This window comes from Hibiscus syriacus, unplaced genomic scaffold (assembly GCF_006381635.1).
Source record: "Hibiscus syriacus cultivar Baekdansim isolate YM2019G1 unplaced genomic scaffold, ASM638163v2 tig00110903_pilon, whole genome shotgun sequence".
In the NCBI taxonomy this organism is placed as follows: domain Eukaryota; kingdom Viridiplantae; phylum Streptophyta; class Magnoliopsida; order Malvales; family Malvaceae; genus Hibiscus; species Hibiscus syriacus.
In genome coordinates, this window is record NW_024062906.1 from 275,119 (window position 1) to 419,297 (window position 144,179).

Consider the following 144,179-nt stretch of genomic DNA (forward strand, 5'->3'; position numbering starts at 1 on the left):
ATTTATTCATCATGGCTTCTAAAAATTTTTATAGCACCCACTCGAAAGATTGGGACGTCTCGTCAGCGATTATGGTAGTGGCAAACAAAATTGTGTTATGCTGATGATTGACACCGAAAATAGGCATAATTGTTCGACCATACAAATTATCTTTGTACGTTGTGTCGAACGTAATTACATCACCGAAGCATGTGTAATTTGATATCGATGTAGAATCCAACCAAATAAGATTATGCAATGAGTCTGATTCATCTACCGAGTATGTCATAAAAAACCCAGGATCATCATGTTTCTTATAATCAAAGTAAGCAATAAGCGCATTCAAATCCCCATCGATGATTTCCTTTGCTTTATCTCTTTGAAGTGCATTGTAGAGGTCTTTATGTGTAAATCAAACATTATGATAGCCCTCTGCCTGCTGCGTTAAATAGTTCATTACTTGTGACGTGCCAACACCGACCTCTTTCAATGCTGTTTCCTCATCGATATCAGCCTTACTTACAGCTCTATTAGAACGCATAAATGGTGTCATAGCAGGTGTGCACAATGCATGATTATGTTTCTGATAAGACTTACTTATAACCCAGTGATCGTTTGTATTTGTTGCTGTAACTACGACTCTATCCTTGCATCCTGTTCTTGTGACTGGCGTATGAGCACGTTGACGATCAACAATATTGCCTTTTGATACTAATAACCCTTATTTGGAACAACAAAATTCTTGTGTCTTCAGATTCCCTTCCACGTCAAGCCATGTTGTTCCCTTACGTGCACTAAACCCATGTTTCCGTGCGAATCCCTTGTAAAAGTACCAAGCTTGATCACGTGAAGAGAAGAGCTGACCAACCACTCTGTCAGATTCATAAACATTATGTACTTCATGGCATTCCTCGGTTGGCTTAACATTGTCTGCATCAGTATGATCCATGGAAAAAATTTTGTTGTGTAAGTTCAGTGGTCCCGGAGTTGATGGAGATATAAGTAAAGGTTCATTCAACATGTTTCAGTCGTGCTTTCAATAGGATGTGGTATTGGTAGTGGTAGTTGAAGGGTGGGTACAACATTAAATTCGCATGACATATTTAGGTGTGTACAATAACTACTTAAATATGTGTCGATACATTTTCTAAAAGTATCGACCCAAAAAACATCGAAACCAATAATTATAATGTAATAGGTAAATTAACAATGTAACCGGTATAAATATATCGGTTAATTAGAAAACATGTCAACATAATGTACCGACACTTGTGTAATTTGTGTTGATACTTATTGTCCAGATGAATGCCCAAACGAGGTGCACGCATAAAGTGTCGATACAATTATTAAAAGTATCGATCCCAATAAAATCGAAACCGATAATTAGAATGTAATATGTAGATTTAAAATGTAACCGGTATAAATATACCAGTTTTATGAGAAAATAGGTCATCATAAAGTATCGACACTTATTAAATTTGTGTCAATACATTTTGTCCATAATGAATGCCAAACGGGTGCACGCATAAAGTGTCGATACATTTATTAAAAGTATAGATTCCAAAAACATCGAAATCGATAATTACAATGGGATATGTAAATTTATAATTTAACCAATAGAAATATATCGGTTTTATGAAAAAATAGGTCTAAATAATGTATCGACATTCTTTAAGTTTGTGTTGATACTTGTTTCCAGAATAAATGCCTAACGAGGTGCACGCATAAAGTGTCGATACATTTAAAATTGTATCGATCCAAAAAGCATAGAAACCAATAATTATAATGTAATAGGTAAATTTGCAATGTTACCGGTATAAATATATCGGTTTACTTATAAAATAGGTCAATATAAGCGCTACCTATTACATTATATAAACGCTACCTAATATGTTATTGTACTTGATAATATTTCCGGTTAAATGCTTATTTTATTATATAAGCGCTACCTATTACATTATATAAACGCTACCTAATATGTTATTGTACTTAATAATATTTTCGGTTAAATGATAACATAATCAGTCTAAATTTTAACAGGTCACGCTGTTTTTATCCGTTTTCTAGGCGTCGCAAAGCAAAAGTTCCCCCAATCCACTAATTATCAAAACTATTGTGTAAAAAGTCAATAAATTAATATTTTTTATAATTTTTAAAAAATAATTTTATTTATTAAATTTACTTCAAAACTATGATCATTATTTTACCTATCATAAATAATTTTTTATAATAATTATATTAAGAGATAAATATTTTTTTTGGATAATTCCATTTCATTACCCAAGAAAGCAGGAGACCTGCTACAAATTACAACATACATAAAGCGATTAATTACAAGGACAACCAGCAGAACTAAGCAATTAACGCAACATAAACAACAAGAAATTAAAAAACTCAGCTAAGGAATGCCCCAGCTTGCACATAGAGTGACATTCCTTTAATCGATTCTATTAATAGGCTTGCCAGCTAACCGGACGCGAACTGTCTCCTTGATATCCTACAAAACTATTTCCACCGACCTTTTTGCCCCCAAATAATCTGTTGTTCATTTCTTTCCAGGGGCAGTAAATATGACCGGTCCAAGCGAGCTTGAGAATTTTCACAATGAGTGACTTCCCCTTAAGACAATAGATCGTCCAAGCGTTCACCATCCCAATTACTGACCACACGAAACACCCAACAAAAAGTAAGGATAGATCCCCACAAACTCTTTACAAAGCTACATTCGAAAAATAAGTGCTCTCTAGATTCTGCCTCCCAACTTCACAACAAACAATTAACATCATCAATACTTAGACCTATTTTTTGAAGTCTAACCCGAGTAGGAAGCCTATTTAAAATGGCCATCCAAACAATAATGCTCTGTTTGGGAATACACCCCGGAAACCAGACTAGGTGCTGCCAAGGGACCTTTGCCTCTTTTATACGCATGTTATCCCAGATTCGTCTCGCACTAAGGTCAGAAGCCGGATCATCAAGAAGATGGAAAATAGAAGGTCTAGCTTTCAAGAGGCATTTGAAGCTCCAACTAACATTATTGGGAATATTCAATTGCTAGAAGTCACCATCTCTAATCACATAGGCTTGCAACCAAGCCACCCAAAGAGAACCCTTATTAGCTAACAACTTCCTGACTAAAAGCACGATACATGCCTTGTTCCAACCGCCAATATCTTGCACACCCAAGCCCCCTTCGGACTTCAATAAGCAAACTTTCCTCCAACTAACACGAGCGCCTCTCGCAAGCAAGTCAGACCCCTTCCAAAAGAACCTGGAACATAGCTGTTCGACAGTTCTAATAATCTCTTTTGGAAGAATTTGCTGCCTACACCAGAAATTAGCCATGCTGAATAAAACAACACGGATCAATTGTAATCTTCTAGCAAAGCTGAGGTGTTTGTTGGCCCAAAGATTCAATTTAGCTTTGATTTTATCAATGAGACTTCGATAGTCCTTCACAGTTAACTTTATTGACACTAGTGAAACACCCAAGTATCTCACCGGGAGACTACCCAAGTTAAAGCCAGTGATATTCCTGATGGCAGCATACTGTTGGGCAGAAGTTCCAGCAGGAAATAGTTTGCACTTATTAGCATTAAGCCTCAGGCCCGACGTAGTGTAAAAACGTCCAAGACAGCTTGCACCCCAATAATAGAATCCATTGACCCTTTGCAAAAGATGAGTAAATCGTCCGTGAAGCAAAGGTGGGTTAGCCCAATTTTTTTGCACTTAGGGTGGTAGTTAAAGACACCCTTTGTAGCGGCCAAATTCAGAAGTTTGGATAAAACATTCATTTCCAGCACAAAGATGTATGGTGAAAGGGGGTCCCCCTGCCTAACACGCCGAGCACCCTTAAAGTATCCAACTAGGCTGCCATTAAGAACAATAGAGTATCTACGATTCGTAATAAAATTCCAAATTCAACCAATAAATTTCTCAGGTAAGCCCATAGCATGCAAGATAATCCCCACAAACTCCCACTCTAAAGAATCAAAAGCCTTCTACAAATCGGTCTTAAGAGCACATCTAGGCGAGATATTATTTCTAGAATAACCTCTAACAAGCTCTTGAGCTAGTAGAGTATTATCTATAATGCTTCTCCCCTTCACGAAAGCAGATTGATTCATTGTGATCATGCTAGGGAAAACTACAGATAATCGATTCACCAAAATTCTAGTAGCAGTTTTATATATAACCGAACAGTAAGAGATGGACCTGTAATCTTTGACCACATTCGGATTGGGGACTTTAGGGACCAAGACCACATCAGTAGCATTGAAAGACGGGAGCATAAAGGAGTTTTCAAAGAAGTACTTGATAGCTGCCAAGAAATCATTCCCAGCTATAGGCCAAACAACCTTGAAGAAGTAAGAATTAAAGCCATCTGGACCAGGGGACTTGTTGTTCCCTTGTCCCCATATGGCATCTTTAATCTCAGCATCGGACACATCTTTGATTAAATCATCAGCTGCACCCCTCGACAAGGAATAATCTAGGAGGTCCTTAATGACGTTGATATTGCAACATTGGACATCAGGATCAACAACCCCTAGTTGTTTCTTAAAGAATCGAATTATCTCATTTGAAATACCTTCAAATGAATCCAGTTTGACCCCATCCTGGTCATACAGAGCAGGAATGTTATTGCACATTTTCCTACTAGCCACCATAGAGTGAAAGAAGTGGGTGCCCTAGTCGCCGTCCCTAATCCAATCAACTTTAGTCTTTTGCTTATAGAATAGTAGCTCCTCCTGCTCAAGGGACTGAAGCTCCCTTTCTGCCTCCAATTCATCTTTAATAAAACTTCCAGCAGGAGTAGCGCATAAGTTTGAAAGTTGGATATTTTTGAGCTCATCTCTCTTCTTTTGAACCTGCCCAGAAATATCACGAAAGTGGGACATGTTGAGTTCCTTAAGACAACGTTTTAATCTTTTCAACTTCAAGAATAACGCATGAGCAGGATTGCTAGTAACCGGGAACTGCCATGAATTTTTAACAATAGACATAAAGTCAGGGTACATTGCCTAGAAGTTAAAAAACTTGAAAGGCTTTGGCTTATCCTTGGGAGAATCCTTGTAAAGCCAGACTAAAGCTGGGCAGTGATCCGAATCACCAGGGGCGTGAAATTCCACCACTGAAGAAGGAAAAGCCATGATCCATCTAGGATTAATAAGCACACGGTCTAATTTACGAGCCAAGTAAATATCCCGTTTCTTGTTTGACCAGGTGAATAAAGGACCAGTAAACTGGTGGTCAAAGACTCCCAACTCCTAAACACATCTCTGGAAATCAGAAATATCAGAAGCAGTGGCAGAATTTACTGTATTCGAGATTTTCTTCATGTTTAAAATGACATTAAAGTCACCGCCGATTAACCAAGCATCACTTCCCACAACACTAGCCGTAGTACTAAGCTGACTCCTGAGCTGTCTACGAGCAAAACCGTCGTTTGAGCCATACACCTCATATAAAAAGAAACACTTATCACCAAAAGTACTCTTGATGGTGATACTTTGGTGAAAGATAAAACTAATGAAGCAACTCAAGTGATTTTGCCAAAGCACCCAAATTCGGCCGTTTTCAGCATGACTATAATTCCAGCAGAATTCCCAATCAACAAACTTTTTTGACAGAATACCCCTAGAATTACTCTCTTTAAATCTAGTTTCAAGAAGACATAAAATGTTAATTTGGCACTTAACAACCCATTTCAACATTGTACTTTGCTTCAGGGGACTGTTAAAACCCCTAATATTCCAAAAGCAAACTAACATGACAAAGTAGCAGAGGAAGAAGCACCACCTCTATCCTCAATATGTTTAACCTTGTCAGTATGTTCTTTCTTCTTCGACTTCAACTCTTGGATAATTGCTGACACACCCAAAGTAGTACCCTTATGCTTCTTACTAGAGTTACCAGAAGGCACATTCACCAAACTTTCAGAATCGATGGAATTAAGAATATCAAATTTATTCTTAGAACCACCCCCCGCAGACTTGCCATCCTTAGCTGGCCTGCCTCTGCCCCTCTTCACAGGAGGATTACGAACCTGCTCAGCTTCAGACATCTTAGAACCCAGACCAAATAATACATCACTCCCAACAATAGTCATATCCGAACTCCTGGAGTGAACTTCATTAGCCACCGATACAGTAACCGAATTTGTGCTAATTACATTAGACAAATTGTTGTCAGTAATAATAGTCAGGTTATCAACACTATCAGTAGGTCCAGCTGACTTTGAGACAATACCAGAGTTCCCAGAACTAATAAAATGAGCAACCAAGCTGTTACCAGCAACAATAGCCTGGTTATCAACACTATCAGTAGGCCCAGCTGGCTTCAAAATAATACCAGTGGTCCCAGAACTAACCACACTAGTCACTGTGTGGGCAACCGAGTCTGCTAGCAATAACATACTGGCTTTCCACTTTCTGATTAGTAGAAACATTATGTTTCATATCGGAACCAGTCACAACAGTAGACTTCTCAACACTTAAAGCCTTTGAAACCTCTCCAGTATTATCAGAACCAACCATCTTAGCTGATGGCACAGGTGCTTTGGCTCTCCAAACCTGATCTACTTTCTTACCTTGAGGACAAAACTTTGCAGTATGCCCAAATCGACTACAGTCCACACAGGAACTAGGTAGCCAAGGCATAAAAACCCTGATTCTAGCCAATGACTCATCGCACAGAACCACATCAATAAAATCAGGGATCTGAGTTCTAGCAGAAACCTCTACACAGACACGAGCATACTCAAGGCGCTCACGACTAGCAGTTATCGAATCCATATGAAGAGGTCTGCCAATCGCACTCGCGATATAACTGAGCTCTTTCTTCGAAAATAATTCCAAAGGCACATTATATAGTTGAATTCAAACAGGCATATAGATCAAATCAAAATGTAGTTCTTTCAAATTGGGTTCCTATTTCCTAAGGAAAACCGGCTTATATTGAACATGTCACGGACCATTATCTAAAACCCAGTCCCTAGCAGAAGAATTAACAAATGAAAAAATGAATAAGTTCGAACCAACTAGGCTTACCTTCACCGACGAATCCTTGCCCCACATCAGACTAACAGTTTTCTTAAGAGAAGAAAAATTAGGAGCCTGCCCAACGAATTGACCAACTAAGGAGGACCTCCATTCCAAAATACCTTCCTCAAACACAACACGAGGCGGCTTAACCACGCAAGAACCCTCAACCACCGAAGAGGAAAGAAATCTAACTCTTGATCAATCTCAGCCGCGAAGAGCTTTCTCTAATCAACGCCACCCTCACCAGCCATAAACGAACAAAACCCCCAAGAAAAGGTTCAGAGAAATAAGAAAATAAGCAAGAATCACAGAAAAAAGCTTCGCCTTCAATCGCTGTCAACCCGACTAACATGCACCGAGAGAAGACTTAACGTGCACCATTTTCTACATTAAGAGATAAATATTATCAAGTATTATTTAAAATAAAATTAATATTAATTTGAAAATAATTTAGCTGAATAAAATTATAAAAAATTATAAAATGAATTCTATTTATATTAAATTATCACTTAACTAATATTACGATTTTAAACCGATTAAATTATCATTAAAAATGATTTTAGTATTATTTAACAAGTTTTTTATCCCCTCATGTAACAGTCGGTTACTTTTAAATTTTATTTTTAATAGTTTAAAATAGTTATATGATAGAATATATTTATAATTTTTTTAATTTTTTTATAGTTTAAATTTTATTTATATCAAATCTTATAGATGTAATTACTTTAATTCAAAATTTTAAAAGAGAATAGCATTTTTTTATTGATCGAGATCACTCAATAGTTATGTTTCTTTTATTTATTTTGAAAAATTGAGAATTATTTTTATACGAAAAATATTAAAACATAATATATATTATAATATTTAAATTATTCATATCTACTGATATTTTATATTAGAAATAGATTCATTTAAATATGCATATATCACAATTAATTATACATAAATACACTTTAAATTATAATATTTCAAATAGGGTTAGAATCTAGTTACACTATATATTTTTTTAATTTTACGCATTTGAGATAGTTGAATAAGAATATTTTCTCATTTTCTGTCGTTAATATCAATAATCTATTTGGATATGTATTTTTAATTTCTCCAAATCAAAGAAGAAACCCTAGTAAATTTTTACGCACACAGAAGCATTGTCTTTGAACCGGAATTTACAACCAAATCCACGGGGAAGAGAAATGAGCGTCGCTTAGCTGCTATGAGCAACGCCGGCCGCCGCGTTAAGCTCGATCTCTTCGTGGAACCCCCTGGTAATCATTTTGTCTCTATTTATATATATATATATACCTTTGAAATTGTTGAGTGATTTACTTTAGTACCCTGGGGTCTAGAAATAGCAATATATATATTTCTTCGTTTGTTTTTGGTAGTTGATAAAGATTATGCTCTTAATATTTTCCATAAGCAACCGGATATCAGTTGAAGAAGTTATTTAGAGCTATTAAAAAGTGAATGAGAATATAAATTGATTATGTTTTAACTTTTGGTTTCATTTATTGTAACTTTTAGAAGATTTGGGTGGCTCCTCAGTACAAGGATATATTGACGGGGAACCGAAACATATTGCTGGGTTGCTCAATTCACAATCTTCTCCAGGTGGGTTCCGTCAGTTCTCTTCTAAAGGACTGTGTAGAGAGAGCACGAGTGGTCTACAATATTTTGGTGGAAATTGGAATTTATGCGAGACATATGTTGTTTGCCCCAGAATTTTTGTTTTCAGATTGTAGGTGTAAGCTGTGGTCTTGGGAACATTCATACGGAACTGATTGGGCCTGATCAATGTGATATTTTGAATAAGTCCAATTCTGTTATGCTCTATTTCGCTGCATCCAAGAATTTTGCAGATTTCTTCTGGAAAATTGTTATCTCGGTTCGTATGTCTCTTGGCTTTATTTCAATTAAACCTGCACTGACATATTTTCTCTGATTTGTAACAGGTTGCCAACATGAACTGCTCATGGAATGCTCCTAATGCATCTATAAAATTTATCATATGGATTTTTTTCAGCCTTGTTATTTACTTTTTCTTGTTTATGGAAGTTGTTACCTTGCTGAACTATCCTAAATGAATGTTTTCTCAGCCTATTTTTAGGGTTTAGATATAGCGAAACAAATAAGTATAGATTTTTGTTTAAAGATTTAACATATTAATGTCTGTCTCCAGCTCAGCAACCACCAAATCCTTTGCTATTGCTTGGCCAATATAGTGATGATGAGTTGGATGAGGAGTTGGATAAAAGACAAGGGCATGGCACTTTGAATGATTCTTTATCTGACCATGATGACAAGGTAATTTTGGATTCCCTCGAGTGCATTTTGTTCATGTAATATAAGATTACGGGTGTGATAGAAATATGGGGAATCTTACATTACCTTAGTTAATTTGACCGGAGTGGTTCAGTGAATGTAAGTTTACTTAGCAGTATATTTTATTAAATTTTCATTGTTAATTTTTTTAATAAAATTAGTTTTTTTAATATTTTCGCATATTTAAATTTATAAAATATAAAATATATTTTTTAAAAAAAGTGTAAGATAATTTATTAAAATTATAAAAAATGCAAAAAATGTAAAACTAAATTCAATACCAGAACCAAAGCCTATCATCAGTCATCACTTCAAAATCATTTTAACTCCAAAAAATAACTATAGTTTGATTATTCATTTTCATTATTCTAGCTCCCAACATAAACTAGTTAAATCAACCTATGTATTTAAGGTTTTTTCATATATATAAAATTTGATTTGTTAATATTAAAATTGTCTCTTGTTTCTAATATGTTTTATGTAGTGTCAAATTGATTAAAATAATAAAAATAAAGGGTAAATTGGACCAAAATCTAAGATTACGCTTGGAGTGTAATCTTAGATTATGGATGTAATACGCTGTTATTAGATTACACCCTATGTTACACCATGTCAGTAATCTTATATTATGGCTTGCCTGTAATGTTTGCAAACCAAACACCGTAATCTTATACTAGGATCTAAGATTACACTTATAATCTTAGATAACGTGAGCAACATGCCTCCTCATTATTGTTTCTGAAATTATCCTTTGTAGTAGGCCTAAGTGGGAAACTTTGGGTTGGATATCAGGTTATCTTGGTTGTGTTTGCTGCAGTTCGAGCTTTATTCTTTCTATTTTGTAAATCTATCATTTTTAACTGGAATTTTCTCATTTAACAAAAATAATGTGGGAGCATTGTGGGTTAGATTAGTAACTAGCTAATTTGAAAAGGCATATGGTTTTCATTCACATTCTCATTGCTTACTTTTGTTAGGTTAAGGGTCCTGTAAGTGAGACCTGGAAAAATACAGAAGCCGATGCAGGTGAAAGTCTGGTCAATCAGCTGAGCATAGAGAAAGATTCTACTCCAAACTCTATCCAGAATTTGGTTGGCATTGATAACAAAGGAGATATTTATGTCACAAATGAATCAGTCATGAATGGTTCTACTGAACAAGATTCTGTTGCTGGAGCTTCTGAAGTACAGGCCACTCGAGATGTGGGTTCAGGCTGGAGGATTGTAATGCATGAAGAGAGTAATCAGTATTACTACTGGAACACCGAAACTGGTGAAACTTCATGGGAGGTGCCTACTGTTTTGAATCAGATTAACCAATCTACATCTCAAGTGGATGCACATGATTTGAGTTCAACTGTAAGTGCGCAATCGGTTGGTGACAATGTAATTCTTCAGAGCAAGGTGTATGACAATGAGGCTGAGTTAGACGAGCATGATGGAGGATGCAAAAATGAAGCTATGAAGGATAAAATCTCTGATGTCATTGAAAGTGATTTTCAAAGTAGATTAGGGGCTGTCGATACTTGTTTGGTTGGTGGGAGTTTAGATCACTCTGGAAACTCTACACATGATGTGCTTGCTAATGATAATAAAACAGTGATTGATCTCTCTATTCATCTTTTAAGGCAAGGGGAGTGTTTACTAGAGAGACTGAAGTCACTAAAAGTGTAAAGAATATCTAATTGCCTTCATGCATCTGTTATTAGGTTATTTGCTATTACTTGTAGTCAATATATTTTGCTGTGTCTTTTGTTTAAGGTAGAAGACCATAATTTCTTTAGTTTTGATTGTTATTTGTGATTCTAATATGAAAATATTTTCATCTCTGAAGACTATCTGCAAGGTCAGGGCTGGATGTCTAAATGCATTTTAGAAGTTGAGAGAAAAGCTCGAGATAAAGGTTCATACAAAGAAGTTGAAGCAGATGGTGACGATATCAATACAATTGCTTATGCACCTGACACTTCTCATGTTTCTACTAGTGCTGCTGCATTAATAGTAGGCGGTAGTGATGTAAATAATCAAGTTTCCTCCAGCAATGCTACCCACGTGGTAGGTGTTCCTAGTTTTGGTTCACCTACTGAACGTTGTGAACATGAAATTGAAGAAGTGAACTGGTAGATGAAGATACTCTTTCTGGATAAAATTCTAAGATTGATATCCATGCCAGAGAGGAAGATGATATGGATGTGGATATGGAAGTTGAAGATGTAATACCACCTATCACAGTGGCACTCGGAGATGTGCCCCTCAACACTATAGGGAAACTAAATAATTCCACTGATTACTCGGCTGTTCCCCCACCTCCAAATGAGACGATACCTCTCACTTATGCAGAACAATACAACCTAACCTATTCTGATCCCAGTTATCAGTATTATGGACACACAGTTAATCAAATTCCTGTTGGTGGTTTCTATGGACTTGCTAATGGAACTCAAATTACTGTACCCCAAGCACCACTTTACTACCAAGCAGTTCCAAACACATACTCTGAAAGCGCATCAGTTTCCATTAATTCTGTTGAACCTGTAATATTTTATGATCTTCAAGGTAGGTGCGCATCTTCCGTGCCTGTAGCCGGTGGTACTGAATCATTTCTGTTGCATAGTGAAGTTGGTACTATCAGTAAAAATACCATTGCTTCAAATCAAGTTGGATCTAGTGGTGATATTGCTTTAGCAGGACATGATCCGAGGACCGGTGATCCTACTGTTAATGAGAAGACTGAGGTTGCATCAATGGGGAGCTCTTCTACTTTTGCTATCATTAGTAGTCTTTACTATTTTAGATTTTTATTTTAATTGTTCCAGTTATGATTTTTATTCAAGTTATGTAACCTTTATTTAAAGGCTGATTAGCATCAATGGAGTTCAGTAAGAATTTTAAAAAACCTAAAAGATCATAGTGCCCCATTTAACGAGTCATAAGGTTTCAATCTCCTTTTGATGAGTCGAGAGGTTTTGATCTCCTTTCGACAAGCTTAAGCTGAGTTCCAAGTGAACTCGATTTGTAATCGGGACCGTAACACACACTTCCAAGCGGCTTCAAATTTGTGGGATCAAAACGGTAGTTATCAACTAATGGCTGATGCTGTGTTCTCATTTTGCTAATCCAACTTCTGGGTTCATCCTTTATACTGTTTTCTCCAGGCATATTGGGATGAAGCTTCAAAACAGGTCTATTACGGAAACGTGAACACGTCGGAGACAACTTGGATTAGACCAGCAAAATAAGTTTGGAGACCAATTGTATCAGTATTTTTGAGTTGGATCTAAATATTTATTATAATTTAACGTTTCGTTTTCCCACATCATTTAATTTATACCCAAATAATTATTTTGATTCTTATTCTTTTATTTTAGAGTATTTTGACCTCCTAACATTCTATTTTAGGGTAAAAAAGTCTATTTTAAAGTGTTGATTGTTTGTTAACTAATAGTTTTTATCTATGGAAGAGTTTTGTTTTAAAATAAAGCATGGAATGTGAAAATGTTAAAAAAATTAGAAACTGAAATTATCATTTTAATTAACATTGGTGTTAATCTTGGTATTATGCCGAAAAGAACTAAAAGTCATCCTTTACAATGCAGACTTTCTGGTGTTGATACACAATGCTCTCAAGCAAGATATGAAAAAAGAACAATTCTTTTACCATATATTTGGGTTCAAATTTCAATATTTGCAATATGTTCATACATTCTATATCAGTGATTTCTTGCTATTTCAACTCCCTTTTGAGAAAAAAAGATGTACAATTGCACAATGATTTGCCATCTATTGTTTTTCAAGAGAGGATAACCGATGTCCTCGTTCCAATCTAAATAATAATTATCACAAAAATAAATAACTAAAATGAATAAAATAAAGTAGTGATGCAAGTTAAAGAAGCAGAGATGATGAACCCTTTCGTCTACTCTTCTTTCTTTGCTTCTTCCAGAACAAATTCAGCATAGAGATCCTTCAAAGCAATCACAACAGTGGTGATCAATGGCCCCATGATTGCTCCCTGTGCATTCAAATCCTATGACCAACACTGAAAACAAAAACAATCTGGAACCATAGTCTGTCATAACGTCTCCCCGAGGGATCTATTAGACTTAAAAAATTTAATTCAGGGGAGTCGATGAAATATATTTTGAAAACACAATTTGATTTTGGAGTCGCCACCAACCTTTAAGTTAGGTAGGTTGGAAATCTTAAACGACAAAAAATGATCTTTGTTTTACTAAAGATTCATTTTTAAGAGTTCTAGAGTTGATTACGTGTGGGGAAGGGTGAGCACCCACACAACGCCTAAATTTTGATACCAAACGATTATATGTTGTTTAAATATTAGAAATTACAAACTCGAAAATATATTTAAATTACGACCATTTTATTCATTTGACTTTATTCAAAAAAGTGTAAATTTTCCGATAATGAATGCCCTTTTGTGTGAACAATCTTCTGGAATGCACTTCTTTTATGTTAGGAGACTTTCCCATAGATTCCCCTCACAAAAGAAATTAGTTTGCAATTTTCAAAAAATAAAATAAAACAAAATAAAAAATAAAAATAGGTAAAAATAATAAAAATAAATAAATAAATGTAAAGCGAAGAAAACTATTGAATAAAAACATTTGTGAGAAAAATCCTCGAAAAGATACCTTCCCTTGTAGTTGGGAGATATCTTCGTAGATTTCTCTCACAATGAAAATTTTCATTTACATATTTTATAAAACAAAATGAAATATATATAAAAAAAGGTGGAAGCAATAATACCAATGTGCACCTAAATACAAGACCAAAATATAAACATGAAAAAAATGAGAGCCAATAACAAAAATATCAAATTTCACTTATAGTAGCAACAAGGACTAAAACAGAATGAAATATAAATTGCAGATCCTATTATGTAACAATTACAGGAATTAAAACTTAATGTGGTCAAAACAACAAGGACTAAACTGGAAATAAAAGCAAAGTCAACACAAAGATAAAATCAGTGGCCAAATGCATACAGAACCAAAGTACAGGGATTCCAAACATAAATAGAACATGCATATCCTTTACACAGTAACTAGTGACTAAAATGAACCAACAAGAAAATATATTGCATGTGTATAAAGAAACTAAAGTATGATGGCCTAGGCACAAATATAAACACAAAAATATTTGAAATCAAATAAGGACTAAATTACAACAAAAATAAAATAGGAACTAAAAATGGAATGATGAAATTTCATTACAGTGACCATATTATAAACATTAAAAAAGCTTGAGGGATCTAAAATGTAATTGTCCCCCAAAAGTGAGAAACATGGAGGAAGATTACGAAACTACGAGGACCTATACTACTATTAACCCTGAATACGAAAACACGTATGCCCTGACCCTATCGAACGATGTCGTTTTACATCAGAGATATAACCCACTTAAAGGGTTATTTGGAAACCCTAAATTCATTTCCCCTTCCCCTCCCAACCGCTCTTCTCATGCTCTCCATTTCTCTCTCCCTTTGTTTCCCCGCCGAGGAAAATGAACCCAAAATCTCGGCCACCATAGATCGGTGGCCACGGGTTAAAAAGCTCGACGAGCCTCTCAAACACACCCCTATAACCAAACCCTATAAACCCAATCCTCTCATGCACATAGATCTCAAAATAATACCCCAAACCCAAAAGGTAAAAAAATTACCTTTGACGTTGGTCGTATCCCTCCGACGAAGCCAAGGTGGACAGATCTCCACCAAAGGTAAGTTTTTCCCGAATATATTTGGGTTTTACTAGGTTCAAATATGTTTGAGTTTTTTTTTCCTGAAAGGTTTCTCCCCCATTTTTGTATTTTCTTTGTCTTTTTTTCCTCATTCCCTTGTCTGTATTTGGTTGCCTGTTTTTAATGGATGGTTTATAATGACGAGTTCTCTCATGGTAGGGCTTTGATTTCTTATTTGGTAATGAAATCCTGATTTTTCGGGATTTATTTTGTTTTTTAATGAATTTTGTGATTTGTTTAATGTGGATGACATTTGGGTTGATTTGGGGTACTATTTTGGTTGATTTGCTCGGTTTGGCTTACTGTAGATGACGGTGGAGAGATTGAAATGGTGGCTGGATCATCAGGAACGGGTCGAAACAGCGATGGCGGTGCGACTTTTCACCTACCGGGGCGACGACGGTTGGATGCTGAAGAGATGAAACCGTAAATGACTTGGGGTTACATCATGGTTTAGGTTTTGTTGTTGGGTCGGATTGAGTTGCTGTAATATGGGTGGGCTTCGAGTTTGTTGTGTATTGGGTTTCATACTGGTGGGCTGTTGGGCCTGCAAATTTTGTAATTAAATTTGGTTAATAAATAATAATAATAATAATAATAATAATATTTTTGTAGACCCGGACAAAAACGAGTGTCTACAGCTGCCCCTTTTTGCAAATTCTTGTGTTAACAAGAATAGGTCAAAGACGAAAAAGATAACCAGATTTTTTGTCCGATTATCTTTTTTTTGTTTAAAATTTGATGTGTTGTTGGGGACGACACTGCTCATACTCGATGAAGAGTTCTGGTCGTCTAAGGGTGATACAACTCCTACATGATGAGGAGGTCTGGTCGGTAGATGACACAGTTCCTACGTGATAAGGACGGCAATCCATCTTTAAGAAGGGTGATAACACGATTCCTACGCGATGAGAACGACTGGTTATCTACGGGTGACACGGCTCTTACATGATGAGAAGCTCTGGTCGGTAGATGACACGGTTCCTATGCGATAAGGACGACAAACCATATTTAGGAATGATAACACAATTTCTACCTGTTGAGGATGACTGGTTATATGAGGTTGACACAGCTCCTACGTGATGAGGAGGTCTAGTCGGTGGATGGTACAGTTCCTACGATGAGGATGACAGACCATATTTAGGGATTTTTTTCAAGGGAAACAGACTCAAAGATGATGTTTCAAGAGAAACTGTCTCAAGAGAGACAAAATTCAGTTTAAGGGAAATGATCTCACAGATGGGTGTTTCAAGAAAAACTGTCTCAAGGGAGACAAAACTTGTTGTAAGGGAAACAATCTCAAAGTTTGGTGTTTCACGAGAAACTATCTCGAGGGAGACAAAACTTGTTTCAAGGGAAACAATCTCAAAGGGTTTTTTCATTTTGTTTCAAGTGAAACAAATTTCAAATTTTGCGTTTTGAGGAAAAATATCTAAAGTGAGACAAATCTGTTTTGAAAGAAATAGTCTCAAGTGAGATCAATTTTGTTTCAAGTAAGACAAACTTTGAAATTTGTATTCCTAAGGAAACTGTCTCAAGCGAGACAATTTTTTTTAGAGAAATTGTCTCAAGTGAGACAAAAGTTGTTTCAAAATTTTCAAAATTTGTGGAAAAATGTCTCAAGCGAGACGAAATTTGTTTTGAGATAGACAGTTGTTGTGTGTTGTGAGTACTATAAAATTATACGCAAATAATGTGCAAGTATACACAATCTCTCAAGTAAAAAAGTGACGAGTGAGTATCGTATCCACAGGGATTGGTTGAAATTACAAAAGTCTAACCAAAGCTAAGAACTTCTCTATCTAAGTATAGTTAGTGTTGATATGTACATTGTCACGGCAATGGGAAGTGTATGTTGGTGGATATGGATTAATGATATGATGGTGTAGAAAATGGAAATGCAATGGCAAGAGCAGATGTTTAATATTGAAAATGATGAAATATCAAGGCAATGAAAAATGGTAATAACACCAAATAAATGATAAGTCGATAATCCTTACACGACAAGCTTCCACTGGAATGAATGGTAGGGATTGATTTAAGGATGCTAAACTTATCTCTCAGACATATTTAATCTATCTAAACTTTACTTACTCCACAGGGTTTGCTGAAAGTGCTCCCGCTATCTCTAGTCAAAGGAACCTAACAAAATAGAGTGCCACGACACCTCCTCTCAGTCTCAGCTATGGAAGCCTACACTATTGATAAAAACTACCCTTTTTAGTCGTTGAAATCCTATCTTAGTCTCTCTCAAGTACTAAGGGATTAAGATATAGTATTACTAGGCTGGTTTAAAGCTTATAAACATACTATAGCCCATTGCTTATGAGGATCTTGTCTTGTGTTTCTCTCGAATACTACAAGTATTTTTAGCTAGGTTTCTCTCAAACACCTAACCTTCATCTAAGAAATGGAAACTCTCATGCCTCTTACAAGCTTAGACGATGAAGCATATAAGCAAAGCAAGCAAATACCAAAGATAAACATAAATATACCATTAAAATAAAGTTAAACATCCATCAAACAACCCTACCAAATAGGGTTAGTTCATGGTGGGGTTCGAATCATCAATAGAACAAGCCATGAAATAGAAAAATAGCAGCAAAGGGAAGGGAGAAGAAGCCTTTGGCGCGCACCACTAGAGCTATCCTCTACCACCATGAATAGCCTTAGCTCACTAGCTCCTCTCGGACGCCTAGCTTGCCACTCCTTGGAGCTTATAAATGGAGGAACACCACTCAAGGAAGAAGAAAGGGAAATAGTGAAAAAGATAAGAAAATATTACTAAAAATCTTCATCCTCTCTCTCTTCTCTACCTTATTAGGTGTAATATATAATAAAAATATCTAGGGGTAATGATGATGTTGTTAGGTACAAAATACCCCTCACACCCCTAGAGTCACACCTTGTTCATGATCCTTATCCTTCAGGTGACAGTGGTCCTCCAGCAGGTGGTTACAACCATCATTCACGTGCAGTGCCAGCTGTCCTTGTACAAAAATATCTTTTTATCTTTTTTTGCACCAGAAATGCCAAGACATTTCAATCTGCTTCAGCAACGTGTGATGCCACGACATTCCTTCCTAGTGTGACCTTTTTCTTGTTATTTCCTACACACCACAACCAATCTACACATTTCTCTCATACAACACCCTTAAGAGATAAAATAGAAATACCACCACAAATGCAACTATATGAAACTACATGATCCTAAACTGACTAAAATGAGCTTTTAAACAAACAATAACTTAAGTGAAAAAGGTCTTAAAAGTAGCCTTTTTAGGAAGTTATCACACCCTTAAACTTAAGCTATTGCTTGTCCTTAAGCAATGGATAGCAATTACATAAGAAAAATGTCATGGAAATTTTCAACAATAGGACAAAAATTGAATTTTAACCCTAAAAAAAGTTGGCTTCAACATGCTAGACATATAAAAAATTCAAGTACTTTTCCCTAGGTCAAGATCCTTTGTGGTAGTATGTGTGTGTGATTGTATCCAACCTAACTCAGCAAATTTAGACGATTTCTAATCAAGTCCCCTAGTTTTTTCCAAGGCATTTACTCATTCATTAAGCAAATTTTTACTCCCTTTTTACTGAACTTTGTTTTATTACTGCTACGAAGGGAGTCAGTTCATCACACCTACTCTCCCACACTCTAGGTGAAAGAGAGCATAACTTCCACCCCTGAGCTAGTTAAGTTGAGTCATCCCGTGACTACTTTCATTCACTCATATGCACGTGGCTTCCATTTAGTAAAGAGAGTTCCAGGCAATGCCACAACAAAGAGGAGTGTCCCTCTACAGCTATGCCTAAGCATTTATTCATAGTCAGATATAAGGGAGTTATTTTTTTTTATCTTTCAAGCACAATACTAAATTTCAATGCCAAAACTAACTAAACTTCCTTCATAAATTTTTTCTAAATTTCCTAAGTATAGAGAACATACAAATCGTGTAAAAAAATTCACAAAGCATCAAGCCCTATAATCAGTTTTATCATTCTCAATAGTCATTTATATTCAATTTCTAGCCTAACAAGTTCATCATCATCGGGTATCCTCAAAACATTCTATCTATATGTCCTACTATTTACTGATGCCATGGCATAATGTTACACTAATGCTATCATGAATATGCTCTACCGAGAATACTACCTCCCCCAAACTTAAGGGAAACATTGTCCTCAATGCTTAAAGAGAACTAAACTAAATAAAAACTATATGTCATGCAATGAAATGCAAAATAAATGCAAATGTATGCAAGTGGAGGTACCTTATGTTTTGCGTGGTGGTGTTGCCTTGGAGGTGCTAGCAGCTCCTCGTCTGGTGCGCTTACGCAGTGGTGCCGGGATGGACTCTGAAGAGCTAGAGTAGTAATGAGCTATATTGATGCGTCCAGCTGAAGTTTTGGAACGTCGACCACTACGTGGTGTAGGAGATGGATCGGGCACAGGAACATGACTGGGTGTTTTTTCAGTAGAAGTAGTAGGTGATTCAGGGGTCTCGGAACGTTGCAGATCAGGAGTCAGTTCTTCAACTGGAGGATTGGCTTCATCTTGCTCTGGCTCAAGAGATGCCTCGGCATTGAATGTTGGCATAATTTTATTCGGAAAGATTGAAAAATTATGTTGAACGTGGGGAAGGATTTCTTGGAACATCGTTTCCACCACAACATCTCTCTGCTTAACATAACCAAAGAAATTATGAATATCACCTTGTAAAACATGTAAGTGAGTCAGAGTTTGCATCACAGCTTCTTCGAGAGCAAGCATCCTTGCCTCGACATTCAATTGTTTATCACCTGCAGACTTCTCATGAGCATGGGCCTTAGTTTTTTGGTTTTCAAGTCCCAATAACAATGGTAATCTAGCCCTAGTAATGGCCGAAACTCCAGATAAAATCTCATCAAAAGCATTTTCACTTACCTTTTTCTTTCGACACAAAGCAGTGATCAAATTGGGAAACACTAAAGCACTTACCTTTTTACCTAAACACTCATGCACTTGATGAACAATGATTCAACCCACATCAATAGGACATGCTACCATGATTGAATGTAAAAGTATTAAACGAGAAAGGGATACTGTCGTATTGTGAGATGTAGGCATGAGTTTATGCTTCAGAAAATGGTTCCACAACATGGCACGCGGTTGTAGATGCTCATGGTTGACCGAATAGCGGCTGGTTTGGCGACCATTCCACGCGGTGTTTGCGAAACATAAATCCTCCAAAATCTCATCATATGTGGTGCTATCAGCATCATTTTCGAACTTGGCATGTTGGTCCTCAACACCCTACAAATGAAAATATCTATTAATCGCATATGGTGTAAATCGAATTTGCTTACCTCGCACAAAAATAGAGTGTTGGTTTGGCTTGGAGATGTTGTCATAAAACTCTTTAACCAGTGAAGCATTCACTGAACTCGGATGTCTTGCAAAATATTTCCATTTGTGCGGCCAAAACCGCCATCACCTTCATCGGTAAAAATGAAACCCAACTAAAAGAAAAGTTTCTATTCTTGAAATTTTGAAACCGTACTTTGGCTTCATCATTTTCGAAATGTTGAAAAACAAGAACTTCGGCTTTGGTTGGGATTGTTCACACCATTTCTTTCAATATTTGTGAAGCAAGAAAAATGAAAAAGGAAGAATCTTTGAGAGCTTTGAAAGCTTGAAGAATTTCGGCTATGGGGAACATGAAAAAAGAAAATGAAGGAATGAGAGATAAAAAGAAAAAGTTAAAAATGAAATGAGTGATAGGACGGTTGAAAGAAATGAGTGGGTGGGGGTAAATGTGTATATGGGAAAATAAAAAAAGTAAACTGTAAAAGTAATGGTAATGGGACAAAATAGTGGAGAGAGAAAAGTTAAAATCAAAAATAAAATAAAAGAAAAAGGAATAAATCAAGAAAAAGCTTTTTCCCAATTGATTTCTTTGTCATTTCGTCCTTTGGTAACCGCTCCTTGCACGACTACAGTATTGTGGACCCCTACAAAACAAATAAAAAATTATTTATAAAATAAGAATAAAAATTAAAAATTAAAATAAAAGAAAGATAAAATTTATTATTTATGCACAGTCACGAAATTCAATGCCGTGGCAGATACAACATTGCCTTGTATATCCGAGCATTGTCATATGCTTGTGCTCTAAACTCTTCCATTTCATTAAGTTCCAGTAATCTACTCCCCAGCTAGTTGATCATCAAAATCCAACCGCTTAATGGCCCAATACACCTTATGTTCAAGTTCAACCGGGAGATGACAAGCTTTCCCATACACCAGCTTGAATGGTGACATTCCAAAGAAGTTTTGAACGTTGCTCTATACGCCCAAAGTGCTTCATCTAACTTTGGCGACCAATCCTTCCGCTTTGGGTTCACAACTTTCTTTAAAATCTGCTTGATCTCTCGATTGAATATCTCGGCTTGGCCATTTGTCTGCGAATGATATGCCGTAGCAATCTTATGTCGAACACCATATCTCCTTAATACCTTGGCAATTAACTTGTTATCAAAATAGCATTCTTCATCACTAATGATAGCACGAGGTACTCCAAACCGAGTGAAAATATACTTGTACAAAAACTTGAGTACGATTTTAGAGTCATTCCTTGATGATGCTATTGCTTCCACCCACTTGATACGTAATCCACAACAAGCAAGATATATAGATCTCCTCCAGAATATGGGAATGGTCCCATGAAATCGATGCCCCACACATCAAACAGCTCTATTTCCAAAATATTTTGCAGTGGCATTTCATGACGTCTGGATATGTTTCCAATCCGTTGGCATCGATCACAAGATTTGTAAAATGCTTGAGCATCTCTAAACAGAGTTGGCCAATAAAAGCCTAATTGCAGGACCTTAGCAGCAGTCCTTGCTCCACTAAAATTGCCTCCACTTGGGGCTAAATGACAATGGTATAGAATGTCATGTTCTTCTTCTTCAGGTACACATCGTCTAATAAGCTTATCAGCACAATGCTTAAACAAGTATGGCTCATCCCAAAAATAGTGCCTTACATCGTGCTTGAACTTCTTTTTACCATGGCTTTCTAAATAAAAAGACAATATTCCACTAACAAGAAAATTAACAAGGTCAACGTACCTCGGGATTTCCGTGGCATATAAAATTTTCTCATCAGGAAATTTCTCTTGAATATCTACGATGTCATGGCATTCAGAATTGTTATCTAACCTAGATAAGTGATCAGTAACTTGATTTTCAGTTCCCTTTCTAACTACACCTCTAAGTCGAATTCTTGCAAACGTAAGATCCACCTAACAAGTCTAGGCTTTGCATCTTTTTTGTTTACTAAGTATTTTATAGCCGAATGATCACAGTGAACAATAAATTTAATGCCTATTAGGTATGGTCTAAATTTATCAAAAGCAAATACCACGGCAAGTAATTCTTTCTCAGTGGTAGTGTAGTTCAATTGTACTTCATTCAAAGTGTGGCTAGAGTAATATATAACATGAAAAAGTTTACCTCAACGTTATCCCAAAATAACTTCTACGGTATAATCGATTGCATCACACATCAGCTCAAATGGTGATGTCCAATTGGGAGGAACTACAATAGGTGCCGAGATCAATCGTTGTTTCAGCTCAGTAAATATGTCGAGGTATAACACGTCAAACATAAAGGGTTAGTTTTGTTGAAGTAATGTGCATAAGGACTTAGAAATCTTGGAGAAGTCTTTAATAAATCTTCTATAGAATCCATCATGTCCAAGAAAACTTATTATACCCTTAACAGAAATTGGTGGTGGTAACTTTTCAATTACATCAATATTCATCTTATCTACCCCGATACCCTTGAGAGAAATTTTGTGGCCTAACACAATGCCTTCAGTCACTATGAAGTGACATTTTTCCCAATTTAAGACCAAATCAGCCTCCTCGCATCTTTTGAGAACTTTTATCAAATTGCTAAGGCATCGTTCAAAATCGTCTCCTTAAACAGAGAAGTCGTCCATGAATATCTCTAAAAAATCCTCAACCATGTATGAAAATATAGCTTCCATACAATGCTTACATGTTATCGGGGCATTACAGAGTCCAAAAGGCATCCTCCTAAAGGCAAAAGTGTCATAGGTACAAGTAAATGTAGTCTTTTCCTGGTCCTCTAGTGCGATGGCAATTTGATTGTACCCCGAGTACCCATCCAAAAAGCAATAGAATGCTTTTTCGGCCAATCGATCCAACATTTGGTCGATGAAAGGTAGAGGAAAATGGTCATTCTTTGTAGCTTTGTTGAGTTTTTTATAGTCCATGCATATCCTCCATCCGGTAACAGTGCGAGTGGGTAATAGCTCATTATCCTCATTAGTAACCACCGTCGTGCCTCCTTTTTTTGGAACACATTGTACAGGGCTCACCTATGAGCTATTTGAGATAGGGTAAATCACTTCAGCATCAAGCCATTTCAGAATTTCTTTCATTACCACTTTCTTCATAACATGGTTGAGTCTTCTTTGTGGTTCTATTGATTTGACATGGCAATCTTCGAGCAGAATCTTATGTATGCAGATTGTAGGACTAATTCCTTTCAATTCAGCCATAGTCCAACCAATTGCTTTCTTATGCTGCATCAAAACACTTAACAAACTTTGCTTTTGGTTATTAAGGTTAGCGAATATAATCACTGGTAAAGTTCTATCGCTACCCAAGTACACATATTTAAGATGCCCTGGCAAAGTCTTAAGGTCTAGAGTAGGTGCATGCAATAATGAAGGCTTAGGAGGAATGAATTCATCAAAATTCAGAGGTTCAAAAGTCATACCTGATCTAACTTGTACTAAGCTAGATTTCTCTTCCAAAATTGCGAAGTTGTCGTACTCCACTAAGCTTTCATCATCCACCTAATATTCCTTTTCTGCTAGCTGAATAAAATTGCTCTGGAAAAGCTCTTTTTCAATTACTGAGTTTAATTCATAAATGCCTTGGCATTCTTTAGTGTCATTGACATACTCGAGAGTTCGAAACACATTGATAGCCACACACTGATCAACCACTCTCATAGTGAGTTCACATTTTTTACAGTCTATCAAAATACGTCCAGTGGCTAGAAAAGGTTTTCCCAGAATAATGGGTGCCTTGGCAGTCCAGAATTAAGAAGTCGACTGGAAACACAAACTTATCCACCCTACTATGACATCTTCGACTCTCCCTTCAGGTTTAACATCGGATCTGTCGGCCATTTGTAAAATAACTGAGGTGGGTCTTGTATCTCCTATGCCAACCTTCAAGAATATAGATTTTGGAATTAAGTTGATACTTGAACTAATATCACATAGTGCCTTTCCAACGAAATTAGCTCAAATAGAACAAGGAATAACGAAACAGCCCGGATCATTTTGCTTTGGCGGTAAATTGCTCAATGAAGAACAAAATTTTGTTGCCGTGGCAACAGTCTCAAAGTCTCTACTTTCCTCTTCTTGGTACATATTTCTTTTAGAAATTTGGCATATGTCGACATCTGTTCAATAGCTTCCAAGAGAGGTACGTTAATATAGAGCTGATCAAGAATGTCTACGAACTTCTTAAACTGAACTTCATCATTATGCTTTTTCAATATTTGCGGAAAGGTTGGATGGCGCCTAGCTTCCTTAACTACAGGAATAGGATTTGCTTTTGCCTTGGCATCAGAATCTGGTGCCTTAGTAGAATGATTAGTAGAACCCTCCTCCTTTTCCTTCTCATAAATGATATGATCATGTAATTCAGCTTCACCATTATTAGTAGTGGGAGCAGAGTCATCATGTTGTGCCTCACTAGCCTTGACTTGTTGATTGATTTGTGTTCCACTCCTAAGAGTTAACATGTTACAATGCTCTTTTCCATGCATCTTAGTGAATTCAGTATCACATGGCAAACGTCCTTGCTTACTATCTTGAAATGCCATAATAATCTGACCAACTTGACCTTCCAAAGCTCTCAAAGACGAGCTATGGCTTTGAAGTAAGGAGCCTTGACTATGAAGTAAAGCTCATTGATTCTTAATTGAAGTTGAATGGTCTTACAGCATTGTCTTCATAGTAGATATGAACTCTTGAATTATAGCTTCCAATAAACTCATGCTCGCTGAAGATGAAGCTCATTTGTTGGTATTATGCCATGGCATAGCATTTTCCTTCAACCCCTACTCTCCCACACTCTAGGTGAAAGAGAGCATAACTTCCACCCCTGAGCTAGTTAAGTAGAGTCATCCCATGACTACTTTCATTCACTCATATGCACGTGGCTGCCATTTAGTAAAGAGAGTTCCAGGCAATGCCACAGCAAAGAGGAGTGTCCCTTTATAGCTATGCCTAAGCATTTATTCATAGTCAGATATAAGGGAGTTATTTTTTTTATCTTTCAAGCACAATACTAAATTTCAATGCCAAAACTAACTAAACTTCCTTCAAAATTTTTTCTAAATTTCCTAAGTATAGAGAACATACAAATCGTGTAAAAAAACTCACAAAGCATCAAGCCCTATAGTCAGTTTTATCATTCTCAATAGTCATTTATATTTAATTTCTAGCCTAACAAGTTCATCATCATCGGGCATCCTCAAAACATTCTATCTAACTGTCCTACTATTTACTGATGCCATGGCATAATGTTACACTAATACTATCATGTATATGCTCTACCGAGAATACTACCTCCCCCAAACTTAAGGGAAGCATTGTTCTCAATTCTTAAAGAGAACTAAACTAAATAAAAACTATATTTCATGCAATGAAATGCAAAATAAATGCAAATGTATGCAAGTGGAGGTACCTTATGTTTTGCATGGTGGTGTTGCCTTGGAGGTACTAGCAGCTCCTCGTCTGGTGTGCTTACGCAGTGGTGTCGGGCTGGACTCTGAAGAGCTAGAGTAGTAATGAGCTATATTGACGCGTCCAGCTGAAGTTTTGGTACGTCGGCCACTACATGGTGTAGGAGATGGATCAGGCACAGGAACATGACTGGGTGTTTTTTCAGTAGAAGCAGTAGGTGATTCAGGGGTCTCGGAACGTTGCAGATCAGGATCCAGTTCTTCAACTGGAGGATTGGCTTCATCTTGCTCTGGCTCAGGAGATGCCTCGGCATTGAATGTTGGCATAATTTTATTCGGAAAGATTGAAAAATTATGTTGAACGTGGGGAAGGATTTTTTGGAACATCGTTTCCACCACAACATCTCTCTGCTTAACATAACCAAAGAAATTATGAATATCACCTTGTAAAACATGTAAGTGAGTCAGAGTTTGCATCACAGCTTCTTCGAGAGCAAGCATCCTTGCCTCGGCATTCAATTGTTCATTACCTGCAGACTTTTCATGAGCAGGGGCCTTAGTTTTTTGGTTTTCAAGTCCCAATAACAATGGTAATCTAGCCCTAGTAATGGTCGAAACTCCAGATAAAATCTCATCAAAAGCATTTTCACTTACCTTTTTCTTTCGACACAAAGCAGTGATCAAATTGGGAAACGCTAAAGCACTTGCCTTTTTACCTAAACACTCATGCACTTGATGAACAATGATTCGACCCACATCAATAGGACATGCTACCATGATCGAATGTAAAAGTATTAAACGAGAAAGAGATACTGTCGTATTGTGAGATGAGGCATGAGTTTATGCTTCAGAAAATGGTTCCACAACTAGGCACGTAGTTGTAGATGCTCACGGTTGACCGAATAGCGGCTGGTTTGGCGACCATTCCATGCGGTGTTTGCGAAACATAAATCCTCCAAAATCTCATCATATGTGGCGCTATCAGTATCATTTTCGAACTTGGCATGTTGGTCCTCAACACCTGCAAATGAAAATATCTATTAATCGCATATGGTGTAAACCGGATGTGCTTACCTCACACAAAAATAGAGTGTTGGTTTTGCTTAGAGATGTTATCATAAAACTCTTTAACCAGTGAAGCATTCACTGAACTCGGATGCCTTGTAAACTATTTCCATTTGTGCAGCCAAAACCGCCATCACCTTCATCGGTAAAAATGAATCCCAACTCAAAGAAAAGTTTCATATTCTTGAAATTTTGAAACCGTACTTTGGCTTCATCATTTTTGAAATGTTGAAAAACAGGAACTTTGGCTTTGGTTGGTCTTGTTTGCACCATTTTCTTTCAATATTTGTGAAGAAAGAAAAATGAAAAAGGAAGAAGCTTTGAGATCTTTGAAAGCTTGAAGAATTTCGACTATGGGGAACATGAAAAAAGAAAATGAAGAAATGAGAGATAAAAAGAAAAACTTAAAAATGAAATGAGTGATAGGACGGTTGAAAGAAATGAGTGGGTGGGGGTAAATGTGTATATGGGAAAAGAAAAAAAGTAAACTGTAAAAGTAATGGTAATGGGACAAAACAGTGGAGAGAGAAAAGTTAAAATCAAAAATAAAATAAAAGAAAAAGGAATAAATCAAGAAAAATCTTTTCCCCAATTGATTTCTTTGTCCTTTCGTCCCTTGGTAACCGCTCTTTGCACGGCTACAGTACTATGGACCCCTACAAAACAAATAAAAAATTATTTATAAAATAAGAATAAAAATTAAAAATTAAAATAAAGGAAAGATAAAATTTATTATTTATGCACAGTCACAAAATTCAATGTTGTGGCATCAAAATTTGGTTCTCAGCTGGGCACTCTTCAGCATTGTGCAGATACAACATTACCTTGTTGTGCGGTGATGAAGCTCCATTATAGGCTTTCAGACGCTGGCTATTGACTTTGAAGATCGTCTCATCCTCTATATTCTTGATGTCAACTGCTCAATTGGGGTAGACATAGTCGACTGGAAACACAAACTTATCCACCCCTACTATGACATCTTCGACTCTCCCTTCAGGTTTAACATCGGATCTGTCGACCATTTGTAAAATAACTGAGGTGGGTCTTGCATCTCCTATGCCAACCTTCAAGAATATAGATTTCGGAATTAAGTTGACACTTGAACTAATATCACATAGTGCCTTTCCAACGAAATTAGCTCAAATAGAACAAGGAATAACGAAACTGCCCGGATCATTTTGCTTTGGCGGCAAATTGCTCAATGAAGAACAAAATTATGTTGTCGTGGCAACAGTCTCATAAGTCTCTACTTTCCTCTTCTTGGTACAGATTTCTTTTAGAAATTTGGCATACGTCGACATCTGTTCAATAGCTTCCAAGAGAGGTACGTTAATATAGAGCTGATCAAGAATGTCTACGAACTTCTTAAACTGAACTTCATCATTATCCTTTTTCAATCTTTGCGGAAAGGTTGGTTGGTGCCTAGCTTCCTTAACTGCAGGAATAGGATTTGCTTTTGCCTTGGCATTAGAATCTGGTGCCTTAGTAGAATCATTAGTAGAACCCTCCTCCTTTTCCTTCTCATAAATGATATCATCATGTAATTCAGCTTCACCATTATTAGTAGTGGGAATAGAGTCATCATATTGTGCCTCACTAGCCTTGACTTGTTGATTGATTTGTGTTCCACTCCAAAGAGTTAAATGTTACAATGCTCTTTTCCATGCATCTTAGTAACTTCAGTATCACATGGCAAATGTCCTTATTTACGCTCTTGCAATGCCATAATAATCTGACCAACTTGACCTTCCAAAGCTCTCAAAGACGAGCTATGGATTTGAAGTAAGGAGCCTTGACTATGAAGTAAAGCTCATTGATTCTTAATTGAAGTAGAATGGTCTTGCAGCACTGTCTTCATAGTAGATATGAACTCTTGAATTGTAGCTTCCAATAAACTCATGCTCGCTGAAGATGAAGCTCATTTGTTGGTATTATGCCATGACATAACATTTTGGTAACCTTGAGGCTCATTGTGATTCTGCTGCCAGTTGGACTGATTAACATTATGGGCTCATTGATTTCCCTATGAGAAATTGGGATACTAACGCCATCCAGCATTATAAGTGTTAGAGTAAGGATTGCTATTTCCTCGATTGAAATTACCTACAAAGTTGATGGTCTCATGGTTGGTCAGGCATTAACTCTCGTGATGATTGCCTTGGCATAACAGATATGCCAAGCTAGTTGTTTTCACTTCCTTCACATCAGTGGAACGTTGTAAAATTTTCAGCATATTAGTGATAGTTGAGAGTTGAGCGAACACCGAATCCTTGGTTCTAACTCAAATGCTCCAGGTGTTTTCCTCCCACTCCGAAGCCTTGAGGAAGGAAATTGAAAGTCATTATTAGCAATTCTGTCCAAGATAGAAAATGCCTCAGTAGGTGATTTATCCAGCAATGTCCCATTTGCCGAGGCATCCAACATCAACCTCTTTGGCGGCAAACTGTTGAAAACATTTTGACGTTTCGATATAACAAATAAAGTGCTAATTAATTTTAAGATTTTATATTCGATTTATATATTATATTCGATTCAATTATTCGAATATAAAAAATATTACTCATGGTTTTCAAATATCAAATTTACTCCTTACTTAAATGAAAAATTGTGTTTCACTCTTAAAATATTTTTGAAATAAGTTTTACAAAGTATTTCGAACCATAATCGAGTCAAAATTAAGTTTTTAATAGGGAGGTAGCGATACCACTTTAACGAGTATAGATACCCCTCAAACATCGAATGCAAAAGAGGTACTGATACCCTACAGGGTATCGATACCCCTTTATATAAAGGTACTGATACCTAGCCAAAAGGTACCAATACCCCTCAGTTGATTTTGACTTTGAGAAATAATATAATGCAAAATGGGTATCAATACCATGATAGGTATCGATACCTGTTTACATAGTAGTATCGATACCCCTTTGAGAGGTAGCGATACCATCAGTTTTGCAACAATAGAAATATTTAAATTTTATACAGGTAGTATCAATACCCCTATGAAGGAGTACTGATACCCATACGCTCCTAACAGATTTTTAAAGTGAAAAACATACCACAACGACTCTATTAACTTCATGATCATCCCCAATATTCAGAATTCATTCAATGGGTATTTAAACAAGTCTTGAAGTCATTGATGAAGAATAAGAAACACGTTTTGAGAAAAAATTCAAAGAGAGAAAGCATTAAACTAATTGTTTGAGGAATTCAAGCCAAAATCCTTTCAATATTCATTTGCTTTCAAGAACACACTTTGTACGCAATTGTATTCATCTTTGAGTGTTCTTTCTTTGTTCTAGAATTGTGCAAACATTCTACCTTGTGAGGTTTTTCTGTAAGTTTGCAAAGTTTGTATTTTTCTCTTTGAGAAGAGAGTGTCTCAAGAATTTGGGATATAATTCTTGAGGGAGTTGTAAGGTTACTCTTTGTCCTCAAAAGAAAGACACATTAGTTAATTTTTGGAAAATCCTTAGTGTGGATAGCTAAGGTAGTGGACGTAAACTTTAGTTGAGAAAGTCGAACCACTCTAAATCGATGTGCAAATCTTTTCAATTTTCTGTCAAAACTTCCACCAAAATTTTAATTGTCAATTCACCCCCTCTTGGCTATTTCATCAGATCGATTAACTCAACAATTGGTATCAGAGCTACACTCATTTGAAGGTTTTAGCATATTTTGAGAAGATTCAGGAAGAGTTTAATTGATATTCAAGTCATTAATGGCCTCTACATCAAACTTCGACTTCGTTCTTGATTCTCAGCCCGTTAACAAGCCTCCTTTCTTTAATGGAGCTAACTATGCCTATTGGAAGAATAAGATGAAGTTCTTCATTCAAGATAGTAACATGGGAGAATGGAAAATCATGATGAGAAGATACTTCAAACCATCCAAAGAAACAAAATGTGGAGTGAAGAAGAGACGAGATTATTCCAGCTTAACTCAAAAGCAGTCCATATTTTATTTTGTGCACTTGGATCAGATGAATACGGGAGAATTTCATCTTATTCAACCGCCAAAGAGATATGGGACAAACTCCAAGTCACACATGAAGGAACTGACGAGGTAAAAGAATCCAAAATTAGTCTTCTTACTCATAGCTATGAAAATTTCAGGATGAAACCAAATGAAGACGTCAAAGCTATGACGAATAGATTCTCCATTATTGTCAATGGTCTTAAGGCATTCGGAGAAATAATCCCAAATGAGACACTTGTGAGGAAGATAATTTATTCTCTTCCAAAAGCTTGGCAATCGAAGAAGACTGCGATTATCGAAGCTAAAGACCTAAAGTATTTAACTCTTGATGAACTCATTAGTTCTCTCCTAACTCATGAAATAATGATTCAAGATTAGGTAGATCATGAGAAGAAAGACGACGCAAAGAATGAGATAGAGAAAAAAAGAACGTTGGTGTTACTCTCAAATCCACCAAAGATGAGAGTGACTCTGATAATGACGATGATGAAGAAATGACATTATTTGCTAAACGATTCAGAAAATTAATGAAGCCAAATAGAGGAAGAAAATTCAAAGGAAATGAAGGCTTCAAAATTGAATCAAAAGGGAATGACCCAATCGTATGCTATGAATGAAAAAAGCCTGGGTATATGAAATATGATTGCCCATAATTAATGAAGAAGAGTCTTTCAAAAAAGAAGCACAAGGCACAAACAGCTACTTGGAGCGATGATGAAACATCCGATGAAGAGGAACAAGAAGTAGTTAACTTGTGCTTGATGGCTACTGAGGAGGATTCTCATGTAACCTCTAACTCATTTGATTTAGAATATTATTCTTTTGATGAGTTATTAGAGGAATATAATGGGTTGACTTCGGATTATGAGAAATTATTTACAAAATATAAGAAATATTTTTCAAAATTAAAAAATGAAAAAGATCTCATATCCAAAACCAATACCAAACTCGAAAGTAAGGTTGAAGAGTTGCAAATTAAAATAAAAGATTTTGAAAAACAAAATTCTGATTTGCAAAACTTACTTTCTAGAGTTAATGATGATCATCAAAAGAAAATTGATGATCTTAAAACTTCTTTCGATAGAGTTGGATTAAAACGTTTTGAAATAGGAGAAAATTCAAAATCCAAATATTAGAAAGAATTTTAAATCTTACAATCATAGAGGTCCCAAAAAAACCTCTAATGGTAAAATCATTAAGAGTATATGGGTTCCTAAAGGACTTAATACTACTAAAGATAATGATATCCTAAATAAATGGATACCCAAGGGGACTAGGATTTTAGGGACTAATGAATATGGACCCAAAAGAATTTGGGTATATAAAATCAAAAATTAATCTATGTTTGTAGGAAAACGAGCATTACTTGAAGGCACGAAATTCAAGCTCAAATTCATAGTACCTTGATAGTGGATGCTCAAGACACATGACCAGAGACAAGAGCCGGTTTACTGAGCTTAATGATAAAAATTGAGGAGTGGTAACCTTTGGTGACAACTCAAAAGGTTACATTGAAGTTATAGGTACTATAGATAATACCTCTTCCATAAAATCGAAAATGTACTTTATGTGAATGGGTTAAAGCATAATCTATTAAGTATTAGGAAATTATGTGATAAAGGATACAATGTCTTGGTTGAATCAAATGATTGTAAAGTTATTGACATTGCATCTAATAGGATTATGCTTATTGGTCATAGAATAGGAAACATATACATGGTGCATTTAGATTCTATTAATATGACTACTTTATGCCTAGTTGCCAAGGATGAGCATGATAGTTGGTTATAGCATAGGAGACTAGGACATACAAGCATGAGTGTTTTACAAAGACTAATTCAAGGTGATTTAGTTAGAGGGCTGCCAAAGCTAAAATTTGATAAAGATAAAATCTGTGATACATGTGTAAAAGGAAAACATAAGAAAGTTTCCTTTAAATCTATTAATGATGTATCAACTAGTAGAGTATTACAATTGATCCATATAGATCTTTTTGGGCCAATTAGAACTACTAGGTTGGGAGGAAAACAATATGGTTTTGTATTGGTAGATGACTATTCTAGATATACTTGGGTTCTATTCTTAAGTACTAAAGATGAAGCTTTAGAGAATTTTATCGCTCTTTCAAAAGTAATCCAAAATGAAAAATGTTACTCCATTTCAAGTGTTAGGAGTGATCATGGAACTGAATTCGAAAATATTAGATTTATTAATTTTTGTAATTCTAATAGGATTAGCCATAATTTTTCAACACCTAGAACCCCTCAACAAAATCTAGTTGTTGAGAGGAAATGGCTAGAACCATGCTTTGTGAAAACAATTTGCCAAAATATTTTTGGGCGAAAGCCATAAATACCGCTTGTTATGTAATTAATCTAGTAATGATTAGGACTATTTTAAAGAAAACTCCACATGAAATTTCAAAAATAAAAAGCCTATCATTAGTTATTTTCATCCTTTTGGATGCAAATGTTTTGTTTTAAACAACGGTAATGACAATCTTGGTAAATTTGATGCTAAAAGTGATGAAGGAATTTTTCTGGGTTATTCTTAAATTCTAAAGCTTATCGGGTTTTTAATAAAAGAACTTTAGTGGTAGAAGAGTTTATCCATGTTGTTTTCGATGATAATCCCCTTTAGAGGAAGGATTCTTGTGTTGATTATGACGTAGGTATTATAAATGTAAATAACGTGGGAGAACCATCATCAAATGAAGAAGTGAAGGATGAGGAGACTCAAGATGCCTTCAAGAATCTAACCATTGAAGAAAGGGAAGTCACATTCCCAAGAGAGTACAACTATGTCAAGGATGGTGAGATTTTATGCGATCCATCCAAAGGGGTAACTACTCGATTTCTCTTAGGGACATTTGTAATTACGTAGCATTTATCTCATGCATAGAGACTAAAAATGTTAAAGAAGTATTAACCGATGAAAATTGGATTATAGCTATGCAAGAAGAGTTAAATCAATGTGAGAGAAGTAAAGTATGGACATTAGTTGAAAGGCCTAGTAATAAATCTATTGTATGTACTAAAAGAGTGTTTAGGAATAAGCTTGATGAAAGTGGTAACATAGTGAGGAACAAGGCTAGACTTGTTGCTCAAGGCTATACTCAAGACGAGGGAATAGATTATGATGAAACATATGCTCCCGTAGCTAGGATGGAAGTTATTAGAATGTTGTTAGCATTTGCTTGTTTCAATGAATTTAAATTATATCAAATGGATGTTAAAAGTGAATTTTTAAATAGTTTTATAAAACAAGAAGTGTATGTGGAACAACTTCTGGTTTTGAAGATTCAAAATTTCCAAATCATGTTTTTAAATTGACAAAAGCACTATATAGTTTAAAACAAGATCCTAGAGCTTGGTACGAAATATTGTCAAAATTTTTAATTGAAAAAGGTTTTTCAAAAGGGAAGGTTAACACTACATTGCTTTTAAAACGAAAAGGTAAAGATTTATTAGTAGTTCAAATTTATGTTGATGATATAATATTTGGTTATACTAATGATGCTCTTTGCCAATAATTTCTAAGCTAATGCAAGGTGAATTTGAGATGAGCATGATGGAGGAGCTTTCATTTTTCTTGGGTCTCCAGATCAAGCAAAGGAAAGATGACATCTTCATCAATCAAGCAAAGTACGTCAAGGATATGCTCAAGAAGTTTGGAATTGGAAAATGTCAAACCCCAAACCACTCCAATGAGCTCATCTACAAAGCTTGACAATGATGAAGAAGGTAAATATGTAGATGTTAAACTTTATAGGTCTATGATTGACTCTTTGCTTTATCTAACCGTAAGTAGACCAGACATTATGTTTAGTGTTTGCTTATGTGCAAGATTTCAATCATGTCCTAAGGAATCACATCTACAAGCCATTAAGAGAATCTTTAGATACCTTAAGGACACTCCTAGTTTAGGACTTTGGTATCCTATAGACTCTAGCTTTAGCTAGCATGCCTTCTCGGATGCGGATTATGGAGGATGAAAAATAGATAGAAAGAGCACCTCTGGTACTTTTCAATTCCTAGGAAATATGCAAATTTCTTTGTTTTCAAAGAAACAAAAGAGTGTTGCATTTTCTACCACTGAAGCAGAATACATTTCAGCCGGTAGTTGTTGCGCACAAGTTTTATGGATGAAACAACAACTTTTAGACTATGGAATTGAAGTTGATACCATACCTATCAAGTGTGAAAATACTAGTGCTATTTGTCTTAATAAAATCCCATCCAACACTCTAGAACTAAGCACATTGAAATTAGACATCATTTCATTAAGATCATGTCACAAAAGAGATGTAGTTCTAGAATTTGTGGATACTTTGCATCAATTAGCGGATATTTTTACAAAACCTTTAGAAAAAAAGAGATTTTGGACACTTAGGAGAGAATTAGGTCTTACAAACCTACCTTGATTTAGTGTTTAAAATAATCTTAGCACTTTTAATAATTAAGGAAATGCATGTAAAAATAACATTTTTGAATGCCTTCTATGCTAATAGTTAGGGAGAGTTTATGATCTTTAGTGAAAATTAATAATATGTTCAAATAAAATTTATGGATAGATTTAATTGATTGAACATAGTTAATTTTCATGATATGAGTTGTCAATACCACTAGAGATGATTAATTTTGCATGCTAAGTGTTTAAAAAAATAGATTTTTGATAATTGTCTGCACTAGGTATCGATACTGGTCACCCAGGTACCGATACATCTCTTACTAGGTATCGATACAATTCTTAACGGTATCGATACACCTTGAATGCGTATTGATACCCCTTGAGGGGTACCGATACCGCCTATCGGGTTTAGGCTTTCAAATCCCTAAAATTTCATATTTTTGCCCAAACTCTCATACTCAAAAACACTCCAGTCGTTCCCTCCCCAAAGAACCCAAACCTCCACATTGCTCAAATCCTTCGATTTTAAGTCGAAAATCATTCATTCTTCAACTCCTAATCATGCCAAGATCATTAAAATCGTGCAAACAACATCACATTCCACTCAATCCGAATTTTCAAGGTAAATTTTTCTAAAACACTAATTTATTAATTTATGAACATATAACTAGTTTTAGTTAGTTCTAGTTTAAATTAGTGATCGGGCATTTAGTAGATTATGGTTTTACACTAGATTCTACAAGAAATTTTATCAAAAACATAATTTTTCAAAAAAAAATTCTTAAATTTTCGAGAAAAAAACAAAAAAATATTTTTGTTTTAAATGGATGTTTTTGATCTAATTATATTATTTTCATGGAAACTATACTTATTATGATTTTTCAAACTTCGTTTTCAAAATAGTTTTCAATATTGCCTATTAGACACAATTTTAGTGAACTTTGAATATTGAGGACTCATATTGAGTTTTGGGATTAATAGTGTTGCTTACAAAAGTTGTCAAATTGAAGGTATTCATTCCTATTCCGATTTAAACCATATCTAAATCCCGTAGGTCATATTCTAGTCGATCAAACCCACCTCCTATTCCACCTCCAAATCCCAATCCAAATAAACCCGAAATGACTATTCTTAACTCTTGCTTTAATGAACCTAACCGTAGAGGTCTCTACTCTAGGTTTGTTAACAATTTCAAGTCTTATAACATTAGGGAAGAGCGTATCTCGTCTCTCCAAGATATGATAGACATGAAATTCAAATACCTCCATAGCCTCAAGTCGTGGAAATTTGATAATCCTTTTAAGGTACAACCAGTTGTATATCATCAACTAGTTAATATCTTCTATTCAAATGCCGTATGTGTACAAAATGAGTCTCAAACCGCAATCGAAAGTATTCACTCCTATCTCTTGGGGCAATACATTAATATAGAATCGGATTATATAGCTAGTGCATTTGGACAATATAATCGAGGGTTAGATAATGAGCGAGATTTAGTACCTTTCCCCTATAAAGTCAAGTCTAGTGCGAGTGTTTTATAACACCATGAACGTTTCCTTCATCTCATTATCTCTTGGTGGTTCAGACCATCCAGAGGAAAATACTCCACTCTTAGAGCCCTTGACTTATGGTGGATACATTGTATCCAACAAAATAAGAAAATAAATCTCCCTCAAATTATCTTTGGGGAACTTGTAGAAACCGTAAACAACATTCATTCTAAACGTATTGAAACATTAGTTTACAGCTGTCTACTTAGTAATATATTCATCAAACAAGATCTTAAGGTAGAATTAGATGTAGCCATCCCTCTAACCATCAAAATCAACTTCACATCTTTACGAAAATTGGGATGGACTGGTGACAAAAACCAATGGGTTCGCGCCATAAAGAAAACACCCGGTACTAGCTCTTCATGAGCTGTTTCATACCTAACTCCATCTCAAGATTTATAAGATCTCCTACGGGATGTCGATGAACCCGTAATCAGTCCGAGGACGAGCCAACCAGGCAAGAGAGTTCGATGCCTTCATACTTTTGATCGTTCATGGAGATATTTGACTTAAGGTTTGTATCCTTAGAGTCTCAACTCACAGCTCAACACTTAGAGCAAAAAAGGGAAACTCAAGCTCGCTTTGACGAACTCAATGCTAGGGTTGATACGCTTACACGAGATGTGGCTTCTATGCGAGCACATTTTTCTCCTCTTGTTCCACCAATAGATGATTGACCTTGTCTTGCTAATTTTCTTAGTTTAAATGTTGAACCTAATATTGTCTACAACATTTTGATGAATTTATGTATTTGAAAATTTGGATTTTTTGGATATTTGGTTGTTTGGATTGTTTATGTTTTGGATGTTTAATTTTGAACTTAAATTAAATTTTATGTTATGCATCATTTACATTTTAGATCATATATGACCAATTTCCAATTACATATTGTTTATTAATATTGATTATATGGACTAATGGCTAATATTTCTCTTGGCTTTGATCTTAGCAGCTATATACATATATATACATCAATTTGGAAAACTTGTTTTAAAATAAATCATATGGTCTTTTTGATTTAACAAAAAGGGGGAGAATATAGTAAGGGGAAGAGTAATAAACTTTTGAAAATGATTTTTCAAAAAGAAAATCTTAAAATTTCTAAAATGTTTTGTTATATCAAAAAGGGGGAGATTGTTGAAAACATTTTGATGTTTCCTTATAACAAATAAAGTGTTAATAAATTTTAACAGTTTATATTTGATTTAAATATTATATTCGATTCAATTATTCGAATATCACAAATATTACTCCAAGTTTTCAAATATCAAATTTACTCCTTACTTAAATGAAAAATTGTGTTTCACTCTTAAAATAATTTTGAAATAATTTTTACAAAGTATTTCGAACCATAATCGAGTCAAAATTAAGTTTTTAATAGGGAGGTATCGATACCTCTTTAACGAGTATCGATAATGCAAAAGAGGTATTGATACCCTATAGGGTATCTATACCCCTTTATATAAAGGTATTGATGCCTAGCCAAAAGTTACCAATACCCCTCAGTTGATTTTGTCTCTGAGAAATAACAGAATGCAAAATGGGTACCGACACCATGATAGGTATCGATACCTATTTACATAGTAGTATCGATACCCTTTTGAGAGGTACCGATACCATCAGTTTTGTAACGGTCGAATTATTTGAATTTTATACTGGTAGTATCAATACCCCTATGAAGGAGTACTGATACCCATACGCTCCCAACAGATTTTTGAAGTGGAAAACATACCATAGTGACTCTATTAACTTCATGATCATCCCGAACGTTCAGAATTCATTCAAGGGGTATTTAAACAAGTCTTGAAGTAATTGATAACGAATAATAAACAAATTTTGAGAAAGAATTCAAATAGAGAAAGCTTTAAACTTATTGTTTGAGCAATTCAAGTCAAAATCCTTTCAATATTCATTTTTCTTTCAAGAACACACTTTGTGCTCAATTGTATTCATCTTTGAGTGTTCTTTCTTTGTTCTAGAATTGTGCAAACATTCTACCTTGTGAGGTTTTTCTGTAAGTTTGCAAAGTTTGTATTTTTCTCTTTGGGAAGAGAGTGTCTCAAGAATTTGGGGTATAATTCTTGAGGGAGTTGTAAGGTTACTCTTTGTCCTCAAAAGAAAGACAAATTAGTGAATTTGTGGAAAATCCTTAGTGTGGATAGCTAAGGTAGTGCATGTAGACTTTGGTTGAGAAAGTCGAGCCACGCTAAATCATTGTGCAAATCTTTTCAATTTTCTATCAAAGCTTCTACCAAAATTTTAATTGCAAATTCACCCCCTCTTGGCTATTTCATCCGATCGATTAACTCAACACAAACTCTTGTAACGATCCCAACACTCATACATGGATTCGTCGTCGCCTTGGCAAAAAGATGCTATGTCATTCCTTAGCTGAGTATTCATGTTCAGTGGGTTGTACTGTAATAAGAAACTCTTGCAAATATCGGCCTATGATTCAATCGAACCGGATGAAACACCACTTAACCAAGCCCTTGCTCGGTCACACAATGAATATGGGAACAACTTTAATTTCAGAACATCCGCATGCACTTCTTCTTGGCGGAAAGAATCACAGAATTCCAGAAAATTTCAAATATGTTACTTGGCATCTTCAGTTGGCATACCCCAGAGCTGCCCAATAGAATTCAACATGTTGAACATGACTGGTTTAAGCTTGAAATGTGCAGCTTGAATTTCGGGTGCCATAATTACAGGATTCAAGTCATCCAGCATCGGATTTAAATGATCATGAATAATACGAGGCCTGTCAACAAGTTCAACATTTTGTAATGCCTCGACATTCAGAATTCTGTCATCCTGACAAATGCATTGGTTTCCAATTTGATACATATTTCCTCTAGCGCGTTGAGCACGTCTCCTTTGTTTAAAGAGTCTTTCAATCTCAGGTTCTATCGGTTCCAATGGCTCTTCAGAATGTCTTCTAGGAATACACTAAATAAACCTAAAAAATAATAAAACAAAAATATCAAGTAAACTATACACAAATAAAAAATGCAAAAATAAAATGCTCTGGAAAAACTAATTAACTTCAGGTTGCCAATCCCTAGCAACGACACCAAAAACTTGTTACGTATTGTGACTACAATAAAATTATACGTAAATAATGTGCAAGTAGACACAATCTCTCAAGTAATAAAATGATGAGTGAGTATCCACAAGGATTGGTTGAAATTACAAAAGTCTAACCAAAGCTAAACACTACTCTATCTAAGTATAGTTAGTGTGTATATGTACAATGTCACGACAATGGAAAATGTATGTTGGTGGATATGGATTGATGGTCTGATGGTGTAGCAAATGGAAATGCAGTGGCAAGAGCAGATGTTTAATATTGAAAATGATAAAATATCAAGACAATGAAAATGGTAATAACACCAAATAAATGATAAGTCGATAATCCTCACATGACAAGCTTCCACTGGAATGAATGGTTGGGATTGATTTAAGGATGCTAAACTTATCTCTTAGGCAGATTTAATCTATCTAAACTTCACTTGCTCGACAGATTTTACTGAAAGTGCTCCCGCTATCTCTAATCAAATGAACCTAACCGAATAGAATGCCATGGCATCTCCTCTCAGTCTCAGCTATGACAGCCTACACTATTGATAAAAACTACCCTTTTTAGTCATTAAAGTCCTATCTTAGTCTCTCTCAAGTACAAAGGGATTAAGATATAGTATTACTAGGTCAGTTCAAAGCTTATGAAAATACTATAGCCCATTGCTTATGAGGATCTTATCTTGTGTTTCTCTCGAATACTACAAGTTTTTTTAGCTAGATTTCTCTCGAACACGTAACCTTCATCTAAGAAATGAACACTCTCATGCCTCTTACAAGATTAGAAGATGAAGCATACATAAGCAAAGCAAGCAAATACCAATTATAAACATAAATCTACCATTTAAATAAAGTTAAACATACATCAAACAACCCCACCAAATAAAGTTAGTTCATGGTGGGGTTCGAATCATCCATAGAACAAGCCATGAAATATTCGTTCTAACAACCCAATAATAAATAGAAAAATAGTAGAAAAGGGAAGGGATAAGAAGCCTTCGCTTAAAAGCTCATCTCATATGCCTAGCTCACCACTCCTTGGATCTTATAAATGGAGGAACGTCACTCAAGGAAGAAGGAAGGGAAACGGTGAAAAAGATAAGAAAATATTACTGAAAATCTTCCTCCTCCTCTCTCCCTTATGAGGTGTAATATATAATAAAAATATTTAGGGATAATGATGAGGTTGTTGAGTACAAAATACTCCTCATACCCCTAGAGTCACACCTTGTGTGTGAACCTTATCCTCCAGGTGGTAGTGGTCCCCCAGCAGGCAGTTACAACCATTATTCATGTGTAGTGCCAGCTGTCCTTGTACATAAATATCTTTTTGTTCTTTTCTGTGCCAGAAATGCCAAGGCATTTATTATGCTTCAGAAACATGTGATGCCATGACATTCCTTCCTAGTACGACCTTTTGATTGTTATTTCCTGCACACCACAACCAATCTGCACCTTTCTCTCATACAATACCCTTAAGAGATAAAATAGCAATACCACCAAAATGCAACTATATGAAACTTCATGAACCTAAAATGACTAAAATGAGCTTTTAAACAAACAATAAATTAAGTGAAAAAGGCCTTAAAAGTAGCATTTTTAGGAAGTTATCAACAATCTCAAGCGATTATAGCTGCCCACTTCTGCATTTTAAGGAAATGTCTTCAGAAGATCTAATTATTGACTTCAGAAAGTCAAATCATTGTTTCTTAGGTTAGAGACATCTGGTCATTTCCTAACATTGATTTCCTATAAGGTCAAAACTATGCATTTACGACTGACTATCTTGGAAGTTATGTCGGATGCCAAGATGAAATATATTTGATGTGTTTGATTTAATGAATTATTGAGTTTGTTCTCAAGAGAGGAGAAAATGTCTTTGATGCATATGATTCTGAATGTTTGATGCAAAGATGCAAATTTCATGTATCATCTATTTATGTATTGATGTATGTATATGTTAATCTGTTAGGGGAATGGTTCTGTGAGCAGTCTTCATTCTATCCCTGATTAGGTTGTCTTCATTTACCATTAGTGTGTACTCTTGCAAACCTCGACCTGAGACTATTTATTTTCCTTGCCCCATCTACCCCAAAAATTTGGCTTCCTTTGCCCCAGCTTTGATCTTGAGTTTCGAAGAGATGTTCGTTGAATTCCAAGATAGGCTTCAAGAGAGATTATCTTGTTTGAAAATGATTTTCTTCTTCTTTTTATTTTCAAAATTTTTAAAAATATCAAAAAGAATTTTGAAAAATATTGCCTCCTTCTAAGTTTCACATTTGAAACAAATCATAAAACAGGAGTTCATCGAATATCAAAAGAATCAAATGCTCTTTTAATCTTTCATAGCTGTAAATCTTTGACAAATATCAAGATCAAAAGTTTGGTTTTGAGATTAAAGGCCTACACTTTGAGGTTTGTTTTATTGATTTGTCCTCGATCATTGTGAAAATTATGACATGCCCCTCATTTTTTGTTTGGCATTTTAATCAGAGACGGACAAAATAACACAACTAGCATAGTCAATTGCTAGACTCTTTAGAACACTTCTGTTTCGGTTCTCTGAAATCTTCCATTTGTTTAAGCCTCGTATACTCCTCTAGCAAAGGCAGTACAAAAATATCAATCAAAAATGAGATGTCTGAGTGCTCGTGTGAAGTTGACTATAACATGCATTCCTCAACTCCCTTATTCATATTCACCGAAACTCCTTTTTAGTAAATTTGATTTTATTTGCCATTGTTTGGCTAGTTAAATTCAACTTTATTGTACATATATTTTTTATAACTGCCTTTATCTAGCTAGCTGAAGGATTCACGTCGTCACAAAGTCTTCAAATTAACAACCACAGTGAAGCAAACACCAAATTACCAAGTACCTAATTAATGTCATGGTTTGAATATAATCTATTCATTACGCCAGGGCTTTTGAGTTTCCTCTATAACCAATTGTTTTAGCAGAATATATATATATATACGGATTTAATTTCTTAAGATTACCAAGGAGAACCTATTATAGTTCAGGTGTTTGTTGAAGATCAGAAAATATCATCGTTAGAGTTCAATTCCCAAGCAACTAACCTAAACTAGATTCACCTACTTGACTATTCCATCTGTGAAGATCATGATCATCATTGAATGTCATTAACAGAAGTAGAAACCAATTAGTTTTGCAATCTCATATGCTAGTTGCCCTATTTTATCTGCTCCTAACACATACCTGAATGCAAAACCTTTGATTGGTTGTACATACGAGGAGAAAACTATATCAGTCCCTTAAAGAGAATGAATGTATTTTTGGAGTAGGATTAGGGGTTCTTGTTTTACAAGGTTCAATCTTGTCATTTATCAAAGATTTACAACCTCAATTATTAAAAGTCTTTTAATTAAAATGATATTCAAGGAATTTCAAGATTAAAATTTGCTCATTACTCATTTCCTCAGAAGAAAGCATTTTTTTAAAATGTTCAAACATCAAGTGACTTCCAAACATTTAATCATGGATAGAAAAACAAGTTCAAACAAGATGACATGCATGAGAATGCAATAAAAATTCCTGATGGATGCCCCAGTCGACACACGATCATAATGCATCATCACAAATTGAATGTCAATGCCCCTAAATCAATTAGATATTGGACCTTGCGCTTCAATGCACCATAGTTCTCAGTGGTGTGTTCTGAGCTCCCAATGTGATAGTTGCGTATGACGTTTATATCATGGCATTCAGGATATGGGGCATCTCTTTATTTGGATTGAATTAGAGTCACAAGGTTCCTCTTAACTAGCGTTGGGAGAAACTCCTCATAAGTCATTGGGATTTGATGAATGTGAGTCTTTTCACGGAAGATATTATGAGGCCTGGTCCCCAGACTAGCTAGATAATATCTCACGATGTTAATCTCAGCTCTTTCCTCATTGTCAGTATGGCTAGTGCCACTTATCTGGCTATTCTTGACAGTTCTTTCAATCATTTATCCACACATGATAATGTCAGAGAAACTCTTTGTGGTAACTCCTATCATGTAGTTGATATATGGAGATTTTAATGTGTCAACGAATAGAGTGATGAACTCTCTTTCAGTCATTGGTGGATGTACTTGAGATGCAACATCCCTCCATCGTTGATTGTATTATCAGAAGCTCTCATCACTCCTCATCTCCAAATTCTACAGTGTTGTTCGATCCGGAGTCATATCAATCATGTTCTTGTATTGGCCTAGAAAGGCACTAGGCAAATCCTTCCAAGAGCAGACTTTAGTACGACTTAGTTGATTATACCACTTAGAAGTGGGTCCAATCAAACTGTATTGGAAATAGTGGATCAACATCTCATCATTGTTGGTATATTCAGTCATCCTTCGAACAAACATCGTGAGATAGGCATTAGTGCAACTGGTTCCATTGTACTTTTCAAAGTTGGGCATCTTGAATTTGGGCGGAAGCACCAAGTTAGGAAAAAAAACTAGTTCGGCTGGATCCATTTCATTGTGAGAGCTATGTCCTCTCATTCCTTTAAAGGTCTCTCTGCACCACTGTTTTAAGTTCTTAGGGATCTCATTATTTGCTCTTCTTGTCCTTTTAAGAACGAATATGTTATGATCAGAAGAATTACCTCAAGGATTTAACACAGTTGTATGAGTTTTAGTAGCGGAGAAGCCTGCTTGGTGCCTAAGAAGCTTGTTGGGTGAAATGAGCATTTGTGGATTTGCATGTGCCATCACACATTCAGAGGTTTCCATAGTCGATGAAATCTTCTTATTTCCTCTTTCTTGGTTGAGCGCATTTAGTTTGGCCACAAGTTGATCACCCAGGTCATTTTGGTTTTGCAAGATACGATTCATGGTGGCTTTTTGCGCCTGCTCCATTTTAGCTTCCCAATCTGCTTGCATCTTTTGTAAACTTTCTTCCAGTTATTTCTTCAATTTCTCAAATTTTGCTTACATTCTCAATACTGTGTGAATGAAATTGTACAGTTAGAATCACTTCCTCAAAGTCATCCACGAGATAAACCCATGATTCCATGATTAATGCATGTAAAAATGCTTCAATGAATATTATGCAGAATGCGAATATGCAAATGCAGATGCAAAAAATGTGAAAATGTTTAAATAAACACAGTGCATAATGTAAATGCAAAAGGTATCAATTTCTAAAAGTAATCATTCTTAGAAAAAGTTCCATTCATAAAAAAATTAATCTTTACAAGAGATATCAATCTACAAATACAGTTTGGCCCTTTTATTTAGCTCCCTGATCAAAGTCATGATCCTAACCATTTTCTCTTCATTCCAGAAATAAATCTAAATCCAGACGGTGAGCAGTTGAGTGCAGCCTCTAAATCGACTTCCCTCCAATTTATGAAAATTATTTAAGGATCAGAAGGTCTCTGCCAAGACATTCGGTATAGGACTTATATCTCTCTCCAATTTGTCCAACAAATCTGCAACAACAACCTCCACGTGGAACAAATTCTTTGAGAATATAAACAAACCATATATAGCTAGAGCAAAGGTGTCTAATCTCTTATCTTCATATATGTGCTTGAGTATCACTTTCTTGAGATAATGCCACTGAAAATCTTATCTATTGAAAATGAAGCAGCTGTAAGCATGTCCAGGATCGGACTAGAGCTTTAAGCAAAGGTTCCTCTATCTTTACATAGAGGAGATGGGCCATGTCACCATATTTCTTGTGGGACTTCTCTTTGGTAGCTACTCTCAATCTCTCACAAATCTCTATCAAATCTTGTATATCATTCTTCTTGAAATTGACATTGACATATGTGGACATATGTGATATGTAATCCTCAGGAAAATTATCTCCTTTACCCTTTGTGTTTCTTTAGACTAAACTAGGACAATCGTATTGGGTTCTTCCTTGTTATGAAAACTCTTTTCCATTTTAATGGTCGCTCTTCTACTATGATGATTACTTGGTTAATCAACACCTTTCTTTTATTTATGATGATCATGCAAAAAAATACCTAATAATAAACAATCAAACATAGAAAATGTGTCAGTATAAAAGAATCCAAATATCAAGCAACTATTATTGAAAGGTAATTGCAACACCTATCCACATGCTTTTCTATCCTTATTAGGTTAAATCCTACCCAAAACATGTTTTCTACCCCATGCTTTGTTCGAAAGTAAAACCTAACCACATGTTTTTCTAGTTCACATACTTTATCATAAAATAAAATAATGCGGGTAAAGAGAAAAGGTTTAGTGTCGTTTCTCCTTTGTGTACACTTATTTTGGGTACCTACTGACGGACAGAGGTTCGATATGAATTTTATCGGGGTGAGGTACTAGGGCTCATTATATGCGGTATTGGGTTCTAAGAAAAAAAGGTACTCGAATTATCCATGTTGGTGCTTCCTTAGGCTGCCAATCCCTTAATCCTGGCCCATTACAGGCTCGTACGGATCGAGTTCAATTTGAGAGGATACATTCCCTTGTGTCTATGCGGAGAAACAAATTATCTCACGTATACATAAGTATATTAACCCCAAAGGTTACTTGCTAAAAAGAAACAATTTATCTCACGTAGGCTAAGCTTTCGCCTCAACTTAAGAGGGACAAAGCTCGTAAGTAAGCTTATGGTATGTCAATGCACGTGCTGTGTGTGAGAAGAAACTCACAAACCTTTAAAAACACGATAAAAGAAAAAAAATTACAAGCTAAAAAACTTGTTCAATTCTGAAGACCAATAAAATCAAAAGTCAATTGGTTAAAAATAAAATAATGCATGATATATTGAAATTCAAAATAAATAAAAGGATTGTAAATAAAATACAATTTAAGTTTGTAATTCCTAAATATAAAAACAACGTATAATCGTTTATGGCCTGACTCTCGAAGTCCCCAACAGAGTCGCCAAGATGTCATAACGTCTCCCTCGGGGATCTGTTAAACTTAAAAAATTAGTTTCAGGGAAAGGCGATGAAATATTGTTTTGAAAAACACAATTTGATTTTGGAGTCGCCACCAACCTTTAAGTTAGGTAGGTTGAAAACCTTAAACGACAAAAATGGTCTATGTTTTACCAAAGATTCATTTTAAAGAGTTCGAGAGTCGATTACATGTGGGGAAGGGTGAGCACCCCCAACACGCCGAAATTTTGGTACTTAAACAATTATATGTTGTTTAAATATTGGGAAGTGAAAACTTGAAAATATATTTAAATTACGATCCTTTTATTCATTTTATTTTATTCAAAAAAATGTAAATTTTCCGATAACGAATGCCCTTTTGTGTGAACAATCTTCAGGAATGCACTTCCTTTGTAGTTAGGAGACTTTCCCATAGATTTCCCTCACAAAAGATGTTATTTCGCAATTTACACAAAATAATAAAAAATAAAAATAGGTGAAAATAATAAAAAATAAATAAACATAATGCGAAGAAAACTATTGAATAAAAACATTTGTGCAAAAAATCTCGAAAAGATACATTCCCTTGTAGTTGGGAGATATCTTCGTAGATTTCTCTCACAATGAAATTTTCCATTTAGATATTTTATAAAACAAAATGAAATATAAAAAAGGTGGAAGTAATAATACCAATATGCACCAAAATACGGGACAAAAATATAAACATGAAAAAATTGAGAGCCAATAACAAAAATATCAAATTTCACATATAGCAACATCAAGGACTAAAGAGAATGAAATATAAATTACATATCCTATTATATAATAATTAAAGGAATTAAAACTTAATGTGGTCAAAACAGCAAGGACTAAACTGGAAATAAAAGCAAAGTCAACACAAAGTTAAAATTAGTGGCCAAAATGCATACAGAACCAAAGTACATGGATTACAAACATAAATAGAACATGCATATCCTTTACACAGTAATTAGTGACTAAAATGAACCAACAAGAAAATATACTACATGTGTATAAATAAACTAAAGTAGGATGACCCAGGCACAAATATAAACACAAAAATATTTGAAAGCAAATAAGGACTAAATTACAACATAAATAAAATAGGAGCTAAAAATGGAATGATGAAATTTCATTACAGTGACCAGATTACAAACATTACAAAAGCTTGAGGGACCTAAAATGTAATTGTCCCCCAAAAATGAGAAACACATAGGAAGATTACAAAACTACGAGGACTTGTGCTATTATTAACCCCAAATATGCCCTGACCCCTACCGAACGACATCGTTTTGCATCAGAGATATAACCCACTTAAAGGGTTATTTGGAAACCCTAAATTCATTTCCTCTTTCCCCTCTCAACCGCTCTTCTCATGCTCTCCATTTCTTCTCCCTTTGTTTCCTTGTCGAGAAAAATGAACCCAAAATCCCTACCATCGTAGATCGATGGCCACGGGGTTAATAAGCTCGACGAGCCTCTCAAATACACCCATATAACCGAACCCTATAAACCCAATCTCTCATACACATAGATCTCAAAATAATACCCCAAACTCGAAATGTAAAAAATTTACCTTTGACATCGACCGTATCCCCCTGACGAAGCCAAGAGGGACAGATCTCCCCCAAAGGTAAGTTTTTTTCGAATATATTTGGGTTTTATTGGGTTCAAATAGGTTTGAGTTGTTTTTTTTCCGAATGGTTTCTCCCCTTTTTGTATTTTCTTTTTTTTTCCTCCTCCCCTTATCTGTATTTGGTTGCATGTTTTTAATGGATGGTTGATAATGATGAGTTCTCTCATGGTAGGGCTTTGATTTTTGACTTGGTGATGAAATCCCGATTTTTTGGGATTTATTTTGTTTTTAATGGATTTGGTGATTTGTTTATTGTGGATGACATTTTTGTTGATTTGGGTATTGTTTTGGTTGATTTGTTCGGTTTGTTTTACTATAGATGACGGTGGGGCGGTTGAAATGGTGGCTGGATCATCAGGAACGGGCCAGAATAGCGGCGGCGACGCGATTTTTCACCTATTAGGGGGATGGATGTTGAAGAGATGAAACCCTAAATGACTTAGGGTACATCATAGGTTGGGTTTCGTTGTTGTGTCGAATCGGGTTACTGTAATCTGGGTGGGCTTCGGGTTTGTTATGTCTTGGGCTTCATACTGGTGGCTGTTGGACCTGCAAATTTTGTAATTAAATTTGGTTAATAAATAATAATAATAATAATAATAATAATAATAATAATATTTTTGTAGACCCGAATAAAAACAGGTGTCTACAGAATCCTTTGAAGGATAATATGTGTCCAAATATGCAGAAGAAACGAGTATCGGATATGAGTACTTCAAGGAAAATGAAGAATAGGATTAATATTAGTTACCTCAAGTGCTGAAGGGAACAATGTCATTCCACCAATGATGCTAAGCGCTGTGAGAGTTACACTATAACCAGGCATGTTCTCTTGAATTTCAGAAGCACCATAATCCATCATCAGGATGTGACATGGACAATGTCATAGCTACTATGTATCTACCATCCAGCAGTAGTTCCACAGCTGCCGGAATCGTCGCAAACAATGATGGACATATCGGCAACAAAGGGCTAATGAGAACAAGAATTGTTGACATGTACACAAAGCGTATATCGAAGAGTCTGAACAGAAGCCATGTGATACATCCTTGAAAGAATGCAATCTGAGCCGTGCCCAAAAACACACCAGAAACAGCATGGTCAAGAACTTCAACACATCGAGTATGAGCCGATTCCGATATCGGAATCATAGCCATAATCTGTTCCGTGACCCCACCGGAATCCGATGTGGTGAGGTAATAAAGAACCCAAAAAAACACTATTAACTGAGATAGGAAGTTCAAGTCCTCAGCAGCTCCAGTGATGATGGAATTGGCAATGGTAAATATTATCTTTGCACCACCTGTAAACACCCTTTGTGAAACATTTCCACCTTTAACAGCAAACCCTTTAGCCTTCTCAATCAAATCCAACCTTGTGATTATGAGTTCTCAGAAAATCAAATCGACCTCCGTGTAAATTTCTCCCCATTCATGGTTTCTAAGCCTCTCCCTCAAACTCAAAACCATCTCAGTGAAAGGAGAAGGGTTCATCAGAGCCTGATTGCTCCGATGAACTATCATCCATTGATTTAATCACAAAATGCTTGATTCCGTCACAAATTCAGTCATATTATAATGCATTGCCAAACTATCAATCTGCTCAGAAACTGTTTGATAAAACTGTGTAGAGTACTTATCCACCATTTCAGGGACATCATTCTCTTCTACCCATTGTTTAAGACCGATTTTCTCGGCATAGTTACTCTCTGGCAACCGAGATTTCACCGCAATCAAGGTATCTTTCCCCTCAACACCGATCTTATACGAGAAAACATAGCTCCAGCAATAAACCCCACGATCATACCAATTATCAATCCAATTGCCACAATGGAATCCAACCTTTTCAATATCCCATTTGTCAAATAAGAACTAATTGCACTTCTTCTGAAACGAGTTCTCCTAAATGATGAAACGGAAGACATTGCTGAATCCACATTTTTATTGCTAATCTTGAAACCCAACATGATGATCAACAATGACCCAACACTACCGATTGTCTCATAGACAACTAGAAAAACAGAAAACGAGACGAGCCACTTCATTAGCTTCGAAAATATCCTCTTATTAAGTCTTGAAAGCTTGGATTTTGGTCTTTTAAGAAACATCCTTAATATCAACAAGGGTAACTATGAAAGCCTTAAAGATAGCAATAGGGACAGCAAGAACAGTTTTAGTGAGGCCTAGTTTCAAAGGTTCTCTCCAAAATTCAACAAGGGCTTCATGAATACCTCTCAAAGGAATTGAACACAAATTTGCCCATTGAATCGTCCTAAGATACTCTTGCAAGAGCTTGCAAAGCCCGTATAAAATGCATAGCGTGAGGGCAAGATCAGCATGAGCCATGGCTATGTAAAGGGCTAAACGTACCTCGGGATCACCCGAGAGGCTGTTTCAATAAAATGGGTCGGCGGCGTTTCGTGCCCGGGATGGCGCGTGCCTTTCGTTTGGAGGCGCGTCGTTGATTTCTTGTGGCTGGGGAGACCTCCTCATTGATGCAGATCAGAAGATGTCTCGCCATGGAACTAACTCCATTTAATTAGTTCTTAATTTAACTTTCTTGAAAATATTGAATTTCCTGAGTTTTTTACTTTTCTATAAATCTCCTTAATTCACGATATTAGTCCAAACTTGCTGTTTCCATTTCTTCAATTTCCTTTATCTTTTAATTAAACACTAATTTAATTCAATTTCCTTTTAATCTTTATATTTTTTCTCCTTTTAAACTTTTCATTATTGCTTTACAATCATGCGTATATATTTCTTTGTTTACTTTTTTGTATTTACCTATTAAGTTTAGCCCTAGGTTTAAATTACTTGATTTAGATTAAAATTATTAACTTTTTATTAGGACATCACTTATAATTAGAAAAAAATTCAATGGTCTTCGTTTGTGCTCAAGTTTTTTAATTATTTATATAAGGTGAATACAAAATTGTATATGTTCTAAATACTTTTAATCATTTGACAATGAACGTTCAATCACCCTACTGCAGTCGTTGGTGCTTGAACCCGTGACCTATAAAAACAACAACGATTTTTTAAGAGTAAACTACGTCAAATACCACTCATCTTTAAGCTCGAGCTCGAAAATGTCACTGACGTTTCAATTTTGCCAATTGTAACATGGACGTTTATTTCACTGCAATTTTGCTACGATGCCATTAATCTGCTAACGGGACAATGACATAACATCTTTGTTCCGTGACGGCGATGACATGACTCCCTCATCAAAAACGGCGTCGTTTTGGCACGACCGTTTTGTTTTGATGCTCAAAAAGCTCAAAACGACATCGTTTTGTTGATAAAAAAATCATGAGATTCGAACCGTAGACCTTTAGGATCCAAAACTAAATACCCAACCACCAAACTAACTTAATAACTTAGTTTTGGTAGACCCCGAATTATCTTCACCATTTTCCACTGAATCAGGATTGAATGAAGTGATCTCAGTGACTGTGACGGTGGCCAGGGTTTAATCTCCTGAATTTGGATTAGATACTCAACGCGAACCGTCGGCCCTATCCGGTTCTTTGCATTCAAACCAAGAACCATTGCTACACAAACACACTAGTATTTGATCTTAAACTGTTCAATCCACAGGGAAATTGAATTCCTGCAATGCAGAAAGCATTATAATTTTAATAGAGAAACTTTTCATCAAAAATTAAATGCACAACTAATTTGTAAACCCCAAATACAGTTAAAGAAAACCCTTTTTCCTTTCAACGTTTCCAGCATTTTCTCAACAACCAAACATACAAACGTATATCTCCGAATGAATCAAACACAAACACACACTCAAAAACAACCGATTTTTCACTTTGGGTACACTGAATGGCGGAAACTATAAGACTAAAACACCGCGTTTTGGAGTGGTTTCCAGTTTCCATAGTAGAACAATAGTTTGTTAAGATTATACCAAGTTCATAAGTTAGCTTGGTGGTTGGGTACTTAGTTTTAGATTCTAAAGTTCTACGGTTTGAATCTTATGAAAAACATTTTTTCATCAACAAAACGATTTCGTTTTGAGCTTTTTGAGCATTAAAACGGTCGAGCTAAAACGACATCGTTTTGATGAGGGAACCATGTCATCGCCGTCACGGAACAAAGATGCAATGTCATCGTGTCGTTAACAGATTAACGGCGGAGTGGCAAAATTACAGTGAAACTTAAACGTTCGTGTTAAAAGGCAAAATTGAAACGTCAGTGGCATTTTTGAGCCTGAGCTTAAAGATGAGTTGTATTTGACGTAGTTTACCCTTTTTTAACTACTGAGATAAGTTGGTTCATGTTGTGCTCGAATTTTTTTAAAATATTCAATAAAAACGTTAAAAATTATTTATGATTAATATTTAGAGCCTTAATTTTGGGTTTAGGTTATTTACATAATTTACTCTTGACTTAGATAAAGCCTTTATTTTAGGTTTAGTCTCTTGTAAATTTTTAATTAATTTAACTACTCGAATAAAATATTAAAATCTTTAGGTTTAATATTAGAGCCCCATCTTAAGATTAGTTTTACTAAGTCCTTTAAAATCCATAATTTGACACTTTAGTTAGATAAAGCATTAATTAACCTATTAGCATAATTAGGTCAATAATCGGTTGTTTGACTGAATAATTTGGTTTTAAAAAAATAAAGGCAATATTGATTTATTTGGGTTTTAATAATGTATAATTCGCTTGTGCTTGGGGGTGATCGTTATTATCTCTGAAATAAATCAACATCATTTTCAAATTCTTGCATCATGATTTCAAAATTAAGACAACATTTGTGTAATGGGATTAATGGTAAAGCATCGCTCATGCCTGGGGTAATTATTATTAATTTCTAATTACATAAATAACTTTTTTCAAATCTACATATGTAACGGGTAAAAAATTAAATAAAATCTCGAACTCATAATTTTCAATTTTAGAACCATGGGTTATCAACTAGGTACTAGTTTTGGGCATTATGAGGGTGCTAATCCTTCCCGCACTTAATCGACTCTCAAACCCATTTTTTGATTTTGCAGACCAAAACTTGGTATTTTTTATAAAATAAAATATTTTATTTAAATTACCTGATTTTATGTGGCCCGATCCCACTTTAAAAATGATAGGTGGTGACTCCCATTTTTTACAAACTTTTTCAAAACCTGTCATCAACCCGTAAAAAGGTCGTTATGACAACAATGACCCTTGATCCTGCCTCAAAGGTTACACCGAACATCATATCCTTCTCTTGTAGGGACCAAATTGATTAGACCACATTTCTATTGAGGACGTTCAGTGATGATCATAATCTTTAAAAATGGAAAGGTAGAATAGATGAACTTAGTTTAGGTCAGTTACTTGGGAAACGAACTATAAGGGTGGAATATTTTGACCTTTAACGACACCTACACTATGACAGGTTCTTCTCAATGAGCTTAAGAAATTGAATCTATATACCCAGGAAGTTAATGTGTGTGTGTATATATATATATATAAACAAATCAAAGTTGAGCTATTCTACTAAAGCAATTAGTTAAAAGTTTAGGCTTTATGAATAGATTCCTTCAACTAGTTAAATAAAGGCAAAGAAAAAGAAAAACTATACATATAAATACAATGAAGTTGAGTTATTCCGCTAAAGAAATTGGTTAAAAGCCTTGGATTTATGGATAAATTCCTTAAGCTAACCAAACAAAGGAAAATTAAATTGAATTTAATTAAATAAGGAGTTTCGGTGAAAATAGACTAAGGGAGTTGAGGAACACCCATTATAGTCAACTTCATACAAGAACTCAAGAGCTTTATCTTTATATCGATATCTCAGCACTGCCACTGCTAAAGGAGTCTATGAAGCTTAAACAAATGGAAGATTTCAGAGAACCGAAATGGAAATCTTCTAAAAGTTCTAGTAATTGAGTAAGCTAGTTGCGTCATTTTGTCTACATCCAATCAAAATGCTAAGCCGAGAATGAGAGGCATGCTACAATGTTCACATGAACAAAGAAGGGAACGATAACTCGATGACATAAACCATAGAAAATTTAGGAATCCAACCTAAAATCAACCGGTCAAATCTTGACACTTGTCAAAGAGTCATAACTTTGAAAGATTAAACGCGCAATTAATTCTTTGATATTCGATGAACTCTTGTTTTATGATTTTTCTCAATTATGAACCTTAAAGTAAGGGGCAACATTTTTCAAAATTCTTTCATCAAACAATTTTTTCAAACTTCTCCATTAAACATTTTTCAAAAAACTCTTGATCAAACATTTTTTTCAAAACTTCTTTATCAAATATTTTTCAAAACTTCTTCATTCTACTTTTGAAAATAAAAAGAAAAAGAGGAAGAAAAACATTTTTAAACAAGAATTTCTCTCTATGGAGTAGATCTTGGAAATGGGTAAATGTCTCTCAGACATAAAATCTCATGTTTAGAATTGGGACACAAAAATGACATTTTGGGGGGAAAATTTGTTGGGGCGAGCAGAACAAATTAGCACAAATCAAGAATTGCAAGGATGCACTCTGGTGTGAAAAAAGAATAAAGCGACTGAATAGGAAAAGAATAAAGACTACTTGTTCAATCATTCCTAACCGCATATCAAGAAAACATGCATTCACATAGGCATACATGTCACATGAAATTTCATCTTTGCATCAAATATTCATCATCACATGCAACAAAATAAATTTTGATTTCCCTCTCAAGAGGATGTCTTTAAAAAATTTCTTCAAATTTTTTCTTATGTAAGATAATCATAATGAAATTTCTCCTCTCTTGAAAAATATGAAATTTCGTTTTCAAAAAAAACTCAAAACATCAGATGAATTTTATTATGACAATCACAAAAACATTCAAGATAGTTTCATTCGTACATGCACATTTTTACAAACCTTTCAGGAATGAAATGATTGGTCACAACTAGACCTCCTCAACAAGAAGGAGTAATGTCATCTTCGGCAAACAAACTATCTAAAGACAATTAGATCTCCTCAACACAAAGGATCAACAATATCTTCAAATTCTACTTCCACAAACAAAGAAATATATTACCAAACATGACGTCAACACGAAAGAAAAATGTTGTCCACGAACCAGATCTCTTCAACACGAAAGAGCAGTGTCATTTCTAAAACTAAGTTATCCACAGACAACCCAAACTTCCTCAACATGAAGGAATAGTGATGTCTTCAGATGTTGTTACCCAAATACGACTAGACGTCCTCAACACGAAGGAACAACATCGTCCACAGACTAAACCTCCTTAACGTATGTCACCATCATATTTGATATTGAGCAAATCACCCAAAAGCGACCATATCTCTTCAATAAAAATGAGCAATGTCATTTTCGAAATCAAATTATCCCCAGGCAACCAGACTTCCTCAACTTGAAGGAACAATGTTGTCTTCATATGCCTATTCATTCAAATGCGATTAGTCGTCCTCATCATTAAAGAATAAAACTGTCAATAAACAATGATTGTATTCTTTGAGATTGTTTCTCTTGAATCAAAATTTCATTTTATTCAACACAATTTCCCTTGAAACGATAACTAAATTTGTTCATTTTGAAACAATTTTTATCTCGCTCGAGATGGTTTCTCTTGAAACAAACTTCAACATATTTTGTCTCATTTGAGACAGTTCTCAAAAGAAAAAATTATATCTCGCATGAGATAACTTATTTTGAAACTAATTTTGTCTTGCTCGAGACAACTTTTTTGAAACCCAAAGCATCAACATTGTTTCGCTTGAAATAAATTAGGACTTGCTTAAAGTTTCGTTCGCTTGAAAGTGTTAAAATTTCGTTCGCTTGAAAGTGTAACTTTTAACATTTTGAAATTCAGCTCTTTTGAGAATGTTTCTCTTGAAACACAATTTTGAAAACATCTTCCTTGATATAAAGATATTTTTAGTCTCTCTTTAAACAATTTTAATACAAAAGGTGGAACCGGATAAAAACTCGTTGTCTTTCTATCTTTATCATATTCTTGTTAACACAAGAATAGACAAAGAGGATAAACTATAGAAATCTATTTTTGTCTGGGTTTTTAGTCATTTTTAATATTTTTTATTATATATTAATTATTAAATATTAATATTACTTTTTTGCATATCATTACAAGCTACAAACTGGGACTAAGCAAAAAATCAATCGGCCTAAATCTTAAACCCTAAACCAAACACTACCCTAACCAACATAAACCAATCCTAACCCTAGCCTCAACAGTTAACTCGCGCCGCCATCGTCACTACCAGTTAAACTCCATGTTGAACCACTCTCATCGTTGTTAGCTTTCTTGTTCAGCTATCATCACAATCAGTCAAAAAATATAGTATGAACAAACCAAACACATCGTAGAAAATCCGAGAACTATATCTGAAAAATTTGGGAATCTCACCAAAAATGAAAGTAACTCAACCATAAAAGGAAAAGAATAACATAACCATAGGGTGACCGATTAGAAAAAGAGAACAAGGGAAAGAGAAAATTGAACGAAAAAGGGTAACAAACTGAAAAAAGAAACCTGTGAGAGATTTGAAAAAAACGAAGGGAAGAAAAGACACACTTCGTTCATCATTCACCGGGAATGCACAAAGGTCATCGGAGTTGAAGAAAACGAGGAGTTCTTTCGTAGATCTAAGACGTTTGGGAGAGTTTTAGTACAATCAAAGCCCAAATCTATACTCAGGGCGTTAATCGACTTCGATTGGTGGTCTTCTTTCACTTATCCAATGTTTACGAGTGGTAGCCAGAGCTGATCCATGAAGGTCTTTGCAGTAGAGGTCTACCGATTTCTAGAAACATAGAACACCCTACGGGGGAGAGTTTTCAGAGAGAATTTCTTTTCTCTCATTTTGTTTTTTTAGAGGTGAAAAATAATGAAATTTAGGGTTTCTTAACCCTTATATTTCCCTTGTATATTCACCTGGAAACAACGTCGTTTTAAGCTCCTCAACCATATGTATTAGGTCTATGGGGCAATCACACTTTTAGTCCTCTTTCGTTTGTACTTTCATATTTTGGTCATTAAACTAAATATGAGTTATTATGTTTTGAGTCCCTTTAGTTTCTTTACATTCGCATTATAGTCTTGCATGTTTGAGATATTGTTTTGATTTATTGAACATGATATTTCGATTTATTCATGCGAGCAATCCTTGAATTTGTACATTCTTTGATTTTGGTCATTGAATAAAATGTGGGTTATTTATGTTTTAGAGATCTTAGTTTGTTAACATTTATAACTTGATCCTTGCTTATGTTGGGTATTGTTTTAATTTGATAGCATATGATGATTGGGTTATTATCATGTTTAATCCTTCTATTATTACTATTACTAGGATTTTATGTACATATATTATATTAAAAAGATTTTTTTATTTAATATCTATTAGGTATAAATATATATATATAGTATTTTTGTACATATATTATATTAAAAGGATTTTTATTTTATTTTATTATATATATATATATATATATATATATATTTCAATTCTTTTTAACATTTATAAAGTTCTTAGTGTTTGACTAACCTATGGAAGACCTCTAAGAACCTAGAGTGTCCTTCTGAAGGTTATTCGAATAAAGTTGTTATTTTATTATTACTCAATATTTATTTATATTCTATGATTTTTGAAGGTATATAAGACATGTTTCATTTTAAATAAAGGTATTTTTATTTTTAATATAATGAAATTATTTTAATAAATGTAAATATTCAATATGTTTTTATTTGTTTTAGTATTTTTGTTATTTTATTTTATTTATTTATTTTTCATATTATGTGGATATTTCATCTTATGTATATATCATTTATTACTATTGCATTCATAAATCATGCACTTATTTTCTTGTTTATTTAAAATATTCAAAGACAATGTTGTCTTGCATCGTGGGTTAATGGAATTGCGTTCAACATAACTAAATTTCAATTTCCGTTAATCCATGTAGTAAGAGAACATCATTCTTTAAATAAAACCGAGTGAATTAAATCATTTTCATTGAGTTGATTATTTTAAAAAGAGATTCACTCATTTTTAATTCATATAAATAAAAGGATAGTAATTAAAATTTAGAATTAAAATCTGTAAACTTCCTCCATTTTAGACAACATATAATCAAGATGTACCAATTTTGGGCACAGTGAGAGTGCTTACCGTTCCCCACGCATAGCCAACTCTTGAACCCTTAAAAACGAATCTTTGGTATACGCAAACCATTTTTTTGTCTCTAAAATATTTTTTCTTAATTTTTTAATTTTATTTTTTAAGTATTCGAACTACTTAACCTAAAGGTTGATGGCGCCTCTAATTCAAATTCAATCAAATTTTAAAAAAAATCCGATTTTTCAAAAATAATATCATAATTGTTTTAATATTTTTTTAAAAATGGTTATGACATTAATTATGTGTATTCACACTATGTATATGCAAATAAGTTTTGATAAAATTGCTTGGACAATGGGGACAGAGAAAAACTGTTTATATAAGTTGCAGTAAAAATTATTTTTTAAATAAGAATTTTTGTTATAATTTTTAGGAGAAGTCATCAGGAATACACGATTATTTTTGGAAGTCATTAAAATTAACGACGGCTTTCTTATACAGACGACATATAAGAACATAATTTTAAACATAAATCATCGTGTAGTCCTAACGATTTTCGCACTATTTAAATAGAGACCCTAATTTAGAAAATAATTCGTATTATACTTTGTATGAATTATTTCTTTTCACATTACTTCAGTAGGGAAGAATGGGTAGTTGAAATGACTGACTTTATCTTAACACTCTCCCTTGCTTGTGGTGCAGTTTCCAAAACATTGTAATTGTACCTATCCCCCATTTACCATTTGAGAGGACCCTATATTTCTCTTTTGTACACTGCCCTAACTCCAACCCATGTCTATATATACATATGGGTAAATCCTAAATTAGAGCTCCTATTTTTTTATTTTGAATTTGCCCTCCTCGTTTTTTATGATCAATTATATTTATCTCACTTATTTTTTATGATTAATTATATTTTATCCTATTTAAGTTGAAATCCTAGCTCCGTCCCTAATGTTAATATTTTTGCTTCCACACTACCACCAATCAGTCATTGACTCAATCAATAATATTATCTCATGGGCTTATTGTGTGATCTCAACAATAAAAGCATATTATTCTTCTGAGTGGTTTCGGGTTTGAATTATTGCACATGTAATGTGTGTAGTCCTTAGCAATAGGTTAAGATGGAACATTGCACTTTATTACTAAGCCAATTTTATCAATTGTTATGTCATATGTTGTTAAAAACAATGTGTTGTTCATTTTGTAATTTTCCATAGTTTAGGGACTCAATAAAAAATATCCTAAAATCAGGGGACTATTTTCATAGGTTACCCATTTTCCTTTTCTAAAACACGAGATGTATCCAAGGGTCAAAATCTATGATATCTATTTTAATGCACGTGTGTTTCAAATGGGATGGAATGAAAGATGCGTACAAACTTGGATGTGTTTGTGTGTGTGTATATATATATATGTACTGCATTTGGTGGTTGATGAAGAGTGCAGGGACATAACAGACAAAAAGTTATTAATCTTTGGCCTTTGAGACATCAATGTATTCCATTCACTGAAATGGAAGGTGTAACATCTTCTTCCTTCAACATCCATGTTTGATCCACCCACTTCCTTTTCAAATACACCGCTCCATTAATATCATCGCATCCACGTTATGATCTTACCATAACATCCTCTATCGGGATGGATCAAGGCTGGCATGGTAATCATCTTCTTCAAAATTTTAGATGCAATTATCTTTTTTTGTTGGCTATTAACTTTTAGTCTTTTAAAATTTTATAAATTTATCTCATTAATATAAAAATTTTCATTTGTCTCTACATACATATATATATTATATATATCATTTATCTCCCCACATCTAGAGGTGTGCGAAAAAAATCTGATATGATTGATTTGATTAAAAAATTGAATATTTTTTTATTTTCAGATAATTCGAATCAATATCTGAGAAAAAAATGAATAATTGAATCGAATGTGGACCGACTGAATTCTAATTTCAAATTATCCAAAAATCCAATAAAAATTATGCCTTTAGAGTTTAGACAACTTTTAATCCAATAAATAAGTACTTCACTAACACAATAAAATTCTATCCCAATAAAATGAGAATATTTAATATGTTTATTGTGGGTAAATAATTAAATATATAAAGAGGATAAAGATATAAAATTTAGTTTTGAAATTTTTATCAACCTATATTTTATGTTTAAATTTGAATATTTATATGTTTGTTATAGATTTTTTTATTTACAGAAAACCACTCTATAATTATAACCGTAAATTAAAATATAATTAGTAATTTTTTCCTATAACCATTGACACAAAAATTAGAGATTACAAATGATCAATGTTAAAAAAACATAACTAAAAAGCTCAAACAAAATAAAGATACGAACAAATCTGACAGGATCGGCTAACGAACCACAAAAGAGGATAAAACTATTGAAAGATCATCGACAAATCGCAAATCAGAGTCTAGTGACATGAGAAAACTATCCACGAACGCAAATTCAAAGCATGGAAGATAACATGATAGCAAATAACGACATCTTGATCAGTCGTGATGACGTCAAATTCAACCTTGATAAAAAAAGATAAACAAAAATAACGGTCAAACGATCGAAAAATACCAGAAGGCAGAGAAAAGTGTGCCACAAAGATAATGATAAACGTGTCAAAAAGACATAATTATTCTTGTAAAAAAAAGTCAATTGATAGTCGATAACAAACATCAAAACCGGTGTCACTACTGATTAAAGAAAATTAAAATAAAAAGTTATTTTGATCTAAAGATAATGGCACTGTTCCAGAATTTTAGATATTTTATTTTATTGAATCGGACATGAATCAAAATTTTAATGATTTAATTTTTTTTATATTTAAATTTTTTGATAGAATAATATTCATATATCTGAAAATAAACACCATGCCGAAAATAAGTTAATGACCATGATCTCACTATTTGTTTACATGATTAAACAAATTATCATATGATGTTTCCTTAACTTCACCGGAATCCCATGTCATCCAAAAGAAAATTGTAAGAAATGATGACATGTGGCATCACGGTATCATCTCATTCATCCCTTGAACCTCACAGCTATTTATGGAGTTTGGTGCCACCCTCCCACCTAAATATCTCATCCCATTTTTTGAAATTTCCAATAATCACAAAACTAACTTTAGTAGGACACTTGTCCATTCCAATCTTAAATTCTTTTTTCCTTTGTAAAATTTCAATTTTCCTTTATCTGTTCCTTTCTGATTCAATGCAAGACCCCATCTTTTGAAGAAAAAAAAAAGACAGCAACTTTATCTCAAAGAGTTTTTTTGTTCTATATTTTGGAAAATGGGGTTTTTATATGTTTATGCCTGAAGAATATGTAGCAGATCTTTGAAGAAAAAAAAAAGACAGCAACTTTATCTCAAAGAGTTTTTTTGTTCTATATTTTGGAAAATGGGGTTTTTATATGTTTATGCCTGAAGAATATGTAGCAGAGATCCAAATAGATGCAGCTTTTGAGTGAGGGGATGGGGTTGTTGGATTGTCTGTTGAGTGCAGAAGCCAGAAAATCCATCAAGCGGAAAGACAGTGATGCAGGTGAAGCAGGTTCGGTTGAAATTTTCCTTGAACATTGTCAGATTCATGTGTTGTCTGTGATTCTGTTTCTCTTAACATTATGATTCTTTTTTTTTTCTGAATGTCGTTTAACATTCATAATTTCTTTCATTTTGTTCAATCTGATTTGGCATTCTGCAATTGAAATGGGGCTTCATTATCGTGTCCATTGTGCATTGCTAGAGTTGTAATGGAAGACAATGTGATAGATTTTGATCCGAGTCTCTGTTAAAGATATCTTATTTTTTTCTGGTATAATTAGTTTAGATCGATATTGTAAAGGGGACGATCCTTCTAATCTGATTTATTTCATTTACAACGTCAAAATCTGAATTTCATGAACTTAATGCCTTTTCTTCTTTACCAGGTAAAGCATTGGAAGAACTCAGAGGCTCCATCTACAATGAACTTAGAACCTCAGAAGGAGCCAAGCGCCAACAGCAACGATTTTGCGGACCGATGGTAGCCATGTCCTTCAATTTCTTCGTTGCTGTTGCAATTATTCTGACAAACAAACTTGTTAGTTTCTTAAAATTATTCCTTTTCTTCTTGAAAAGTTGTTTGTAATCCGAAAAATCAATACAAGGTTTACAATATGTTCATTGAGGATCTTATATGAATCATATTTGATTTTTCAGGTGATGGGGAGAGTTGGATTCAACTTCCCAATCTTCCTAACCCTGATACATTACACCGTAGCATGGCTGTTACTAGCATTTTTCAAGGCATTGTCATGGCTTCCGGTTTCCCCTCCATCCAAAACGACTCCTTCCTCTGCCATCTTTACGTTGGGAGCGATAATGGCTTTCGCATCTGGCCTTGCCAATACCAGTTTAAAGTATAACAGGTCTGCGAATCCAGGTTCAGATTATCGATTTTGAGAAACTGATTCGGTTATTATTCCGGTTTTTCTCACCATTTAAGCTCACTTTTGCAGTGTTGGTTTCTACCAAATGGCTAAAATCGCAGTCACTCCTACGATCGTTCTCGCAGAGTTCATTCTTTTTAGGAAAACCGTATCTTTCAAAAAGGTAACTGAAATATATTAGATGAACACCCTTCGGTTCTTTCTGATTTTCTAGTTCTTATCGAATCTCCATCATTATGCAGGTATTGGCTCTAACAGTTGTTTCGGCAGGCGTCGCGGTGGCCACCGTAACGGATTTAGAGTTCAATGCTTTCGGAGCTTGTATCACCATCGCATGGATACTCCCGAGTGCTATAAACAAAATTCTGTGGTCTAATTTACAACAACAAGCAAACTGGACTGCACTTGCGTAAGTCATAAGTAATTCAGCATTTTGTGTTGTGTCAGTAATGTAAAGTGTTTGAGACAAGAATTGTGTGAAATGTAGGCTGATGTGGAAGACAACACCAATCACAATCTTCTTCTTAGTAGCATTGATGCCATGCTTGGATCCGCCTGGAGTTGTGTCGTTCAAATGGAACATAAACAATGTTACAGCAATTCTCGTATCGGCATTGCTTGGTTTTCTCTTACAATGGTCTGGTGCACTGGCATTAGGGGTAAGTTTCTACTACACCTTTTCAATTCTGACTCGAACTTGAAATGATCCAAACCTGAATAATCCAAACAGGTAACATAAAGTTGATTTGAACACGAAGTGAATACCATCCAAAATGATCTGGACATATAAGGTTAATGGTTTTTTGGTATTTTCTTGCAGAGCAACTTCTGCAACATCTCATGTTGTATTAGGACAATTCAAAACTTGCGTGATACTTCTTGGAGGATACCTTCTTTTGGATTCTGATCCGGGGCTTGTGAGCCTTTCTGGCGCCGTTGTTGCACTCGCCGGGATGTCGGTTTACACGTCGTTTAACTTGAAAGAATCAAAGGAGGGATCAAATAAACAGATTCCAATGCAAAATCCTGTATCAAAAACAAAAACCAGTGAAAATGGCAGTGAATGCTCAACAGTAATAAATACTACAAATGAAGTGTAAAAATATACGAAGAGAAGAGATTGTATAGACAATGAAACAAAGGTCCCATAAAGTTCTAATATTCTTTTCTTTAATGTGTATACTTAATCAGTGATTTGAAATTGAATTTCACACCAAAATTGCGTCAACAAGATGTATATCCATTTGTTGTCAATTGGTTAATAATTCCGAACAGATAATACTTTGTAATCATCTGATAGTAAAATAAAAGAAACTAGGCAGCATCTGATTGAATATGAGCATCAGCCAATTAAAAGGAAACCAGAAACTTGTCAAACACCAATTGCAGCTTGTATCAACTTTCCTCCCTAATCAAAATTTAATATGCAGGTGAATTGAAAGGAAATTTTGGTGAAATCCCACCAAATCTATCAATCCATCTCTTCAAATCCTTCCTAATCAAGCATCTTACAAGAATAATAAGTACCAAAAGGAACCTTATTCTCCCACCAGACTGTTGGGAAATAAATCGAGAACAAGTAATTTCCCTATAACCAGATTAGTGAGAATGTGAAATAAAAAACGGATAAATAATACCTGAAATTGATAACGAAATTCAGCCAATTGTGCTTACGTCTCCGGACTGCTGCAGATCTTTTACTAAGAGAGAAAATTTACAGGTGTTTACAAAACACTCACTACTCACAAGAAACTCTCTAGTATTGGGAGAAAGAAATAATTTGGGATGATTTTGAAACTAAATGAGTTAGGGTATTTATAGTTGAAGCTTGAGGACTAATCTTATAAATATCCTAAAGTTCAATGACTCAATTTGGTGATTATCCCTTGCCCAAATTCAATAAAATATGTTGTATAACTTTGAAATTTAAAGCAGCCCCCCACCTTTGAATTTCAAGCAGCCACCGGCTGCTAGCATTATTTGACCAACAATCTCTCACTTGAAGACTGATTTTAATATGTCTTCACACCTCGATCAATGTAGCAGTATTTCTGGTTTTGCTATTTTAGCATGCCAACTGAAGTTGAACACAACTTCAGTTTGTCCATAGTCACCATCTTTGTCAACATGTCTGCCGAATTTTGAGCTCCACTAATCTTTTCAAGTTTCAAAATCTCATCTTCCAGAAGAGATCGGATAAAATGATATCTCAATTGTATGTGTTTCCTCCTGGAATGAAAAGACGGATTCTTTGCTAGATGGATAGCACTTTGACTATCGTAATACAAGACATTGTTTTCTTGTTTCTTGCCTAACTCTTCCAAGAAACTTTGGAGCCAAACCATCTCCTTGCTGGCTTCCATAACAGTGACATATTCTGCTTCAGTTGTGGAGAGAGCAACTATCTTCTGTAGTTGAGAAACCCAACTCACTGCAGTTCCTCCTAGAGTATAGACATACCCTGTAGTGCTTCTTCTGATGTCGACATTTCCAGCTAAGTCAGCATCTACATAGCCTGTCAATATCGTATCTCCACCTTTGAAACAAAGTGCTTTGTTTGTGGTACCTCGTAGATATCTGAGGATCCATTTGACTGCTTCCCAGTGTACCTTGCCCGGATTATTCATGTACCTGCTAACAACTCCCACTGCATAAGCAATATCTGGTCTAGTACAAACCATGGCATACATCAGACTTCCAATTGCTGAGGCATACGAAACCTTCACCATGTATGCACATTCTTCCTCCATCTTTGGTGACTGTTCTTTGGAGAGTCTAAAATGAACACCTAAAGGTGTACTTACTGGTTTAGCATCTTGCATGTTGAACCTAGAGAGTACTTTGTTGATGTACTCAGCCTGTGATAACATCAAAGTCCCCGACTTTGTGTCTCTCTTAATCCTCATCCCAAGAATTTGCTTTGCAGCGCCCAGATCCTTCATAGCAAACTACTTCAACAATTTTTGCTTCAAGTTTATAATCTCTTGCATGTCTGAGCCTGCAACGAGCATGTCATCAACGTACAACAATAAAATAATGAAGTTATTGTCGAACCTCTTGATGTAGCAACAATGATCTGCTTGGCATCTGGTAAAACTACTGCTACCCATGAAATTATCGAACTTCTTGTACCACTGTCTAGGAGTTTGTTTTAAACCATACAAGCTCTTCTTCAACCTGCATACCAGGTTTTTCTTGCCTGCCTATATGAAGCCTTCTGCCTGCCTCATATAGATTTCTTCCTCCAAATCACCATGAAGGAAAGCTGTCTTTATATTTAACTCCTCAAGATGTAAATTCTCTACAGCTACAATTTTCAACACCAGTCTGATTGTAGACAGTTTTACGACTGGAGAGAAAATTTCATTGTAGTCAATACCTTTTTTTTTTTGTTGAAAACCTTTGACAACCAATCTTGCTTTGTAGCGTTTGCTCCCATCATGCTCTTCTTTGATCCTGTAAATCCACTTGTTATGGAGCGCTTTCTTGCCTGGTGGTAATTCAGCTAATTCCCACGTCTGATTTGACATAAGTGAGTCAATCTCATCTTTCATGGAAGACTCCCACTTGACTGAATCCTCCACCTGAATTGCTTCATCATAGCACTCTGGTTCACCATTGTCAGTCAGCAAATAGTAGTGCAAAGAAGGAGAATAACGTTGGGTTGGTTTAGGAATTTTGGAGGAACGTCTTAGTTCTGGTGTGTCTGGTTCTTCTTGAACTACTTCATGATTGATTTGAACATCATTTCCAGAAATCTCCTCGAACTCAACAAATTCCTTTGTTTCAGCTTCGGTATTGGAGCTACTTGATTCTATGGTTGCCCTATCTTTGTACATCACATTCTGTTGAAAACATTTTGATATTTCGATATAACAAATTAAGTTAAATAAATTTTAAGATTTTCCAAAATGATTTTCTAAGTATATTCGATATAATTATTCGAATATCAAAACATTACTCAAAATATTTCACAAATCATTTTTAATCCTTACTTAAGTGTAAAATTAAGTTTTAATCTTAAAACAATTTCAAATGAATGGTTTGGCTCCGAGATTTCCAGAATGCTCGGAGGGAACCGATTCCCCCATAGGGGGTACCGATTCCCCCTATTCAACGGTCGAAATATTTGAATTTTACACTTAGGGAACCGATTCCCCATAGGGGGTACCGATTCCCCCCACGCTCCAAACTGTTTTATTAATTGTTTTCACACTAAAACGGCTATATGATCTTCACTAATCATCCCCAACGTTCAGAAGAGATTCAAGGTGTATTTAGACAAGTTATGAAGCCCTTGATCAACAAGAAATCATAGAGAAACAAGAGAGAAAGCATCAAACACCAAGTTTGTGCAAATCAAGCCAATTTTCCTTTCAATATTCATTTTGCTTTCAAGAACACCATTTGTGCTCATTTGTAATTATCTTTGACTGTTCTTTTCTTGTTCTAGAATTGTGCAAACATCTTACCTTGTGAGGTTTTCTTGTAAGTTTGCAAATTTGTAATCTTCTCTTTGGGAAAAAGAGTGTTCTCAAGAGTTGGGGTATACTCTTGAGGGATTTTATAAGGTTATCTCTTTGGCCTCAAAAGAAAGAACAAATTAGTGAATTTGTTGGAAAATCCTTAGTGTGGATAGCTAAGGTAGTGGACGTAGACTTTGTTTGAGAAAGTCAAACCACTGTAAATCGCTGTGTAATTACTTTCAATTTTTCTGCAAAAGCTTCCACGAAATTTTTAATTGCCAATTCACCCCCCTCTTGGCCGATTCCGTCGATCGATTAACTCAACAATTGGTATCAGAGCCTAACTCATTTGAAGGTTTAATCACCTCTTGAGTCGATTCGGGAAGAGTTATATCGATTATTAAAGTCATCAATGGCCTCCGCTTCAAACTTCGACTCCAGTCTCGATTCGATGCCCGTCAACAAGCCTCATTTCTTCAATGGAGCTAATTATGCCTATTGGAAGAATAGAATGATGTACTTCATTCAAGAAAGTGACATGGGAGCATGGAATGCTGTAGAAGAAGGATACATCAAACCTCTCACTCATCCAAGGTTGTGGAGTGAAGGAGAGACAAGAATGTTCCAACTCAACTCCAAAGCCATCCATATTATTTTTTGTGCTCTTGGACAAGATGAATACGGAAGAGTTTCATCATGTACAACCGCCAAAGAAATATGGGACAAGCTTCAAGTCACACATGAAGGTACATATGAGGTAAAGAAATCAAAAATTAGTATTCTAACGCATAACTATGAAAATTTCAGGATGAAACCAAATGAAGACATCAAAGCTATGACGGATAGATTTTCAACGATTGTCAATGGTCTCAAATCATATGGAGAGATCATCTCAAATGAAAAGCTTGTGAGGAAGTTAGTCTACTCCCTCCCAAAATCATGGCAATCAAAGAAGACGGCAATCATCGAGTCTAAGGACCTATCGTCCTTAACTCTTGAAGAACTTATCGGTTCACTCCTCACTCATGAGATGATGCTTGAAGATGAGGTAGACCTTGATAAAGTTGAAGAGACACCAAAGGAAAAGGAGAAGAAGAAAAATATTAGAGTTGCTCTCAAATCCACAAAAGATGAGAGTGATTCTAATAATGATGATGATGAAGAGGAAATGGCATTGTTTGCCAAACGGTTCAGAAAAATGATGAGACCTTACCAAGGAAGAAAATTCAAACGAAACGAAGGCCTCAAAAATGAACCAAAAGAGAAGGACCCAATCATTTGCTATGAATGCAAAAAGTCGGGGCATGTCAAATATGATTTCCCACAATTAAAGAAAAATGGTCAATCAAAGAATAAGCACAAGGCTCATGTGGCTACACGGAGCGATGAAGAAAGTTCCGATGAAGAGGAACAAGAAGTAGCAAACTTGTGCTTGATGGCATTCGGGGAAGATTCTAAGGTAACCTCTAACTCATCCGATTTTGATGATTTATCTTATGATGAGTTATTTGAAGAGTACAATGGGTTGGCTTCGGATTATGAGAAATTTTTTTAAAATATAAAAATGATGTTTCAAAATTGAAAAATGAAAACAAACTCATATCCAAAACCAACAACGATCTTGAAAGTAAAATCAAAGATTTGCAAATCAAACTAGAAGAGTTTGAAAAGAAAATTTTAGATTTGCAAAATTTACTTTCAAAGATCAATGATGATCATCAAAAGAAAATTGATGATCTTAAAACTTCTTTTGATAAAGTTGGAACAAAACATTTTGAAAAAGGTGGAAATTCAAAATCCAACTTTGTTAGAAAAAGTTTTAGAAACTACAATCATAGAGGTCCCCAAAGAACCTCTAATGGAAAAATCATTAGAAGTATGTGGGTTCCTAAAGAACTCATTACTACTAAAGATAAAAATATCCTACACAAATGGATACCTAAGGGGACTAGGATTTTGGAAACTAATGAATATGGACCCAAAAGAATTTGGGTACCAAAAATCAAAAATTAATCTATGTTTGTAGGGAAAGGAGCATTGCTACAAGGCACGGGAAACAAATTCAAATTCATGGTACCTTGATAGTGGATGCTCAGGACATATGACCGGAGACAAAAGCCGGTTCATTGAGCTTAACGCCAAAAATGGAGGAGAAGTGACTTTTGGAGACAATTCAAAAGGTCACATTGAAGGTATTGGTACAATAGGTAATACCTCTTCCAAACAAATTAAGAATGTTTTATATGTGAATGGTTAAAGCATAATCTATTGAGTATTAGTCAATTATGCGATAAAGGATTCAATGTCTTATTTGAAATTAATGGTTGTAAAGTCATTGACATTGCATCTAATCGGATTATGCTTGTTGGTCATAGAATAGGAAACATTTACATGGTGCATTTAGATTCTATTGATATGACTAATTTATGCCTAGTTGCTAAGGATGAGCATGATAGTTGGTTATGGCATAGGAGACTAGGTCATGCTAGTATGAGTGTTTTGCAATGGTTAATTCAAGGAGACTTAGTAAGAGGGTTGCCTAAGCTTAAATTTGATAATGATAAAATCTGTGATGCTTGTGCTAAAGGAAAACAAAAACGAGTTTCTTTTAAATCTATTAATGATGTATCAACTAGTAGAGTATTACAATTGATCCATTTAGATCTTTTTGGGCCAACTAGAACTACTAGCTTGGGACGAAAACAATATGCATTTGTCTTGGTAGATGACTATTCTAGATACACTTGGGTTCTATTCTTAAGTACTAAAGATGAAGCATTAGAAAATTTCATCACATTTTCAAAAATAATCCAAAATGAAAAAGGTTACTCTATCACTAGTGTTAGAAGTGATCATGGAACTGAATTTGAAAATCTTGGATTTATTGAGTTTTGTAATTCTAATGGTATTAGCCATAATTTTTCAGCACCTACAACCCCTCAACAAAATGGAGTTGTTGAGAGGAAAAATCGAACTTTAGAAGAAATGGCTAGAACCATGCTTTGGGAAAATAATTTGCCAAAATATTTTTGGGCGAAAGCCACAAATACCGCTTGTTATGTTGTAAATCGAGTAATGATTAGGCCAATTTTAAAGAAAACTCCATATGAAATTCTCAAAAATAAAAAGCCTAACATTAGCTATTTTCATCCTTTTGGATGTAAATGTTTTGTTTTAAACAACGGTAAAGAAAACCTTGGCAAATTTGATGCTAAAAGTGATGAAGGAATTTTTTTTGGGTTACTCCTTAAATTCTAAAGCTTATCGTGTATTTAATAAAAGAACTTTAGTTGTAGAAGAGTCTATACATGTTGTTTTCGATGATAATCCCCTTCCGAGGAAGGATTCTTCTGTTAATGATGATGTAGGTATTGTACAAGCAAATGAAGTTAGACATGACGTTGGGGGAATCATCATCAAAGGAAGAAACAAAAGATGAGGAAACTCATGATCCCCTCGAGAATCCAACCAGTGAAGAAAGGGAAGTATCTTTTCCAAGAGAGTACAACTATGTCAAGGATGGTGAAATTATAGGTGATCCATCAAAAGGGGTAACTACTCGATCTTCTCTTAGAAATATCTGTAATTATGTTGCATTTATTTCATGCATAGAGCCTAACAACATCAAAGAAGCATTAAAAGATGAACATTGGATTATGGCTATGCAAGAAGAATTAAATCAATTTGAGAGAAGTAAAGTATGGACATTAGTTGAAAGGCCTAGTAATAAATCTACTGTAGGTACTAGATGGGTTTTTAGAAATAAACTTGATGAAAGTGGTAATATAGTGAGGAACAAGGCTAGACTTGTTGCTCAAGGCTATACTCAAGAAGAGGGCATAGACTATGATGAAACATACGCTCCCGTAGCTAGGATGGAAGCAATTAGAATGTTATTAGCATTTACATGTTTCAATGAATTTAAATTATATCAAATGGATGTTAAAAGTGCATTTTTAAATGGTTTTATAAAAGAAGAAGTGTACGTGGAACAACCTCCAGGTTTTGAAGATTCAAATTTTCCGGATCATGTTTTAAAATTGACAAAAGCTCTTTATGGTTTAAAACAAGCTCCTAGAGCTTTGTATGAAAGATTGTCAAATATTTTTAATTGAAAAAGGTTTTTTTAAAAGGAAAGGTTGACACTACATTGTTTTTAAAGAGAAAAGGTAAAGATTTATTAGTATTTCAAATTTATGTTGATGATATAATATTTGGTTCTACTAATGATGTTCTTTGCCAAGAATTTTCTAAGCTAATGCAAAGTGAGTTTGAGATGAGCATGATGGGGGAGCTCTCATTTTTCTTGGGACTCCAAATCAAGCAAAGAAAAGATGGCATCTTCATTAATCAAGCTAAGTACGTCAAATATATGCTCAAGAAGTTTGGACTGGAAAATGGGAAACCTCATAACACTCCAATGAGCTCTTCAACAAAGCTTGACTTAGATGAAGGAGGTAAATGTGTAGATGTTAAATTATATAGGTCAATGATTGGCTCTTTGCTTTATCTAACCGCAAGTAGACCGGATATTATGTTTAGTGTTTGCTTGTGTGCTAGGTTTCAATCATGTCCTAAAGAATCACATTTACTAGCTGTTAAGAGAATCTTTAGATACCTTAAGGACACTCCTAGTTTAGGACTTTGGTATCCTAGAGACTCTAGCTTTAGCTTGCATGCCTTTTCTGATGCGGATTATGGAGGATGCAAATTAGATAGGAAAAGCACCTCCTGTACTTGCCAATTCCTTGGAAATATGCTGATTTCTTGGTTTTCAAAGAAACAAAATTGTGTTGCATTATCTACCACTGAAGCGGAATACATTTCAGCCGGTAGTTGTTGTGCACAAGTTTTATGGATGAAACAACAACTTTTTGATTATTGAATTGAAGTAGGTACCATTCCTATCAAGTGTGACAATACTAGTGCTATTTGTCTCACTAAAAATCCCATCCAACACTCTAGAACTAAGCACATTGAAATAAGACATCACTTCATTAGAGACCATGTCACTAAGGAAGATGTAGTTCTAGAATATGTTGATACTTTGCATCAATTAGCGGATATCTTTACAAAACCCTTAGACAAGGAAAGGTTTTGGACACTTAGAAGAGAATTAGGTTTAACTAACCTATCTTCACTTAGTGTTTAAAATAATTTAGCACTTTTAATAAATACTGAAAAATGCTTATAATAATAATTTTTGATTGCATTCTTGCTATTAGTTAGGGGGAGTTTATGATTCTTAGTGAAAATTAATTTTATGTTCAAATAATGTTTAAAGATTAATTTAATTGTTTGAACATAATTATTTTTCAATATATGAGTTGCCTATACCACTAGAGAAGATTAATTTAGCATTTTATGTGCTTAAAAGTCGGATTTTAGCATTTTGGTGCAGAGGGAATCGATCCCCCCATGAGGGAACCGATTCCCCCTTTGAAGGGGAACCAATTCCCCCCACAGGGGAATCGATACCCCCTGGGGTTCTGTTAAAATCGGGCAAGAACACCTAAAACCCCAAAACCCCAAAACCTATTCCGCCGTTTCTCTCCCTCAAACACTTAAATCTCCATTCTTGCCTCAAATCATTGATTTTAATCGGAAATCACTTCAAATATCATCTCCTAAACTTGCAATCATCATTAAAATCGTGCAAACAACATCTAAATCCCCTCAATCTTCATCTTTCAAGGTAAATTTTTCTAAACTCTCTATTTCATTGATTTTGAACATAGGATTAGTTTTAATTAGTTCTAGGTTAAAATAGTGATCGGGCATTGATTGTTTAGTGATTAGAAACTAGATGTTACAACTAATTTCATCAAACACACGAAAATTTTCCAAAAATTTTAAATTTTCGAAATTAAAAAAAAAATATTGTTGTTTTTCAAATCATTGTGTTTTGATTAAATTATGTTATTGTTATGAAAACTATACATATATTGTTTCTCAAAACCATATTTTTTTAAAAGTTTTTCAAAAACTTTGCCCATTAGGATTGATTTAGAGAACCTTGAAATATTGAGGACTCAATTGAGTTTTGGGATTAATTGAATTGCATACATTTGTTTTTAAAACTGCAGGTTATCCAATCTATTCCGATTTCCTTCACCATGTATAATCCTAAACGTGCTAGGTCTTTATCTAGTTGTTCCACCGACAACCAAATTCACCTCCAAATCCTCCACCTATTCCAATTTCTCCAAAATTCGTGTTTCAATCATCCTGGTCCTAAAAATCATCGTTTTTGGTATTATCAATATTTCGACTCTTACAAAATCCGGGAAGAACGTATTCCTTCTCGTCAAGCTATGTTAGCTATCAATTTTAAATATCTTCCTCTTTTACAAGAGTGGAAATTTGATAAACTCTTTGACCTTGAACCCATCGTTTACCATCAACTTGTTCGTATTTTCTATTCTAATGTCGTTTGTGTTAAAGACCAAACTGAAACCGAAACCATAGGAATTCATTCCTACCTTCTAGGACAATTCTTATATATTGACTCGGCTTACATAGCCAATACATTCGGATTAGATAATGAAGGGATTTCAAATGAAAAACAGGTTTTAGGATCTCGTTATAAAAGAAGGGATAGTGCAAGTGTCCTAGACCTTCATGAACGTTTTCTTCATCTAATGATTTCTTGGTGGTTTCGACCATCTGGAGGTCGTTATTCTACTCTTAGAGCCTTAGATCTTTGGTGGTTACATTTTTTCGAAAACAATATTAAAATCAACCTACCTCAGATTATTTTTGCTGAAATTGTTGAAACCGTAAATCTTGTTCCTAATAAAAAACTTTGTTCATCTCTTGTTTACGGTTGTATTTTGAGTAATCTGTTTTCCAAAGCTGGGCTTAGAGTCGGTCTAGATGCCGTTTTTCCTCTTAAGAAACAAATTAACCTTCTTTCCTTAACGAGAGCGGGATGGATTAAGGATAAGGAAACCGGGGAATGGGTTCGAACTTCTGCAACTACTCCGGGAGCTAGTTCTTCACAAGCTCCACCCGAAGCTGACGAAGATCTCGAGCTTGAGCAACTAATGCGAGACATCGATGAAGCTGAAGCTGAACCTGAGCAGGCCGAGGAGCAGCCCGAAGAGCAAGCACAACAATCGACTCAAATGCCTCCATATTTTCAATCTTTTATGGAGACATTTGATTAGCGATATACGACCATGGATTCGCGCTTTGTTTCTATAGAGTCCCATTTATCCACAATGGGAGCTCAAACAATTAGAAATTCTTCGGGAAATGCGTGCAAATAATGAAGCAACCAACGCACGTATTAATGACCTCACTAACGAAATGGCCGCTATGCGAGCTCGTTTTCCTCCTCCTAATCCGGATATATGATTAAATGTTTTACTTTGTTTTCCAAACTTATTGTTTTAACATTTTGAATATTTTGGGATGTTTGAATTTGAGGATTGTGAATTTGTTTGGATTTATGGATGGTTTGAACTTATATGTTTGGTGTGATTTATTTATTATTGCATCATTTACATCATTATTAGCAATATGACCAATTTTGCCATATCACATTATTTATGAATATTGATTACGGAACTAATGGCTAACGTTTCTCTTAATTGTGATCTTAGTAGCTTATGCATACATATACCTAATCAATTGGCTTAATATTTTTCATGTTTATTTGAATCTTTTTGATTTAACAAAAAGGGGGAGAAGTGTGTTTTAAGTGTGTTTTTAAAATGATAAATGAGAGAAGTGTTAAAGTAAGGGGGAGTAATTTCAAAACTTGATTTCAAAATCTTAAAATTACTAAAATGTTTTGTTATATCAAAAAGGGGGAGATTGTTGAAAACATTTTGATATTTCGATATAACAAATTAAGTTAAATGAATTTTAAGATTTTCCAAAATGATTTTCTAAGTATATTCGATATAATTATTCGAATATCAAAACATTACTCAAATATTTCAAAAATCATTTTAATCCTTACTTAAGTGTAAAATTAAGTTTTAATCTTAAAACAATTTCAAAATAATCTTTCAAAGTATTTCGAACCATTTCAAAGCCAAAAATTCCAGATTGCTCAGAGGGAACCGATTCCCCCCAAGGGGGTACCGATTCCCCCCTGAATGGTTTGGCTCCGAGATTTCCAGAATGCTCGGAGGGAACCGATTCCCCCATAGGGGGTACCGATTCCCCCTATTCAACGGTCGAAATATTTGAATTTTACACTTAGGGAACCGATTCCCATAGGGGGTACCGATTCCCCCCACGCTCCAAACTGTTTTATTAATTGTTTTCACACTAAAACGGCTATATGATCTTCACTAATCATCCCCAACGTTCAGAAGAGATTCAAGTGTATTTAAACAAGTTCTGAAGCCCTTGGTCAACAAGAAATCATAGAGAAACAAGAGAGAAAGCATCAAACACCAAGTTTGTGCAAATCAAGCCAATTTTCCTTTCAATATTCATTTTGCTTTCAAGAACACCATTTGTGCTCATTTGTAATTATCTTTGAGTGTTCTTTTCTTGTTCTAGAATTGTGCAAACATCTTACCTTGTGAGGTTTTCTTGTAAGTTTGCAAATTTGTAATCTTCTCTTTAGGAAAAAGAGTGTTCTCAAGAGTTGGGGTATACTCTTGAGGGATTTTGTAAGGTTATCTCTTTGGCCTCAAAAGAAAGAACAAATTAGTGAATTTGTTGGAAAATCCTTAGTGTGGATAGCTAAGGTAGTGGACGTAGACTTTGTTTGAGAAAGTCGAACCACTGTAAATCGTTGTGCAATTACTTTCAATTTTTCTGCAAAAGCTTCCACGAAATTTTTAATTGCCAATTCACCCCCCTCTTGGCCGATTCCGTCGATCGATTAACTCAACACATTCTCATTGAAAATGACATCTCTTCTTCTGATGATCTTCCAATTTTCATAGTCCCAAAATCGGTAACCGAACTCATCAGCACCATAACCAACAAAGACACATTTGTTGGACTTGGCATCAAGTTTACTTCTTTCAGCAGAATCTATGTGTACATAAGAAATACAACCAAACACTCTTAAGTGTGAAAGGTTTATTTCTTTCTTGCTCCAAACTTCCTCTGGTATTCTGCCATCCAAAGGACTGATGGCCCATGGTTGATCAGGTAAGCTGCAGTGTTGATAGCTTCAGCCCATAAAAATTTGGGTAATCGGCATGTATCCTCATGCTTCTGGCACATTCATTCAAAGTTCTGTTCATGAGCTCTGCTGCGGTGTCATGGGAACTGTTGTCTCTATCTTGATCCCATTGTTTGCGTAGAAATCTCTGAATCTACAATTTCTATACTCTCCTCCATTGTCAGACCTCAACCGCTTGACTTTTAGACTAGTCTCATTTTCCACCATGGCCTTCCATTTTCTGAAGGTATCAAAGACTTCTGATTTCTTCTTCAGAAACCTTCCTTGTAGAATCATCGATGAAGGTGACATAATATAATGAGCCTGTAAGAGATGGAACTGGAGATGGTCCCCATACATCAGTATGAACCAACTCTAACTTTTCAGCCTTGGGTGTCTTACCAATCTTTGTAAAGCTGACTTTATTTTGCTTGACAAAGATGCAATCCTCGCATAGTCCGATATCTACATTCTTTAGATCCTACAACTTCTCTTTTGACAAAAGTGTCTTATACCTTTCTCGCTCATATGGCCAAGCCTTTGGTGCCATAGGTTTGATTTTCCATCAGCATATGCTACTGCAATGATATCTCTAAATTTGAGGTTACATAGAGAGTACCAGTCTTCTTACCAAAAGCAATGACGAGTGCTCATTTGGTAGTCTTCCATTCACAGCTTGAAAAGGTTGTACTATATCCTTCTCCATCAAGCTGTCCTATAGAAATCAAATTTCTTTTGAGACCATGAATATGTCTCACACCTTTCAGCGTCCAGGTGGTCTGGTTTGGCAACTTTAGTCGGATGTCTCCTTTTTCGACGATCTTCAAGGTTTCATCATCAGCTAGATGAACCTTCCCAAAATCACCACTGAAATAGTTCTCCATGATTTCTCGGCATGCGGTGGAGTGGAAAGATGCCCCTGAATCCAAGATCCATGATTCAATCAGACTGTTAATGCTTAGAATCATGGCATCACCTGTCTCCTCTGTCACGTTTGCAGATTCCTTTGAGCCGATATTTTTCTTCGGTGCTCGGCAATCTCTTTTAATGTGACCCTTCTTGCCGTAGTTATAACAGATAAAATCTTTCTTTCCGTTCTAGATTTCTCCCTTCTGGATTTTGATCTGCCATGATTTGAATTTCTTTATGAAGTTCTACCTCTGGACTCCGTGTGCAAGGCTGAGGAGGTTGATGTTTCACCCGATTCTCTCTGTCGAATTTCTTCGCTCAGTATCAGATCCCGAACATCGTTAAATTTTAATTTGTTGTTTCTCGACGAGTTGCTGACTGCTGTAACAGTAGCATTCCAACTGTCTGGTAGAGATGATAAGATAATTAAATCTCGAACTTCATCATCAAATTCAATTTCCACGGAACTCAACTGGGTTGTGATTGTGTTGAGTTCATTCAAGTGTTGAGCCACTGATTCCCCTTCCGCCATCCGCAAATTGAATAATCGCCTCATCAAGTGAACTTTGTTAGAAGCTGATGGCTTCTCATACATACTGGAGAGAGCCGCCATAAGACCCGCCGTGGTCGTTTCCTTTGCTATGTTGAAAGCAACATTGCGGGACAACGTCAGTCGAATAACTCCGAGGTCTTGTCTGTCGAGAAGAGCCCAGTCTTCATTCTTCATGCCCTCTAGTTGCTTTCCTGAGAGAGGTTGATATAGATTTTTCTGGTACAGAAAATCTTCAATTTGCATCTTCCAAAAGCCAAAGTCTGCACCATCAAACTTCTCAATTTTTACCTTTCCTTCGTCTGCAACCATCGCTCCCACTCGAATCTGGCTTCGTTTGGATCGTTTCTGACAATTCTTGCGAACCACCGTGTATTAGAACACATCCATCGACAAATTCGTATCGCCGACAAAATTTTACTATTCACAAAATTTACTATTCACATGAATAATAATGAATAGTAACCTCGAAAAAAATTGACAAAATTCACAACCAAAAGCTCTGATTACCAGTTGTTGGGAAATAAACCGAGAACGAGTAATTTCTCTATAACCAGATTAGTGAGAATGCGAAATAAAAAACGGAAAAATAATACCCGAAATTGATAACGGAGTTCAGCCAATTGTGTTTACGTCTCTGGACTATTGCAGATCTTTTACTAAGAGATAAAATTACAAGTGTTTACAAAACACTCACTATTCACAAGAAACTCTCTAGTATTGGGAGAAAGAAATAATTTGGGATGATTTTGAAACTAAATGAGCTAGGGTATTTATAGTTGAAGCTTGAGGATTAATCTTATAAATACCCTAAAGTTCAATGACTCAATTTGGTGATTATCCCTTGCCCAAATTCAATAAAATAGGCTGCCTAACTTTGAAATTTAAAGCAGCCCCCCACCTTTGAATTTCATGCAGCCACCGGCTGATAGCATTATTTGACCAACATAGACATGTCTGAGATGGCTTTTAATATTTACAACCACAAAAAACAGCCCAGAGTTTCACCCGTTCCTGAGTCCCTCTCTATGTATTTCTATGTTGGGTCATTCGAAAGATTTTAAGGGTTCAGTAATTAGTGTTCCTATTGATTTGTGTGAGTTGAGGCTGCTGATAAGCACCGGATGCAGGGAACGTGGCCTCGGCAGTTGCAGCAGCCATGGCTTGGGGCTGTTGAAGCAGGGTATTAACATTAGGAGCCAGTGTTTGTGATGATTGATAGAGTCCGGCAATGGCACCATGACCAGCCTGTGCAGGAGAGAAAGGAAGATGTTGGCCATGGAGGGAGGAGACATTGTACAACGGATTAACTGGCAAGTTGGATAAATCTTGCCCTGGTGCAGCCATCCAGACAACCGAACCTTCATTCTGCATAAACAATATACATTCAAAGCATGTGTTAAAAGAAACTTGATTGCTAATGAAAACACTATGAAAATAGAATATTACACCATGCATATAAGCTAAATGAAAAGCACCACAATCACCATAAAATGTCTACAACCCAAACCCGCCCAACTCAACACAAAATGACCCAGGTAAATAACCTGTATGGCCCGAACTCTAGATGACCTGAAAACCCAAATGGCCTAAACAAAAAAATTAACCAAAATTTTAAAACCCAAATTGACCTGATCCAAACCCACTCAATTGACAGGTTTATATAGAAAGGAAATGGGAAGCAAAACCAACCAATGGTCCAGTTGTATATATATGATTTTCTTTCAATTGCGATACTGTAAGATCCTCCTTGCCACTAGAACTTCCGGAGTCACTGGTGGAACAGATACATTGAAACCAACAGGTGGAGGCAATGGACCATAGCCTGATGGAATTGTGAAGTGAGCAGCGTTTCCAGCATTAGTTCCAAGCTTGAACTGTGGAAGCGGGAACTTGATCCCCAGGTGCAGCTGCTCGAGGCGGCATGTACAGATTACCAGCCAGCAGTTGCTGAAGGAGTCCAGTCAGGTTCAAGTATTGGTGCATTGCATGCATATAAAAAGGATGAAGATAGTGGGGATAAGGGAAGTAATTAGATAACTAGGAATACAGCTAAGAGGTCCCCAAACCTTTAGCTTTATATACACTTGGCAATCAGGCACATTTATAAACTATATTATTTATCCAACATGTTTAATCCCACCAAAAGATACGACCAAAAACTATTCTTTTGACTCTTGAACAGTTGAATGGCAAAACATCAGGCCCAGATCAACTAAAGAAGAAATTACAACCAACAAATCACCAAACATCAAAACTAATTGATGAGATACATGAAATGATTTTGAACCATTAGATACATTTCTAGCTGAAGGGAAATAATAAAAAAAAATATAAAGTTCAGAAACTAATGTTTACCAACGTAGAAGATGGCTCTCTGGTAGGCTCATCACTACCAAGAAAAGATTCAACAGGACATCCAGAGGTAATCTCTGCACTAGTGGCATTATTGTGTTTTGTTCCCAGACCAAAACTAGCATGAAAGCTTCCAAAAGTTAAACCATTTTCAGAGACATGGAAGTGGGTGGGAAAAGTAACATGTCGAGCTTTGGAAGCATTTGAATCAGCAAGCAATTGAGGATCAGCTTTAACGGTCAGAGTCGCAACCTCAGATGTGACGACTGTTTCACAAACAAGAACAAAGTGAAAAATCTACAATTTTGAAAAAAGGAAGTGCGAACAAAGGAGGTAATACCTTCCAGCAAGGTGGACTCCATAGGTTTGGACTGCTTAACTTGTTCAGCAGCCTTTGATTTGCCAGGTGTTTATTTCCATGCATCAAGATAGGAACCTCAGAGGCTGTTTTCTCAGTTTTAGATACATTAATATCATCGGGAACATGTTTGTTTCCTAGAATATTGTTTATTTCAGCAGCTTCCCTCTGGCGTCCAATTTCACTTTTTATTGTACCCACCCTACCAGCGTGGTGTGACAATTGGCACCACCACAGGATCTGAAGCAGATGAATAGACACTAGACACAGTTGTGCAAGTGGAAGAAGATGATGAGCCATTAGAATTTGCTGTGGACTTCTCTTGACCTCTGATCAAAGAGGCAAATGATGTAGCAGGAATTGTAGCAGAAAGTTCAACAACATCTGGTTGCACCTCCAGCAGATGCCTTATTTTCCACTTTCCGATTCTCCCTTCTAGCAGATGCATTCCTTGCACCTCCAGCATCTTAAAAGAACAAATCTTGTCATATTAGCAACTTACAATTATATATAACCAATAGATTCAAGAATGATCAAAATTGTAATAGCATGTAGAAAGAATTGAAGATGAAAATGAAGAGCAGTTCTACTTTCACCCATTAGAATGGAAAAGACCACTGGCCTCTTTTTCTTATCACGTTTTCTTTTCACCCCTTGAAATGTATCTGCCAGCCAAGGAATGTACTCGTCAAACATTATATATACTTTCAAGAACAAAGTAAACCACAAGACACATTAAGCAAATACAAAGCTATACACCAGCTGTGGCTTTTTTACACATTTGCATGCAATTCGTCAACAGTTATAGAAATGCCATTTTTTGTGACAAAAATAAATCTCTATCTTATCACAAATCAGCAAAGTAATGATGAAAATTTAGAACTTCAACTTTTAGAATAAGAACCAACAATGACTCAGATAAATATTGAAAATGAGAACAAATTAATTGGTCGACCATTATAGCTGATATATCAAAACAAAGCATACACATTATTAAATTTATGTATCTAAATTCAAGATTTATAACATAGCACAAATCAAGTTATTTCAATGGTTAAAGAGATGACTATTATTTTCAAAGGTCATATGTTCAATCATTAATAATTATAGGATATTTGAACGTTTATTGTCAAATAGTTGAAAGTCTTTAGAACATATACTATCACTTGTAATCATCCTAGATTAATAAAAAAATTATAATGTATACCTTAATTTTATATAATTCTATTTTATTTTGCAAAAGATTTCTCATTCATCCATCAAAAAAAAAATTTGTATTAAAATATTATATTATAATTTTTCATCACATATATTTTTTAAACTATTGTGGTTAGAGATGATTAAAAGAATTTATTCATTGAATTTCAATTTTTTTTATTAAGCCAATGTGTTTATAAAGTAGTAAATGTTTTAAATACTCAATCATTTTACAATAAATGCTTAATCATCATACTGTAGTTGTTGGTGCTCAAACCCATGACCTATAAGAACAACAATGATTCCTTTAACCATTGAGGTTAAGTTGGTTCATGCTTGAATTTCAACTTAATTCAATCTAATTAGAGTTGATTTTTACTATTAAAAAAAGGTCAATTTTAAAATAATTTGCAAGTTAAATATTAAAAATATAACTTTAAATTAAATCAAATTTAAGAATGATTTGCTCTGATCAGACTCGATATATTTATAAAAATATCTTCATCTGTATGTATTATGCTTTGGGTTTCTTTTTCACCCCTATTTCTTCTTCTTTTTTATTCTCATTTCCCCGGTTTTTACGTCTCTCACTCTTTTTTATTATCATCTATCTAAAATTTCCAATCATCACAAATTAACTTACAATAGTTAAAAGAATTATTATTGTTCCTATAGGTTATGGATTCGAGTACCAGCGTCTTCAGCGGAGTGATTGAACGTTTATTGTCAAATGATTAAAAATATTTAAAACATATATTACTTTGTAATCATCTTAGCTTAATAAAAACAAATCCAACCATCATTTTGGATCTAAAAAATTACTCTCAATACATTTTCAATTATTATTTTATCAAAATTAAACATTTAATGCTTAAAAATAACATGAAAATTATTATATTTTTCATCTATAGTTTAGCTTTACAGAACAATAACAAAATTATAAAAATTACACAAATAAGCGCTAGAGGTCCCAATTCTCTTTTAAAAAAATCAATATGACCCTCGTATTATTTTTTCTCTCAATATGACCCTCCAACTCATAAAATAAGCCTAGTGTGGCCTTTTGACCAACTTTTTTCATCATTGACCGTTAAGATGTTGATGTGGCAGTCTACGGTGTTGACGTGAAGTCTATGGTGGTTGATAACGTGTCGGTTAACATGACATATTGGTTAAATTGGTAACTCAAATATGACAAATAGATTGTCAAGTCAGTACCATAAATCATCACGTCAACACCGTGAACTGCGACGTCAGCACTGTAACTGTCAAACTACAAAATATGTTGATCAAAGGACCACATTGAATTTATTTTTTAAGTTAAAGATTTATATCGAGGGAAAAATAATACGAGAGTCAGATTATTTTTTTCCAAAAAATATAGGTACCTCTCCCATGTCTTTTTACCAAATTAGGCAAAAAAGTCAGAGATATGTTAAACATTTTTTTCTTGATAAATACACAAAATCAGAAAGGCACAGACAATGTCAAATGCCAACGGACTTACGGATGAAACGAAATAATATTAAGGGTGTACCATGGGTGATTATCGAACTAGTAGTCTAGTCGAGTTGAATAGTATTTGATTCATATTTTTGAAAAAATATTATTAAAATTCGAATTGTTATTCATTAAGTTAGATAAAATTTAATATGATTCGTGTTCAGTTAAAAAAATTACTAGAATTTGACTCGTTATTTATTAAGTTCACCTGAATTTTTACATTATTTTTTAATTATATGTAAAATCTAATAAATTAATATTTATTAATTAATAATTTAATAGCTTTATTATTATTTGTTAAAATGTATAAAGTAATAGTAATTATTAATTGATAATTTAACATATATTATTTATTAGTAAATTAATAATTTAATGGAATAATTTTTCAAGATAACTACTAAAAAATTAACGAACAATTCGCGAACTTATCAAGTCAAGTTGAATCTTGCTCGACTTAACTCGTTAAGGTCTCGAGTCAAGTTCAAGTTTGAGCTGAATCGAACTTTGATCATTTTTTATTGAATTGAATTCGAACAACTCATAAACTACTCAATTAATTCAACACCCTTAGGGTGTACCAATTAAATTTTTATATAATTTAGATATTATTTTATTAGTGACCTAATTTTGTATCTATGAGATTTTGTAATTGTATACCCCTAAATTTCTTATATTATTTTCTTAAGCCCCGTCTATTGACATAAATATTGTGTTCATTTTTTTTTACAATGGCACAATGTGCAATTTAGTGGCGGATCTACAATTACTTGAGGGTGGGGTATGTTCTCACTCTAAACTATATTTTTATTAATTATATATTTTACTGATGATGCTTACCTGCAATTTAATTTGTATTTACCTAATTCAAAAAATTTTGGCAAAAAAGTATCAAATGTCCTAGTACTTTTAAAAAAATTCAATGTGCCATCGTATTTTTTTTCTCTGAATGTGTCCCCAACTCAGAAAACAAACACAATATGGCTCTTTAACCAATGTTTTTCATCATTTGACAGTTATGGTACTGACATGATAATTCACGATGCTGACATGGTGGCCCAAGGTACTGACATGACAATCAACCTGTCATGTTTGAGTTAGCAATTTAGCTCATCTGTCATGTTATCCGCCACGTTATCAACCACCGTGGATTGCCAGGCCAATACCGTGGACCACCATATCAACATCGTGAGCTGTCATGTCAGTACCATAACGGTTAATGATGCAAAAATGTTGATCAAAGGGTCACAGTGGTTGGAGGGCCACATTGAGAGAAAAAATAATACGAGGGACCATTGATTTTTTTTAAAGTACAAAGATCTTTTTATGTATTTTTGCCAAAATTTTAGGGTTAGTTTGGTTTTAGAAAATATTGGTTATGTTTGTTTTTATTTTTCACTGGCATTCATAAGCCCTCAATTGTTTAAAAACTGTTTCATCCACCGAAAGGATCTCCGAACTCGCCTGTAACAGCCAATACCCACACTGCACGTTGTACTTTTGGGTTTTTTCGCCACACCAGACCCGACAATCTTCCTGTTCAAACCTAGAGCCTGGAATGCCCAATATCATGTGCGTCTATGTTTCGCTAAACATTGAAATTACTAAGTTTTCGTTCCAAATACGTAAATCGGAGTCAATTAAATCACATACCCGTTTCACTATATCGTTCCTTACTGTCTCAACCAACATGGGAATATCAAATGAGAGCCAAAAGTCATTCCATATCGAAATGGAATTGTCGTCCCCAACTTCCAAAGTATTTCTCCAAACAGCAAACCTTTAGCACTCCGGATACTACGCCAAATATACGACGGCGTCCCACCGAAACTTGAGTTTAAAAATCTGTTGAATGATAATACTTCGCCCGTAATAATCTCGCTACAAGAGAAGACGGATTTGTGAATAAATGCCACCCTTGCTTAGCTAGCAGCGCGATGTTAAGTTTTCCATAATTCTCTCAAATTCTCGACATAAACTCATAGGTAACAAAAAACAATTCATTGCGTACAAGGCAAGGCTTAGAGAACAGAATTTATAAAAATCTCCTTAGCCCTTTGTGAGAGTACTCGCATGATCCAGCTCCGAGTACGACACTAATAATTATCAGACTTGTATGCGAAAGTTCCTTGCTTGTTTCAACCAATAATTGCTTGGAGGCCTTGATACTTTTTTGGGTTTGTTTTATTACAATTTTTAGAATGTCACGCACATCATCCAGTTCTAAATCAATCACGTTCGAGCTGAAAAATGCTTTACTTGTCAAAATTTATCAACTGTCCTGAGCTCCTCCCATATGTGGCCAAAAGGTCTTTCACTTTGGAGGTAATTAAAGTCGTCACCTCACAAAAGATTAAACTGTCGTCGGTAAATAATAGGTGAGAAATTGATGGAGCTCACCGATTAAGACAAACACCCTGAAACTCACTACTATGTGTTCTCCAAAATTGATTTGCGCTCTCGCTATCATCAGCTGAAGATACAAGAAGAGGATATTCCAAAAACATATTTTAGGACTCGATATAGTCATTATGAGTTTATGGTAATGCTGTTTGGATTAACGAATGCACCAATATCGTTTATGGATCTTATGAATAAGGTATTTCAATCGTACCTCGATCAGTTTATTGTTGTCTTTATTGATGATATATTGGTTTATTCAAAGACGAATGAAGAACATGGCCCCATCTTCGAGTGATTCTTCAGACACTTCGAGATAGGAAGCTTTATGCTAAGTTGTCGAAGTGTGAGTTTTAGTTACTTGAAGTTGCATTCCTTGGACATGTGGTATCTGTAGAGGGGATTCGGGTGGATCCTCAGAAGATTAAGGTTATTTTAGATTATGAAGTTCCAATAAATGTTTCTGAAGTACGAAGTTTCTTGGGATTGGTTGGATATTATCGAAGGTTTGTAAGGGATTTTTCGATAATTGCCTCCCCATTGACAAAGCTATTAAGGAAAGATGTACTATTTATTTGGTCCGGTAAACGTCAAGAGAGTTTTGAATCTTTAAGGAGGTTCTAACAGAGGCTCCAATGCTAGTACAACTAGAATCGGGCAAGGACTATACAATCTATATTGACGCTTCCCATAATGGTATGGGATGTGTTTTGATGCAAGGTGGAAAGGTAATAGCCTATGCTTCGAGACAACTTAAGACACATGAGAGGAATTATCCGACACATGATCTTGAGTTAGCAGCGGTGGTGTTTGCACTGAAGATATCGCGCCACTATTTATATGGTGAGCGATGTTATATTTACATTAATCATAAAAGTTTAAAGTATTTGCTAACTCAAAGGAGCTAAACTTGAGACAAAGGAGATGGATCGAGTTACTTAAAGACTATGATTGTAACACCTACGACACGTATACTTATACCAATACAGGTTATAGATGTCATATGATTTACTTAAAATATTTCCCAATTCAAAAGTGGCTTAAAATTTATTTTTCTTCCAATTATAATAGAAAATATAAAATAATAAATCACATAATTTTTTATAATATTTAAATATCAAATACGTCATTTATAAAAGTAATACTAAATAATATCATCCATGATGAAATAGAGTAAAATAGTTTAGTTTAGCCATTACAATAATTTCCAAAATAGTTAATAAAGCAACTAGAACATTTATAAGTACATGCCACTAAATAAGTCAGAATTACATCAAAGGATGATATACTGATATTGTATTATACTTCTCGATGCTCGATGTTGCTCAGTACTCCTTACTTCTACTCATAACGTTTACCTACACGTGAAAATCATCACACGCTAAGTATTTACTTAGTGAGGCAATTTAAAAATAATAAACAATCATTTCATGCATAAAATTTAAATGTCATCATCAAATACCATAAGATTTTCTTACCTGCCAAAATCAACATGACATGTTATAAATATAATCATTTAATCAATAACTATAACCCAATTTATTAATCTATGAGGAACCTGGTATAGAAGTCAAAAATTGCGTAATAACACTAAGGTCGAGCCATGCTCACCTAATAAATTGCACTCTAGTGCCGAGGTCGGGTCTTGCCCACCTAACTTGTACTATGTGTCTTCACTATACACAATAGTAATAAGTAAATTTTCACAGCTGCTAGACTCTATGACATGCCATTAATACCACTGAACCTTAATAACATACTTGGGGGCATCTAGTCATAAATTAAAATATCCATGGCAACGTATAACTATGAAACAAACATTAGGGCAGTTCATACCCAAAATAACATTCATGTCAAAATTTCATGCTGATAAAGCAAGGTAGACTTATCATAAGTCTTCCTGATGATGTATAAAACATCTATGTACATGATGTATAAAACATCTATGTACAATGTCATGAATATATTGCACTCACCTTGACACTTTATAATTCCAAAGATTTTTCACTATGCTCCAATCTAATCCTTTTTATTTTCTAGTTGCTTTGATCACAAAGTCAATCACGATCTGTACAAAATCATAAATTCATATCGATACATATGTTAGTATTTTACAAACAGAAATACATTTCCAAAATAAATTCCATAATCATATTTGAAACTTATTCACCACCAAATACTTTAACACTTATTAATTCTTTTAATTTTGGCACCAACTTTTCCAACTTATATAAAATGGTCCTTCACCATTTTACCACTTAAACTTTCAATACAAAATTCCAGTATTGAAAGTATTATCAACCAAGTACCCATACAAAAACATAATTACAATAAACACTCCCAAACAATTTGAAATTTGCATTAAAATCACCAAACTTTCTAAACTTCCAAAATGATCAAATTTCACATTCTAACACTCATTTCAATTCCCAAACAGCAATTTTCAGCATAGTACATCAATTATATAACACTTACACAACAACCCTTCAATTTTCTAAAATTACCAAATTGGTCCCTCAACTTTTCAAAATTATAGAATGATCCTAAAATTTTTCTAAGGCTTGTAACATACTTCCTACATTTTTTCCAGCCCTTATATAACTTTTGCAGAATTTTCCTCATCATTTAAGACCAAAACCTAATGGTTCAAAATTCCAAATTTAGGTTTTTCATTATTTTGCTCGATTTCGATTCGAAAATCAACTTCCATCAAAACATAAATTATCTCTAAAATCAAATACCTAATCATATTTCATCATAACAAAAAGTTTTCCCAAGTTATGATTTGGCTGAATCTTAAAGAAAATTTTCTAGGAAGATTGAACATGTTCTAATCATCATACAAGCTTGAATATGAATATACTACCTCAAAAACATCAAGATTCATCATCAATTTCATGATCCCTTATATGAACACAAACCATAAAATTTGGGATCTTTGAACACCAGCAAGATTATCATGCAATATTAGTACCAAATGATAGCGTTTTTCACGTAGAACAATTTTCTATTTTACGACATAACTCAAAATCCTAAGAAAATTGCTCAAAAATGGAAAATAAATTTTTTTCTTACCTTTGGGAGAAACCACGTCCCTTCTGATGAAGATGAAGAAATATCTCAATAATTCTTCATCTTTAATTATCATTTAATGAATTAAAAATTCATTAAATGCTAAATTACTAATTTACCCTTAAAATTAAAATATATTTCCTAATTTACCCTTAATGAACTTGATATTTACATTAATACCAAGCTACATAAACCTTATCATCTTCCACAGTCAAAGATGAACCAATTTGACTTTGACTTACAAAATTTTCTATGAAATTTTCAAAAATTGCATTTTAGTCACTAAATTCCACTGTTTCGGTTAAATTTGAAAAATTGTACATTTCTGAGCCAAATTTCTATGATCTAAAATATTAAAATAATATGCCCTACCATTTTATAACATCCTTCAAATTTTCGTAAAATTCCAATTCAATCTGAATATTCTATTTCAATACCGAACTTTATTGCTTTATAGCTTTTAACACAATTCCTGTGACAAAATCTGATTTCCCACTAAAATCTCTGTTTTAATACAAACTTTTCATCTACAGGCTAAAATATATAACTTTTAAAACTTACAATTTCAGTCCCTAAACTTTTCAAAGTTTATACTTTAGCTACTAAACTTTCAAAACTTACATTTTAGTCACTAGACAAAATTTGGGGTATTACAATTCCTCTCCCTTAAAGAAAATTTGTCCTCAAATTTTCTCCACGTATCTAATACCTGAATTAAATAGATGAGGAAAATTTTTTCTTCATATATTCTTCTCGTTCCCAAGTTGCTTCCTCAACTTTATGGTTCCGCCAAAGAACTTTTATCGATGTAATCGTCTTATTTCTTAGTTTTTTGACTTCATGTGCTAAAACCTTTACTGGCTCTTCTTCGTATGATAAATCTGATTGAATCTCAATTTCCTCTGGTGTAATTACATGTGAAGGATCTGATCGATACTTTCTAAGCATCGACACATGAAAAACATTGTGAACTTTGTCCAATTCTGGAGGTAATGCTAGCTGATACGCCATTGGTCCAACTCTCTTTAAGATTTATAAGGTCCAATGAATCTTGGACTTAATTTTCCTTTGCGCCCAAAGCGCAATATCTTTTTCCAAGGTAATACTTTAAGAAAAACTTTATCACCTTTACGAAATTCAATCTCTTTTCGCTTCAAATATGCATAAGACTTCTGACGATAAGCTGCTATCTTGAGATTATCTTGAATTATCCTCACTTAATCCTCAACCTATTTCAATAAATCAAGACAAACCAAATCCTGATCTTTTAACTCGAACCAATTTAATGGTGTACGATATTTTCTTTCGTATAAAGCTTCGTACGGAGCCATCTTGATGCTAGATTGATAGCTATTATTGTAAGAAAATTCTGCTAGAGGCAAATACTTTTCCCAAGATCCCTCGAACTTAATCACACATGCCCTCAACATATCTTCCAATATCTAGATAGTCCGCTCAGACTGACCATCTGTCTATGGATGAATAGTCCATTCGCACTGGAATAAAATTGTTGATTTAGTCAATCGATCAAATATCACCCAAATGGAATCCTTTTTACTTGTGTCAAAGGTAGCCCTGTAACAAAATCCATAGTGACTCATTACCACTTCCATTCTGGTATTGAAATCGGTTGTAAAAGTCCCGAAGGCACTTGATGCTTAGCTTTTACTTGTTGATATGTCAGACAGGTAACAACAAACTCAGTAATGGCTCTTTTCATAACCTGCCACCAATATCGACTTTTTAAATCTTGATACATCTTATTTCCTCCTGGGTGCATAGTCAACATACTATAATGTGCCTTAGAAAGAATATCCTTCTTCAATTCATCATCATGAGGAATACATATTCTTTCTCGATAATACAGATAACCATCGTCTTTAACTTCAAAGTCTTTAATCTCACCATTTTCCACTTGTGCCATCTTTTCTAAACATCTCCCGTCTTTATTCTGTAACTCTTTTATCCGATCTATAAGCATCGGCTTTACCCTTAATTCAGCCAGCAGTACACCATTTTCCTTTAAAGATAAGCAAGCATCTAAAGTTCGCAAAGCTGCAAAAGTCTTTCGGCTAAGTGCATCAGCTATAAAATTAGCCTTCCTAGGATGGTGGTCAATAACCACATAATAATCCTTTAAAAGTTCTATCCATCTTCTATATCTCAAGTTTAGCTCTTTTTGAGTCAACAGATACTTTAGACTTTTATGATCCGTGTATATGTAGCACCACTCACCATACAAATAATGGCGCCAAATCTTTAGAGCAAATACCACTGCTGCCAAATCAAGATCATGTGTGGGATAATTTCTCTCGTGAGTCTTTAATTTTCTGTAAGCATAAGCTACAACCTTACCTTCTTGCATAAGTACACAACCCAAACCATTATGAGATGTATCACTATACACCACATACTCTTTACCTGACTCAGGTTGTACCAGTACTGGTGCTTCCGTTAAAATCTTCTTTAGAGTTTCAAAACTTTCTTGGCACTTTTCAGTCCAAATAAATGTAACATCCTTTCTCAAGAGCTTTGTCAATGGAGAAGCAATCATCAAAAAATTCTTCACAACCCTTCGATAATAACCTGCAAGTCCCAAGAAACTTCGAACCTCTGTAATATTCTTTGGAGGTTTCCACTCCACGATAGCTTGAACTTTCTTAGGATCAACCCTTATGCCTTCTGCCAAAACCACATGACCAAGAAAAGAAACTTCAGACAGCCAAAATTCACACTTTGACAGCTTGACATATAACTTTTTCTCTTTAAGAATCTTGAGCACAATACAAAGGTGAACGTCATACTCTTTCTCTATTTTCGAATACACTAGAATGTCATCAATAAATACCACCACAAACTGATCCAAATAAGGTTGAAAGACTCGGTTAATCAAATCCATGAATTTTTCCGGAGAATTAGTCAACCCAAACGGCATCACCATGAACTCATAGTGCTCATACCGTGTCCTGAAAGTTGTCTTTGGAATATCTTCCTCTTTAATCTTCAACTGGTGATATCCCGATCGAAGATCAATCTTGGAGAAAATAGTTGCTCCTCTAAGTTGATCAAACAAATCATCAATCCTCGGAAGAGGATACTTGTTCTTTATAGTCACCTTGTTTAACTGTCGATAATCTATGCATAATAGCATGGATCCATCTTTCTTTTTTACAAACAACATCAGAACACCCTAAGGTGAAACACTTAGTCTAATGAATCCTCGATCTAGCATTTCTTGAAATTGAGCTTTTAATTCCCTTAATTCGGTCGAGACCATTCGATAAGGAGCCATCGAAATTGGAGTTGTACCTGGAAATACGTCAATACCAAACTCCACCTCTCTATCTGGAGGTAAACCAGGTAACTCATCTGGAAACACCTCTGAATACTCTCGAACTGTTGGAATGTCTTCCAATATAACTTCAGCAGCTATTGTATCCACCACATTTGCCAAAATTGCTTGACACCATTGTAAAAACAATTTCTTAGTAGTAAAGGTTGAAATCACATTGGATAAAGGATTCACCCTTTCTCCAATAAATGTTATCTCTGAACCCTTTGCATCCTTTAAGAACAATCTCTTCAAACGACAATCTACCCAACCATAATAGGAAGATAACCAATCCATGCCTAAAATTATTCCAAATTCCTCGAAAGGTAATTCCAACAGTTTTGCAAGAAATTCAACTCCCTGTATCTTTATCGGAAAATCTTTACATATCTGACTAATCCTCACACTATGGCCCAACGGATTAATTGCCACCATATCACTAGAAATAGTTTCAAAAGGAATTCTCTTCTCTCTAACAAGGTTTGCACTAATATAAGAATAAGTAGAACCAGGATCAATCAACACAACAATAGGTTCATCAAAAAGGTAAAAGGTACCTGCTATAATCTCAGGAGCATCTCGATCATCATCTTTCTTGATATGATAAATTCTGGCAGTAGTCTTTCTTTCCTGATTAGATGCAACCTCAGACGTTCCTGGTATGCTACCATTTTTACTTCCACCTCGCTACGGTGCTGCTACGGACTGGTATGGATAAAGTTCTGGACATTTATTTCTATAATGTCTAAATTGCTTGCAATGATATCATTTTCCTTCCATGAGCCGACACTGACCAAAATGATTCTTTCCACAATACTCACATTCTGGTTTCTGACGAGATCCTGAACCTTTAGTATCTGCTGAAGCTGTCTGTGTCTACTTGGACTTTCCTCCAGAAAATCCCTTTTTATGGGAAGATGCTGAGGATACATAAATTTTGTTGTTGGACCCTTGCTGCATTTGGAAAATGGTACAGAGAATACTCACATTCTGGTTTCTGACGAGATCCTGAACCTTTAGTATCTGCTGAAGCTGTCTGTGTCTACTTGGACTTTCCTCCAGAAAATCCCTTTTTATGGGAAGATGCTGAGGATACATAAATTTTCTGTTGTTGACCCTTGCTGCATTTGGAAAATGGTACAGAGTATGAACTTCCAAACCTTTTTCTTAACTGAGCCTTTTCTGCCTCTAAATCTTCAAGGTCAATTTTCTCCATAGCTTTAGCCTTGTTTACGGCTTCCTGAAAAGCAGTAAAATAACGAGAAACCAGGATCCTTTTGTACTGAGGATCCAACCTAGAAATAAATATGTCAATTCTAATTTTCTCATTCGGGAGGAATTCCGATGCAAATCGACTCAATCGGTGGAACTTGCATTCATATTCATAGACTGTCCTGCCAGCTTGCTTCAGATTCAGGAATTATTGCATCATTTCATTGACAAACACATCTCCAATATATTTCTCCTTGAATTCACTTAGAAAGAAGTCTCACGTGATCTGATCAGGGGAGACTCATGCAGCGACAATATTCCACCACACACTAGCTTGTTCCATCAACAGAGACATAATTCCTTCTAGCTTTCCCTGATCATCACAAGGAATCCTGTTTAGCATGTTCCTAACATCATTTAACCAATAATCAGCAGTCATCAGATCACCATCTGCATTGCCTCGAAACTCAGGTGCTTTCATCTTTCTCAATTCTTTAGGAACCGATACTGGTGCCCGACGATTAATAATGTTGTCCAAAGCTTGTAAAAACAACCCACGATCTTGAACATGCATGTTCTTATGATTCACATTAGTTGTCTCTACATTTGGCTGAGCAAGAGGTTGATTTTGGTTCACCTCATTACTCCCACTCTGTGCAGGAGTAACGCTCTCATCGGACCTACTTAACTCTTGATGATCGGACATCTGAACACAATCAAAATCATCTAAAATTAATAAGGAGTAACTTTACTACATAATAAGCATCAAAGCATATATACAATTACCAGTATAATTTTAACATCCTAGTGGCATTTATACATTCTTAAATATATTTAGACTCATTTCCTGTCCAGAAACGGCTAAACCTGTAGCTCTGATGTTATAAATGTAACACCTACGACCTGTATACGTATACCAATACAGGTTATAGATGTCACATGATTTACTTAAAATATTTCTCAATTCAAAAGTGGTTTGAAATTTATTTTTCCTCCAATTATAATATAAAATATAAAATAATATATCACATAATTTTTTTAATAATATTTAAATATCAAATACGTCCATTTATAAAATAGTTAATAAAGCAATTACAACAATTTCCAAAATAGTTAATAAAGCAACTAGAACATTTATAAGTACATGCCACTAAATAAGTCAGAATTACATCAAAGGATGTCTTACTGATATTGTATTATACTTCTCGATGCTCGATGTTGCTCAGTACTCCTTACTTCTACTCCTAACGTTTACCTACGCGTGAAAATCATCACACGCTAAGTATTTACTTAGTGAGGCAATTTAAAAATAATAAACAATCATTTCATGCATAAAATTTAAATGTCATCATCAAATACCATAAGATTTTCTTACCTGCCAAAATCAACATGACATGTTATAAATATAAGCATTTAATCAATAACTATAACCCAATTTATTAATCTATAAGGAACCTGGTATAGGAGTCAAAAATTGCGTAATAACACTAAGGTCGAGCCATGCTCACCTAATAAATTGCACTGTAGTGCTGAGGTCGGATCTTGCCCACCTAACTTGTACTATGTGTCTTCACTATACACATTAGTACTACGTAAATTTTCACAGCTGCTAGACTCTATGGCATGCCATTAATACCACTGAACCTCAATAACATACTTGGGCATCTAGTCATAAATTAAAACATCCATGGCAACGTATAACCATGAAACAAACATTAGGGCAGTTCATACCCAAAATAACACTCATGTCAAAATTTCATGTTGATAAAGCAAGGTACACTTATCACAAGTCTTCCTAATGATGTATAAAACATCTATATACATGATGTATAAAACATCTATGTACAATGTCATGCATGTATTGCACTCACCTTGACACTTTATAATTCCAAAAGATTTTGCTTCACTATGCGCCAATCTAGTCCTTTTTATATTCTAGTTGCTTTGATCACAAAGTCAATCGCGATCTATACAAAATCATAAATTCATATCGATATATATGTTAGTATTGTACTAACATAAATTCATTTCCAAAAAAATTCCATAGTCATACTTGAAACTTATTCACCACCAAATACTTTAACACTTATTAATTCTTTTAATTTTGGCACCAACTTTTCCAACTTATATAAAATGGTCCTTCACCATTTTACCACTTAAACTTTCAATACAAAATTCCAGTATTGAAAGTATTATCAACCAAGTACCCATACAAAAACATAATTACAATAAACACTCCAAAACAATTCAAAATTTTCATTAAAATCACCAAACTTTCTAAACTTCCAAAATGATCAAATTTCCATTCTAACACTCATTTCAATTCCCAAACAGCAATTTCCATCATAGTACATCAATTATATAACACTTACACAACAAACCATCAATTTTCTAAAATTATCAAATTGGTCCCTTATCTTTTAAAAATTATAGAATGGTCCTAAAAATTTTCTAAGGCTTGTAACATACTTCCTACATCATTTATAGCCCTTATATAATTTTTGCAGAATTTTCCTCATCCTTTAAGACCAAAGCCTAATGGTTCAAAATTCCAAATCTAGGTTTTCATTATTTTGCTCGATTTCGATTTGATTCAAGCATGAAATCAACTTCCATCAAAACTTAAATTATCTCTAAAATCAAATACCTAATCATATTTCATCAGAACACAAAGTTTTCCCAAGTTATGATTTGGTTGAATCTTAAAGAAAATTTTCTAGGAATATTGAACATGTTCTAATCATCATACAAGCTTGAATACGAATCTACAACCTCAAAAACATCAAGATTCATCATCAATTTCATAATCCCTTATATGAACACAAACCATATAATTTGGGATCTTTGAACACCAGCAAGATTATCATGCAATATTGGTATCAAATGATAGTGTTTTTCATGTAGAACTATTTTCTATTTTACGACATAACTCAAAATCCTAAGAAAATTGCTCAAAAATGGAAAATAAATTTTTTTTCTTACCTTTGGGAGAAAACACGTCCCTTCTGATGAAGATGAAGAAATATCTCAATAAGTCTTCATATTTAATTATCATTTAATGAATTTTTTAATTCATTAAATGTTAAATTACTAATTTACCCTTAAAATTAAAATATCTTTTCTAATTTACCCTTAATGAACTTGATATTTACATTAATATCAAGCTACATAAACCTTATCATCTTCCACAGTCAAAGATGAACCAATTTGACTTTGACTTATGAAATTTGCCATGAAATTTTCAAAAATTGCATTTTAGTCACTAAATTCCACTGTTTCGGTTAAACCTGAAAAATTGTACATTTATGAGCCAAATTTCTATGATCTAAAATATTAAAATAATATTTCCTACCATTTTATAAAATCCTTCAATTTTTCGTAAAATTCCAATTCAATCAGAATATTCTATTTCAATACCGAACTTTACTGCTTTATAGCTTTTAACACAATTCCGTACCAAAATCTGATTTCCCACTAAAATCTCTGTTTTAACACAAACTTTTCATTTACAATCTAGAATATATAACTTTTAAAACTTACAATTTTTGTCCCTAAACTTTTCAAAGTTTATACTTTAGCCACTAAACTTTCAAAACTTACACTTTAGTCACTAGACAAAATTTGGGGTATTACAATGATACAATCTTAGACTATTACCCAGGGAAGGATAATGTTTTAGTTGATGCACTTAGCCGAAAGACTTTTGCAGCTTTACGCATGTTAGATGCTCAATTTTCTTTAAAAAACAATGATGCTCTGGTGGCTGAATTAAAGCTAAAGCCTTTTTTGTTGGAGCGAATAAAGAAGTTGCAAATGATAGATGGAAAGTGTTTAGCAAGAATGGAGCAAGTGGAAAATGTGAAATCAAATACTTTAAAGTAAAGTATGATGGATGCTTATACTATAAAGACCGAGTTTGTGTTCCAAGTAATGAAAAGTTGAAGAAATATATACTTTTTGAAGCGCATTGTAGTCTATTGACTATGCATCTAGGAGGGAACAAGATGTATACAGATTTAAAAGGGAGATATTGGTGGCCAGGTATGAAAAGAGCTATTACAGTGTTTGTTGCAAAGTTCTTAACTTGTCAACAAGTAAAAGCTGAGCATCAGGTTCTTTTAGGATTTTTACAATTGATCTCCATTCCACAATAGAAATGGGAAAAGGTTACGATGGATTTCGTAACGAGGCTACCATTGCCATCGAATAAAAAGGATTATATTTGGGCGATAGTTGATAGATTGACGAAGACAACGCACTTTATTCATGTTTGAACTGATTATTCAATGGATAAGTATGTTGAATTATACATCAAGGAGATAGTTCAACTACATGGATTACCGGTTTCAATAATATCCGATAGAGATCCAATAATTCAAGGTTTTGGAAGTTTTTACATGGAGAGCCTTGGGTACTCGATTGAACTTTAGCATAACTTTTCACCAACAGACAGATGGTCAATCTCAGGGGACTATTCAGGCTCGGGAAGATATGTTAAGGGTATGCGTGATTGATTTCCATGGATCGTGGGAGAAGTATTTGTCACTCGATGAGTTTGTGTACAATAACAGTTATCAATCGAGCATTAAAATAGCACCGTATGAGGCATTGTATGGAAGAAAATGTAGAACGCCGCTTAATTGGTATAAATTAAAAGATCGGGATGTTCTTGGTCTTGATTTGATTAAAAAAGTAGAAGAAAAAGTACAGGTGATTCAACATAACATTAAAGTGGCAGTAGACAGACAAAAATCCTAAGCAGGTTTGAAAAGAAAGAAGATTGAGTATCAAGTAATAGATAAAGTGTTTTTAAAGTCTCTTCTTGGAAGAAAGTGCTTCGTTTTGGTCGAAAGGGAAATCTCAGTCCTAGATTCATTGGCTCGTATGAGATTATAAAGAAAGTGGGACCAGTGGCATATCAGTTAGCATTACCACAAGAAATGGAGAAGATCCACAATGTTTTTCATGTTTCGATGCTTAGAAGATATCGATCAGATCCTTCTCACGTCATAGCACCTGAATTGATAGAAGTCCATTATGACTTAACCTATGAAGAAGAACCAGTGCAGATTTTAGCACATGAAGTTAAACAACTAAGAAACAAGACGATTCCGTTAGTTAAAGTTCTTTGGAGAAATCACAAAGAGGAAAATGTGACATGGGAACGTGAAGAGGACATGAAAAGACAATTTCCTCATCTCTTTGCGTAGTGAAAATTTGAGGATGAGTTTTCTTAAGGGAAATTGAAATACCCCAAACATCAGGTCAGTGACTAAAGATTAAGGATTTAAAATTTAGTGGTTTAATTTTGATAAATTGAAATGTTCAAGGATTGATTTGGAAATTTTTATCTAGGACATATTATCAAAGATTGAAGGATGGAAGGGCTAAATGGTCTTTTGGCATGAAATGATTTTAAAACTCATTTTTAAAGACATATAACATTTGGGGATTTAAGAAAAGGGAAAAGAAAGGCCTAGAAACTCATCTCTTCATTTTCTCTTCTTAATTCCATCGTGAACTTTATTGCTAAAGTGAGAAAAAATTTAGTTGGTTATTCCTTACATTTTTGAATTGGTTTTTAATTCTTGGGTGGTATAAAGGCTTAAGAAAGCTTAAAAATGAATAGAAGCTAAGAGATTGATGAATTAATGGTGATTTGGTAAAATGGGTTTTTAAGGGAATTGATTAAATTTGATTAGTAATTGGATTTTAAAGGCATATTTGACTTGTCAAAGGTTTGAAAAAGGTATTTGAAGTATTAGAAAGGAATGAAATCATGGATGAAGATTAGGTATGATTTTTAGTTTTAAGTGATCTAGTGAAAATTTTGGATGTTAAAGGAATTTAAGTTATGTAAATTGTTTGTAATAAGTGTTATTGAATTTAAGGGTTTGATTGGAGTTAGAAGTTTAATATTTAGGTGATTTTTAGGTCAAATTCGAAGTGAAATGAGTGAATTCTAGGCAAGAGTATCGACACTGGAAGAATAATATCGATACTGTATGAATTTGATGAAAGAATCGATACTGAAGGGGTAGTATCGATACTGGGGGTATCGATACCAATAGTAAGGTATCGATACTGTAATTGAAAAGGAAATTCCATAATGCAATTTGGGTATTGATACTGAGGCTGGTAAGGGTAGCATAGAAGGGAAGTATAGGTACTGGGTGTAGAGTACCGATATTGTTTAGTTTAAAATTTTGGAATATGTGTTTTATTTAGTTGATGTAAATGCTAATTGGTTAGCAGTTAATTGAGGTTCACTATTTATCGTGGTCATGTTAATGTGTAGATTTGGATCGAAAGCAGGTACCGAACGAATCGACATAGTAAAGAGATTGAACGAAAGTGAAAAGGAATTTGCTTAGAAATTAAGTGAGGCAAAGGTGAGTGCAACTTACTTATTTTATATTTGATATGAGGACGGTTTTTGATGAGTCAACCTCAAAGGTGTTTGATCAAAAACTGTTTGAATTATTTTATGTTAAATTTTATTGTTTTACTTAAATTGTATTTTATACACATTGTTTTGATTTTCGTTATTATGAGTACATGTGTTCTATGTGAATGAATGACAATGTGAATAATGATATGTCAAAATTTATATGGTTAAAGCCCAAAGTATGTTATGAGAATTAGAAGTATAATTGGCATGCCAAGAGTCAAGGGTTCTACAAGGTCTTTTGGGACAAATCTATGTGGCACTTCGATGCAAATTTTATGCGGCAGTTTTGACTGCAATTACAGTGCACAACCTCAAAGTACTCACATACCATGAGTTCTCAGTGATATGCGTTGGGCTATTTAAATAAATTAATATGGATTGTAAAGTGCATAACGGTAAATGTTATTATATGAAATGTATCATGTTTTTCGTATTAAATGCCTTCTTTGAAATGTTTAAGCTATGCTCATTTATGCCCCACTAAGTCAACGGCTTAGCGTGTGAGTGTTTTCACATGTAGGTTCAAAGAGGTCTCTGAAGAGTAAAGCTAAGAAAGGACAACATACACTTTGTAGAAGATCAGATCAAAACGATTTGAATAGTAGGTGATTTTTGGTTAGTTTGAAATTTTGTTGGCATGTATTATAAATATGTTACAAATGTTTAAATCACAAATGCTCTGATCTGTTTTGTAACTGTACTATTTTGAGTTTATGTACATATATGAAAATATTTATTTTCATTTCCTATTATTAATTTTGATAGTAACTCGTTTTATTGAGGGTTGTGCAACTAAAAATAAAGATAAAAAGTCAATTTTTACTCAGATTTCCAAAGAGTCAAAAGTGTTTGAAAAGTCAATGTGACACCTCATATTCATATCCGGGTCGGGGGTGTTACTCTTGCCATTACCGCCTATAAGAAATGCCACTTCACCCTATCATTTAACACCGTAATCCAGTCCAACCTGAAGATCCATGGATTATGATGTCATACGAGCCACCGAAATGGCTGACCAAAAATTTTCTTTAAGAACTGATTTATAAAACAACTAATAATAATCCATAAGAAATAAAATAGAACATCATAATAAAGTTTACAATATGGGGGAGCTCCCAAGATATCCAAAATAATACAATACTGAGTTTAAAACAAAAATAGAGTTACGATTGAATACACAAGGGTCTACATAACAGTACATGCCCTCTAAGAATGACTCAAGACATACTTTGAAAGTCTCGTATGATTTGATCTGTTGCATTGGACCATATGAAGATGCTAACTCCCCACAAATGACCTTCTAGGAACCTACGTATAGAAACACATTCCAAACACTGACCTTACGAGTTTAGTGCCTCACTAATAACTGTATTATACTATATATATTCACTAAATGCGCTAGCTGGTGGCACATGTATGAAGACATGAGAAAAGTATTGATATACTAAGATGTGGCTGGCATTAAAATGCAACTAAGGGTTCTGTATCTCGGAGCTCACGCACCCCTTTAGCATACCAGAATACCCTTGGGTACTCTGCGGTGAGATCTGAAACTACATCGAAAACGTACACCCGACAAACTTACTCTGTCGAGTCTTGGAGCACTGTACCCAGCCGACTATTGAAGTACCTTTGCACTGACTAGATATCCACTGACTGTCGTATTATGCTAAGAGGGACTCGGGTGTCCTGGCTATTTTTCGAGCGTCAAACAAGACTAGTTTTATGTAATCCTAGTTATTATTGTTGCTACTGTTCTGATATTAATTAATGTTCTTACTTGAAGCCTTAATTACTGTTATTCTGGTATATATAAGTCCCTCCAGTATACTCTTTTAATCCTTGGATTAAGTATCCAAATTTATTCGGTGGTACTGATACTGACCCTTTAGTATTGACTTTGAACCATTGGTATCAATACCCACCTGTTGGTATCGATACCTAATGTCTGATATAAACTGATTTAGTAAGGTAGTATCGATACTCTAAGTTGAATATCGATAATCTGGTGTTGGGGTATCGATAATGGCCTGAGTATCAATACCAAAATTAGGTTTGATGTTTTAAAAAAATACCTTAGTACCAATACCCAACAAGGGTATCGATACTCTATGTAAGTACCGATACCAAATTTATACCCTGGAATATTAGTTTCGATACCAACCCGGTGAGTCTCGAAATCGTGACCCCATCATCGATACTCCTTGAATGAGTATTGATACTACTTTTTGAAAATCACTTGTGCCCTGAATGAAGAACAATATTGGTAATGTTCTTCCAATACCGATACCCATGCTTTGGGCTGCTCTGATTTAGCACGAAAAATCCTATTTTTTACCCCAAACGGCCCTATTAAGGTCCCCAACTGATGTTTAAATGTTATTTTTGATATTAGGGATCATAAAAAGGTCATAAACATGTTGAAAACACTCAAACATTAAGATCTACCATGAACATGCTTCAAGCTTATGCAACCTACCAAAACACACTTAATGAGCTACATGTGGCAGAGTTGAGTTAGAAATGAATTACCTTGCTAAACTAGGTCGCTGAAAACGTCCAAGATTCAACCCAAGGTGAGCTTTTCCTTCCCTCTAGCTTTAGAGCTCTCTCCAACCTCTCTCACTAAACAAGAATCAAATGCAATGGTTACCATTTGCGTTTAGTGGTTTAAAAAGTTTTAAGAACACTTTCTAAGACTATAAATATTTGAAAATATATTAAATCTTCTGAAACCCCACAAAACCCGTTTTTGAAGAACATGGTCAAATCTTGCAATTGAGATGTCTAATGGAATCTAAAGAGATGTAGTTTCCTTTTCTTACTTGAGATTCTTGCAAATGGGATGATTGCTTAGTAAAGTTGGCACCATGAAGCTTTAGATGGGAAGGAGTATGAAAGATGAAGAATGGGAAGAAGAGACAAAGAAGAGTTGAGAAAAAGAGAGTGTTTCAGATGTGATCTCATAAACCAATTAAGGATTTTAGCTTTTGAAATTCTAACTGGTATAATTACTCCCTTGGTCCTCCTGATTTTGGTTGAAACCTAAAAATACCTCTTTTTATAACTATTGGGCTCAACACAACCTCAATTCCATCTCAATTTGGGTCAAAGCTTCCTATAAGCTAAAGAATTTATTCAAGGTCCATTTCGGGTTAGCCCAAAACTTCTAATGATCCAATGCGTTATATATCATATGCCTTGCTTATGAAGCAATTCATAGGTCACAATAATATTATCCGTTATTAACCGACCATTAAACAAAAGTGCTTTGGGCTTTATCATTTTCGAGATTACCTTAAAAGTGATGTTACAGAGATTGATAGGAGAAAACTGATTCAACCGAGTTGGGCCCTCTACCTTCAGTATGAGAACAATGTGAGTGTGGTTTATTGTCGTCATATCATAACTTCCACGCAAGACCTGAATGCAAAATTCAACAATATCATGGCCAATTAATGATATGCCAGAATAGTTGATAAAAGAGCATACATAAGACATCTTCTCCTGTTGCTTTCAGTGGGCACATAGAGTTCACCACCTACGTCACTTCTTCATATGAGAATTTTTTTTAATAAAAGACTATTTATATATGTAGTTATACAATCGGGAATGCCTTGGAAAATTATGGGATCCACCTGGAAAGAACTAGAAGTAAAGAGTTGCTGAAAATACTGTTGTGCTAACCGTTCCATACCCACCTCACTTTCAACATGACTCCTATCATCTATCTCCAGCGCGATAAATTTTTTACACCATTTTCTCTCAGATGCACATTGATGAAAAAAGCAGTGTTATTGTCTCCATTTTCGCCAGTTTACACGAACTCTCTGTTCTTAATAAAGTTTCTGTTCGACTCTAAGTTAATTGCTAACTTTGTGTCCACAATTTCTCCCAAAAACTTCATCGAAAGGTGCCAATTCCGGCAGCTCAGTTAATCTTTTTTTGTAGGTCGACAATAAGAATATTTTCGTGTGATAAAGATGCTTGAACCAAGCTTCCAACCCATAGGAGACATGATCAAGTCTCTTCGGCACCAAACTCCTGCCTCGATCCATAAACGAGACACCCCTCCTCACACAAACTTTCAAGAATCCATGAAGCCTCAAATCTAAAGTGACATCTCCTCCCAAGCGCCCTATTCGCCATTGTGTTCAACAACAATATACAATGATCCGAAAAAGAGTACATCGGATGTTACAATATGAACTCCAGAAATAGTTGTAACCATTCGGTACAAGCCAAACCCCTATCAAGTCTCTCTCAGATGTTGATCGCAGCTCGATTACCTCGCTTCCAAGTATACCATGGTACTGAATAACCGATATCAGTTAGGCCACAATCATCAATCATTCTGCAAAAAGCTATCTTCCATCTCTCCGGTCCAACTAAACCTCCTTTCTTTTCAAAAGAATACATGATCTCATTGAAATCCCTAATGACCAGCCACGAGATAGTTTATTCATCATTTAACCTTCGTAAAAGATCATAAGATTCATGTCTCTGGCTTTCTTCCTGAGCGCCATAAAACCTCGTGCATCGCCACTTTATACCATTAGTGTCCATCGATATGATTACATTAATATGAAAGTTGGAAAAAGACCTCAAAGATACTTTACACTTTTGCTTCCATCCTAAACAAAGTCCCCTACAAGTACCCTGAGGGTCCACTTCAATTCTATTTATAAAATCACATGCCCTACAAACCTTAACCATACGTAATCTCTATAGTTTTGTTTCCATTAAAAAACCACAATCGGGTTAACGTCTCTCAGCAAATGGTTGAGACGACGTACTGTTCAGGGCTACCCCAAGCCTCGAACTTCTAGCTTAAGAGTTTCATTACATATGGCTGGCATAGGATGACAGACCTACTGATATCTGTAAACTTTCTATTTCCTTCACCGATTACTCTTGAGGAGTTATTGGAGCACTCTTCTGTCTCTTTATTGTTTTAAGTTTGTCAATTGGATCTTCTTCCTCCACCCCCGCTATCACCATATCAGAATTTTCATCACAACCACTAGACCCCACCTTTCCTCGAAAGGTACTCAACCTATTGTTTTGTTTCTTTTCTTTTATCCAAACCAATTTGGGCCAAGCCTCGTGTGGTATCCTCCTTTACTCCTCATAGGACTTCTCCTGATTCCTCGTCCCTAAGCCAAGTGCTCGACAGCAACCCTCTTCGATTTGGAGGGGCTCTAATAGAAACATCCTACTACGGCGTTAACCCCCTATTTTCCTAGACTACACGTTGTGGGCAAAAATTTCTCCTTGTGACCTAATTTACAACATAAAAGCTGAAAATACGCTATTTTTCATACTGAAATGAAGCATAACTAAAAGAGCCATTTGGTAATGCAAGTTTTTCCTTTCTCTTCAATGGTTTATGAGTATATATGCTTACTCTCATCTAAATCGATCCTCGATAACCCAAAGTGACTACGCTCGAATCGTACTCCATAAACGAACCAAGGAAATTACCAAACTGGTGTGCCATGACTCATGAGTTCCGATAAGAAACCCACCGGAAGATCATTAACCAGAACCCAAAAATATACCTTGTCTAGCCTGACTACCATCGGATCCTCCCTCAATTTCAAATGATGCAATATCAGTAAATACGAATTGACATACCATGAGCCTTCAGAAACTAACATGTCTGCGTTCACCTCATTAAACAGTTGAAACAGAAAATGACCCTCTCCCAATTCAGTAACGATGATGTCCCTATTAGATGTCAAACGTTGGTCAGTGTAATTCTCATAGCCTGGAAATTGACCATACCTGGTGTGAAAAAGTGCCCTAAAAGAAAAAAAGTCAAAAGAGATTATAGAGGGGTTATTAGGGTTCACTAAAGTTATCGCCTCCTCCCCCTCCTCCCATAATTGAAGGTTTTCCAAATCTTCCTTAATCTCTCCCATAGAAACCAGCGAAAAGAAAGCCAACAAAACTCTCTAAAAAAGATAAGAAAAGCTTGAGGACTGAGAAAACTCAGAGAACTGCCCAGAAAACGACAGTGATAGTACTTGCCATGAGGTAGAGAAATACTTAGCGCTGAGGATATGTCATGTATTTGTAGAGATGGCAATAGTTCGGGTTTGAGTCGGGTTTTTGGTTAATCCGACATAAAAATCTACATCATCCACCCGAACCCCACCTAACCCAAAAATTTTATATCCTCAATCCGACCCAACAACTTCCGAAAAAATATACCCTCCATTCGACTCTGACTTAACCCGAATTTTTAGAATATAAATTCGACCTGACTCGACTTGACCCGATATAAAATAAGGACTTAATTAGAAAATAATAAAAATTTCAAGAAAATTACATTATTATCCTTGAGTCGGGTCCGGTCGGAGTTTTTTACCCTCCACCCGACCTCACCCCTAAAAAAATCTGACCCAATCCGAACCTAATTTTTTTTTAAAAATTCAGCCCTATCAGGTCAGGTCAAAATCCGTCGGATTCGAGTTAAATTGCCATCTTTTAAGTATTTCTAGTGTTGTTTCTTATTAATTCTCTTTATTTAAGTTAAATTGTACACGTGATTAAAAATTAACAAATACACTTAATTTATTTTTAATTTATATACTAAACAAGAAAAAAAAACAATTCTATCATATATAATTATTTTATTTATCAAATATAAAAAAATAAATTTATTTATTTTAGAAATATATAATTAAATTAAAATCAAAATTTTTAATAATTAAATAAAATTTGTATTATATAATTTCGTCAAAGAAAATTCTACGTATATAGATAGTTAGATATAAGATAAAGATATCAATCTATATATATATATATATATATATATATATATATATATATATATATATATGTATATATGGGTAAACTATATCAATGACCACTCAACTATGGACTCTTTTCATTTTGACTACCATTTTTAAAGTCTTGTCAATCAGACCACCCAACTATTTAAATGCATTCAATCAAGCCACTAGTCTTTAATAGTTGTAGACACATGTTTTTTTTCGGGTCTACAAAAACATTTTATTATATTATATTATATTTATTTATTATTATTATTATTTATTTTATTATTTTTGTAGGCCCCACACTTAACAACCCTAATTTAGTAAGATTTAGAAAATAAATCAACGTATTTGAGTCATATTAAAACACTAAAACTAACATATTTGAGTCCTATTGAAACACTAAAACCAAAGCATTTTGAGTCCAAGTAGGACTCTAAATTTGAGCTAAAAATAGGTTTCTTTATACTATAAATAGACTCAAACATCAAGAGGAAAGGGGAGAAAAACATGGAACCAAAATCAGAGGAAGGGGCAACGATTTAAAAAAACCGAAGGAAGAAAAGGACAAAAAATAAGCGTGGACGATTCAAAGCCAGTATCTAAAAGCACGTGGAGTAGCAGAGCATTTTCATTGCAAATCCAGTTTCTCTACACGCAAAACATGAGAGATGTAACAACTTTTGACTAATTATTTTTATTTCATTTTTTATTTATTTACTTTATATATATTTTTCATTTTCTCCTAATTTTAATATTTTTTATTTCCTTTTACATTGTTATATATATATATATATATTTCATTTATTTATTAATATTATTATATTAATTTTTTTTTATTATTCTTTTCTCAAGTTTATTTTCATTTTTATAATCCAACATTTTTTAATTTTTAGGGACACTTTCAATCTGATCAAAGGTAAACAATTCGAATCGAATGTTTTAAATTTCAATTTAAATTTAAATTTTCGCAATTAAAGATAACCGATAAATTAATTCGTACCGAAAGGGCGGTTCAAGGGTGCTAATCCTTCCTTGACCGTAACCGACTCCCGAAACCCGACACATTTTTGGTACAACACAGATCAGGTAAGATGGTGTTCGACCTACCTAAATTCATTTTAAAGTGGTCGGTGGCGACTCCAATTCATTTAATCTAAGTTGAAGCCCAATTCTGGGCCCAACCGAAAGACGGTCGCGACAGTTTGGCGACTCCGCTGGGGACAGGTAAGTGAGTCAGGCCGAAATTAATTTTCGGTTGTCTTTTTAGCGAAAACTACACGTTTAAGTTTTAATTTATTTATTCGATTCTAATTATTTATCTATGATTATTTTTCAAATAAATAGTTGTACTGACGATTTTCAATGGTTTCAGATTTCTGAAAAGTTTTCATCTCTGGCTCTATACCCGAGCTCCAAACCCTTTTTAAGTGGAGGTGAAAGCGACGCCTTCGTGAGAATTTATTCTCCGTGCGGGCCTAGAAAGTAACCTTCGGGATTCATATACCTTATGTCTTCGTGTGAATTTATTCACCGTGCGGGCATAAGGAAATGTTTCCTCCCGAGTTTAACTTAGTCCACATGAGTTTGTAATTGGCTTAGGACTAAGGGTCTGGCAAGCCCAAGGGGGCACCGATAAGGAGAACTCGGGTACCTTTTTTTTAGAACCTAAACTAGGAGAGTACAGGGAATTAGAGCCCACCCCAAAACCTTATTCCAAACCCTAGGCTACTCTGTTTCCTACTTTACTTTATGTTCAAAGCATGCGAACTAGACAAATATGCAGTTAGGCTTTGTTTGAAATTAGCATGCGGGATAGAGATCATGTCTGGGTAGGAATTAAAGCATGTGGGGTAGATATTATGCGGGGTAGGATCTTTCATTTTTATTATTGTTTTGATTTACCTCACTAACTCTTTTATTTTTTTTGTTCTCTTTTATTTTGTTTTCATCATTCGCATCATTTAGAAAAGGTATTGATCCACCAAAAACGTGATTGTTAAACATGAATAATCTGTATTAATGGACAAAGGGGTTGTAATACAAGAGATGAAAATACAGAGGACAATCTACAAGGCGACTATGTGTCACTTTCAATCCAGAAGACGTGGTGCCCACAATTGAAGAGTATATCACTCTATTGCATTATAAAGGACTCAGAATGAACCGGGTCTGCATCAAGCACAATGAAAGTCTATCTTTAAAGAACTGACCTGCAGAGGTTGCAGGGGCAAGATGAAGGTTACAGATCTTGGGAGTCCCTTCAAAGACAACAAATGGCAAAACGATGGCTAAAATTGGAGACCATTGCTGACGAATTCAAGAAATAGATAAATGAACTTCACGTAGTTTCTATCAATTGAGGGCTCCAATGACGTATTCGTTGGGAACATGTTCAACAAAAGATAAATACCAGAGATGCAGTTATTCGAGACTTCTTGGGCCAGTACAAAAAGTAACTCAACATTTGCACGGTTCATCCAGAGAAGCCAGAGCAGTTCGACAGGTTATTCAACCGGTGACAGACAAAGGCAGAAGACTGGTCAACATGTCAGAAGCTGTCAGTATATTTTTGTCTCTTAAAAGATAAAACATTTTTCCCCAATAAGGATTATTGATAATAATAGACACATTTTTTTGGATCAATGCCTCGAACATTGCATGCATTATGCATTTAAACATATTTTGCATTTTGTTATTTTCATTTCTTTACATTCGCATTATTTTTCTCTTTTTTATTCACATGTCTCATAAAAAATGAGAACATTTCGATCATATTCCCATGACTTACAAGGAACTTTACCAACACTCACGTAGTGTCGTCATACCCGGTGAAGCCCCATACCCCCAAGCGGTATGATGAGAATACTCATTGCGAATATCATGGTGATGTCTCAGGGCACACTATCAAGAACTGCTTCACATTCAAGAGAATCATGCAGAAGATGCGTAACAAGAATCGGATTGACTTCAACAACTCGGGGGCATCCAAGTAAAGAAGATCATTTCATCATTTGAGGCGTTTTGTTTGAATTTGTTTTGTCATTTTTTTCTCAAGTTTTTGTAAGCAATTTTAAAGAAATTTATGTTACTTTAAAGATTTTAAGCAATGAATCACATTTGCAAACTTGCAATTCTTTGAAAATCATTTGAATTAAGAAACTTTGTAAATGGTTCAAAGTTACAGATCTTTGACGAAGTAACATGATTTAAAACAAGGACTTTGACCTTACCCAGAATATACACTCAAACACCGTACTCTTATATTGCAGTTAACCAATGTAACCTTTTTCCTTTTATAAGGTGCGGACAACATGGGGCATCATTTTCATATGACAATTACTATACTTTTTGTTTAAGATGTTCAATAATGATCATTATCTTTACAGATGGAATAGTCAAGTAAGTGAATCTAGTTTAGGTTAGTTGCTTGAAAATTGAACTCTAAAGATGAAATTTTTAACTTTCAACAACACCTAGACTATAACAGGTTCTTCTTGACAATCTTAAGAAATTAAATCCATAAAGTTGAGCTATTCCACTAAGGTAATTGGTTATAGAGGAAACTTGAAAGCCCTAGCCTTATGAGTAGATTACATTCAAACCATGACATTGCTCGAACACTTGGCAATTCGGTGTTTGCTCCACTGCTATTGTCCGGCCGAAGACTTTGTGATGAGATGAACCCTTCAGTTAACTTGATAAAACTGATTATAATGTTAAGTTGTCCCTCTAAAGAAATTGTTTAAACACCCCGACTTTATGGATTCAGCTAGCTAGATAACGACAAATTAAATCAAATTTATCTAAGCAAGAAATTTTATGTAATGATTGACTAAGGGAGTTAAGGAACACCTATTATAGTCAATTTCACACGAGCACTCAAGAATTTCATTTTTAGACGATATTTCTCCACTACCTTTGTTAGAGGAGCTTACAAAACTTGAACAAATCAGAGGATCGAAATAAAAGGTCTAGTAATTGATCATGCTAGTTTCGTCATTTTGTCCGCACCCAATTAAAATGCCAAACCAAAAAAAACATGTTGCGATATTTCAAAAAATGACATTTTGGATGACTTAAACCATAGAAAAGAGACCAACATAAAGCCAACTCATCCATTTGAACATTTTTCAAAAAGCTATAATGTTGAAAACATTTTGATATTTCGATATAACAAATTAAGTTAAATGAATTTTAAGATTGTGCAAAAAGGTTTTCTAAGTATATTCGATATAATTATTCGAATATCAAAACATTACTCTAAATCTTTCAAATATCATTTTTAATCCTCACTCAAGTGTAAAATTAAGTTTTAATATTAAAATAATTTCAAAATAATTTTACAAAGTATTTTGAACCATTTCAAAGCCATAAATTCTAGATTGCTATGAGGGAACCGATTCCCCCCCCAAGGGGGTACCGATTCCCCTTGAATGGTTTGGCTCCGAGAATTCCAGTATGCTCGGAGGAAACCGATTCCCCCCCCAGGGGGTACCGATTCCCCTCTGTGTAAGGGTCGAAATATTTGAATTTTACACTTAGGGAACCGATTCCCCATAGGGGGTACCGATTCCCCCCACGCTCCAAGCTGTTTTATTAATTGTTTTCACACTAAAACGACTATATTATCTTCTCTAATCATCCCCAATATTCAGAAGTGATTCAAGGTGTATTTAAGCAAGCTTAGAAGCCATTGATCAAGAACAAGAAACATCAAGCAACTAGAATCAAGAGAGAATCAAAGAGAAAGTATCAAACCTCAAGTTTGAGAATTTCAAGCCTATTTTTCATTCAATATTCATTTTGCTTTCAACACTTATTGTGCTCAATTGTATTCATTCTTGAGTGTTCTTTTCTTTGTTCTAGAATTGTGCAAACAATCTACCTTGTGAGGATTTTCTTGTAAGTTTGTAAATTTGTATTGTTCTCTTTGGGAGAGAGTGTTCTCAAGAATTTGGGGTATAATTTTTGAGGGTTTGTAAGGTTACTCTTTGTCCTCAAAAGAAAGACAAATTAGTGAATTTTTGGAAAATCCTTAGTGTGGATAGCTAAGGTAGTGGACGTAGACTTTGGTTGATAAAGTCGAACCACTCTAAATCACTATGCAATTTCTTTCAATTTTCTGCAAAAGCTTCCACCAAAATTTTTATTGCCAATTCAACCCCTCTTGGCCGATTCCGTCAATCGATTAACTCAACAATTGGTATCAGAGCCTAACTCATTTAAAGGTTTAATCGCCTCTTAAGTCGATTCGGGAAGAGTTATATCGATAATCAAAGTCATTAATGGCCTCTACTTCAAACTTCGACTCCGGTCTCGATTCGATGCCCGTCAACAAGCCTCCTTTCTTCAATGGGGCTAATTATGCCTATTGGAAAAATAGGATGATGTACTTCATTCAAGCAAGTGACATGGGAGCATGGAATATCGTAGAAGAATGATACTTCAAGCCTCTCACTCATCCAAGATTATGGAGTGAAGGAGAGAAAAAAATGTTCCAGCTCAACTCCAAAGCCATCCATATCATATTTTGTGCTCTTGGACCAGATGAATACGGAAGAGTTTCATCTTGTACAACCACCAAAGAAATATGGGATAAACTTCAAGTCACTCATGAAGGTACCGATGAGGTAAAGAAATCTAAAATTAGTATTCTAACGCATAGATATGAAAATTTCAGGATGAAACCAAATGAAGATATCAAAGCTATGACGGATAGATTCTCAACGATTGTCAATGGTCTCAAATCATATGGAGAGATCATTTCAAATGAAAAGCTTGTGAGGAAGTTAGTCTACTCCCTCCCAAAATCGTGGCAATCAAAAAAGACGACAATCATCGAGTCTAAGGATCTAACATCCTTAACTCTTGAAGAGCTAATCGGTTCACTCCTCACTCATGAAATGATGCTTGAAGATGAGGTAGACCTTGATAAGATTGAAGAGATACCAAAGGAGAAGAAGAAGAAGAAAAACATTGGAGTTGCTCTCAAATCCACAAAAAATGAGAGTGATTCGGATGAAGATGACGATGACGAGGAAATGGCATTGTTTGCCAAACGGTTCAGAAAAATGATGAGACCTTACGGAGGAAGAAAATTCAAACGAAATGAATGCCTCAAAAATGAACCAAAGAGAAGGACCCGATCATTTGCTATGAATGCAAAAAGCCGGGACATGTCAAATATGATTGCCCACAATTGAAGAGAAAGGGTCAATCAAAGAATAAGTACAAGGCTCATGTGGCTATATGGAGCGATGAAGAATGTTCCGATGAAGAGGAACAAGAAGTAGCAAACTTGTGCTTAATGGCATTCAGGAAAGATTCTAAGGTAACCTCTAACTCATCTGATTTTGATGATTTATCCTATGATGAGCTATTAGAGGAATATAATGGATTGGCTTCAGATTATGAGAAATTGTTTTTAAAATATAAAAATGATGTTTCAAAATTGAAAAATGAAAATAAACTCATATCCAAAACCAACAACGATCTTGAAAGTAAAATCAAATATTTGCAAATCAAAGTAGAAGAGTTTGAAAAGAAAAATTTAGATTTGCAAAATTTACTTTCAAAGGTCAATGATGATCATCAAAAGAAAATTGATGATCTTAAAGCTTCTTTTGATAAAGTTGGAACAAAACGTTTTAAAAAGTGGAGAAAATTCAAAATCCAACTTTGTTAGAAAAAGTTTTAAAAACTAAAATCATAGAGGTCCCCAAAGAACCTCTAATGGAAAAATCGTTAGAAGTATATGTGTTCCTAAGGAGCTCATTACTACTAAAGATAATGATATCCTACACAAATGGATACCTAAGGGGACTAGGATTTTGGAAACTAATGAATATGGACCCAAAAGAATTTGGGTACCAAAAATTAGAAATTAATCTATGTTTATAGGAAAAGGAGCATTGCTACAAGGCACGGGAAACAAATTCAAACTCATGGTACCTTGATAGTGGATGCTCAAGACACATGACCGGAGACAAAAGCCGGTTCATTAAGCTTAACGCCAAAAATGGAGGAGAAGTGACTTTTGGTGATGATTCAAAAGGTCACATTGAAGGTATTGGTACCATTGGTAATACCCCTTCCATACAAATTAAGAATGTTTTATATGTGAATGGATTAAAGCATAATCTATTGAGTATTAGTCAATTTTGTGATAAGTGATTCAATGTCATGTTTGATATTAATGGTTGTAAAGTCATCGACATTGCATCTAATCAGATTATGCTTGTTGGTCATAGAATAGGAAAATATATACATGGTGCATTTAGATTCTATTGATATGACTAATTTGTGCCTAGTTGCTAAGGATGAACATGATAGTTGGTTATGGCATAGGAAATTAGGACATGCTAGTATGAGTGTCTAATTCAAGGTGATTTAGTTCGAGGGTTGCCTAAGCTTAAATTTGATAATGATAAAATCTGTGATGCTTGTGCTAAAGGAAAACAAAAGCGAGTTTCTTTTAAATCCATTAATGACGTATCAACTAGTAGAGTATTACAATTGATCCATATAGATCTTTTTGGGCCAACTAGGACTACTAGCTTGGGTGGAAAACAATATGCATTTGTCTTGGTAGATGACTATTCTAGATATACTTGGGTTCTATTTTTAAGTACTAAAGATGAAGCCTTAGAACATTTCATCACATTTTCAAAAATAATCCAAAATGAAAAAGGTTACTCTATAACTAGTGTTAGGAGTGATCATGGCACTGAATTTAAAAATCTTGGATTTATTGAGTTTTGTAATTCTAATGGTATTAGCCATAATTTTTCAGCACCTAGAACCCCTCAACAAAATAGAGTTGTTGAGAGGAAAAATCGAACTTTAGAAGAAATGGCCAGAACCATGCTTTGTGAAAATAATTTGCCAAAATATTTTTGGGCGGAAGCCACAAATACCGCTTGTTATGTTAATGATTAGGCCAATTTTAAAGAAAACTCCATAAGAAATTTTCAAAAATAAAAAGCCTAACATTAGCTATTTTCATCCTTTTGGATGTAAATGTTTTGTTTTAAACAACGGTAAAGAGAATCTTGGTAAGTTTGATGCTAAAAGTTATGAAGGAATTTTTCTGGGTTATTCCTTAAATTCTAAAGCTTATCGAGTATTTAATAAAAGAACTTTAGTTGTAGAAGAGTCTATACATGTTGTTTTCGATGATAATCCCCTTTCGAGGAAGGATTCTTGTGTGAATGATGATGTAGGTGTTATAAATACAAATGACGTTAGACATGACGTTGAAGAACCATCATCAAAGGAAGAAACGAAAAATGAGGAAACTCATGATCCTCTTGAGAATCCAACCATTGAATAAAGGGAAGTATCTTATCCAAGAGAGTACAACTATGTCAAGGATGGTGAAATTATAGGTGATCCATCCAAAGGGGTAACAACTCGATCTTCTCTTAGAAATATTTGTAATTATGTTGCATTTATCTCATGCATAGAGCCTAAGAATATTAAAGAAGCATTAAATGATGAACATTGGATTATGGCTATGCAAGAAGAGTTAAATCAATTTGAGAGAAGTAAAGTATGGACATTAGTTGAAAGGCCTAGTAATAAATCTACTGTAGGTACTAGATGGGTATTTAGGAATAAGCTTGATGAGAGTGGTAATATAGTGAGAAATAAGGCTAGACTTGTTGCTCAAGGGTATACTCAAGAAGAGGGCATAGACTATGATGAAACATATGCTCCCGTAGCTAGGATGGAAGCAATTAGAATGTTACTAGCATTTGCATGTTTTCATGAATTTAAATTATATCAAATGGATGTTAAAAGTGCATTTCTAAATGGTTTTATAAAAGAAGAAGTGTATGTGGAACAACCTCCATGTTTTGAAGATTCAAAAATTACAGATCATGTTCTTAAATTGACAAAAGCACTTTATGGTTTAAAACAAGCTCCAAGAGCTTGGTATGAAAGTTGTCAAATTTTTTAATTGAAAAAGGTTTTTCAAAAGGGAAGGTTGACACTACATTGTTTTTAAAGCATAAAGGTAAAGATTTATTAGTAGTTCAAATTTATGTTGATGATATAATATTTGGTTCTACTAATGATATTCTTTGCCAAGAATTTTCCAAGCTAATGCAAAGTGAATTCGAAATGAGCATGATGGGGGAGCTCTCATTTTTCTTGGGACTCCAAATCAAGCAAAGAAAAGATGGCATCTTCATCAATCAAGCTAAGTACATCAAAGATATGCTCAAGAAGTTTGGACTGGAAAATGGAAAACCTCATGACACTCCAATGAGCTCTTCAACAAAGCTTGACTTAGATGAAGGAGGTAAATGTGTAGATGTTAAATTATATAGTTCAATGATTGGATCTCTACTTTATCTAATTGCAAGTAGACCGGACATTATGTTTAGTGTTTTCTTATGTGCTAGATTTCAATCATGCCCTAAGGAATCACATTTACTAGCTGTTAAGAGAATCTTTAGATACCTTAAGGACACTCCTAGTTTAGGACTTTGGTATCCTAGAGACTCTAGCTTTAGTTTGCATACTTTTTCTGATGCGGATTATGGAGGATGCAAATTAGATAGGAAAAGCACCTCCGGTACTTGCCAATTCCTTGGAAATATGCTGATTTCTTGGTTTTCAAAGAAACAAAATTGTGTTGCATTATCTACCACTGAAGCCGAATATATTTCAGCTGGTAGTTGTTGTGCACAAGTTTTATGGATGAAACAACAACCTTTTGATTATGGAATTGAAGTTGGTACCATTCCTATCAAGTGTGACAATACTAGTGCTATTTGTCTCACTAAAAATCCCATCCAACACTCTAGAACTAAGCACATTGAAATAAGACATCACTTCATTAGAGACCATGTCACTAAGGAAGATGTAGTTCTAGAATTTGTTGATACTTTGCACCAATTAGCGGATATCTTTACAAAACCTTTAGACAAGGAAAGATTTTGGACACTTAGGAGAGAATTAGGTTTAACCAACCTATCTTCACTTAGTGTTTAAAATAATTTTAGCACTTTTAAGACTAAATGAAAAATGCTAATTTTTAATTGCATTCATTGCTATTAGTTAGGGGGAGTTTATGATTCTTGATGAAAAATTAATTTTATGTTCAAATATCGTTTAAAGAATAATTTGATTATTTGAACATGATTAATTTTCAATATATGAGTTGCCAATACGACTAGAGAAAATTAATTTAGCATTTTATGTGTTTAAAATCGAATTTTAGTATTTTGGTTCAGAGGGAATCGATACCCCCATGAAGGAACCGATTCCCCCCTTAGGGGAATCGATACCCCCCTGGGGTTCTGGATTTTAGCACGGGCAGAACCCTTAAAACCTCAAAACCTTCTTCTCTTCTTCCTTCCGCCGTTTCTCCTCTCTACACTCTCAAATCTCCATTTTTGTCTCAAATCAATTGTTTTAATCGGAATTCACTTCAAATATCATCTTCTAAACTTGCTATCATCATTAAAATTGTGCAAACAACATCAAAATCCACTCAATCTCATCCTTCAAGGTAAAATTTTCTAAAACTCTCTATTTCATTGATTTTGGACATAAAACTAGTTTTAATTAGTTCTAGGTTGAACTTTAGATCGGGTATTGATTATGTAGTGATTAGAAACTAGATATTACAACTAATTTCATCAAAAACACAAGAAGTTTCTAAAAATTATTGAAATTTTCGAAATAAAAAAAAATGTTTTTCAAATTATTGTGTTTTGATTGAATTATGTTGTTGTTATGAAAACTATACATATATTGTTTCTCAAAACTGTATTTTTAAAAAGTTTTCAAAAACTTTGCCCGTTAGGATTGATTTAGAGAACCTTGAAATATTGAGGACTCAATTGAGTTTTGGGATTGATTGAACTGCATACATGTGTTTTCTAAATTGCAGGTTATTCATTCTATTCCGATTTCCTAAACCATGTCCAATCCCAAACGTGCTAGGTCATCATCTAGTCACTCACACCATCAACCAAATCCACCTCCAAATCATCCTCCTATTCCTAAAATTCCAATTCCTAATCCTAATCCCATTGATCCTAATTTGACTATCCAAAACTCGTTCTTCAATCATCCTGGTCCTCGAAATCATCGCTTTTGGTATTATCAATATTTTGACTCTTACAAAATTAGAGAAGAACGTATCCCTTCTCATCAAGCTATGTTAAATATTAATTTTAAATATCTTCCTCTTTTACAAGAGTGGAAATTTGATAAACTTTTTGATCTTGTCCCATTGTCTACCATCAACTTGTTGTATCTTCTATTCTAATGCCGTTTGTGTCAAAAACCGAGCTCAAATCGAAACCGTAGAAGTTCGTTCCTACCTCCTAGGATAATTCTTACATATTAACTCGGCTTACATAGCCAAGGCATTAGGATTAGATAACGATGGTATTTCAAATGAAAAACAAATCTTAGGATCTCGTTATAAAAGAAGGGATAGTGCAAGTGTCTTAGACCTTTATGAACGTTTTCTTCATCTAATGATTTCTTGGTGGTTTCGACCATCCGGAGGTCGTTATTCTACTCTTAGAGCATTGGATCTTTGGTGTTACATTGTTTTGAAAACAGTATTAAAATAAACCTACCTCAGATCATTTTTGCTGAAATTGTTGAAACCGTAAACCTTGTTCCTAACAAAAAACTCTGTTCATCTCTAGTTTACGGTTGCATTTTGAGTAACCTATTTTCTAAAGCCGGGCTTAGAGTTGGTCTAGATGCCTCCTTTCCTCTAAAGAAACAAATTAATCTTCTTTCCTTAACGAGAGCGGGATGGATTAAGGATAAAGAAACCGGTGAATGGATTCGATCGTCTGAACATACTCCGGGAGCTAGTTCTTCACGAGCTCAACCAGAAGCTGACGACGATCCCGAGCTTCAACAATTAATGTGAGACATCGATGAAGCCAAAGATGAGCCTGAGCAGCCCGAGGAGCAGCCCAAGGAGCAAGCACAACAAACACATCAAATGCCTCCATATTTTCAATCTTTTATGGAGATATTCGATTTCCGATATGCTACCATGGATTTGCGCTTTACTTCTATAGAGTCCCATTTATCCACAATGGGAGCTCAACAATTAGAAATCCTCCGAGAGATGCGCACAAACAACGCTTCGATGAATTAACGTATTAATGCACTCTCACACGAGATGGCCGCTATGCGAGCTCGTTTTCCTCCTCCCGATCCGGATGTTTAATTCTGTGTTTAGCTTTAGAACTTTGAACTAAACGATTATTGTTTCAACATTTTGAATATTTTGGATTGTTTGATTTTGTGGATTGTTAGACTTTGGATTTGTTTGGATGTTTGAACTTATATATTGTGTGGTTAAATTTATTCATTACTGCATCATTTACATCATGTTAGATATATGACCAATTTTGCCATGTCACATTAATTATGAATATTGATTATGAAACTAATGGTTAACGTTTCTCTTGCTTGTGATCTTAGCAGCTTAAACTATATATAATTGGCTAAGTAATTTGATAACCTTGTTTAAATTCTTTTAAAATGTCTTTTTGATTTAACAAAAAGGGGGAGAATTGTTAAATGTTTTAAAAGAGGAGTAAGTGTTAAAGTAAGGGGGAGTAATTTTAAAAAACGTCGGTTTTTGATTTCAAAATCTTAAAATTACTAAAATGTTTTGTTATATCAAAAAGGGGGAGATTGTTGAAAATATTTTGATATTTCGATATAAAAAATTAAGTTAAATGAATTTTAAGATTGTGCAAAAAGGTTTTCTAAGTATATTCGATATAATTATTCGAATATCAAAACATTACTCTAAATCTTTCAAATATCATTTTTAATCCTTACTCAAGTGTAAAATTAAGTTTTAATAGTAAAACAATTTCAAAATAATTTTACAAAGTATTTCGAACCATTTCAAAGCCAAAAATTCCAGATTGCTCAGAGGGAACCGATTCCCCCTGAATGGTTTGGCTCTGAGAATTCCAGTATGCTCGGAGGGAACCGATTCCCCCCAAGGGTACCGATTCCCCCCTGTGTAACGATCGAAATATTTGAATTTTACACTTAGGGAACCGATTCCCCATAGGGGGTACCGATTCCCCCCACGCTCCAAGCTGTTTTATTAATTGTTTTCACACTAAAACGGCTATATTATCTTCTCTGATCATCCCCAACGTTCAGAAGTGATTCAAGGTGTATTTAAGCAAGCTTAGAAGCCATTGATCAAGAACAAGAAACATCAAGCAACTAGAATCAAGAGAGAACCAAAGAGAAAGCATCAAACCTCAAGTTTGAGCATTTCAAGCCTATTTTTCATTCAATATTCATTTTGCTTTCAAGAACACTTATTGTTCTCAATTGTATTCATTCTTGAGTGTTCTTTTCTTTGGGAGAGAGTGTTCTCAAGAATTTGGGGTATAATTCTTAAGGGTTTGTAAGGTTACTCTTTGTCCTCAAAAGAAAGACAAATTAGTGAATTTGTGGAAAATCCTTAGTGTGGATAGCTAAGGTAGTGGATGTAGACTTTGGTTGATAAAGTCGAACCACTCTAAATCACTGTGCAATTTCTTTCAATTTTCTGCAAAAGCTTCCACCAAAATTTTTATTGCCAATTCACCCCCTCTTGGCCGATTCCGTCAATCGATTAACTCAACATATAACTTTGAAAGCATTAAAAGAGCTATTGATTCCTTTGATATACTTTGAACTCATGTTTATAATATGATTCAATTGCGAACAATATTTTACATCATTTGTATCATTTTCCCTCCTAAAACAAGAAAAAGGAGAAAAACATTTTCAAACGGAATAGTCTTAATTATGAAAGGTCTGTAAAGCCAAAGCTTGAAAAGAGAATGGGGCACGGTCGATTCATGGACCAGATTGGCAGAAAAAAAACAGGACTCCAATCTAAGAGATAAAACATAACTCATTCATGTTGCATGCATCTTAGGCATACTTAAGAGCATCACATTTATTATTTTTCGCATACATGATTTTTTTTACAGCTTTTAGAGTCAAGTTTTGACTTCAAGACGAAGGATACTCGATTCAAAAACACCTTTAAAGTTTGATGGTGGTTGCTTAACTCAGCAACAAGAATCTACACCTCAACCAATTCGACAGATTAAAAGATCGATAATCAACTTCAGATGAGTTCGAGAACTAGTTCAGAACAAATCCAGTTCAGCTCAACTCAACAACGAGCAACATCTTGCAAGTTCATGTCTTCAAGCCAGATTTCAATTCCACAACGGAATATATACGGCTGACAGAATTTATCAGTGGGCTTTCCCGTGAAGGGGAATCATCCAAAAATCACTTGGTTCAGACCCACTCAGGGGAACCACCTGAAGAATTACGACCGGCTTAGACATGTGAATGGAATCCAATTTTTTCTATTTGCAGCATAACTCAAGGCTAGAAGTGTTATCTGCTAACCAAAGACCTTCGAGTTCGACTACGCTTAACTCCAAGGTACATCATTTGCAACATACTTAAGTCGAGAAGGGTTATCTGCCAAAAACCTTCAAATTCGACTACGCTCAGCTTCGAGGGAACATCATTTACAACATAACTCAAGGCTAGAAGGGTTACATGTTAGTAAAGACCTTCGAGTTCGACTACGTTCAGCTCCAAGGCACGTCATTTGCAGCATAGCTCAAGGCTAGAAGGGTTATCTGCCACCAAGACCTTCGAGTTCAACTACGCTCAGCTCCAAGGCGTATCATGTGCAACATAACTTAAGTCAAAAAGGGTTATCTGCCAACCAAATACCTTCGAGTTCGACTACGTTCAGCTCCAAGGCACATTATTTACAGTATAGCTTAAGTCGAGAAGGGAAATTTGCCAAAGACCCTCGAGTTCTATTACACTCAGCTTCGAGGGTACATCATTTACAGCATAACTCAAGGCTAGAAAGGTTATCTGTGACCAAAATACATTCTAGTTCGACTACGCTCAGCTCCAAGGCATATCATTTGTAACATAACTTAAGTCGAGAAGGGTTATCTGCCAACCAAAGACCTTCGAGTTCGACCACACTCAGCTCCAAGACACATCATTTGCAGCATAACTTAAGTCGAGAAGGGCTATCTGCCAAAGACCCTCGAGTTTGATTACAGTCAGCTTTGAGGGCACATCATTTACATCATAACTCAAGGCTAGAAGGGTTATCTATCAACAAATACCTTCGAGTTTGACTCCACTCAGCTCAAAGGCACCATCATTTGCAGCATAGCTCAAGGCAAGAAGGGCTATCTGCCAAAGACTTTGGAGTTCGATTCCATTCAGCTCAAGGGCGTATCAACAGCGTTGCATCAGCAAGGAACTACTTTCCGGTCAAATTTTTACACCCAGGTCTTTAAATCGAGAAGAAGACCAAGGTCGACCAAGATTGGCAACAATGAGTTACTTTCCGATTCACCCACTATTTCAACTTCAAGAAGAAGGATATCGTGCCCAATGGATCGACTTAGTGTCACAAAAAACACTATCAAGTCTCAAATCAAAGAGAACCAGACAAAAACTGGTTGTCTTTTTCATCTTTGCCCTATTCTTGTTAACACAAAAATATGTATAGAGGAGCAGTTGTAGACACCCGTTTTTGTCCGGGTCTACAAAAACATTTTATTATATTATATTATATTTATTTATTATTATTATTATTATTTTTTATTTTATTATTTTTGTAGGTCCCACACTCAACAACCCTAATTTAGTTAGATTCAGAAAATAAACCAACGTATTTGAGTTCTATTGAAACACTAAAACTAAAATATTTGAGTCCTATTAAAACACTAAAACCGTAGCATTTTGAGTCCAAGTAGGACTCTAAATCTGAGCTAAAAATAGGTTTCTTTAGACTATAAATAGACTTAAGCATCAAGAGGAAATGAGAGAAAAACATGGAACCAAAATCAGAGGAAGAGGCAACGATTTAAAAAAACCGAGGGAAGAAAAGGACAAAAAATAAGCGTGGACGATCCAAAGCCAATATCTAAAAGCACGAGGAGTGGCAGAGCATTTTCATTGCAAATCCAGTTTCTCTACACGCAAAACATGAGAGATGTAACAACTTTTGACTTATTCTTTTTATTTCATTTTTTATTTATTTACTTTATATATATTTTTCATTTTCTCCTAATTTTAATATTTTTTATTTCTTTTTTACATTGTTATATATATATATATTTATTTATTTATTTATTTTTCATTTATTTATTAATATTATTATATTAATATTTTTTATTATTCTTTTCTCATGTTTATTTTCATTTTTACAATCCAACACTTTTGACTTTTTAGGGATACTTTCAATCTGATCAAAGGTAAACAATTTGAATCGAATGTTTTAAATTTCAATTTCAATTTTAATTTTCGCAATTAAAGACAACCGACAAATTAATTCGTACCGAAAGGGCAGTTCAAGGGTGCTAATCCTTCCTTGACCGTAACCGACTCCGGAACTCGGCACATTTCTGGTACAACGCAGATTAGGTAAGATGGTGTCTTACCCACCTAAATTCGTTTTAAAGTGGTCGGTGACGACTCCAATTCATTTAATCTAAGTCGAAGCCCAATTCCGGGCCCAACCGAAAGACGGTCGTGACAATAGTTAGCAGAAATGATGATGTGGCAGTTAGCAAAATTGATAAAATTACACATTTAGTCACTACTACTTATATATTCTATCGATTTGGTCATAATTTTAACAAATTAAATAAATTTAATTTTCGAATCAGATCATGCCACGTGTCACTATTTGATTAGAGGATTTACTTTATTTTAATTTAATACTATTTTCACACCAGTGTCACCCTCTGATGGAAAAAAATTAAAGAGGCTGAAATGGGGAGCAAGGGAATCAAACTTGAATGTTTTTGGTGGAAAAGCAACAGTTTAACCATTGAACCAAGCAAACCCTTTGGAATAAAACACACTACAAATGCTATATATATTAAATACTAGTTTAACCTTGAATTTGTTTATTTTTTATATCTTAAATTAAATTCGCATATTAATTAAATAAACATCTAAACATTAAAAATATATTTTATTCTTATCTTAACTTAAAAATATATTTTATTCTTATTTTAACTTAAAAATATATTTTAATTCTTAACTTAACTTAAATATTTATTTTTTATTCTAATAATTTTTAAAATTAAAAAAATTAACATAAATATTTTTAAATAAAAATAAAAATAAAATATACATGTTAAGTTAAAAATAAGAATAAACAAATATTAACTTGTATTTAGCCCAAATTAATAAAAAAAAATCTTCTACAAAGTAATATTTGAATGAAAAACCTAAACCCTAACATAAACCCTAGCCTCACGCAGGTTTCAGGTCAACTGGGACGGCCGCCGAAGCATGGGGCAGTGGTGTCATCACTACCGATCCTGGAAAGGCCGGGCTCGTCGCTGGAGGCTTCAAGAGATGCAAAAAAATGTTGTAATCCCGAAAGGAATTATGAGAATCATCATAGAGATGGTGCCGTCGATATAGAAGTAGATGGTGGGGAGGCTACGCAGGATCAAACTGGGGAGCCGGATGATATTCAGGAGGGAACGAAAGTTAGGAGATCGTCATATGCTTATATTGTTTCGGGCAACCTAGAGACAACATGGCCGACTTGTTTTTTTGTGTGATATAGATGATGTTGAAGTTTTGGATGAGGATTGCATTGTGGACAATTTAGGTCCCATAACTATGGTGTGATTTTGGACCGTGTTCATGACAAAATCGATAAAATTATGAGTCAAGTTATAGTGATTCATTTTCTTGATCATTTTATTGTGTTTAAGACTTTGTTGTATAAGGTTCTGGTGCTGTGGAAGCCAATTGAAGATGTGCAATTGGTAGACTTAGACAACAACTATTTTTTGGCTAAGTTTTCGAAGAGAGATGATTACGTGAAAGCCTTGACCGAGGAGCCTTGGAGGATCTATGGTAGTTACCTCACGGTGCATCCATGGACTAGATCATTTTCAATAGTCGTCCATATTGGGGAAAACAAGTTATTTCCCACACGAACGTAGTTTTAAAATTGACCTAAAATGTCAAGATTAAAACCACCAAAGGTTGCACAGCGGATAAACCTGTCAAACTATTGAATATTGAAACAGAATGGAAAAAAACCGAATAAAAACAATAAAGGAGAGAACACACCAAATTTACGAGGTTCGACGAGAATATCGTCTACTCCTCGGGAACCACACCGGATGATAACTTCACTATATCACCAATATTACAACAAATGGAATTCTTTGGAATTCCCAAAGTGGGAGAATGAAGAATACAAGAGGAAGAGAGAACTTGGTTTTGGGATGATTTCTAATGAAAATACTTAGGCCTATTTATAGTTGAGTTTCAAGAACAATATGTTCAAAGTTTGGCCACCTACCAAAGAATTTTCCAATGTGTACAAGTTAGCCACCAAATAGGAAATTCACATGTTCAAAGTTTGGCCACCAACCAAGATGAAATTTCCAATAAGTTGGCCACCAACCAAAATGAAATTTCCAACTTGTCAACTTAATTTCTAGACAAATCTAACAAATCTCCACCTTGGCTTGAAATTACCAAGCCTACTCAACTTCTTCAACTCCCCAAATTTGTAGTGCCTCTAATTGCGCTCACAAGCGCCACACACCCTAAGGTGTTCATACTTTCAGGATATTAATCAAGTTCAAACAATGATTGAACTTGATTACTGTTACCACCTTGGTCATCATATCTGCAGGATTTTCTGATGTCGCAATTTTCTGAAGTATAATCTTTCCTTCTTCAAAGATCTCCCTCACAAAGTGATACCTCACGTCGATATGCTTAGTCCTTGAATGGTAGACTTGATTTTTCGCTAAGTGAATAACGCTCTGACTGTCACAATAGAGACTAATGTGACTTTGAACAACTCCCAAGTCTTCCATCAACCCGTTAAGCCAAATTGCTTCCTTTACAGCCTCTGAAACTGCCATGTATTCTTCCTCTGTAGTAGACAAGGCCACCGTAGATTGCAATGTAGACTTCCAACTTACTGGGGCTTTAGCAAGAGTAAACAAATACCCAGTAGTTGATCGACGCTTATCCAAATCACCAGCATAATCGGAATCAACATATCCAACCATACACTGACCAAGTGCTTCATCCTGTTCAAAAACTAAACCAACATCCACGGTTTGTTGGAGATACCGTAGAATCCATTTCACAGCTTGCCAATGTCCTTCTCCATGATCATGCATGTACCTGCTCACAACTCCAACTGCTTGTGAAATGTCAGGACGCGTACACACCATTGCATACATCAAGCTCCCAACTGCATTAGCATATGGAACTTTTGCCATATACACTCGTTCTTCGTTAATTTTAGGAGATAATTGAGAACTAAGTTTCAAATGAGAAGCCAATGGGATACTTACATGTTTGGTATTTTCATTCATGCCAAAACATTATAATACCTTTCTCAGATACTGCTTCTGTGTTAAACAAAGCTTCCTCTCTGTCTATCTCTGCTTATCTCCATACCAAGAATCTTCTTGGCCTCACCTAGATCTTTCATCTCAAACTCTTGATTCAACTGAGCCTTTAATTTGTCTATCTCTTTTTGACTCTTCGAAGCGATCAACATATCGTCAACGTACAAGAGAAGATAAATGAAAGATCCATCATTGAGCTTTTGCAAATGCACACAATGATCATATTTGCTTCTAGTATACTTTTGCCTCCTCATAAAGCTATCAAATCGCTTGTACCACTGCCTCGGAGATTGCTTCAATCCATATAGCGATTTGTTCAGCTTACAAACCCATTTCTCACAACCACCATCTTTGTATCCTTCTGGCTATGTCATATATATCTCCTCTTCTAAATCACCGTGCAAGAAAGCCGTCTTTACATCAAGTTGAGCTAGCTCCAAATTTAACTGTGCTACCAAGGCCAACAATATTCTAATGGAGGAATGCTTCACAACATGGGAAAATACTTCATTGTAGTCGATTCTCTCCTTTTGAGCGTAGCCTTTAGCTACCAACCGTGCCTTGTAGCGAACATCTTTCTTGTTATGAGATCCATCTTTCTTTACAAATACCCACTTGCATCCAATGGCTCTTTTACCTTTCGGTAATTGTGCCAGTTTCCAAGTGTCGTTCTTTTGGAGAGATTGCATTTCTTCATCCATGGCACTTTTCCACTTATCACTTTCCAAGCTTTGTATTGCTTCTTGGTAAGTGATAGGGATATCACCATCAACAACTGGAAGAGCATAGGCCACCATATCAACAAATCGAGCAGGTCTACGAATTTCTCTCCTTGGCCTTATAACTGCAAGTGTTTCTGGTGTCTCCAATAGTTCTTGGGTTTGAACCTCTTCATCTTCTGATTTTACTATTGGAGTTGAAGAATCAGCCGCATCAACTTCTGGGATCATCGTCTGCTGAAACTCCACCTGCTGCGGAGTACTACTTGTTTGGACAGCTTCACTTGTTACCTTCTTTACTAGGGCAGATTCATCAAAGGTAACATCTCTGCTACAAATTATCTTCTTGGTGTCTAAACACCAAAGGCGGAATCCCTTCACTCCATGGGTGATTCCCATAAAGAGAGCCTTCTTTGCTCTCGGATCAAGCTTGGATTCCTTCATATGATAATAAGCAGTAGATCCAAATACATGTAAGGAATCATAATCAGTAGCAGGTTTTCCAGACCATACCTCCAATGGTGTTTTTCCTCCTACTGCTGATGACGGCAGACGATTGATGAGATGGCCAGCATATGTCACAGCCTCAGCCCAAAATGCCTTGCCTAACCCAGCATTAGACAACATACATCGAACTTTCTCCAATAGTGTTCGATTCATACGCTCTGCTACCCCATTATATTGTGGTGTATGTCTAATAGTGAAGTGTCGAACAATACCATACTCATGGCAAACGTCAAAGAATGGGTCACTTTTATATTCCCCTCCATTGTCCTTCCTAAGACGTTTGATATTTCTACTAGTCTGGTTCTCGATCATATTTTTCCATTTCAGGAAAATTTGAAGCACATCATCTTTAGACTTCATCGGATACACCCAAACTCTTCTGGAAAAGTCATCTACAAAAGTTACAAAATAATGTTTCCTCCCAAAGACGATGTCTTTGAAGGACCACATACATCTGAGTGAATATAATCTACAATACCTTTTGTATTATGTATAGTGGTGCCAAACTTCACTCTCTTCTGCTTTCCCAGAACACAATGCTCGCAAAAGTTCAATTTGCAAGCCTTTGCACCTTTCAACAATCATTTATTTGCCAAAATTTACAAGGATTTCTCTCCAGCATGTCCCAACCGCATATGCCACAACTGGGTTACGTCCAAATCATCACCTCCGGAAGCTGCTGCAACTGCTCCAATAATTGTACTACCTTGGTAGTAATACAAATTATTTTTCCTGATGCCCTTCATTGTCACAAGTGCGCCATATGTGACTTTTAAAACTCCATCTCTCATAGTGACTACTGAGCCTTTGGATTCTAAGGCTCCCAACGAGATGAGATTTTTCTTCAAACTGGGCACGTATCGGATATCCGTCAGAACTCTGGTTGATCCATCTTGATTCTTCAATCGAATTGAACCTATCCCAACAGTTTTACAGGCATTGTCATTGCCCATATAAACAACTCCTGCATTTAGTTCCACTAAATTGGAGAACCACTCCCGATTAGGGGACATATGATAGGTGCAACCCGAATCTAATATCCACTCATCGGAATGGAATGTTGTTGATGAAGGAACCAATGATATGTCAGAGTCATGTGCATCATGCTCTGCAACACATGCATCTGGAGCAGCTTTTCCTTTCTTCTTCATCTTCGGACAATCTTTCTTCCAATGGCCTTTCTCATGACAAAAGGCGCATTCATCTTTTCCCAGTCTGGACTTCGACTTCGATCTCCCTCTCCACTTTGGCTTTTGACTTTTCGAGCGACCTCTTGCCACCATGGCCTCCGCTGCTTCGTACTTGCTCTCCTTCTTGGTTTTCTTCCTGAGTTCATAACTATACAAAGTACAGTTACATCTTTAAGGGTAACATTATCCTTACCATGAAGTAACGTTGTCTCAAGGTGCTCAAATTCATCTAGAAGAGATGACAACAACATCAAAGCCAAATCTTCATCTTTGAAGGTTTCATCCATGCCCAATAAGTCTTCCACTAGCTCATTGAACGCAGTGATGTGTTCATTCATACTTGTGTCTAGTTGATAATCAAATCTGAACAATATTTTCTTCATGTGAAGACGATTCTGAGAGCTTTTCTTCAGGAATTTTTCCTCCAAAGCTTTCCACATCTTACTTGTAGAAGTCTCATTCTTGTAGCCATACTTCTGCTCCCTGGAAAGACAAGATCGAATCGTGCTGCACGCCAAACGATTGATTGTTCCCCATTCTTTCTCCTCCATATATTTGGGCTTTTCTTCCTCAATGGCGATGTCTAGACCTTGTTGGAATAAAGCGTCTCGCCTTGCCACATGCCAAAATGATTGGATCCATCGAACAACTCCACCGAGAAATTTGCATTTGACATCACCCTCCTCACCGGTCCAGATGAAGAGCTTGATGGCTCAACTGATCCGTATTTTGGCATTTTAATTCTAACGAACAATATTCAATATCACGAACTGTATCTTTTCAGCAACGAAACCACCAGGATAACCTCAACCGAAGCTCTGATACCAATTGTTGGGGAAAACGGGTTATTTCCCACACGAACGTAGTTTTAAAATTGACCTAAAATGTCAAGATTAAAACCACCAAAGGTTGCACAGCGGATAAACCTGTCAAACTATTGAATATTGAAACACAATGGAAAAGAACCGAATAAAAAACAATAAAGGAGAGAACACACCAAATTTACGAGGTTCGACGAGAATATCGTCTACTCCTCGGGCACCACACCGGATGATAACTTCACTATATCGCCAATATTACAACAAATGGAATTCTTTGGAATTCCCAAAGTGGGAGAATGAAGAATACAAGAGGAAGAGAGAACTTTGTTTTGGGATGATTTCTAATGGAAATACTTAGGCCTATTTATAGTTGAGTTTCAAGAACAATATGTTCAAAGTTTGGCCACCTACCAAAGAATTTTCCAATGTGTACAAGTTAGCCACCAAATATGAAATTCACATGTTCAAAGTTTGGCCACCAACCAAGATGAAATTTCCAATAAGTTGGCCACCAACCAAGATGAAATTTCCAACTTGTCAACTTAATTTCTAGAGAAATCTAACAGTCCAATCATAAATGTTGTTGGGAGAGTGGTGAAGGTTGACTATAACACACAAGTAGCGGGTGGGGGAAGTTTGCAATACTAACTTTGATTGTGGATCTTAGCAAACCCTTGAAGTCTTACATAGGAATATATGGGTTTATTCAGAAACTGGAGTATGAAGGTCTAAGTAACATTTGTTACTCTTGTGGCATTTATGGCTATTCCAGTGATGAATGTGGTAATCAATTAGTTCCGAACGGAAGTACCCCAGAAGCTATGGCTCAAGGTGAACTAGCGAAGTCAAGGATGACTTTGGATTCTCGTGGCGAAGACCTCTATGGTCCATGGATGGTTGTCGACAAAATGAAGCGTCGTGTTACGAAGGATGTAAGAGGGAAATATGAACAATGGAAAAACAATAGCCGGGTACAAGTAATTTTAGGTTCTAAGTTTTGGCGGATGATCATGATGATGTTACCGCCGTGGAGAGTGGTGGTAACGTCCAAAGGCCCCTTTCACAAATAGTTCAGCAAAGGGCTAAACGAAAGGCTCCATTAGAAAATTCTGCCATGGCTAATCAGCTTAAAGGTGACAACCTCAATGCGGCCTATATGGCATCAAATCCTTGTAAGAAGAAGAGTCGAGATAGTCCTGCGGTGGATAGAATTCAGGTGATTCCTTCTACTGATAAGACACCAACTAAAGTGGTGTCACACTCGATCTCTCATGTTCCTACTCATAAAGTTGTGTCAATCGTGGAGAAGGGTTCGGATAGTAGGAAACCGCTTGCTCCAAAATCGAGCCATTAGATGAAAGGGGTCCATTTTGCACCCAGTGGGAGTGTGCATCGGGGGAAGGATACTAAAGTCGGGACTAGTAAAAGGGGCGGACGGCTAACGGCTCTGGAATGGGTTCAGTAGCTTTTGTAACAACTTGAATATTTGGATAATGGGAATCCTCAGAATTGGGATCCCCACATTCTGATAAAGCTAGTAGAGGCCGGTTTATTAAGTGATGATGAGTCGATGGAAGATTCTGAATCCAGGGATAATCCGGAGGATTCCATACGGGAGGGACTAAGGTTGGTTCTATCTCTTTCATTTCTTTCATTATGAATTGTTTATTTTGGAATTGTCCAGGAGTAGTGAGTCCCACTTTCAGGCGTATGTTTCATTATATTATGAATGATGTTCAACCAAATATAGTGGCTCTTTTGGAGCCTCGTATAAGTAGTGTGTGAGCGAATAAGGTTTTGTCGAAGTTGTAATTTTCTTTTTCGTTTCGGGTAGAAGCTAGAGGTTTTAGCGGTGGTCAGTGGGTGATGTGGAAGGATTTGGTTGAGGTGGATGTTATTGCTATCTCTAATCAGTTCGTCCATTGTCATTGTCGACATAGTGATCAGAGGGATGAGTTGTACATAATTGTTGTATATGCTAGCCCTACAAAGCCATTCGAAGGAACTTGTGGTAGTCGCTTTTGGAGCTGGATCTGGGAGAACTAGAAGCGTGGTTATTGGGAGATTGTTTTAACACAATTGTTAATGTGGAGGAACGTAAATGGGGTGCTAGAAGTATCACGAGGGGTAGTAAACATTTTGCAGAGTTTATTTTAGGATGCGGGTTTAGTTGATTTGGAGTATGAAGGACAACCTTATAAGTGGACTCGTGGAACACTTCATCAGTGATTGGACTGTTGTCTAGCTAATGGTAAAATGTACGAATCGTGATCAAATGTTCAGGTTGTTCACCTTGATCGTGTGGGGTCTGATCACCGGTCAATTCTTTTTTGTAGTCAATTAATTGAGGCTGTAGAGAGAAGTAGACCATTCCATTATATTGCGACCTAGAACGAGCTCCCTCAATTTTATAAGTTTCTTCAGTCGGTGTGGAGTAATAATCAAAATTTGGATCTTTAAGGGGGATTGAGAAAGCATTATTGTCGCATCATTCTGACTTTTTGTGTGAGTTAGAGGATCAATTGCGTTCTAAATTGGAAGTGGTTTTGGAGCAGGAGGAGAGTTTCTAGAGCCAAAAAGCCAGTGCTAACTAGATTATTCGGGGTGACCGGAACTTGAAATTCTTTCATGCTTTAGTCATGGCCCGGCGTCGAAGGAACAAGATTCTAGCTCTTAAGGACAATGTGGGCAATTGGTGTAGTGAGATGGACTAATTAAAGGATATTGATGTATTTTTTTATAACCGACTATTTTAGAGTGAGGATGAGATCCGATGTGGTTATGTTAAGGTCTATTTTCGTACGTATCGGAGAGCAATTTGGAGGGGTTAAGGATACAGTTGTCTAATAGCGAAGTGAAGGATGCTTTGTTTGGTATGACCCCTCTTAAATCTTCGTGCCCTGATCGAATTCATGATTTTTCTATCAACGCAATTGGAGTGTGGTGGGCACTTTTGTTTGAGTTTATTAAAGGGGTCTTTGAGCGAGATCAATGGGCGACTGATTTTAACCATACCCTCTTGGTGTTATTTCCAAAAGTGGCTCTTCCAGAATCGATCAGTCAATTTCGACCCATTAGCCTCTGCAATGTCATTTACAAAACAATGACAAAAATTATTGTGAACCGATTGAAACCTCTACTCCCGAAATGGGTGTCCGAGAATAAAACTAGCTTCATTCTAGGTAGATCAATCGTGGATAATATCATTATGGCTTAGGAGGTTATTCATTCCATGAGGCGTAAAACTGGTCGACAGGGGTGGATGGCTATTAAGATCAACTTTGGGTGATCTCTTTATTTCTGACTCGCTTATCCGCTTAATTATGAAATGTGTTTCCATGGTAAATACTAGTGTTATGTGGAATAGGTATCCAACTGAGGCGTTCTACCCCTCTCGTTGTATTCACTAAGGGGATCCTTTATCCCCGTATTTGTTTGCGTTGTGCATTGGGTGCCTAGTGTCACGGACTTACCTTTTCCAACTAGGTTTGTAATCCGTGCGGCACCTGAAAAGGGACTCTTCCCAAGTCAAGTCAGCCTTTATCTCGTATATCTGATCAAACAGGAATAAACATCACGTTAGATCATTGTAGCAACACGGTTCCTCAACCAATAATTTAAGCCCGTGGGGCATAGCGGATGCACACCTCAACCCCCGGACTTCTCCGAGGGAAAAATGTTTTATTAACAAAAGAAACATCGGGTTACAGAAGACTCACCCACACCATCGATTAGGCCGTAGGGGCGGCCCTCGATGATGTTCACAAGACACGTACCTTTACCTGTGGATCAGCCCAAACTCTGCCAGCTATCCACCCCCTACATATATGCGAAAACAAAATAACAGAAATGCTACCTATAGACGTTGAAAAGCTCGAACAGGGGACATTAAGACATATCCCCCACTCCCTACCTAAAACATTGAAATGCTTGAAAAGAGGACAAGCTTATTCTACCCTGCCACTAGGCCCTATACATGGTTGGCCTTGGCATACGTATCCGGTTGTGGCCATATAAGAAAAGGGATGGCCACGACATTCTACCCCACCCATTTAGTCGATGTCCTCATCGACGAGTGCTTCTCGAACCTTTTCCTTTTGACGTTGTGTTGAGGACTTCTCTCTTGGTAAAATTCTTCCTTTCCAACTTCGGCAGTAAGGTTGTCGGCACTACACATGGGATCTCTCCCAACAGCATCAAACAACTTGTAGAAGGCATCGGAATAACTCGTGCTGATATCATAAAGTTGATACCTAAGACAACATCAAAATCATCCATCGGAGATATGGTAAAGTCAACTTCCCCCTCCCATACTCCTAGTTTTATCTTCACATTCTTAGCGGTCCCACATATCGCCACGGCGGATGAGTTCACTACCTTCATCTGCCCCTCTTCCTTGATAACATTCAACCCGCACCTCATAGCTTCCTCAGGGGAGATGAAAGTGTCGGTTGCTCCAGTGTCCACCAGGGCCCTTGAAGTTATTCCATTCACTACGAGATCCACATACATGAGGCCCCTAACTGGCTCTTTCCTTAGCCTACTAACTTGAGTTTGTAACGCACACAAGAATCGAATCGAACCCATTCTAGCTGGTTCATTTTCAGTATCCTCTTCTGATGGATCTTGTTGTGATTCATTCCTCGATGTGTTCACAAGCGCATTGAAAGCCCTCCTATGCGGACACTCAGCAAAATCGATGAGAGCCTTTACACAAATAGCACTCCAAGGATGATCTGGGTCTTTCCCCACTTTGCCTATGCCCATTCTTAGGATGTGAATCCACAGTTTGCCTCGGTTTATCGCCACTCTGCCTATACCCATTACTTGATGTATTTGGTATTGGGTCTCGGAGAAAAGGCCTCTTATCTGTTTCCCAACTGAAAGCTCCATCCCTTCTGGCCACCTTATTCCCATTACTGAAATTAATACCACCATCACCCCTAAATATATTGTCCTCTCCTTGATAGGGGCCTTTTCGCTTGACTATAACATTAGTATAATCGCTGAGACGCTCAGCGGCATTCATAGCTTCAGTCACATCCTCTACTCGTTGTCTCTGGATCTCTGTTCTAGCCCACGATTTGAGCCCTTCCAGGAAATAGAACATTTTGTCGTTTTCAGCCATGTCTCGGATGTCTAGCATCAATGTTGCAAATTCTCTCACATATTCACAAACAGTTCCTGTTTGTGTTAGTCCCCTCAGCTTCTTTCGTGCATTGTACTCCACATTCTCCGGGAAGAAGGTTTTCTTCAATTCTTTCCTTAAATCATCCCAAGTATTGATGGAACACACGCCGTCAACAAACTTGGATCGCCACCATAATTTGGCATCTCCTGCAAGATACATTGAGGCCATAGAGACCTTGTCCTCTTGGGAGTTAGCCTGCATCACTTTAAAATATTGCTCCATGTCAAACAAGAAATTCTCCAACTCTTTAGCATCCCTGGTCCCGCCAAACCGCTGAGGTTCCGGTACCTTGACCCTTTGACTTTTGTCAACAATGCCCGAACCCAGATTACCCACAGCGAGTTGAATTAAATTGACTTGAGCCTTGAGTTCGTCGAACGACTCTAACACAGAACTGATAGCATTTTGCGCTTCAGCCTTAAGTTCGTTTAAGGCTTCTGAGAGTTGAGCTTGAGCTAACTCAATCACTCGAACTCGATCCTCCGAAATCATTCCAGCTTTTAGTGCCGCTACTTCGGCTTCTAAACTCTCAATTCTGTTCTGGTCTACAGAACCACTGGAACGTGTTCCAACCATTTTCCAATATCTGTTAGGTAACACTGTAAAAAACAATAATAATCACAAGTAAGCACCAGAATACTTGGAATATAATTTCTCACAACACAAATTCTTTCAGCATCTTCATGCCAAAAGTATCGCCTTGATGTCAAGAACACAAATAAGCATTCTCGCACAAATGTTACCATAAAGCACCTCCGTGCTACATAAAGCAAGATCCCCTTGCCAAACAGTGTTATTACATGAGCTTGTATTGTTACTCAGATGAAAATATCCCTGCGCAGTTTCACAATTGAGCACTATTGTGCCTAAATCATTTTATTTCACCCGGCCTACTCCACACGTTAAGGCGCTCGGCGTAAGATCAGGTCATCCTGCCTACTCCCCTCTGGAAGCGCTCGGCATGAACTCTGTCTACCCTGCCTACCCCACACGTTGAGGCGCTCGACCTGATATTAAAGCGCATTATATTTCACCCGACCTACTCCACACGTTAGGGCGCTCGGTGTAAGACCAGGTCATCCTGCCTACTCCCCTCTAGAAGCGCTAGGCATGAACTCTGTCTACCCTGCTTACCCTACACGTTGAGATGCTCGGCGTGAATCTGGGACACCCTGCCTACTCCATACGTTAGAGCGCTCGACGTAAGATCAGGTCATCCTGCCTACTCCCCTTTGGAAGCGCTCGGCATGCACTCTGTCTCCTCTGCCTACTCTCAACGTTGAAGCGCTCGGCGTGACATTAAGGCACATCTTATTTCACCCGGCCTACTCCACACGTTAGAGCGCTCGGCGTAAGACCAGGTCATCCTGCCTACTTCCCTCTGGAAGCGCTCGGCATGTACTCTGTCTCCTCTGCCTACTCTAAACGTTGAAGCGCTCGGCGTGACATTAAGGCACATCTTGTTTCACCCGGCCTACTCCACACGTTAGAGCGCTCGGCGTAAGACCAGGTCATCCTGCCTACTCCCCTCTGGAAGCGCTCGGCATGTACTCTGTCCCCCCTGCCTACTCTCAACGTTGAAGTGCTCGGCGTGATATTATAACACCCTGCCTACTCCACACGTTAGAGCGCCCGGCGTAAGATCAAGTCATCCTGCCTACTCCCCACTGGAAGCGCTCGGCATGAACTCTATCCCCCTTCCAACTCTTAACGGTGAAGCGCTCGACGTGAAAATAGGAATACCCTGCCTACCCCATACATTAGAGCGCCCGGCGTAAGATCAGGTCATCCGGCCTACTCCCCACTGGAAGCGCTCGGCATGAACTCTGTCCCCCTTCCAACTCTTAATGTTAAAGCGCTCGGCGAAATTCCTTAAAAGAAATAAGAACACATCTCGTCTACCACGAATCATTCGGCTCTGATACCAAGTGTCACGGACTTACCTTTTCCAACTAGGTTTGTAATCCGTGCGGCACCTGAAAAGGGACTCTTCCCAAGTCAAGTCAGCCTTTATCTCGTATATCTGATCAAACAGGAATAAACATCACGTTAGATCATTGTAGCAACACGGTTCCTCAACCAATAATTTAAGCCCGTGGGGCATAGCGGATGCACACCTCAACCCCCGGACTTCTTCGAGGGAAAAATGTTTTATTAACAAAAGAAACATCGGGTTACAGAAGACTCACCCACACCATCGATTAGGCCGTAGGGGCGGCCCTCGATGATGTTCACAAGACACGTACCTTTACCTGTGGATCAGCCCAAACTCTGCCGGCTGTCCACCCCCTACATATATGCGAAAACAAAATAACAGAAATGCTACCTATAGACGTTGAAAAGCTCGAACAGGGGACATTAAGACATATCCCCACTCCCTACCTAAAACATTGAAATGCTTGAAAAGAGGACAAGCTTATTCTACCCTGCCACTAGGCCCTATACATGGTTGGCCTTGGCATACGTATCCGGTTGTGGCCATATAAGAAAAGGGATGGCCACGACACCTAGCACAGGTGATACGCTCAAGAGTTGATAGTGGCCATTGGAAACCTTTTCGCACGTCAAATGAATGACCTAGTCTCTCCCATTTATTTTTTATGGATGACATGCTTCTGTTAACCGAAACATCTTTGCACTAGAGCGAGTTGATCCAATCAGTTTTGTTGTAGTTTTGCTCAACTTCGGGCCAACGGGTGAGTTTGGCCAAGACCACAATCTTCTTTTCAAATAATGTTTGCTTGGCAGACCGCTCATCTATTAGCTGATTCTTTGGTTTTCAAGAAATGCAAGACTTGGGAAAATACTTGGGTGTTCCGATATTGCATGGTAGGGTAACTTCGGGATCATATCAGTATTTAATTTGTATGGTTCAGTCTAGATTGAGTGGGTGGGCGATGAAGTCTCTATCTATGACAGGAAGAATTACACTTGTCAAGTTTGTTTTATCTTTATTCCTGTCTACACAATGCAATCTACGGTTATCCCGAAATATATTTGTTTGACTATTGAGAAGATCATAAGACATTTTATTTGGGGTGGTGTTGATAGGAAAAGCGGCGTTCACTTAGTTAAATGGGAGGATATGTGTCGGCCAATTCATCAAGGTGGATTGGGATTTCGCCAGCTTTCGAGACAAAATGATGCTTTTATGATGAAAGTTGCATTTAATGTTTTAGCCAATAAAGATCAGTTGTGGGTGAGGATTTTACAGGCAAATTATAAATACAATGAGTTCATTCCAACTGATATAAAACGTTCAGGTAGCTTTAAACTTTGGCAAGGTTTGTCGATGATTTGGTTTAATGTACGACAAAATGTTAGTTGGTGTATTGGTGATGGCAAATACATGGATTTTTGGTTTGACCCTTAGCTTACGGATTGTGGGCCGTTGATTGACCATGTGACGGTAACTGGCACTATCAGATTGTCCAATGTTATGGTGGATGATGTCGAGGTATGGAAGTGGGCGTTAATTGAACCTTATTTGCCAGATAATATTTTGTTGCGAATTACGGCGATTAAGGGGCCTTTGCCGAGTTTTGGTTCTGATATCGTTGGGTGGAATCTTCGGAAGGATCGTCGATTCTCAGTGGGGTCGAAGTATACTAGTCGAGAAGAGCACGCTCAGATTGAGGGGAATAACGAACTAGTGTGGGGATTGATTAACAAAGTAAGGGTCTTAAAAAAGTTAAGCTTTTCTTGTGGTTAATTTGCTACGAACGTGTTATGACGAATGCAGAGAGAATGCGAAGGCATTTTGCCATTGATAGTCGTTGTTCTTTATTTCACGATCCTATTGAAGACATCAGCCATGTTTTGAGAACTTACCCGAAAGCTTTGGCAGTTTTAGCTGCCGTGATTAAGCCGTGGAAACTGCATGAGTATATTGCCACGAATTTAAGGCCTTGGTTAGTGTTAAGTCTCCAAGGCGCAAAGTCTTTGTGAACAAATCGGAAAATTGGGATATTTTATTTGGAGCAATTGTTTGGAATATATGGCTGCATCGTAAAGCGAGGATGTTTGATTTAGAGTAAACAAATAATCATCATTTTCTGGTGAAGAGTCGTCAACTGCTCTAGGTGACCGCTACGTGCATTGGCGATGGAGATGACTAATAGGAGGCTGTTGGTGTGGGAAACTGAGAGCTCGAGGAAGTGGTTACGACCTTCGGTTGGGTGGATGAAAGTTAATTTCGATGGAGCTCACCATCGTGAGTCTGGTAGATCTACTTGTGGGTGTGTGATTTGGAATCATGAAGGCATTTGGCAAATGGGATTTTCTAAGTTCATTGGTATTTGTTCTGTTGTGGAGGCTAAACTCTGGGGTGTCTATATTGGTTTATTATGCTCTTCGGGGATGGGTTGTCGTCTTGTGATTGTTGAGATTGATAGTTTGGAGACCTTGAAGATGATTCATGGCGTGGATCAGGGTTTCAAATCGCGGTTGTGGTCGCGTTTTCGATTATTTTGAATTTACCGTGATTGCGGCCGTCACGGGTAACTCGAACGGCGACGAAACCATTATATCGCGGCCGAAATCGCTGTCGCGTATCGTTTTTTAAAATCCTAGCGTGGATGATGGAACGCGGAGGGTCACGATATTGGCATATATTGCCTAGATTTTGAGGAAGGATTGGGAAATATGTTTCTTTCATATCTTCAGATTGGGGAACCAGGTTGCGGATGATATGGCGAAGTTGTCACAAAGGGACACGTATGAGTGCATAACGTTCGAGGCTGCACCCGGAGAGGTGACTACAATGGTCTAAAAGGACTAGCGAAACTTAGGAGATAACTAATTATAGCTTTTAATCGTTATTTATCAAAAAGAAAAAGTTAAAAATAAGAATAAAATATATATTTTATGTTAAAATAAGGATAAACTATATTTAATAATTTAAGGTAAGATTAGAATATATTTAATAATTTAAGTTAAGAATATAATGTATGTAATAAGTTAAAATAAAAATAAGCTATATTTTTAAAAGTTAAGATAAAAATATAATATATTTTTAAGTTATGATAAGATTAAAATATATTTTAAGTTAAAATAAAAATAAAATATATTTAATAGAATATTTTTATTTTAAATTATTTACTCTATTTTATAAGATATATAAAATATATTTTTAAGTTAAAATAAGAATAAAATATATTTTAAAGTTAATATAAGAATAAAATATATATTTTCAATGTTTAGATGTTAATATAATTAATATTTCAATTTAATTTAAGATATATAAAATAATAAAAATTTAAGGTTAAACTGGTATTCAGTATATATAACATTTATACAACAACAACAACAACAAAACTCAATTCCCATATGTATGGGGTAAGGGGGAGGTAGGGTAGTAGGCTGCTCCCAACGCCAGGTTGAGAGTAGCTTCCGTGGAAGACCTCCGGCAGTCAGAAAATTAAAAATATAGATAAAATGCAGTGCATATATAAATAAATACATAGCTAAACAATATTCATATGCAGTCATTAAAATCATATGTGCGTCTGTAACGGGAATTAATCCCTGCATAATAATCCCTGCGAAAGAATCTCTGCATATAGACAGAAACATAAGACCCGGCTAAATTTAAAAGAGGAAACATGAAGAGAATGATACACAGAAGTCAACGATAGCAAGCGCAGTTCTAATCCTTCATAAATACCAATAACAAAAACATATAAAAAGTAGAAGTCATGGAAAATACTACAAAGACATTAAAAGAAGACAGAGATGATACACCCTATAGATGTGACCCACACTACTCGACTACCCTAGTCTTTAGCCTCCATATTTTCCTATCAGAGGTCATGTCTTCGGTAAGGGCTAAATCCCTCAAATCAGATCTCAAGCAGTCTTCCCACTTCCGCCTTGGTCGTCCTTTCCTTCTGGCACCGTCGACTGTAATCGATTCTACCCTCCTGACCGCATCCGACGGTAGTCGTCTAAGGACATGCCCAAACCACCGTAGTCTTCCCTCCCTCAATTTTTCGGAAACAGACACCACCCCCAAGGACATCCTAATAGCAGAGTTAGTCGTCATATCCCATAGAGTCCTACCACATGTCCATCGAAGCATCCTCATTTCTGCGGCCTCAATCCTCCTTACGTGATCCTTCTTGGTTGCCCAACATTCTGATCCATACAACAGTGCTGGTCTTATTGCCATTCTATAAAATTTTCCCTTAAGTTTTAGAGGCACCTTCTTGTCACACAGAACTCCAGTAGCGGCCCTCCACTTTAGCCATCCCGCCTTTATACGGTGTGTAACGTCATCATCGACACCCCCCATCTTTATGTATCATAGACCCTAGATACTTGAAACAATCCTTTGAGGGAAGAACGTGTCCTTCTATGCATACTTCTACATCTTCATCGTTTTGGTTCCCATTGAAGTTTGAACATAAATACTCTGTCTTTTCAATATTGATCCTTAAACCTTTTTCTTCCAAAGCAGTCTTCCAGGTAGCCAGTCTACTATTTAACTCAGATTTTGTTTCAGCAACTAGGACAATGTCGTCAGCGAAAAGCATACACCAAGGTACACCGTCTGGTGTCGCACAGTAGATGTCGTCCATAATCAAGGCGAAGATGTAAGGGCTAAGAGCCGACCCCTGGTGGAGTCCGATTTCCACCGGGAATGCCTCGGAGTCGCCAACTGTAGTCCTGACGTAAGTAGTAGATCTACAGTACATATCACGAATCGCCCGGATATAAGCAGTTGGGATCCATATATAAACATTTATAATGCATTTTAATACAAAGGGTTTGCTTGGTTCAGTGGTTAAACTGTTACTTTCCCACCTAAAAGACCCAAGTTCAATTTTGTTGCTCTCCCATTTCAACTTCTGTAATTTTCTTCCATGATGGGTGTGAAATAAAATTATTAAATTAAAATAAAGTAAACCATTCAATTAAATAGAGACATGTGACATGATCTGATTTAAATATTTAATTTATTAAAATTAAGATCAAATTAATAGAATATATAAGTCATAGTGATTGAATGTTTAATTTTACTATATTCTACGTCATCACTTTTGTTAATTGTTAACGGCTAGTGATTTGATTAAATGTATTTAAATAATTATATAACCTGATTGACAAGAATTTAAAAATGGTGGTGAAAATGAAAAGAAACTATAGTTGGATGGTCATTGTTATAGTTTACTCTATATATTTACGAAATTACACTGCCGATTTAACTCGTTTGCTTTAAACTTCACGCTCACACTCATTACTCTCATCTTATTATTCAGTTGCCGGCACTCGTGCACTCAGTGAGTTTATTCAATCACACAAAATGGTGGCCGAGTTAAAGTACGAGATCTCACAGAATGCTTACATCAAGTTGGTTCTACATGCTCTGAAGCACAAAACGACGGCGGTCAACGGCGTCTTACTCGGCCGAGTAAACCCGCAAAATGAAAGCGTTGTTGAGATCATCGACTCAGCCCCTCTTTTCCACTCTAACCTTGCTTTGTTGCCTCCTCTCGAGATCGCCCTAATCATGGTATCAATATTCTCTTTTTTTTAGGGTTAACTAGATTTATATATTTCTCTTATTCATTTAATAAATTCTTCCTTGGAACGATTAGTTTGCAAAATCAGAGTTTTATGGTGGTTTATTTATTGGGCTTTGATCACAGATTCAATTATGTTGTTATAAACTGTTTTTGTTTTGGTAAAGTATTTTTTCCCCTAAAAAAAGGGAAGAAAATACCCTTTTGAACTATTCCCTTTTCAATTTGAAACTCATTTAGAGGTGTTCTGATGTATTGATTTTGAACAGATTGAGGAACATTATGGATCCAAGGGCTTAGGAATTGTGGGCTATTTCCATGCAAATGAGAGGTTTGATGATGCAGAGCTAGGCATTGTGGCAAAGAATATAGGTGATCATATTTGTCGGTACTTTCCCCAAGCTGCTGTTTTCTTGGTATGTATTTTATTCTTCTGCTAATTGCTAATTGAATATACGCATGTGTGTTATTATATGCTGCTTTGGTGGTTATGGCTATTGTCTATGTCTCAAGTTTGTTTGTGATTTTCTTTTTTGTAGTTGGATAACAAAAAGCTTGCAGCTTTGCCCAAGGGGAAAGACCAAAGTCCTGTACTGCAGGTGTGTACTGTGATGGTTTAAGTTCTAATTAAATATTGCTTTCTTGTTTTTGATTGAATTGAGGAAAGTGATGGGGTAAGATTCAACCTATGCTACTCAGACTCAAGTATGAGGATTTGGATATGGGTATATTTCCGACACAATATGGTCAGTCTTGTTTGAAATTTTCCATAAATTTGGAGTGTCCTTGGTGGGTCATATTTTTCACTGCATGGGAGAGATACCATTTAACTGTGGTAATGAGTTAGAAAATTAGCACAATTGATATAGGGAGAAAAGTTTAAGGCGGAAAAATCACTATATACAGGTCAATAAGATTGCTGGCATTAGTTCTATCTGAGAACTTTCTGGTATAGGAGTTAAATTCAGAAGCATCTAGGTGTGCCTTAAGGTTTCTGCTGCTTTGTATATGCGTGTAAGTTTTTTTCTTTTTCTTTTGGGTTGCTTCCCATGACTGGAGCTGTTGAAATCATATTCTGAGTACATGGATAACCTTGGGGTTTCGTATATTTGGTCTGTGTATTGGTCTGTGTTGTAGACATATTGATGTACCGACAGTATAGGCTTCAAATACAATTGCCATTCCCGATTCCAATGTATAATTCTACATCTCTCTTTTATCAGAATCGGGATACTTGATAGGAGCAAGGGCCCATTGCTTTTCTCGATATCAGTTCATGGATTCATTTGTGAATCATCCAAATGCCCCTCTCCCCTCTCCCCATCCTTAGTTTCTTGCTTTTGATGTTTCAAACTTCATTTAGTCCTTTATGATGCTACATGCCTAGCATGACAATATCAGTACTATTAGTAAAAAAGGTTCTCGAAATATTCCTGTTGCCCATTAATGTGAAACTGTTTTATTTTGATCGAAATTTGTAGTGCCCATCAGATATTGTGCATTGGTTACAGCAAATGTTCTCCAATAGCTATTTTAAGTCCAAATTAGATCTTTTGAAATTTACTTTCAGTTCAACTCATTCTGCATTAGTTACAGCATATGGCCTCCATGACTACTGTTTTAACTTTAAGTCCAATTAGATCTTTTGAAATTTACTTTTGGTTCAACTGTTATCTGTTTTAAGTCCAATTAGATCTTTTGGAATTTACTTTCAATTCAACTCTCTGGTCGTTTTGACTTTTGAGGTATTTTCCTTCAAAAGTTTTGGATCTGTAATGTATTCATGGTCCTATAACCTATACAATGCCTTTGACTGATGGGAATATTCTCCTTGTCATGCACAAGCTTTATATAAGGGATGCATCCAAGAATTGGAAACTGGCTGGACCAGATGGAGGCAGCCAATTGGTAATTAAGGAACCAGCTGCCAATGTTGTTTTGTCGGATTACATTTCATCTGAAAAATGGCA

General features: G+C 35.5%; 3 protein-coding genes and 2 pseudogenes across 4 annotated transcripts in view; 3 read left to right on the forward strand and 2 right to left on the reverse strand.

Moving 5' to 3' along the window:
• The first annotated feature begins 8,133 nt into the window (after positions 1 to 8,133).
• LOC120146198 lies at positions 8,134 to 12,633 on the forward strand. Its single transcript, XM_039159833.1, has 7 exons — positions 8,134 to 8,290; positions 8,550 to 8,636; positions 9,205 to 9,329; positions 10,325 to 11,016; positions 11,173 to 11,466; positions 11,499 to 12,081; positions 12,502 to 12,633. Exons 1-7 carry the CDS (start codon positions 8,239 to 8,241, stop codon positions 12,583 to 12,585), a joined length of 1,917 nt encoding a protein of 638 aa, XP_039015764.1. The 5' UTR covers positions 8,134 to 8,238; the 3' UTR covers positions 12,586 to 12,633.
• A 592-nt stretch (positions 12,634 to 13,225) lies between these two features.
• LOC120146199 lies at positions 13,226 to 50,996 on the reverse strand (annotated as a pseudogene).
• An 11,027-nt stretch (positions 50,997 to 62,023) lies between these two features.
• Positions 62,024 to 67,350, forward strand: LOC120146185 (nucleotide-sugar uncharacterized transporter 2-like). Of its 2 annotated transcripts, none has more exons than XM_039159822.1 (8): positions 62,024 to 62,181; positions 62,558 to 62,709; positions 62,829 to 63,037; positions 63,128 to 63,221; positions 63,301 to 63,467; positions 63,546 to 63,716; positions 63,879 to 64,210; positions 67,340 to 67,350. In XM_039159822.1, exons 1-7 carry the CDS (start codon positions 62,082 to 62,084, stop codon positions 64,156 to 64,158), a joined length of 1,173 nt encoding a protein of 390 aa, XP_039015753.1. In that variant the 5' UTR covers positions 62,024 to 62,081; the 3' UTR covers positions 64,159 to 64,210; positions 67,340 to 67,350. The 2 variants fall into 2 exon arrangements, with proteins under 2 accessions (XP_039015753.1, XP_039015754.1); XM_039159823.1 differs by having other exon boundaries at positions 62,034 to 62,172.
• An 11,729-nt stretch (positions 67,351 to 79,079) lies between these two features.
• On the reverse strand, positions 79,080 to 80,083 carry LOC120146200 (annotated as a pseudogene).
• Positions 80,084 to 141,930: 61,847 nt separating this feature from the next.
• LOC120146193 (ER membrane protein complex subunit 8/9 homolog) overlaps positions 141,931 to 144,179 on the forward strand; it is a 2,692-nt gene continuing 443 nt past the window's right edge. The window contains exons 1-4 of the mRNA XM_039159828.1: positions 141,931 to 142,199; positions 142,479 to 142,625; positions 142,749 to 142,808; positions 144,055 to 144,179. The exon at positions 144,055 to 144,179 is cut by the window's right edge and continues 42 nt beyond it. Coding sequence (XP_039015759.1) covers positions 141,990 to 142,199; positions 142,479 to 142,625; positions 142,749 to 142,808; positions 144,055 to 144,179 — 542 coding nt within the window. The 5' untranslated portion in view covers positions 141,931 to 141,989. The remainder of the gene's footprint in view (positions 142,200 to 142,478; positions 142,626 to 142,748; positions 142,809 to 144,054) is intronic.

What these genes read in the sequence shown, in the direction of transcription:
- LOC120146198 (XM_039159833.1), top strand. Translation starts at nt 8,239, where the DNA reads ATGAGCAACGCCGGCCGCCGCGTTAAGCTCGATCTCTTCGTGGAACCC. An exon ending in TATCTGACCATGATGACAAG is followed by an intron (nt 9,330 to 10,324) that starts GTAATTTTGGAT and finishes TACTTTTGTTAG; the next exon opens with GTTAAGGGTCCTGTAAGTGA. An exon ending in GAAATTGAAGAAGTGAACTG is followed by an intron (nt 11,467 to 11,498) that starts GTAGATGAAGAT and finishes TGGATAAAATTC; the next exon opens with TAAGATTGATATCCATGCCA.
- LOC120146185 (XM_039159822.1), top strand. Translation starts at nt 62,082, where the DNA reads ATGCAGCTTTTGAGTGAGGGGATGGGGTTGTTGGATTGTCTGTTGAGT. An exon ending in AAACCGTATCTTTCAAAAAG is followed by an intron (nt 63,222 to 63,300) that starts GTAACTGAAATA and finishes ATCATTATGCAG; the next exon opens with GTATTGGCTCTAACAGTTGT. An exon ending in GCAAACTGGACTGCACTTGC is followed by an intron (nt 63,468 to 63,545) that starts GTAAGTCATAAG and finishes TGTGAAATGTAG; the next exon opens with GCTGATGTGGAAGACAACAC.